This window comes from Crocodylus siamensis, chromosome 2, assembly GCF_052110815.1.
Source record: "Crocodylus siamensis isolate JL-2025a chromosome 2, ASM5211081v1, whole genome shotgun sequence".
NCBI classification, from domain to species: domain Eukaryota; kingdom Metazoa; phylum Chordata; order Crocodylia; family Crocodylidae; genus Crocodylus; species Crocodylus siamensis.
The window spans coordinates 127,944,462-128,070,068 of NC_143396.1; the positions used below are offsets into that span (position 1 = coordinate 127,944,462).

General features: G+C 44.9%; 2 protein-coding genes across 3 annotated transcripts; both read left to right on the forward strand.

Moving 5' to 3' along the window:
- The first annotated feature begins 9,024 nt into the window (after positions 1-9,024).
- On the forward strand, positions 9,025-34,114 carry LOC149870769 (transmembrane protease serine 11B-like protein). The gene is made up of 9 exons (XM_090034745.1): positions 9,025-9,127; positions 9,608-9,723; positions 13,101-13,168; positions 15,851-16,014; positions 20,865-20,903; positions 23,875-24,055; positions 24,503-24,768; positions 26,273-26,415; positions 33,953-34,114. Exons 1-9 carry the CDS (start codon positions 9,028-9,030, stop codon positions 34,112-34,114), a joined length of 1,239 nt encoding a protein of 412 aa, XP_089890871.1. The 5' UTR covers positions 9,025-9,027.
- A 17,362-nt stretch (positions 34,115-51,476) lies between these two features.
- LOC149870770 (transmembrane protease serine 11A-like) lies at positions 51,477-117,862 on the forward strand. 2 transcript variants are annotated; one of them, XM_090034748.1, is made up of 11 exons: positions 51,477-51,640; positions 60,466-60,587; positions 61,388-61,506; positions 83,898-83,965; positions 88,981-89,096; positions 98,213-98,260; positions 108,357-108,395; positions 112,001-112,184; positions 113,013-113,272; positions 115,256-115,398; positions 117,650-117,862. In XM_090034748.1, exons 1-11 carry the CDS (start codon positions 51,477-51,479, stop codon positions 117,809-117,811), a joined length of 1,425 nt encoding a protein of 474 aa, XP_089890874.1. In that variant the 3' UTR covers positions 117,812-117,862. The 2 variants fall into 2 exon arrangements, with proteins under 2 accessions (XP_089890874.1, XP_089890873.1); XM_090034747.1 differs by lacking the exon at positions 98,213-98,260 and having other exon boundaries at positions 88,981-89,141.
- The last annotated feature ends 7,745 nt before the right edge of the window (positions 117,863-125,607 follow it).

The window sequence follows — 125,607 nt, forward strand, 5'->3', positions numbered from 1 at the left end:
GAGTCTTCATACCTCATGCTTAACAAGCCAAAGGGGTGGATGAAGCTAGCCTGGCTGAGATTTGTCTGTAGGGACTGTACCTGAAAAAAGCAACATGCCCACAGCTGGAGTATGATTTGGGAGTTAGTGCATTATAAAAATTGCAGAATTCAGGAAGTCCAGAGGAAGTCTCACACGCATGGTAACTCAGACAAGGAACAAAGGATGAACTTCCATAGCATAGGCATCCTGTTTCAGTGAGGACCCAGTAAAGGAAGAAGGCAACTGGAGAGGTGAACTACTACACTAGCCAGAAGTCTTTATTTCAGGTGGTTACGCTCAAGTGGAAAAGACCCAGACTGACTCTCAGAAGCAAGGCTGAGCTTGTAGCACTGTTTCATAGCATGGCCATTTTGCTGTAATAGGGAATTGGTGGGATGAGTAGAAATCTGGCTGTACAGGAGCTGCATTTCAATAGCACAAGACCCTATAGGAATTGGCATGCAAAATCAGATTAGCTGGATCAGCAATGTACATCTGGGTGGAGTAGAGGTTAATGGTTCCTTCTTGGTAGAAATCCTAGCTATGGGAAGGAGTGCTTCAGAGGGCATGATAGACCCTCAGTCTGTGTGTTCGCGGTATGTGGTGTTCACAATATATTGCAGTGGTTGCACCTATTCCTGGGTGGTGGTTTGGGTCTGTCATGACCATTATTAATCCATTCCTTCCAGAGGACAATCATGAAGCCCCAGGAACCTGTCTAGGTCTGAAAGCCTCTGTTCTTACTGCTGAGAAGATGAAGGGTTAGGAAGTTTGCCAAGATCTGCAATAGGATTTTAAAAAAAAAGTGATTCATCTCAGACTCCCTCCCTCATTTCTGCTACACATGCCCAGGCTATGTCCAAATCACACTGCTGTATCTTCCAATAGCAGTGCTCAGGTTATGCCTCCCTCCCACCTGGAGACATTCAAAGCTCTCCTTCCATTCCCTGTGGCCTCCCCCAATACAGTCCCCAAGTACCCACATCTCTCCCTCCTTGGTCCTTTCCAAGCACAGCTGCCAGGTTTGCCCTATTAGCTCCCTGTTTTGCCCCTATTGCACATCCCTACTGGTTCTCCCTGTTTTGCTACATCACATTGGAATGGCATTTCCTTGTCTTTACTACTCTGCCCCTCCCTCTGTCTTTATCTCTTATCCTAGCCTCCTCTGCTGCTGGCATCGTTTACCTGCTGCCTGCCAGCTTCTTGCACAGAGGCTCCTCAGCTTCCCTGTGCAGGGGTCTATCTCCTGGAACACACCTGCAAAACTTGACCCTTCCTCCAAGCTGCTTCTGCTAAACCTGCTTCTGCTGAGGAGCCCGTAAGAAATAAGCCAGCCTGTGATGCCTGGTGAGAGTTAGCACCTACTTGTTGATGTCTATAACAAATGTAAATATGCATCTGTGGCTGTAGGACTGTTGTGTGACTCTCTCTACTGTTGTTTTGTTCTGGCTGGACAGTGCAGGGCCATCTCACACTGGGAGGACTCTCCCTATCTCACACTGGGAGGACTCTCCCTGCCCCTTACAGCTCTGCTGCACAGGTCGTCTGAGCTGGCCATCTGGGGTCATAGGCATCTCCCCAGTCTATCTTTGCCTTCTAGGTAGAGGCTGGATCCTCTAGAGTTTGTTCAGGAGGAGGAAACTGTGTGCTCCGAGTGCTTGGCTTGATTAGTCCTGATATGATGGGGTATACATGAACCCTCCCCCCCCATGGTAATTTCTCGATTTTTCAGTCCTGCCACTCATCCCTCTCTGGTTTGGGGCAATGCACTAAATCTGTGTCTCATCCCTGTCTCCAATTCAGAGATTCGGGTGCTGTGTCTTCTATCTCCGTCAATCTTATTTGCATAGGCTGGATGTTCTTCGAGGTGGGGACCATCCCTTACATCGGGTTTTGTTTAAATCTAGTATCATCCAACTCTACATGCAGTGTGGGGGGGGCATAGTCACTTCTGGGCACTTCTACACAAGATGTAGCATTGGTAGGAACAAACTGTGATGCCAGTGCTACTGCGGGGAAGCAATGAGCTGCTGCACAGTTGCTCATTGCTACTTACTGCACAGTAGCAGCTAAAACTAACCATGAAGTGATAAGACTGCGCAGTAATGCAGGTTACTGTACTGTCATTTAATACTTGCTTAAGCAAGTACTAAATGACAGCACGGTAGCCACTGTACAGTCCGTTGTTCATGTAGACAGGCCTCTGTGTTGTTACTACTACTGAAAACAGCATCAGAGCTGCTGGAGGTTGGCCAATGGGGAAAAGGGGGGAGGAGGGCTGTGCACATTTTTGCAAAGAGCCAAAACATCAAAGCATGCAGAACTCATTTAATTATCCAAGCTGTTTTGAACTTGTTTTCCAATTAATTACTTTATTGGGTAGCCAACTGTACTAGTAGGATTTGTAATAGGCTCGATTTAATACTTTCAGGGTAAGTAAATCCACTGGCAAGAGTTAGGATGAAAGAAATTATTATTTTGCTCATTTATGCATTGTTCCTTACTATGGTGACCAGGTCCTGCCTGCCTCACTGAGCTCCAGGGAGTGCAACATTTTCCACAAAGCAAGCAGCATGATCTGCCCTCACAAATCAGATTGTTTTTCCAGGATGTCTAGCAATGAAGGATTGCCAGCTAAGATGCTAATTGTTGGTGCTTTTGAGTAACCTGGTAAATGCTTCTTAGGACAGGCCCTGTTAGAAATTTGCCGGATGCTGATATGTGAGTGGGTGAGCTGTGTTTATACAGGAAACAAGGTTGTTTTAAATTAGGACAGTTAATTGCTGGAGTGATTCCATCACCAATTGCTTGCAGATTGCATGATCCAAAATAGACATTTTCCACTGCATTGTAAAAGTCTGATCATGGAGAAGTTCTCCATTCATTCTGATAAGCTCTGGCTCTCAAAGTGAATGCAGCCAGGTGCATGTTAGAGGGAGAGCAGACTGGGAAAGACTTTTTCTTCCCCCATGAAAAGCCTTTGAAATTTCAAAAATATTTTTGTTCCATACTGGGATCACTGTGATCAAATGAGAATTTTCAAAGGGAGAGAGGAAGAAAAGTGTAGTCTGGTAGTTAAGGCACATCCCCGGGATGTCAGAGCCCTTGGTGGTGCTTTAGGATGAAGTCTTGAACCTGGGTTTCTGACCTTGCAAGCAGAGGCATCCAATCATCCACAGCATCTGTGACGCATGGGGGCAGTGGCAACTTTTGGCTCCTGTGATGCTACCTGCATGATTGTGTAGCTGCAGCAGCACCTGTTTCTTTTTTCTGCCCCTCCCAGTGCCAAGTCAGCACCCAAAGCAACTGTCCCAGTTACCTCACCCTAGTTATGCTACTGCGCCCAAGTGAGTGCTCTTAGCACCTGCCAGTTAATGACTCTAGGATGGGTAGGTTTCTCTTGCTCTGTGTCTCACTCTCTGTCTCTGGTGTTGACCAGCAGGTCTTCCCTGGACTTTGGAAGCCTTTCCTGGAGGGAAAAATAGTTTCGTCCCAGCTGGTACACTGCTGCACAAAGTTTTGGTTTTGACCCATCAGCATGTTCTGACTAAAACTATTTTGTTGAAAAAATCCCAGCCCAGATCTAGTTACAGTAAAATGGGGTTTGAAATACAGAGATGATCTCTTGCTGCCAAGAATAACTGCTGGTGTTCCTGGAGAGCTTACCTCTGAAAATGGGGAACTCCTAATCAACATGAGCACCATGTTCAGGAGACAGCTCTGAGCTGCTGTCTGGGCCCTGCCTTAAAAAGAGCCTTGCTCCTAGGAATGTGGACAGATAGCATGCCACCCTAGAGAGAGGCAGTCATGTTCTGAACTATCTGGAAGTGTTTAATGGGCTTTCAGAGGTCATGCCAGGCACTGTAAATATGTATCTGTGGCTGTAGGGCTGTTGTGTGACTCTCTCTACTATTGGTTTGTTTTGGCTGAACAGTTCAGGGCCATCTCACTCTGGGAGGGCTCTTTCTTCCTTACAGCTCTGCTGCACAGGTCCCTTGAGGTAGCTGGCCATCTGGGGTCATAGGTATCTCCCCAGTCTATCCTTGCCTTCTAGGAAGAGGCTGAATATTATAGCATAGCTCAGCCCGGGTGCAGTAGATGAGGCCCAAAGAGTTTTAAACCATAAGGCTTGAAGTTAGGCTCTTTAGTCCATGTTTCTAATTGAATAGCTTGAATTTCACAAGCACTGGGTCCCTAGGCAGTATTTACATGCTTCATTGTAGGCTGAGGAGCACTATGGAGTAGATTTTCAATAGTGTCCGGAGGGTTTACTAGCACAGGCCTTACACCCTGTCAGTATACTCCACTGAGCTGCAGCCACATAGTCTGTAACAGTAAGGATAGTTCAGTAGGAGCACAAACCTGTAATTGAGAGGCCTGGGTTTGATTCCCAGCTGGACTGTGGGCTTCATCTGTGACCTTGGACAAGTCACTTAAAAAAGCTTTGTCATCCAGTGCAAATTAGGCTGTACAAGCTGGCCTCTGATCTTACTTTGGCAGCTAGGCAAACAACAAACCTGTGTTACTGCAATGTCACTGCTGTTGTACTAGAAGAAGACTGTGTACATCTGTGTGTGCAGTAGTCACATCTCCAGTAGCAGAGAAGTTTACATCTGCCTCTCTGTAATCCAGATTCCCACACATAGAACAGGCAAACAAACCCCCTTGCTACTGTGGAGCATGGTGAGCTTTGCAATTAAATGCATTAGAAATTGTAAGGCGTGCAGAAACTGTAGTGATGTGGTTCCTGAATCGCTGAAAGACAGAGAGACAGAGTGAGAGACATATCAGGTCAGGTTCATTCTGCATCGTCCATCTCACAGTGCCTAATGCCAGAATCTTGCTTATCATGGTCTCTGATTTGGTTGTAATTCAAGCATACCAATTTTAAGTTGGCCCTGCCAACCCCACATTATCAGGTTCATATTTAGGAAAAACAGATTTTAATGTGCAAATTAATTCATATGCTAATAATCTTATTTTTGTTTTTGCTTCACTCTTCAACTGAAGAATATAGCTCAAGGCCCCTAGCATATTAGCAAAGCTTCTAGTTTCTTTTTAAATGGAAAAAAAAGTGTATAGGCAGTGATGCACCACACCATCTGCATCCCCCTTTTCAAAATCGTAGCTCTGACCATGAATTGTGGCTGTTATAAAGTGATGTGGCTCATGCTCCTATGTGGAGTAGGGAGGGAACAGGGAGTAGGTACTTTTCCATTTCACACCTGGCATATGAGTCCAAAGAGACCATGTATAACCCACATAAAATCGAACAGTCCCTAAAGTGCTTCAGTCTCTACAGCAAGGTGGGCACTAACAAAAGTCTCATCAAAATCAATGGAGAAGGATAACTTTCACCCTCCTCATCCTGCGCCTCTCAAGTACCTCTCATTGCAGGAGAGACTCTGGACCTCTAACTTAAGAGAGAAACCATCTTCAATGAGGAAGGTGGCAGAATAATCTTAAGAGCAACAACATTCGTAGAAGCATTAAACCTCTGCCCTATTAATCCATTCAAGAATCTTGACTCTGGTTTTTAATTTGTGTCAGGTGCCTCTGCGTTTCTCCACTTGCATAAACTCCCTGTGTTATGGGTGGAGATTTTACATGTAGCCTTACTTGTTCCTGACACCCCCTCTTGGGAGGCCACCTAAGAGTTGGCTGGGAGGCTTGGCTTCATAGTTTTTCTGACATGTGGATGTTGTTCTATCCAGCGGAAGTCAACTTCACTTCATTTTCCCCATTCCAGGGTTTACTTTCCAAAACAGCTCCTGTAGTACAATGTGTTCTGCTAAATAATATCTGTAATGCTCTAAGCTCAGGCCACAATGCTGCTAAGGCAATGTAGGACCAAGGGCCTTTCCCAAGCTAAGAGACAGTGGAGTAACAAGCAGAGTTGGTGCCTGGGGCAAACCCAGAGTGCAGGGCATGGTTCTGAGAGCAGGGTAGGGGCAGCAGTCTTACCCATGCCAGGAATTCCTAAATAGTCCCTGACTGAGGTGCTGCTGCTGTGTGCTCTGCTTGTTACTCTTAAAGTGGCAAGTAAAAGCTTCTGGGGCACAGACTCTGCGGGGGTGGGGGACAATTCTGCCACCCCCCCTTACTTGGTGCCTGGGGCAGGTGACCCTCTCTCTCACCTCTAGTTATGCTACTGCTAAGGGAGGTAGCTCTGAAGAGCAAGTGCTAGGTTATTCTCTGATCTAACATTCAGAGCGTACCCTGAGTAAGAGGGAATTCTTGGGGAATAAAGGAGCCCCATAAATTAGAGTAATACTTCTGTTTGAGGAAGAAGCAACCAAGGAGCTCTCCAGTTACATTTCTGAGGCAAGCAAAGAGAGCCAGATTTAGAGCTTTTAGTAATAGATGAGCAAGTCAAGGAATCACGAGTTAGGTTTCTGAAGCATGACGAAGCACTGGGAGGGAATGAAGAAGGAGGAAAGCAAGCGCAGTGATTAGGGTGCCAGGAAGGAACTAGGAGGGTTCAAGTTACCTGAACCCTCCTGATCAACCTGGCTTTGACATGACTTCCTTTCCTCCCAGGGATGTTGTGAAAGCAAATACGTTCAAGTCTGTGAGGAATAGATGTGCTGTAGTATCATGGGGGCTGAGCTTGTGAGTGCCGTGCTGAGATGCACAGATAACTAATTCATCTGAACGAGAGGTCTTCTGCTATTTTCTCCTAAGAAAAGGGGGTTGTGATGGGAGATTCTCTGGTCCCTGGTGGCCATTCCAGGAGCTATACCTTCATAAACACTGAGTGAATTCTTCAGGACTCTTGGATCCAGCACACAAGCAAACTGGTGCACCTTCCTGGCATCCCACTGAAGTCGGTGGTGTTTTGTCTGAATATAGAAGCTCACCTACCCACAGAACTGAGACCAGTTTATCCACTGATTTGATCAGAGGCATAACCAGCATTTTTTGTGTTCTGGATAGTAGGCATAACCAACCATCTTCCCCCTCTAAATTGGCACCTGCGGTTGGTGCCCTACTTGCCCAGCCCTATTTACTGGATCTGATATGAGAATCCTTTCTTTAGTTTTCCATTTTAACCAAAAGTATCCTCATTTTAAAGCCTGAGAGGGATTTTGAATACTTTGTGTAGGTCCAGCTACTTTGCCAATCTACTTGCACGCTTGAATTCTCTTTTGTTACCTGATCAACTGGCTTTGACATAACAAGGCAATTCATGATAAGTGATGAGCCAAGGCTCCATTCAGTGGGTTGTTTGTCTCTGGGAGGCCTTGGAACAAGGGGAAAAAAGCTTTTGACCATGTGGAGTGGGGATGTCTCTTTTTGAAAGAATCTGTGGCTTTAGTTTAGGGTATTATTTTTAACACACAAGTAAAGTTTGTGTTCATCTGCAAACCTGCAGTAATCTCTGACAAGGTATACTCTGAGTAATTCCATTCAGAGAAGAGGCAGAAGGTTTTGCCTACTGCTGTAGAACCTCCTTCTGCATGGTGGGCTATCTCTCAGAAATGCACTAGGTAGGGAGGGGATTTCACAGGTAACATTGCACTTAAGCATCTTTTTGTTCTGCATTTATATATCACATAGCACAACAGGGTCCTGAGCCTAGTGGCTAACACAAGACAAGTGCTAAATAATGATAGAGCCAAATGCTAAATAATGATCAATTTGCTCTTGCTCTTAATCAGTCCCAAAGGCTATTATCCTGTGACTAGCTTCCTCTTTTGGATGATTTTTTTTTCCTCTGGGGTTGGGATTAATTTTGAAATGTCTGAAGCCATTTTTTTCTCAGGCACTTTAAACCTCCCTACAAGGGAACCTTTGATAAGCTCATGAACTAGATTATCCTGTGTCTTCATGAGAGGATGCCAAATAAGGCCGCTGCTCTCTGTGGGTGCAACATAACTTCCTCAATTAAAATCATTAAAGGTGATTTTTCAAGGGAGCTGCAACTCCCTTCTTGGAGCTGCTTGCTCCTCTGTCTGCAGTTGGTTGTGTTTGTTCACTGATGAGGCATGGCCCCATATGCTACCCACAGTGATTTGTATCACTAAGGGTACTGGGAAAGCTGCAATCTTGCCTGGGCCCAATTTTGTAGAGGTACAAGGGGTCCTCATACCTGTCCAGATATACCTGCCTTTTATATTAGGAGGACCCCAATTTGGTATCTTAACTAGAGTGAAATGGGACAAGTGGGCAAGATTCTCTACACACCATCCCTGCAACCCCTTGTGTGTTTCTAAGCCCTAGGGTGTAAAAGGCAGTTATTTTGCTATTTTTGGGACCTCCTGTGACCTCCAGTGATGAGATCAGCAAGCCCATGTTATAGGTGTGAATCCTCTGATCTAACTGAACTTAACTAAAAGTTTCCAGCTGTGCCGCATGACCTTCCTATGTCTTCTTAATACTTGCTTGAGTTTGGGCCATGTAGTCATGTCCATGGCAATCAGTTGGACATTATTCTGAAAAAGACCAAAGACCAGAGTGAACATGGCACATGCTGAAATGCCATTCAAAGGTGCACTTAATTAAAAAACATAGTTAGAAAAGTGATTAATATGCATGAGTGGCCTGAAGACTCTGTTGCAGAAACCAGCCTTTCCTGTCTGCCCTTTGGGTTCAACATTATCATCTAGAACACTTCTGTGAGTGGAGATGCAGACTCCTGGAACTGTCTCTAGCTCTGGGAGTGGAAATGCTCTGTGTACCATTTTGGCCTTGGATGCACAGTATCACTGATGCCTCTTCTGAGAGGAAAGTGGAAAAGATTGGGCCTGATTGCTGGCTGATGTAATTCCATGGGAGTAAAGGAGCTAAACCAATGACTAGGTAAATCATCACAGTTCTACTTGGGTCAAATAAACAGATTTTTGATGTAAATCTATGTAACTCTGTTAGGTTCAGATCTCTGGCCAGTATAAATCTGTGTGACAGCAGGCATGCAAACCATTTGACTCGATACTCATTGTCTTATGTATTAAAAAATCTATTTTTTTTCCACCCTTTCCAAGGCTGACCCACTCGGACACACAAATGAAGCATCTGGAGCCATGGAAGATAGCCCTTATTGTTCTCTCAGTATTGGCATTTCTGGCACTTGTCATTGGTCTGCTTGTGTTTTTTCTGAGCAACGGTAGGTGCAACAATCTTGTGATCCCCACACAAAAGTGCTGTAAGTGTTGCTGGGGATTCAGTACTGCATTCTTCATGTTATGTTCCAAAGATAAAATTCAGTCCAGTGTGGAGAACACCCATTAGGACACACTTTGGACCCCTTTTCTGTCCCATATTAGTTAAGAATTTAATTAAAAGTTCCCTAAGAACATTTTAAGGCATGCTAGCTTGTCTGAAGTATAAATTCAAAGTCCCAGTCTCTTCTGTTTCTGTGTCATTTGGCTATCTGTGATGAGGTCCAGGCAGAGTGGACAATGATCAGTTGCCTAAATGATACAGAGGACTGCTTACTCCCATCCACTGAATATCTATGCATACACATTAGTATTTTATGTATTTATGACTTGGAGTTGGGTTTTCTATGGGACCTGAACCAGGGACCTTTTAATTCCAAAAGGTAATTAGGTATTGATCTTTCCTTTTGTCTCCTCCTCTCTAGAAGAGAAACACTATTACACTGCGAAATTTAAAATCACTAATCGCCAGTACCACCCCGACTTTGAAAAACAAACCTCAGAAGAATTTAGACATCTGAGCTCAGAGATCGAGAGATTGGTAAATCAAAACTTCTCTTCTTCACCATAGAGTGTTCTGAGAGTGTGACTGGAAGTAAGACTGAGGTGCAGTTATGCCCCATGCCTGAATGCTCAGTACCAGCGGGAAAAGTGATTCTCTGAGCAAAGAACTGAACTGACTCTCAGAAAATTCATGTTTTAAATCCTGTTTCTGCTGTTTGCTTAGTGTATAACCTTGCACAGAACAAACCCTTTGTTCTTTACTTTCCTAATGGATGAAATGAGGATGAGGATGATAATTCCCTCCCTTGTCAGGGATGCCACAAGAGTTAATTAAAGTCTGTAACATCCTCGGGCAGAAAAAATGATATTCTGTCTCTGAAAGGAGGATACCTACTTATGTGGCCCTCAACATGAGTATATCTGAATGCCTCACAGTTTTTGCAATGTTTTTATCCTCACAAAACCTCTGTAAAGTAGGTTGGTTCTCATATTATTCCCCCATGTACAAATGGCACAAAAGAGGCCCAGATTCTCAGAAATATTGAGGCATCATCAACCTTCCATTGAAATCACTATCAATTTGACTATTAGGGGAGGGTGTTCATCGAGCCTGGGTTTTCTACAGCCCAGGCGAGTGCTGCAACCACTGACCAACAGTTGTGTTCTCTTCTTAGCAAAGGAGAAATAACTCAGTGGTAGAGCACATGCATTGCATGGATGAGACTCTGCTTTAGTGTCTGGTATCTTCAGGATTTTTAAAAGATACCAGCACATGTTCTAGAGTTTGGTGATAACTCAGAATTTTGCAGCCTTGAATGTGTATGGACCAATGTGCTAATTTTCAAACCCCAAGTGGCAGTATAGACCACCAAATTAAACTAGAGAACAGGATGAGCACTTCCATAAGCCACTGTCTAATGCACAGAAAGAAGAATAGTGTTATGGAAGTCTTCAGTTGGGTGACATTCATGCAGCCTGTAATCTATCATCGCTAGAGTTTCTAAAACAGAGAGAGCTTTCTAATAACCAGGGTGTTGTATCTAGCACACAGGGCTTCCTTTAGACACTGCTTTGATTAAAAAGAAGATGAGTTAGTCATGGAACTGGAAGCTGATGTTTGCCTAGAAGCCAGTGTTTATGATCTGATTAGATTTAACCTGAACAAACCAAAAACTCTCTCAGGAAATAGAATTACTTGGTGCTTCAGAAGGGCCAAATTTCCAAAACTAAGGAAAATCATGAATGAAACTGACTGGGAGGAGATATTTTGACAGAAAGTCAATGGAAAGTGGGAGTTCATTTCTAAAAAGAGTCTATTAGATGGCCCAAAACCTGTCATTCCAAAATGAAAAAAGAGGTCAGTAAAAGCTGACTAAAAGCTCAGCCTGATTCAGGTGTGAAGTGAAGCCAGAAACTGGAAAATACATAGCAGTATATAACAAATGGTAAAGGGGAAACAAGTTGGCAAGCAATATATTATAATGTTACGATAATGAAAAAAAACAAGATAAGGGAAGCTAAAGAGACAGAATGTTATAAAATTAAATGAAATTAAATGGTACCTAATGCTTCCAGACACATTTTTCTAAGACTTCTGCTTGTTTTACACTGGTTTAATTTTAAACTGCATTTTAAACTGCACTTTGAATGCTCTAAGTGTTCTGTCTGTCATGGCTTAAGTATATCAGTAACAAAATGGTAGGCACACATTCCTAGATGGATATCAAAAACTGCATCGATGTAATACACTTGATTTTTGGGGTTGTTGTTTATTTAATTTTTTTGGGGAGGGGAGGTTGAGTTGTTAACTTATTACCACAAGATATTTTGTTTTGAAAAACGCAGAATATTCTGTTGAAAAGCAGAGAGAATACTAAAGCACATATTAAATAGATTAAAAACTGGTTGACTGATCGTCTCAAAAAGTGCTATCAACAGGGAACCAGCATTGAATGAAAATGTTTTCTAGTGGGGAACATTTTAAATGTTTCCATTATATATTGCAGTGATATAATATAGCAATGATCTGATTACAAGTTATCCCACATTTTCAGGTTGAATTTCAGGTAAAACAACTTTTTCTCTGAATAAGAGTTGATATCTAATAGATAAAGCCCTCAAAGTGCTGTTTCCCTTACAGAATCTCACAGCAGAGTCAAGTAACCAAGGAAGGGGCCCAGAGAGCTAAATGCACAGAAAACACTGAGAGAAAAACTCAAAACCCCCACTCCCGTGCATCTGTACCCCCACCCCCAGACTTGTTATTTTTATTTTTATGCATAAAAAAACCTGAAAGGACAATTTCAGGATTTTTGGGGAACTGTGATAAGTCAGTTTCACATATGACTAGAATGCAATTTTTACTGTTGTTCTGGAGAGGAAAAAAGGTTGACTTTTATAATCATAATAATAGAGGTGATTTTAACTCTACACACTGCTTTGGTGAGATCACTACTAGAATATGAGGGTGTGGACCCAGGCACATTCAGAGCCCATTCAAAGGTTGCTGTGTCCTAATTCTTACTTGTTGACAATCTGGGGACTAGACTAAGGTAAAGAAACTGCTTCAGCTTTAACACTGCTTCATGCAGTGGTAAAGGTGGAGAAGTTTTGTGACTTTGTATTGTTTCCAACTTGCCTACAAGTAACAATAAGGAGAACATAAGAGCTGCTGCTCTTTGGAAATGTTGCCCTTTCGACCTGGCTCCAAATGGACATGCGCTCATACCCTGAGGCAGTGGTTTGGTGCTCTGATTTTAAAGATAATGCTGAACAATTGGAGCAGGTTGAACAAAGTATGGCAGAGTCACCAGCATGATTCAAGAACTGGAGAACATTTTCCTGAGCAAGAGACTTAGACCCCAGTCTGTTCATCTTACCAGAAAGAAGATTGAGAGGAGACTTGATTAAAGAGTATTGGGTCCCTCTGTAGGGAGGAAATGCTCAGTATGAAAGGGCTCATTAATCAAATGGAGAAATGCCAAGCAAGAACCAATTGCTGGAAAGTGAAGCCTGACAATTCAAATGAGAAATAAGGTTCATGTTTTTAAAAAGTGAAGGTGATTATCCAATGGAAAAAAAAAGAAAAACAGACAAAAACAAAGAACTCCCAAGGGAAATGGTAGATCACTTGGCTTACCAAGTCAAGTCTGGCTGATTTTCTGGACGTTATGCTTTAGTCAATATGCTTTACAATGTAAAGGTACCAGAGATGCGTAAAATATCAACCTAGATGATTTAATGACTCCTTTGGGCTTAAAACACAGTTAATCCAAATATGGATGTTCAGAAATGGATGGAGTACAGGAGTTCAGTTGCCTTTCATTCTGGTTACTCCTAAAACCCAGCATCTCATAATAAAAATGTGATATTACTATTCATAAGTTTGTATAACATGTTCTATCCCTTTAACAGATTACCAGGACATTTGAAACCTCCTTTTTAAAGGACAGATACATCAGATCCCATGTGGTCAGTCTAAGGTATGTAAGATGAAAGGCGGAGATGGGCTGAAACATCCACCTCCTCCTACCCCTTGAACAACACAGGATGTGTAGCTAAATTTTCACTCTGGGAGGATGCTGAGCATAGCAAGATGATGAGGCCTTGTTTCTGTGTTGCTCTGCCTCTGTGTTGCTGTGGTTACAGAAGAATTGATTTCTTCTAAGATGGAGTTGAGAATAGCAACTTTGCCTTATGTTTCTGAATGCTGACCTGTTCCCTGTGCTACAACAGCATGAAAGGGTAGTTTTACCCTGTACTGACTTCTGAGAGGAAGGGTGCTGTCTTGAAGTGAAGGCACTGGTTTAGGACCTTAGGTGATCTAGGCACTCTGCTTCACCAGAGGCTCCTGGTATTGCTATTTACCCTCCCTGTATCTGTTACATAAAAAGGGGGCATAGCATATTCTTTCCCCAGTGTATATAGTAAGGATAAATATATTAGATGGTGTTGTGCTTGGATACTGTGGTGCTGGGGGGACAGAAAGAAAGGTCATGTGAATAAATAGATGCCTACACTGAAGCTGTTGGACAATGAGATCTTTTGGCCATCTAGGTGAAACTGGTTTTTCTCATCTCTAGATCCAATGATTCTAACGCAGCCAAGACTTTAATAAGGTTAGCTAAAAAAGGAAAAACTGGGCTGGTGGAAGAATGCCAAAAACATTTTTATTTCAAAGTGTTTGAGGTGGAGGCTGGACATTTTAAGTTGCAGCAAGGGAAATTAAGGTTGGATATTAGGAAAACCTTTTTCACTAGGAGGGTGGTGAAGCACTGGAAAACACTGGAATGGGTTACCTAGAGAGGTGCTGAAATCTCCATACTTGGAGGTTTTAAAGGTCCATTTCTGACAGAGTCCTGGCTGGACTGATCTAGTTGGGGATAGTCCTGCCTTGAGTCGGGGGGTGGATGGTGGGGGTGGACTAGATGGCCTCCTGAGGTCCTTCCAACCCTAATTTTCTATGATTTGATGATTTCAAAGGGCTCAGAATGAAGTATTTTAATTGATGGCCAGGGTTTCTTAATGAGAAGCTTCTGGCTTCGCTAAAACTTTTGGTTATGGATCTCTTGTTGCAGCCATTGTTGGTTTCCCACTGATGATGACTTGCATGGAGTTGCACCTAATGGTGCACCACATGGAGTTGCCCCCATACTTTGCTTCTTTCCTTGCTCATGGGAGGATTCTTCTGATTTTACATGAACAGTTTTGCTAGTATGACCTAGTGCAGGTGAAACCCGTTTCCTGCTGAAATGTGTTCATCCTTTCTTTCACTATTATGTATCAGACTGTCAGCCCTTGGGTCTGGACTTGAGGAAATAATGAAAACTAAGGAGGCACCAAAGGCAAATAGGTAAACTTGTCAATTACTCTCTTTTCTGTCTTGTCGTGCTGCCATGGTTACAGAAGAATTGATTTTTTCTAAGATGGAGTTGAGAATAGCAACTTTGCCTTATGTTTCTGAATGCTGACCTGTTCCCTGTGCTACAACAGCATGAAAGGGTAGTTTTACCCTGTACTGACTTCTGAGAGGAAGGGTGCTGTCTTGAAGTGAAGGCACTGGTTTAGGACCTTAGGTGATCTAGGCACTCTGCTCCACCAGAGGCTCCCGGTATTGCTATTTACCCTCCCTGTATCTGTTACATAAAAAGGGGGCATAGCATATTCTTTCCCCAGTGTATATAGTAAGGATAAATATATTAGATGGTGTTGTGCTTGGATACTGTGGTGCTGGGGGGGACATAAAGAAAAGTCATGTGAATAAATAGATACCTACACTGAAGCTGTTGGACAATGAGATCTTTTGGCCATCTGGGTGAAACTGGTTTTTCTCATCTCTAGATCCTATGATTCTAATGGAGCCAAGACTTTAATAAGGTTAGCTAAAAAAGGAAAAACTGGGCTGGTGGAAGAATGCCAAAAACATTTTTATTTCAAAGTGTTTGAGGTGGAGGCTGGACATTTCAAGTTGCAGCAAGGGAAATTTAGATTGGATTTTGGGAAAAACTGTCACATTAGGAGGGTGGTGAAGCACTGGAAAAGGTTACCTGGAGAGGTGGTGAAATCTCCATCCTTAGAGATTTTTATGGTCTGGGTTTGACAGAGTCCTGGCTGGACTGATTTAGTTGGAAATAGTCCTGCCTTGAGTGGGGGGGGAGAGGGTGGATGGTGGGGGTGGACTAGATGGCCTCCTGAGGTCCTTCCAACCCTAATTTTCTATGATTTGATAATTTCAAAGGGCTCATAATGGGGCTCAGAAGGAAGTATTTAATTGATGGCCAGGGTTCCTTAATGAGGAACTTCTGGCTTTGCTAAAAAGTTTGGTCATGAATCTCTTGGTGCAGCCATTGTTGGTTACCTACTGATGATGACTTGCATGGAGTTGCACCTAATGGTGCACCACATGGAGTTGCCCCCATACTTTGCTTCTTTCTTTGCTAATGGAAGGATTCTTCTGATCTCCCATGAACAGTTTTGCTAGCAGAAACTAGTGCAGATGAAACCTCCTGTTACCTGCTGAAATGTTTTCATCCTTTCTTTCACCATTATGTATCAGGCTGTCAGCCCTTGGGTCTGGACTTGAGGAAATAATGAAAACTAAGTAGGCACCAAAGGCAAAAAGGAATACCTGTCAATTACTTTTTTTCTGTCTTGTCATTTTGCAGCCCAGACTCTACAGGAGTGGTGGCACAGGTTGTGTTGATGTTTGAGTTCGTCTCAGCTGATAGCCAGACAGGAAACCAGGAGCGAGTCAACAAGGTTCTGTTTAAGCAGATGAAGACATACACTGGGTCCTTGGAAATTGATCCGTCTAGTTTCAAACTCACAAGCAAGTATCTGAGGCTTAATTTGTACCATGATTGTTCCTAAAACTCTTCCTCTCTTGGGGCAGCATGTTTCATTTGGCTGTGCAAAATATGAGTTCTTCCTTCCTTCCTTCCTTCCTTCTTCTCAAAATAACATGAGTAGCTGTGATCTCTTCCTTGGCTGAAATCCTGGACACTGTAACTAGAAGTGGGGCAGACTCATGCAGATCAGATCAGTGCTGATTTACACCAGCTGGAGCACCATTCAAGTCAATGGGCCAGATTCCCAACTGGTATACCAGTATGCACTCATTTACACTGGCAAAGGATGTCTCAGTGTCCCTAAATTTCAAAGCGTTCTGCCACCTGCTTTTAATCCTTCAAGAACATTAATGCAGGAATATTTGGAAAAGGGTCACACTTAGGTCACCTTAAGAGCTGCACTGACCAGCAGGGTAACTGAGGGCTGGGGAACACGACACCAGCAGGGGATGAGTACAATCAGAGGCTATGTATCTGTCCACAGCTGAAACTTTTCCTTTCTGAAACACTTCAAACGCCATCTGTCCCCACCCTTAGATTGTAATGTTCTCCTGCAATGTCTGATTGCTTACCACCACTGTGCTCCAATAGGGCACAAAACCCTTCTGTCTCCAAGCACAATCATCTGTAAAAGAAGACTTATCTGATACATCAGGGCTGGTTAACCTGTAGCATGCACGTAGGTGGCATATGGCTCACTGATGGCTCTACAGCATTATCGACATTGCCCTCTGCAGCCATAGAAAGACGAGATGGTTTGTGGAAGCTTCAGGAATTGCTGTGACAATGCAGGGGCATTATGTCAGACTTCATGCTAGCTGACTTCTGGGCTTTTCCCACTCAGTGGTTTTCTGCAAACAGGTTCTCCTTCCTTCGCTTGGCTCCGCTAATCAAGTTTGACATTTGTAGGAGCAAAGTAGGACATCATTTACAAGGATTTCCCTGTGGCCCTCCTTAGAAAAAAAGCTTGTTTTGCAGACTGGAGGAGCTGGGAACTCCACTGGGAGAGCAGATGGCAAGGTCCCCCACCCAGTGCATCTACACTCTGATCTTGCACAAGATCTTTTGAGCTTGTTGGTCATGCTCCCCTATGGAGCCTTTTAACTAATTGCTTACAAGGGCAATTATGTTCCTTCTATAATGATTAGGTGAGGCACCAGCATGGCTGTTTTTAAAATAACTAATTGCATTGACATGTCAGAATTTAACAGTCCAATTATAGTCAATGATTACTTTTTAAAACTGCAACTCCTGAGACATAATTTGACTAGTTTTATGGCTGAAAAATGCTGCAGACAACTTTCAATTCTTGGCAGTCCTGTTCTACATGTGCGTAATGATAAGGTAATTATCCTGGCTATATTGAGCAGTTTAAAGGAATATCAGAATTATTGCACTGTATCTCATGGAGCATGCATCTAGTGCGGCATGTCTCCAGCAATATCGGCTGCCCCAAAGGGGTGGGGCACTTTATGGAACAATCTCTTTTATGGGAGGCTCCTTCCTAACCCCAAGGCTCTAGCAGTTTGTTAAACCCTGATTGAGAAGTGCTTATATCCCCTGTACCTCTTTCTCTCTTTAATTTACTCATGGATGGTCTCATTGTCCGTATACTGGGTTAACTCTTTCCTCTATTCTTCTAAATTTCTAGTCTTGGTGATGCCATGCTGATGTCACCAGCTAATTATACACCATGTGAAAAAATCGTTTGGTTAATGTTAGATTTGCTGCCTGTTATGCAGTCACTTATCCCTCTTCTCCAGCATATGCAAGGGAGTAAATAGCAGTGCCTTTCCATTACTTTGTTATGATTCTAATGTAAAGTGTCTACAAGGAATAAATGGGTAGCTGTTGATATAGGTTTGTAAAGATGTACTTTTGGCAGAGGTGCCAGCCTCATTTGATCTGAATAGATCCATTTAGGGTTTTATGCCAAACTCATCAACTAAGTTTGTGCACCAGTTCTGAGCAGTAGCTGCCTTTGGGGAATTGCTTTTGATCAGGCACATGCTCAATCCACGATCAATCTTGAAGCCCAGTCAAAATAAGTGATTACTTGCATGTCTTTATTGTTTCTGTATCTGACTGAGCTCCCAAATGGCCTGCTGCTAACTGTTTAGCCTTACAGTGGTAAGGCATTACCACTGCTGTGTTTTCATACCAGTAGCAGAGAGACCTAGTTGACTGCGTTGATCTGAAGGCAGGGTAGATTTGTACCTTAAAGACTTATCTATCTATCTATCTATCTATCTATCTATCTATCTATCTATCTATCTATCTATTTATCTATCCTGCTTTAATACCACAAGCCCAGCAACACCCTGTGACAAACTGTCAGGGTGACACCTGTCCCCTAATTTTCCCCCACTGTTCTGCTGCATATCTTCAAGGTACAGACTAGCTTTTGGCCCTGGGCTAACTTCACCCCCAGAAAATCTGAGTATCCCTAGTTCCTGACCAGACCTTGCAGCTCAGTAGAGGAAACCCTGTGAGCTTACTGGGCATTTAGCCCCAGTTTGTGAAATATTAGGGACCTGCTATCTCTGTGGGAAAGGAATGCTTGTAGTTGTCAGCTGACTTGAAATCACTCAAAACGCAACAGATTTATCATATTAGACAGAAGAACATGTGAGAAAAGAAGAAAAAGAACCTGTTAAGTTTGGAAGAAAAATACAAAGAAATAATGTCTGAAATCACTGACATCTACCTTTTCACCTGGAGCAGTATTTTCAGTAGTTCTTCTTGCTACTGGGTGCATAGACACATGCTATTAATGCTATAAAGGCTTACTGTGCACTAAAATACTGTACAGTAAGCCTTCCCTGGGAGCACATCTACACATGCTCCCTACTGGGAGAAAATCAGTTCCCAACAGGAACATCCCAGTATAGGGCTGTTTCTACCCTGCTTTGGCTCCCTGAAGCAGCCAGCAGGAGCTCTGGGATCCCCCAGGCTGCTAGTACAGGGGCTGGCAGAGAACAAGGGGGCTTGTCCTGATGTGTACCAGACTAGAAGAACTCATCTGGCTGCACCAGCAGCTGTTTCCTTGCCCCCTGCACATTGGGAGGGGTCCTGATGTGCATGAAGCAGGGAGATAGCTGCCGCTGCAGAGCTTTCCCAGCCCCATGCACAGGGGTATAAGCCCAGAGGGGCTTCCCTGCACAGCGAGGTGCTGGATAAGAGCTGTCCCACTTCTGGGGCAGCTCCCAGTCAGCCACCAGATGGGTGGGGAAATACCTGAGCAGCTGGGGGCATGGCCAGGAGCTGTTCTGCTTCTGGGAGACAGCTCCTAGCCAGCCCCCAGCTGCTCAGGGAAACCTCTGTCCAGCCAGGGACTGGCTGGGAGCTGCCCCAGAAGCTCCCAGGTGAGGGCAGAGAGCTACCTTGTTGCGGCATTACTCAGCTTCTGCAGGGAGCCAGGGGCTAAGCGGTGCCAGGACCTAGGGAGTTCCCCATCCCCTCTGGCCCCCTGATGTTGGGGTTGACTGGGAGTGAATTTGCTCTCAGTCAGCATCTACAAGTGCATCACTGCACAGTATCTACTGCACAGTTAGTTTTCTACCTGTATTTACAGGTAGTAGCTAACTACTCAGTAGACTGATTTACTGCATAGTAAATGGTGTGCACATGTAGCCAGTGACACTTTGCTGCATTGTGCATTAGTCTTGTGCACAGTTAAGTGACTAGTGTAGACACTCCTACTGAAACGTATTTTCTTGATATTCACTGGTGATTCCTCCAGCTTGTCTACCTGGTGTCCCTTCTCTCCCCTCAGACTTGAGGAGTCTTCTCTGACTTGATCTGATGAACATACAACATTCCTGTTAGAGATTTCAACATAAATCCCCCAGTTCTGAATCTGGCCTTATCTCTCCTAGTCTAGTCAAGAAGGACAGAAATATTTACATCCTTTGCATATGATTTTCTTTCTTTCCTTGCAAATAGTAAGAGTTTGTCAAAGATTGGGCCAGACAGAGGTGGCCCAATGATGAACAAGGCAGAGTGAAGTCACTCTGGTAGTCTGAGAGTTGCTTCCCAAAGTTATATTAATCAACATCAGGTGTGGGAGGCAAAGACAGGGCATTGCCCTGGTGAACTAAAGTGAAGAATAGCCCTTGAAAAGGCTGCTAGAGGGTCCCATAATAGCCTATTGGGGATGAACCCAGTATACCTTCTTGGTCATTGTTATAGTCAAAGAAGACAGCAATATATATATATATATATATATATATATATATATATATATATATCTCCTCACATATGGTTTCTTATTCCATAAAATAAGATTCTAATAATATTTTCTCTGCTATTCTTTTAGTCTATTAAATGAGGTAAGAAATATCATTAGTTTCTGCAAGAACTCTCCTTCCCTGCCAATGGTGTTGTCCTTTGTAATGCAATCAGCTATCAGTTGAGTTTAAAATCTCTTAAAGCCTCTCAGCAAGGCTTCTTAACTGCAAGCAGGGTACAGACACTGGCTATTGACTAATCAAGCAGGTTATACTTGCCAATTAACCAACTAATGGCTTCCTAATCATGCAGGCTTTAAAACATATATTAAACAATAAGTCACGAATATATAAGCAATACAGATGAATGTATCTTGTTATTAGTTCTGTTAGAGACCAAATAGGAAGATAGTTAGACCAGTTTGGGGAAATATCTGTGTATGTGTAAGCAATGCCTCCCCGCTCCCCAGAATTAATCACTGCATATCTGTGAACTCTGTGATGCATCCAGCCAGAGTTTATTTATGCATGACAGGACTGAAAGGAAATCCACTGTGGCCAGAAGCAGGTGCTAACCATGTTTCATTTTGTTTTTATTTCAGGAGTCAAAAGGGAAAGTGGTGAAAACCTTCTCAACAACTGTAAGTACGAGTGATTTCTTAATGATGCTGGGGGATGTGGCATTGTGGGGTTCCACAGTTATTGAGTCTTGATGATTTCTTGATGTGTTCAGGGTGCTAAGATAAAGATGATTTTCAAAGTGACTATGCTGTGGATGATGCACAAGTCAGAAAATTATCCAGTTTACTTTCTCAGAGCTGTGCTGGTTTTGCATTGCTAACAGGATTCTACACTGGCTGATTGTGGGGTGAGTCATTGTCCACATTGGAGCTCACCTCAGCTTTAGTGAATGACCCATACTCTTTACCAAAAGGTAGAGTCAGGCTTTCAAGGGTGCTCACCGTGGATCTTACATCCCAACTTTAAAAGATAATTGTGTGATTAGGTCTCTGCTAGATTGCTGTATTAACTGTTCTCGCTTTCTTAGTTGAATGTGGATAACTGTATATACTGCTTTTATCTTACACTTTGCCTGTGTCTCCGATACGAGCTGAAAACTGTATTTGCATAGCTGGGCCCCAGTCTGAGGTTGGACTTCCAGGCATTGCATAATACCAATTGCAATAAGAACATACCTCAAAAGTCCTTTGAAGCTGATACTATTAGCGCCCCCAAGCCCTATTATTTGAAGATGCAGTCATACTACAGAGTTTAATAATGGTATCCAAGCACATTCAAGGCTTTAATACTCATGGGAAGGAAGATCATGAACTCTTTTGGTGACAGATGTAACCTGCATCATTTGTATCCAGTGACTCAAGAACTTAAGAATTCAATTCCCTGATTTCTTGTATAAGAAATGTACCTCTGTATTCACTTGCAATTTATGGTATTTTTGCCTAAATGGAAGCTAAAGCTCACTGAATCAGTGCACAGCAGCCTCAACGAGCTTTTTATGAAGCCAACACCCCATGTACTTGGTTATATTTATACCAGAATTGCTCAGGATCATGTCACCTGCCTAAGTTGCCTGTCTTCCTGCCTAAGCTGTTAGGCCATGTCACTATTGAACATGCTGCACTGAAGCTGAAATGACCAGTGACTCTACCTATTCGGCTGAGATGAGAGGTGGTGCCTGGTTGCTTCGCACCTTGCTTATATATTTCTCTGCTGGGTTGTAAAGGGTTTCCCCATTCCCCGCAATTTGTTTTGTTTTGTATGTAGGGTGTTGGCTTGCTAAAAAAGCTCATTAAGGCGTCTGTGCACTGATTCAGTGAGTTTTAGCTTCCATTTAGGAAAAAATACCATGCTTTGGTGAGGAGAGAGAGGGAGAAGAAGGGCTTTTGTTGTGCCTATACAAATATATAGAGGCACATGCCACCTGCTGGTATGTCTTGAATGCCAAAATTGGAATTGCTTGCATAGCCTTTCTCAAAAGCAGTCAGAAACCATCTCCCTGCCTACCTGGACCTTGGATGATCCAGCTTCATCCCCACAGTGGAATGCAGCTGTTCCTTGCTGCTTCAGATGACTGTGTTGGCCCATGACAGTACTCCCTTGGGTAGCTGAAACTGGCTACAGCAGCTGTATGTTCACCTTCTTTTCTACATGCACCTAATTTGTTTTATTTCCTGGTGGGGTTTGGCAACAGTTACCAACTATGTTGGTCAGCCAGCTGAGGGAGGGTCTATCTCCCATCATCCTCAGACTTTCATTTTTACACTGATTTTGACAGACAACAGCATCACTAAATCACTGAAATCTTTCAGCTCTTAGCTATGGCATCCAGGATGCCTTGGTTCCCATCTGACTCTGTCTGATATGTTGGGGAGCACTGCTGCATTGACAAATGTTATACTCTGACTTTTGAGAGGTGTTCCAAGTGTGACTGGACAGTGTTCATCCTGGACAGAGCTGGCTGCCTCAGATCTGCAGACAATTACAAGATTTGCTCCGTGGATCTTATCACAAACCATCAGCATCTAGTAAGAGAAAACAAGCCTGGATTCCCTGAGCTCCTCTTCTGAATGTCCCATTAAGAATGACAGAAGGCGTTGGCTTTGAGTCAATCTTGGTTCTGTGTCCCAGGCAGATGCTGATGGCTGCCTTTTCACCAGAGCTCTGTTGCTAGCAGTTCTCATAGATCTCAGTGGGTGCTCCAAAATCCAGCCTCTTCATTTAGTTGCTTAAAATGGGAGCTGAACTCCACTGAAAGCCCAGCCATGAAGGTCTGTGTTTGTACAGTTCATGCTGGCCTTGATTCTGCTTACTCAGGCCAGAGCTCCTAAGGTGCTCCTAAGCTCCTAAGGTGCTGGACACTGTCCAGTCACACTTGGAACACCTCTCAAAAGTCAGAGTATAACATTTGTCAATGCAGCAGTGCTCCCCAACATATCAGACAGAGTCAGATGGGAACCCTGGAAGGTGCTAACATGCTGAAGTCCTCTTTGCCTCCAACATGTACTCTGGTCCTCTCTGTGGCCTCACCTCCAGCAGCCTCAGCCTTCTTAGCACCTGACAGGCACCCACTTGCAGAAGCAACTGATGAAGCTTCTGCTGAACTCAGGCTCATTCCTTCTCACAGTGACAGACATACTCCCCTGGCAACAGCAGGGAATTGGCCCAATTGTCATTGTTCAATCCAGGTCCCCCCAGTTTCCTGGAGGGTTTCCTACCAACAGTGGAATGACAGTGCAGCATCTAAACACTGTTAATAACACTTCCACTCATGGTGCCAGCAATCTCCAAAGGAAAAGTCAGGCTTTGAATCCTAGGACACAGCTGATGCCAGGGCCCTTTTTAGCTACAGAGTGGTGTGCATGTGAACATATAAGGTCTCATCCTGTGTGACTGTGGTTGAATGCCAAGTGTTATGGTATTTTCCCTAACCTTTTGTTTATCCTAAATTTATCCTTAAATTGTTCTTTTATAAGGACCGTAATATAACAAAATGCCAGCACCTATTTCTGTGTACCATGCTGGGGGCCTTCAAAAAAGAAATGCTTGTTTTTTTCCAACTCAGAGAAGTTAGGCCAACCCTTTCTTTGGCAGGCTGCGGGACACGAACACAGATGGTGTCATCTGTGGGAGTAGCAAGAATAACAGGGGGCCGGCTTGCCCAGGCTGGGGAGTGGCCATGGCAGGCCAGCATTCAGCTGAATGGCGTGCATCGCTGTGGCGCATCAATCATCAGCAACACATGGCTTGTAACAGCAGCACACTGCTTCAGAGGGTAAGTCCCCAGCTCTGAGAGATATGGCCACAAGGAACCATGCACAGTCTCACTCCTTAGACCCTGTGATATTTGGAACCAAAACTGGACTGCTAAATGTTCCAGAGTCCTGACCTTCTGATCTGGTTGCTTTGGACTCGGGGGTGGGGGCCCCAAAATGGGTGGTCAAAGGCAAAGGCTATATTTTATTTTTCTGTCCTTCCAGAACTTGGGCTGCTGGGTACCAGTTCAGCACTCAGTGCTGGTCCCAGGTCTGTTCTGACCTTACAGCAGCTGGTAACTTCTCCCTAGGTGGGTCCTGCATCACTGCAGTGCTCTAACCATCCTGTCTGCTCTGGGCATTTCCCTGATGCATTTGATCGTGGCATTTAGGCACCTGCCTGGGAGCTGAGCCCTTTTAAAAATATGGCTCTGCATGTTGCCAGCTTAACCTCAAATCTCTCTTAGAGTGAAGGACCCTCGTTTGTGGACTGCCAGCTTTGGGACTGTGAGAAGACCTCCTAAAGAGAGAAGATCCATCCACAGCATTATTGTTCATGAACGATATGCTAATTATCTTTATAACCACGAGTATGACATTGCTGTCATGAAGCTCGCCACTCCTCTGAGCTTCACAAGTGAAATACACAGTGTCTGCCTCCCAGAATCATCGCAGGTGTTTCCGGAGAACACCAGCTGTTTTGTCACAGGATGGGGAGCTTTGAGGGAGGATGGTGAGTGTCTGTCTCCCTGCCTTCCAAAGAAAACTCCCATTGTCTGTTTAACATTTTTAATTCATTTTCAGTCACTCATCAAAATGAAACCATTATTTATTTCATTGGCCTGGTGGCTCATTAGCTACTAAGGCAGCCCACCAGGAGCAATGGTAAATTGATCATCTCTTGCAATTTTTTTTCAATCAGGGTGGGATGTCTTTCTGAATGGGATGTTTCAGCTCAACCACTAACTCTTGTATCTATGGTAGTTACTTATTTGGTAGGACAGAATTATTCCTTTCCATGCAGGGACCATCAGGTAGAAATCTATGACCTGGTCAGCACAGGGGGTCAGACACTTAGGTGATCATAATTGTCCTGTCTGGCCTATAATTCTGTCAGAAGACAAGTTAGATTTGCACCTTCTAGACTGACCAAAGCAGAAATGCATAGCATAAGGTTTTATAATCATCAGGCTTACTTCTTCAGGTGCTGCCTGGTGATATCTTCAAAAACCCACTGCTTAAGAAAGCGTATGCTATACATCGCTGTTTTAGTTCATTTAGAAGGTGCAAATTTACTGTGCTTTCTGCGTGAGTTCAGGTTGACATAGCTACCTCCCTCCCTCCTAAATTCTGTTGCCTTCTGTTGATGTGACAGCAAAGCTTAATATTTGAACATAATACACCAGTTGGCTCATCCCATGACATGACATTTTATCTGGCTTTTCAGCGTGGTTCATAACATGATAGACCTGCAGACTGCTTGTACAGGAACAAGAAAGGACTCTGGCTCATTGCTCCTTCTGCCGTTACAATGACTGAGCAGATTTCATTCATTCCCTCAGCTGCTGACCTCTATTCTTTGCTTTTTCTTTTGCATTCCTATTTGGTATAAGCTCTTGAGAACCTAGTGTCTGTAAACTGTATGTTGACTTACCATAGATGTTTTCATCCTTTAATTTCTGTCTGGTTGCAATTCAGCTAATTCAGGCCCCAATTTAGCACAGAAGCACATGCTTAATTTGAAGTCATACTGATGTCAATGGGACTTAGGCACTTATTTAAACCTAAGAGTGTGTTTATGAATTTGGCTGTACTGGAGGCCAAACCTGCATTTCAATGCTAATCTCTTGCTGTGTACTTAGATTGTCCAAGCTCATGTTCTGATTGACTCCTTGGCCCTTCCTGAGGATATTACTAATATTCATTAACTTCCTACAGTTAATGAAGTTAACTGAGACCTCTGCATTTAACAGGCACAAGAAATCCCTTTCTCTTAATGTTAAATAAGTGAAGCTAAAAAAAGTAATGGGGAGGGTTTATCTACGGCATCTTGTTGGAGAAGGAAGATGGAGAAGCAAAAAGAAAAAGTTATGATCTTCCCATAGCATCAATCCAGCCACCTCACCTAGGTGCCTATATGGCCAGTGAGTTTTTTTTGAGAGCCTGGCTACTTGTTTCTCACTTTCCTTGGCTAATAGATTCCAACTGTAAGTTCTAAAGCCACTTTTTCATGGCAGGTCAAAGCGTTAATCAACTACGGCAAGCAGAAGTGAAAATCATTGGCACTAATACCTGCAACAGCAAGGAAGTATACAATGGAGCCATAATACATGGGATGGTGTGTGCAGGATACTTGGAGGGGAAAATAGATGCATGTCAGGTAAGTCTTATCACAACATTGAGAACTAGTCTGAGTGAGAGCTGATGAGTGTATCTGAAATAATGGCATTCCCTGTTTCCGGTCTTCTCCAGACATATAGATTTTAATAGGATCCCGCTAACAAATCCAGATCCAGCTCATAGTACTGATTCACAGAACCCTGAATGCTAGGGACAGGAGGTGGGCTGAAGGGGGAGGCTTTTAAGAGTTAATTTTAGAGTAAGTAATAGTTACTTCTCCAAAGGTAATAATCAGAATAAGCTCTTAGTTGTGGAGATCAGGGATGATGTTAAGATATAAGTAAGAGACCACATCAGAGGCCATGTGCCACAGTAAAGAAATGGGACATATCTCAGACAGTTGCAAACAAAATGATACACAGCAAATTCTTGGCAGCGTAAGCTAGCATAGCTCTTTTGACTTCTCTTGGTCTTATACTGATTTTCACCAGCTGAGGATCTGGCTCTCTGCAGGATATTTATATGTAATATGAGAGAAAGTGTTGGTATATGTGAAGGTATGATGTGAATGTTTCCTAGGCATGAGTCTGAGATGGACATGCATAGATATAATCTACTGAAGATACTTATAGACTTTCCCATCTGACACAGCAAAATGGCCTATGACTTAGTGGAGCCTTCATTGTTCTTCATGCCTGAGCAACATTGTTGATCCCTTTCCTGTGCACTTTCTCCCTGGGATGCATTATATGATGGGGTAGAAGCACCTGCGCTGGATCAGCTCCAGCTGTTAGCTTTGTATGCATGCAGGGTGAAAGGATATTAGTGCTGCTCTAACTTTGCAGCAACCATCTCTCTGATTTAAATTAGAGCAGTTAAGCTAATGCTTCAGTGCTTTGTCACATCACTTTATTAGTATTATGGTACTGGTATCATGGAGGTATCCAGGGCCCCAGACAAGAGATGGCCCTGTTGGGCCATGCACCACACACACACACACACACACACACACACACACACACACACACACACACACACACACACACACACACACACACACACACACACACACACACACACACACACACACACACACACACACACACACACACACACACACACACACCCCACACACACACACACACACACACACACACACACACACACACACACACACACACACACCCCCGTACCTGCCCATCAATTAGGCTCCGGAGCAGTGAGAGACACGCGGGTGAAGCCCGCTGCTCCCCCGAAGCCCCGCAGACACCCCCTCAGCAGCCGCGGAGCCCCCTGCCGACCCCCAGCACAGCCGGAGGTAAGTGGGCTCGTGGTGGGAAGGGGTTAACTCCTCGCTTCCTGGAAGGAGGCTGCTGCATGGAGCAGGGCCGGGTCAAGCCCCCGCCCAGGCCCCTACTTGGCCCAGCCCCCCAGGGAGCCCCGCGACCGGAGCCACGCGAACAGGCTGCGTAAACAGGCTCTCGAGTTAGCGCGGAGTTCGCGCAGGAGAGGGTGCGGGAGGGCACGAGACCCTGCCTGCGACTCCCAGAGTAGTCAGCCCCAGCCGCAGCCAGCCTACCAGAGGCATGACATGGATGGGCACGCGCCGCACCCCGAGGGTCCCCTCGGGCTCTGCGGCCCCCCCATCAGGCACCTTAGAGACGGCCACCCAGACGGAGCCCATGGTTCTGGGCTCCACGCAGACGGAGCCCCTGGCTCTTGGCTGCGGGGGCTGCCTGTCCCTTTTTCAGGCTCTAGGGCCCGGGAGCATGGCCACCTCCCCTTGCGGGGTCTGCTCCCTACTGGGGTCTCTGGCGTGCCAGCTGGAGGAGCTCCAGGCCACAGTCCAGAGACTGTGTGCCATCAGGGACTGCGAGCAGGAGATAGACTCCTACTGCCAGGCCCTTCTCCCCCGGGAGCCGCAGGGTAGAGCACCGTCTCCCTCCAGGACTAAGGAGGAGTCTGGGACCTCCCGCTCTGCCCAGTCAGGGGCATGGACCAAGGTGGTCAAGGGCCCTAAGGCCCGCCGCACCAAGGCCCCTCCCTTGCCGGAGCTTAGCAACAGGTTCACACCTCTTGCAGCCCCAGCAGAGCCTGCTCAGTTGCCAGCTCCCGCAAGCAACCCAGGCTTGACCGCAGCTACTGGCCCCGCTCTCCCCAAGTCAAAGCGTAAGGTGTTTGTTGTGGGGGACTCCATCCTGCGGGGCACTGAGGGGGCAATCTGCCGCCCCGACCCCTCAGCCTGGGAAGTCTGCTGCTTCCCAGGGACCCGCATCCAAGACATTGTGCAGAGGATTCCGCAGCTCCTCCGGCCCACAGACCACTACCCCATGCTCCTTATTCACGTGGGCACCAATGACACGGCTCGGAGCACCCCCAGCCAGGTCATGAGGCGCTACAGGGAGTTGGGAGCGGGGCTTAGGGGTCTGGAAGCTCAGGTGGTGTTTTCGTCCATCCTCCCAGTCTCGGGCTATGGGCTGAGGAGGGAGAGGAGGATCCACGCGGTGAACCAAAGACTGCGGAGCTGGTGTCATCGGGAAGGCTTTGGCTTCCATGACCACAGCCCGCTCTTTGGCGAGAGAGGCAGCGAGCTGCTGGGAAGAGATGGCCTCCACCTCTCTCCCCTGGGGAGGAGGCTCTTCTCAGCCAGGCTGGCTGACCTGCTCCACCGGGCTTTAAACTAAGCCTGCTGGGGGATGGGGGGACTACTGCCACTGCTGGCCCACTGAGCGACCCTTGCAAAGCCAGCAGACTAAGGCACTTAAGGGAGCCCACCCCTGCCCCAGCCCTGGCACAATCTGTGGGCAAGGCAAGAGCCCCCAAGGGCACACTTGCCTGCCTGTACACTAATGCCAGGAGCCTGGGCAACAAGCAGGAGGAGCTCATCCTCCTGCTCAGTGCAAAGAATTATGATGTCATTGGGATAACGGAGACCTGGTGGGACTCCACCCATGACTGGACCACGGGTATAGAGGGCTATACCCTGTACAGGAGGGATCGTGTTGGCAAAAGGGGCGGGGGTGTAGCTCTCTATGTGAAGGAAAGCTACATGTCCCTGCAAGCTGATGTTGGCGACCGGCATGGACAGCTAGAGACCCTCTGAGTAAAAATTCATGGGGAATAGGGCACAGGGGACACAACGGTGGGAGTCTACTACAGACCTCCCACTCAAAGTCCCGAGCTTGACCAGGAGTTCGCCCGGGAACTGACTGAGGCCGCTTGCTCCAGGACCTTGGTTGTCATGGGTGACTTCAATTACCTGGACATCTCGTGGGAAGATCACTCAGCAAAATCTGAGCGGTTGCAAAGCTTTCTCTCGTGCATGGATGACCTCTACCAGACTCAAGAAGTCTATGGGCCAATGAGAGGCAAAGCGCTGCTCGACCTGGTACTGGCTACGGGGGATGACCTAATCGGCGACCTAGTGATTGATGGGAAGCTGGGTGACAGTGACCACGAGCTGATCACCGTCACCATCCACCGTAAACCTGGCAACTCAGTCAGCAACACAGAAGTCCTTGACTTCAGAAAAGCCGACTTTGACAAGCTCAAGAGGCTTGTCGGTCAGGCCCTCAGGGACCGTGACCCCAGGGAGAGGGGAGTTCAAGAAGAGTGGTTGCTTCTCAAGGAAGCAATCCTCAAAGCACAAGCTAAATCTATTCCAACATGGAGGAAAGGCAGCAAGAAGGCACAGCAGCCCTCCTGGCTCTCTAGGGACCTAGCAGACCTCCTGCGGCTGAAAAGGAAAGCCTACAAAGGATGGAGGACGGGATTCACCTCCAAGGAGGATTATTCTGCACTGGTCCGGTCCTGCAGGGAGCAAACCAGGAAAGCTAAGGCTGCAACTGAACTCTAACTAGCTTCAAGCATCAAGGACAACAAAAAGTCCTTTTTCAGATATGTGGGGAGCCGGAGGAAAAGCAAGGGCAATGTTGGATCCCTGCTAAACCAGATGGGGCAACTGACAACTGACGCCCAGGAAAAAGCCAACCTATTAAATAGGTACTTTGCGTCAGTCTTTCATCTGTCCCATGGGACACCCATGCCTGCTATGGGACAGGGAGATCCGGGTGATGGGGATCCCCTACCCTCCATAAATGCTGACCTCGTGAAGGAACACCTTGAGAAGCTGGATACCTTCAAGTCAGCTGGCCCTGACAATCTGCACCCCAGGGTACTCAAGGAGCTGGCGAGCGTCATAACCCATCCCCTGGCACGGATCTTTGAAAACTCCTGGCACTCTGGTGTAGTGCCCGAAGACTGGAAGAAGGCCAATGTGGTGCCGATCTTCAAGAAAGGGAGGAGAGTGGATCCGGCTAACTACAGGCCCATTAGCCTGACTTCTATCCTGGGGAGGATCTTAGAAAAGTTTATTAAGGAGGCCATCTTTGATGGACTGGCCCAGGCTAACATCCTAAGGGATAGCCAGCATGGGTTTGTTGCGGGTAGGTCTTGTTTGACCAATCTCATTTCCTTCTATGACCAGGTGACCTATCACCTAGACAAGGGAGAAGAGATTGATGTCATATATCTTGACTTTAAAAGCTTTTGATCTGGTATCCCACGATCACCTCTTGGCCAAACTGGCCAGTTGTGGCCTTGGCTCCACCATGATCCGCTGGCTGGGAAATTGGCTCCGTGGTCGGACCCAGAGGGTTGTGATTGATGGCAGTGACTCATCGTGGTGCCCTGTGACCAGTGGGGTCCCTCACAGCTCTGTCCTGGGACCCATCCTGTTCAACATCTTCATTAACGATGTGGACATTGGAGTCAGGAGTGGACTGGCCAAATTCGCCGATGACACCAAACTTTGGGGCAAAGCATCCACGCCAGAAGATAGGCGGGTGATCCAGGCTGACCTGGACAAGCTCAGCAAATGGGCGGACGAGAACCTGATGGTGTTTAACACCAAAAAATGCAAGGTTCTCCACCTTGGGAGGAAAAACCTGCAGCACCCTTACAGGCTTGGCAGTGCTACGTTGGATAGCACTACAGAAGAAAGAGACTTGGGGGTCATCATTGACCACAAGATGAACATGAGCCTGCAATGCGATGCTGCGGCTAATAAAGCAACCAAAACGCTGGCTTGCATCCATAGATGCTTCTCGAGCAAATCCTGGGACGTCATTCTCCCCTTGTACTCGGCCTTGGTGAGGCTGCAGCTGGAGTACTGCTTCCAGTTTTGGGCTCCACAATTCAAAAAGGATGTGGAGAAGCTTGAGAGAGTCCAGAGGAGAGCCACGCACATGATCAGAGGTCAGGAAAACAGATCTTACGATGACAGGCTGAGAGCCATGGGACTCTTTAGCCTGGAAAAGCACAGGCTCAGGGGTGATCTGATGGCCACCTATAAGTTTATTAGGGGTGACCACCAGGATCTGGGGGAACGTTTGTTCACCAGAGCGCCCCAAGGGATGACGAGGTCGAACGGTCACAAACTCCTGCAAGACCGTTTCAGGCTGGACATAAGGAAGAATTTCTTTACTGTCCGAGCCCCCAAGGTCTGGAACAGTCTGCCAGCAGAGGTGGTTCAAGCCCCTACACTGAACACCTTCAAGAGTAAATTGGATGCTTATCTTGCTGGGATCCTATGACCCCAGCTGACTTCCTGCCCTTTGGGCAGGGGGCTGGATTCAATGATCTCCCAAGGTCCCTTCCAGCCCTAATGTCTATGAAAATTCCAAAGGACTTTCAGTCTACAAAATGTACAGTAGAAAGTCAATTATTTGAACCATTCAGTTATAGGAACACAGAGCATGCCACCAACCTGTGGGGCATGTGGTATAAGTGCTACTGATGATGACTAAAAGAGAAAGAACAGTTTAATAACTTAGGAAAAATTGCAATAATCTATACATGGAAAACTGTATATGCATGCTATCTGTGTAAAAGTTCACTAAAGGTGCATTTCGTGCACTGAACAGTTTGATATTACAAAGGGGTTCTGGATGCAGCTAGCTCAAGTAATTGACTTTCTAATATCTAGTAAGTTTGTAATTGCATAAGAAAATCCTGAGTTCCCTCAGCTTCACTAATTATATGCCATCTGATCTGATAATACCATACCTGAGAAACCATTTGTTCCTGGCCATTGCAGGTAATCAGACTTGAGATGAGAAGAGTTTACCATCTTTAAAGCATTCATAAATTTTAAAGCAACAAATTTTACTGCTAGTCATAAAATCACAGAAGTGCTCCATGCACATTTTACAGCACTGTAATTTAGGGCACTTTTTATAGCACTATAAAGTTCCAGTACTCCTAAACATGACAGAAGTACAGTGTTTGGTGGGGGGAGGGAGGGGCTGTAAGCCTCCCTGCACTTTTCAGGCTAGGAGGCAGGGGCCATTTCACAGCCTCCTGGGGCTTCTCCAATGGTCAGAAATTTGACCAGCATACAGAAATTATTTAACATGCTGTAGGTTGCTGAAGTGCTGTAAAATACAGCACTTCAAATTTAATATCTCATTTAACAAGGGTTGATTTAAAGTGCTGTACCCATTTTTAAAGTTCTGCAAGGCCATGCAGTCCTGTTAAGTCATGGTGATAAAGCACTTTAAATGGCAAAAAAAGCATCTTTTGTACACCCCCCCCAATCCTTTCATACTTCCATCTAAAGCACTTGACTTTCTCAGACTGTCTGCAGCAGTGAACTCTGCAGACTGGTTGACTGCTTTGAGATGATACATTTTATTTCACCTAAATGTACTCAGTTTAGATAATTATGACAATTAAATGATACCTAGCACTTCTAATCTTCTAGATGCTCTTATAAACTATCTTAGGAAAAATTATTATGCCTTTTTCACAGATGCAAAAGCTTATGAAGAAAGTCCATGGGCAAAAGGTTAAGATTATCAAAGCTGTGTGCCTAAATTTAGGTTCCTAGCCCTTACTCAGGGCACCTGATCATCCAGTTGCCCCTCTAAAAGTCAGTAGGAGTTGTTTGGGTGCTGGCACTCTTGCAAATCCAGCTGCATATTTACTTGGCTAGGTAAGAATATAGGAGCCTGGATTTAGGAGCATACAGCTTTGAAAGACATTGATCCTAAATCTGTATTGAGGCTAAAATAAAAGTGGCTTTTAATGGATTCCTAGGTTTCATGCCAAAGCTTTTTTTAGTGTATAGAAATTGGGCTGTCTCCCATTAAAGTGTTGGTGAGTGCCATTGATAGCGCTCATTGTGTTTGTATGATATAGAAGCTGCCAGGGCAGCAGTGGGTGGATACAAACAGCTGGGACTTGCCTGTGTGCAGCAAATGGGGTCTTTTGGACTTCACCAAAGGACAACACCACTTATGGTCAGAAGGACATATTATATATGCCCTTTATTGGCACTGCCCATCCTTCATACTTTAAGGCTAGAGAACATAGTACTTTTTTTCTTTCAAAGTTGTGTGCAAATACCAGAAATAACTTAGCCACCTGCAGGCTTGTTCTCAAATGCAATGCTACTTTTCCTCTTAATGGAATTCAAATGGTTAGGTTTGACAGCTGCTCTAGTATCCAGGTTAATCCACCAGTTTGCTATCAGTTCCTGTTGGCTGAATTACATCTCTTTCTCTCTCACCTTGCAGGGTGACTCTGGTGGGCCACTGGTTACTCCAGATTCTAGAGGCATCTGGTACCTTGTGGGAATTGTGAGCTGGGGAGATGAATGTGCCAAACCAAACAAGCCCGGAGTCTACACTCAAGTGACTTATTATCGGGACTGGATTACTTCAAAAACTGGCCTGTAAAATCCCAAGTGAGTGAAACTGCAGGACTATGCAAGCCTGTAATACCAAAATATTATTTAATGTACATAGGTCTTGTTGCCCTTTGGATTGCTGTTGGATTCACTTGTGGTCTTCCTAATGCCAGTAAATTCAGAGAGGAGGCAGAGCTCTGAATAACCGTAGCCTACCACTGGAGAGGAACATACACTCTCAGAATATATTGCAAAGAGTCAAACCCTTCCATCTGACTTTGCCACTTTAAAAAAAAATACATTCCCAACAGACACTGAAGAATAATCCAGGTTTCTACTAACGCTGCTACTTGCTGTCTGTTGTGATCAGTTGTTTTGGCTACTGTTTTGTTTTATTTTAAATCAAGTAAGAAGTTCCCCTTGAGGGAGCCATGAATGCAGTTTTCTAATTGCCTGTCTGGTTGCAATTCAATACAGTGTATTTCTCTCTAGCTGCTGAGTGCCTGCACTGCTTCACCACAGAGCTGGTGGAGAACCAGCAGCCATGGGTGTTAGACTGTTGCACTCCTCCAGAAACAGAAGGTGACCCCTGGCACTGAAAGCCTGTCAGAACTGTGAAAATTAAATGAGACCTAGAAAAAAACCTCATTAGTCAAAGAAACATTGAAGCTCTGACACAGGAAAGCGTTCTTCCATCCTGCCATCAGGAAGCAAAGATGAGTCTGTGTCCCACAGCCAGCCACTGAACTGGAATGGAGGTTGCAGCTCTCCCACCTAAATCTGATTACTAAAGCTCTGAAAAACCCAAACCCCTCCAGTTTGTGGCCCAGATCCACCAATCTTAAGCAGAGCTGAGCTCCTTCCCACCACTCAACAGCAGAATCAAGCCCAAGTCACTGAGCATATGTGTCACCTTAACAATACCCAGTGAGGAGGTGAGCTATCGCTTTCTAGGGATATAGCATGTCACAGACTCAGTGGCCCCCCCCTACGTACTTGATCGGAAGAGAAAGAAATTAGAGGAAATGCCAGCCAAGATCACTGACAGCTACATCCAGTCCGGTGCAACCAGCCAGCAGCTACCTCATCCAGGACCAACACTAGGACTTCAGCTTTGGAAGGTCCACTTGTATGAAGTCTCACCCAAGTCAAAAGATCTCTATATACAGTAAAGGTCTCAGTGAAGGGCCAGAACTTCAGGGTGCATCATATTCTCCATATGATGTAGCAATAAGACACTGACACTTTAATACACACCTTTGATGACTTTCTGTCATACAATACAATGACCTCCAGCCCATGTAGCACACGTTCTGATATGGTTTTATGGTTTTTGGGGCTTGGTTTTATGTTGGCTTGGTTTTATGTTGCTCAGTTTGTTCAGCCCATCTATGTGACTGTGGTTTTGTCAGTAGAACTTAGAGTAAGAAATATGTGGCATATTACAGACATTTTGAAATTGAGATCCAAGGAGCATATATCAGAAGCCAACATCTGACTAGAATAGTGAACCTACTGTAGGGAACCTTCTCTGAGAGTGTGATTCAAAGTAGTTTGAGCCAGGATTTTCAAGGAGCCAGAAGAAATTGGGTATTTGAATTTTAGGAACTTTCAGTATTATCTGAACAATTAGATGCCTTCTGGTCCTTTGAAAATGCCAGACTTCATGGTTCCTGGGCACAGATGAGTAGCTGCCCAAAGCCTTTTATTTGCATCTGTAATTTTGCACCTGTGGGCACAAAAGTTAGAGGTTGTGTTGAGTCCCTTCAAGAAACTGATCTTTGAAATATTTCATACTTAATTAAAGGCTCACATGAAAGCCATTCTCCAAAGGACTAAATAGTCACATAGGTATAAGGATGAAACCGTCATGGTCAATTTTTCAAAAAGGAACCAAACATTTTGAGCGCCCAGACTGAAACACCTAGGGCCTGATTTCTTCCTGGTCACTATGCAAGTCCCCACTGCTCCAGACAAAGTCAATAGCAACTGTAAGGGTCAGGACTTCATCTGCTGGACAACAAAAATGCGAGGGTCTCCACTTTAGTAGCTTTAATCATGCATCCTTACTGTATAGTTTGAGCAATAAGGTTAATGTTATTTTCATGGCAAATCTCCTGCTAATGGCTGTTACTTTGGTTTGGGGTTCCATGGTCTTGGTACTGCAAAGACACCAAGGATAGTGAGTAGCCCCTGCAAAGTCAAAGCAGTATCTCATAGTGCCTAAAATTAAGCAACCAAGTGAGTCTTCGCAATCCTGTTTTTATCAGGAAGGGAACATTACTTCTTGTGGAGACCTCCCTGTGAGAAAATATAGGAAACCAAGTTCACTCAAGGAGTACCAGACCCATGTAGTTCAGGCACTGACTGACTAGCTGGGTGAGACTTGTTTGCCGCACATTTTATAAAGCCACAGTTTGTATCTGCGCTAGAACATTTCGTCAAAGGAATAAATGTCTGACCTAAAGACAGAATGGGAAATGTTTTGCAGTACTATCAAAGGGGGAATATAGGAGTGGCCTAAAATGTACTGTAAAAATGTATCGTGTGTAATGTTATTAAAAATGGTTTTAAAAAAATCCTTTCTTGTTTAGTGTGATTGTCTTCAACTCCTGTTTGAGTAATAATCACGAGGAAGCTAGCGACTGTCACCTCACAGAACATCTCAGAACATTTTCTGCTCCTAGACCATGCCAAAGCCAATCAGAAACTTCCCCAGTTTTATATGGCCTGCACTCCTTGGTCCAATTATTACCCTGAGACTGATGTTTGCAGCAGTGTCTAAGTGACTTTGGCTGTGTTTACCCTATAAACCCACGGCAATGCAGGGTGGTGGTGTCCTGTGTTGTGCTGCTCTGGAAGGACTGTTTCTTAAACTGTGAAGAATCACAGAAAATGAGAGTTGGGAGGAACATCAGAATGTGATCTAGTGACTCCTGGCTCAAAGCAGGACCATCCCCAACTAGATCATCCCAGCCAAGGCTTTGTCTAGCTGGGTCTTAAAATCCTCCAAGGATGGAGATTCCACCACCTCTCAGGGAATATAATCATGCCCGTGTGGTGCTTTGGATAAACCAATTGAGTACTTCTTAGTTATGGTGACAGTGCACCAAAAGTGTTGTACAAACATGGCTCCACTGCTTTTGGTTTAGGAAGAAGGATGGTGCAATATGCATGCGGGTGCTAGTATGGAGTCTAGTAGGTTCCCTGCTATGTAGGCAAGGCCTGAGGCACCCAAGTCCATAGACTTTCCATGAGACTTGGACCCTAGTTTGCCCTAGCTTCAAAGGTCTCTGACTTGCCCAGGAGTAGGCTAGCAAGTGCTAGCCTCACTTGTGTTCAGCAGTACCTTATTCCACAACTAGCTTCAGTGAATTGAATACAAAGGAGGGAGGTTAAATTCCTTGAGCTGCTTTGAAAATCTCAGGAAAATGAGCATTAGACACTGGTGAGACTGCAGCTGGAGTACTGTGTCCAGTTCTGGATGCCACACTTCAAGAAGGACGTGGAAAAGCTTGATAGAGTCCAGAGAAGAGTCCCCCATATGATCAGAGACTTGCAAGACAAGCCATACGAGGAAAGGCTGAGGGACTTGGGCCTCTTCAGCCTAAAAAAGAGAAAGCTGAGAGGGGACTTGTTAGTAGCTTACTGCTACATCAGGGGAATACATCAAGGGCTTCGCGAACAACTGTTCACCAGGGCACCCTTGGGGTAAACCAGACGTAATGGCTACAAACTCCTGGAAGACCATTTCAGGCTTAACACGAGGAAAAACTTCTTCACAGTCAGGGCGTTCAGACTGGCCAGTCACCTTGCTGTGGTCACTTGACCACAGTTGTCTTTCCTGCCTAGTGCAGGGGGCTGGACCCAATGATCTTGTGAGGTCCCTTCCAGCTCCTTACAATCTATGAATCCATGATGGCTTGTCCCAAGCAGTAGGCTCCTACCCAATGTTGAGCCAGCTGCATACTAGTAGCCTGACCTTCAAGAGGCAGTTAGTGCCTAAATGGCAATACAGACACCTCATTTTGACTGTATAACTAAAGAAGGGTGACAGGATACCTGGGTGTCCGCTTGAGACAGGGGGCTGCTAAAGTAGCAGCTGAGGTGCAGCTGCCAGCAGAGCACACGGCTATTCTCCTGTGTGCTACCACTGTCCAGGGTGAAGAACTTTCCTGTTACACCTCTGATTCAAAAGCCCCAGCAAAGAACATGCTCATTAAGTACTATGTAGGACTCTGTTTGCAGTCCTGGGTTCTTTTAAGAACCATCTGCAACTCCCATAGGGAAAAACCATCGGGCAGAACTATCACACTGCCCTTCAGAAAAGGATCAAGATATATGTGCAGGCCAGTCCTTAGTCCAAAGTTTATTGGCCAGATGCAATTAAAGGATTTGGACATGCAACACATTTTCATGGATGCAACCAGCCTTTATACTGGGCTCAGCACCAAAGGAACACGTGAAAACATTTATGCTATAGAAAGGATGTGGGCAAGTTGGAGAGAATCCAAAAATGGTTCAGGGGCTGGGGCGCATATGAGGAGAGGCTGAGGGAACTGTGTTTATTTAATTTGCAGAAGAGAAGACTGAGGGGGGATTTGATAGCACCCTTTAACTCCCTGAAGGGTGGTCCTGGAGAGGATGGAGCTAGACTGTTCTCAGTGGTGACAGATGACAGAACAAGGAGCAATGGTCTCAAGTTGCAGCAAGGGAGGTTTAAGTTGGATTTTAGGAAAAACCTTTTCACTGGGAGGGTGGTAAAGCACTGGAGCAGGTTACCTAGAGAGGTGGTAGAAACTCCATCCTTCAAGGTTTTTAAGGCCCTGCTTGACAAAGCCCTGGCTGGAATGCTCTAATTGGGGATGGTCCTGCTTTGAGCAGGGGGTTGGACTAGATGACCTCCTGAGGTCCCTTCCAACCCTCATTTTCTATCATTCTATGAGTGCCTTGAATAAAAAAAAACCCCCAGAAAAACCAGTAGTAAAAGTACACTGATGTATGTTGTACTGTGATAGGAGGTTGCTTCTGTACCTCCGTTTTGGGTGGCCCTTTGCTTAAGGCAAACAGACTATTTATTACCTGTCTCCTGCCTCCTAGTCATTAAGTCCTGTAATAGCATGTATTTCAAGAAGCTGCTCCTGGAGAGCCGCTCATCTGTTCACTCAGGCTCCTTATGTAATTCACATCAGTATGCAAAACCAACGTAAATCATGCTAGTAAACCTGTATCATGTCTCCAGCCAAAGCTGAACTAGGTTTGGGGGACAGCCATGGCTCCCTTTGGGAGGGCTAGGGAGAGACAGTAATGGGGGGATCACTCAGAGGAGAGAGGCAGGGGAGTGGGTAGAAGCAGGGGGAAATATTAAGGGAGGGGGGGATTTTTGTTTTAATTTACAGAGGTATTAAACGTGGGTTGGAAAGCAAGGCTCGTCTGGGTGAGGGATTGCTTTCCTTAATCAGAGGCAGGTAAGTAGCAGAGGGGGCGGGATGGATTGCCTTTGAATTTGGGAGGGTGGGGAGTTTTTTGTGGTGCCCTCTTATTTTAATATTTTATTTCATTTCTATACTTTTTTGTCTTCTATGGTAAGCTGTCCTGAGCCCTATTTTGGGGGGAAGGGCAACATATAAATCAAAGTGTAAAGCACTACCAAAGAGCATGCTGTGCCTGACACTAATTAAAAAGCAGTATTCAGTGCCCAGTATGTGGTACTTGCTTCACAGCCTAAGGGCAGGTTCAGCTACAGCATTCATGCAAGATGCATTGTGCCTGTAGCGTTGCATCTTGCTGGGAGGAACTGTGTGGATAGAGTTTCTCTCAACTTGTTTGAACTGGAATGTGTGTGCTAAGGAAGGCCTCTCTCCTTCTGCCTCTGCACTTGAGTCCATCTCTTCCATAAAATGGTGTTGCTACCTGTGTTGTTTACCTGCAGACTCTGAATGGTTGTGGCTCCACCTGCAACCTGTGACATTACAGAGTCAGGAAGTGTAGCAAGGAGATGTTGCTAGTTGTGATTAACCACGATATAATAAGGATATGAGGTTGTGGTTCACTTTTGTTTAATTCAATTAAATTAGTTCTTAAATGAGTCTTCCTTTGTTGGCTCTCTTGCCTTCAGAATGTGGGTTGGGTCTGAGGTCTGATTTCTTCGAAGCCATTCCTCCTTTGTTCTCAGTGTCTGGGAATCAAAGAAGCTGGTAAAGGAGAGCATCAGGAGCTTATTATTCTAAACATACCCCTTATCCTAGCTTAGAAAGGAGAAAGGACTGGTAGGTAAGTCTAATTTTCAAAACATTGTATCTGATCTTCAATGGCATCATTGCTTCTTTCTTCCAATAAACACTGAAGTCCCCCATTATGTGATGTATTCCAGCTATGTCTGTGCTGTCTGTGATGGTGGAACTGTACAGTCATTGGGGCAGGGACTTGTTCTTGTCTGGGGTCCCGTGCCTGTTTTATGTGCTGTAAGCACTGATTGTGCTATATAACTAGATGCAAGTAATAACCTACTCTCCTTGCAGTTGCCATTTTACCCCTGCCCTTTCCAAAGCATGGTGCTCCCTTCATGGTGTATCCTACTGAGTCATGGAATCATACAAAAATTAGAGTTGGAAGGGACCTCAGAAGGTCAACTAGTCCAACCCCCTGCTCAAGGCAGGACCAGCCCCACTTAGATCATCCCAGCCAGGGCTTTGTCAAGCCAAGTCTTAACAATCTCCAGGAATGGAGATTCCACCACCCCTCTGGGTAACCTGTTCCAGTGCTTTACTACCCTCCTGGTGAGAGAGCTTTTCCTAATATCCCTTGCTGCAACGTGAGACCATTGCTCCTTGTTCTGTCATCTGCCATCAGTGAGAACAGTCCAGCTCCATCCTCTTTGGAACCACCCTTCAGGTAGTTGAAGGTTTCTATTAAAACCCCTCTCATCTACTCTTCTGCAGACTAAACAAGCCCAGTTCATAGTTTCATAGTTTCTAGGGTTGGAAGGGACCTGAGCAGATCATGGAGTCCGACCCCCTGCCATGGCACGAAAGAGTGCTGGGGTCAAACGACCCCAGCAAAGTGTACATCTAGCCTCCTTTTAAAGACCCCCAGGGTAGGAGCCAGCACCACTTCGCTTGGAAGTTGGGTCCAGATCCTGGCTGTCCTGACAGTGAAGTAGCCCCTCCTGATGTCTAATCTGAATTTATCCTCTGCCAGCTTGTGACTGTTATTTCTAGTCACTCATGGTAATGCTCGGGGAAACAGGGACTCCCCCAGTGCCTGATGGTCCCTCTGACTAGTTTGTAACAGGCCACTAGATCCCCCCTCAGCCTTCTCTTGTGGAGGCTGAATAGGGTCAGGTCCCATAGTCTCTCCTCATAGGGCCTGCCTTGCTGCCCCGACCATGCGAGTGGCCCTCCTCTGGATCCTCTCCATGTTGCCCACACCCCTCTTGAAGTGGGGTGCCCAGAACTGGTTGCAATACTCCAGCTGCGGCCTGACCAGTGCCGCATAGAGGGGGAGTATCACCTCCTTGGACCTGCTTGAGATGCATCTGTGGATGCATGACAAGGTATGGTTGGCCTTCCTGACTGCGTTCCCACACTGCCGGCCCATGTTCATCTTGGCATCAATGATGACTCCAAGATCCTTTTCTGCTTCTGCACTGACAAGAAGTGAGTTCCCCAGCCTGTAGGTATGCTGCTGGTCCTTCCTCCTCAGGTGCATCACCTTGCACTTGTCAGTGTTGAACCCCATCCTATTCTCATCCACCCACACCTGTGACCTACCTAGGTCTGATGGTAGCCTATTCCTCCCTTCTAGCGTGCTCACATTCCCTCAGCTTGTCCTCACAAGTCATGTTCCCCAGCCCGCTAACCATTTTCATTGCCCTCTGCTGGACTGTCTCCAATTTGTGCACCTTATCCTTTCTGTAATGGGGGGTCCCAAAACTGGACACAGTACTCCAGATAGGGCCTCACTAGTGCCAAAGAGAGGGGAAGAATCTCTTCCCTTGATCTGTTGGTAATACTCCCAGTATTGCAGCCTAGTATGCTGTTAGCCTCCTTCACAACAATGGCATGTTGTTGGCTCCTATTCAGCTTATTGTCCACCATAACCCCCAGGTTCTTTTCTGCAGAGCTGCTGCTTAACCTGTCAGTCCCCAGCCTGTACTGGTGCATGGGATTGTTCTGTCCTAAGTGCAGGACTTTGCACTTTTCCTTAGTAAACCTCTGAGATTTCTTTTGACCCAATCCTCCAAATTCTTTAGGTCTCTCTGAATCCTAGCCCTACCCTCCAACATAACTACTACTCCCCCCAGCCTGGTGTCATCTGTAAATGTACTAAGGGTGCACTCCATCCCACCTTCCAGGTCACTGATGAAGATCTTGAAAAAAAACAGCCCCAGGACCAATCACTGGGGTACTCCACTTGATACCAGCTGCTGACTAGACATTGAGCCATTGATTAAAACCCTTTAAGCCCAATGATCCACCCAGTTTTCTATCTACCTTACACTTCATTCATCCAACTTGTACTTTTTTAGCTTGCTTGCGAGAATGTCATGGGAGACCATACCAAAAGGCTTGCTAGAAGTCAATGTCTATCACATCCACTGTTCTTCCCACATCCACAGAGGCAGTCATCTCATCATAAAAGCTAATCAAGTTGGTCAGGCATGATTTGCTGAACCTGCAGAGCCAGCGATCATGATCTAAATATATCGTGCCTCTTTCACCCAGAATATTCCATCCCCAGTTACAAACCAGGGCTCAGAGTCCAGCTGGAGTGACATCAGTAGAAAACAGTTTTAGCACAGGCATGACCCTGGAGCAGTGCATCCATCAGGAAAAGGAGGTTGTGGGACAGAAAGCAGCTTCAATCCCCTCTCCTCAGGGAAGAAAGCCTGCAACCATGCATGGTGCTAACAGGGAGGGGAGCATAGCCAGAGAACAAGGAGGATACTCCAGTTCAGGTCATCTTCTTGTCTACCTGCACTGGCCAGACTCCTGCGCAACCCAGGTCACAAACTAACCAGTGTCCTATGTCCTTTATGACAGACTATGGGTTCGTTGCAATATTTCTGGGCTAAATGTATTTGTGTTGCAAGTCTCCATTTCCTTGATTAGCTTGAACACAGGGAAGGAACAGGTTAGTAGTTTGTGGAACCAGAACTATGGAGATCTGCCTAAGTTCTCTACTGGTGGGTCATGAGCCATCAAACAGCAAAGAGCTAATTTGCCTAGGCTAACACATCAAGTGGACTTCAGACAAGCACCTGAAGAGATTCTGTACTGTTTCTATGGCCAGCAGATCACTTTATAAGAGAACAGTAGAAAAAGATGGTCTTCACAAACATAGACTCCCAGAGACCAAAGAGAAAAAAAGAGAGACTGTGTGAGGTAGGAGGAGAAGCGTCAGAGAGGCTTGAGAGAAAACAGCAAGGGGCTATTTTTCCTGACAGAGGTTTTGGGGCCCAAAGACTTCCTGCTGTATTATTGTTGACCAATAAAGTTTAGTTGTGTTTAAGAAGAGTTGCCTGCTTCACTGTATGTGATTTTGGGTACATTGCATTCTCTTGAAAAGGTAAAGTCCCTCACCAGGAGCAAAGCCAGAAGATAGCTGTTTGTGGGCACACCAGGGCTAGGGACAGATATTCAAAAAGCCAGAGCCTAAACTGATTCAATCTTTGTAGGTTAGTCTAACCTGCCTAGATTGAACAATTTGTAAGTGAATAGACATTCACTATTAACTCAGGAAATGCAGGCACATGCCTGCAATGGCTCAGGCCAGAAGCCAGGGGGTGCAGAGAAGCTGTGCTGGGGGTTGCATGGCCAGCCCCAGCAGCAGCCTCAAGTGAACTGGCCAGAGAGGGTGTTTAATTCCCCCCTCCCTGTCCCATGGGCACAAACCTGAGCCACAGTTTGCCTGGCACTCCCCCCCTCACTGCAGCAGTGGCAAGCACAGGGGCTTGGCCAGATGTCAGCTGGCATGGCCCCCTGAGGCAAAGAGGGCAGGGAGGGGATTTATTTTCCCCTCTGCTCCCAGGGGGCTGCAGCCAGGGTCTGTCAGCCCTGATCACCACCTCTGCTACTCACTCCCTGCGCAGAGCAAGCGGCGGTATAAGTCCCTTCCCTGCCCCTCTGCCAAATGCCAGAAAGAGAGGGGAAATAACTCCCTTCCCTGCTCCCGCGCCTAAGGGGGCTGTGCTGGCTGGCTTCTGGCCCTGTCTCCACCCCTGCAGTGGTGACAGGGCAGGGACTGTGATGGGGGCAGCACCCCATGTCATAGTTTCCCAGGGAGTGCAAGCCTCTTTTTGGAAGGTGGGAGCAGTGTGGGCAGAACAAACTCTGTGAGGTGAGTGGTGGCAATATGCTGGGAGCGGTGGGGGGGGCTTGGGGTATGGCCACCCCTCTGAGCCCCATTGCCACCGCTCGCCCCACACAGTCTGCAGTAGCTCTGACCACCCACCCCACTCCCACCCACAGTGCAGCCCCCCTCAACTGAGGAGGGAGGGAAATGGCCCCTGCTGAGGCTTTCCACCCCCTGTGCTGGGCACAGCCTGGCTGGGGTCCAAAGCCAGGGGGGAGGGGTATTTTCCCTCCACTTCCTCCTCAGCTGGCCCACCAAACAGGGGGCATGGCCGGGTGATCAGCCTGGCTCCCGGCTGTGGGGAAGCCTGCTGTAGGGTCTTTACTCCCCTGGCTGAGCCGGGTCAATCACCCAGCCATGCCCCTTGCTTGACCAGTGGGCCAGCTGAGAAGGGAGTGGGGAGGAAAAGTATCAGCTTCCTTCCCCTCCCTTTCCCACCCTCATTGCAGACCCCTGCTGTGTCCCAGGAGCGGCAAAGTAAGCAGGGCCCCTGGTGCTGCTGCTTCACTGGAGCTGCTGGGGGAGAGGGGGTGCGGCCGGAGTCAGAGCATCAGGATTGCCCAGCACTTCCTGGGCAGAGCTGCAGCACAGCACCTCATCCCTGCCCCTGCCAGGGAACTGGGCCAACCCTAAGCGCCCTGATGGTGTTGGGCAAGTTCTCCCACCCTGCGTGGCTGGATCCACCCCTGCTACCCATTAGCCCTGCTTGGCACACCCTCTGTGGCTCCCAGGCAGCTCCATCCACCAGGCTATGGCAAGGCTGTAGCACAGCTGACACTGGAGGAGGGAGGGGGCATCCTGGGCTGTAACTCCCCCACCCCAGATTGTCCTGCAGCATGGGTCTCCCCACTGAGTGCAGCCCGCAACCTGGCAGGTCCTGTGGGGCAGCTGAGGAAAAAGATTGGTGGGAGAAATGCCCACCCCATGCCCAGCAGAGGGGGGAAGCCAGCACTGGGGGCTTTACTCCCCCAGCCCATTTGGGAGCTGGATCAATTCCCTGGTAGAGGAGGGGTTGAGGCAGGGGAATCTGCCTGATTCCTGGCTGCTGGGGATGGAAAAGTCCCTGCTGGCAGCTGGGGGCAGGGTCAGCCCTGCTCCATCAGAGCACAGAGCACAGCACAGGGCTAAAAAGCATGCTGGGATGCTTGGGGGACTGATTTAACTTAAACCAGGAAAGGGTCCACGACAGAATTTCAATAAACTGGTTTGCCCCAAATCAGTTAAGTGTGATATACTACATTCAACCCAGATTATCTTAAACAAGTTTCGGCCATTTTGAAACTGGTTTATGTGCACTGAACATCTGTTCTGTTACAGGTTTAAACCAGTTTCTGATCACTTAAACTAGTTTATGTGTAACTTCTGTACCTAGCCCAGATAACTGGGGGAGTCAGAAACTGAAAGGTTGGTTCTTAGGGTTTCTAAAAGGTGCACTGAGGCTGGCTTCAGGGCATAGGTGATGCATAGGGGGAGGTACGTTGGGCATGTGCCCCCCTTGAAATTGGCCCCCGCCAGCTAGGGAGTGGGGAGTGCTGACTGGTGCCCCCCCCGAGAAGCGCCAATGGCATGTCTGGTTTTTCCAGCAGCACTTCTGGTTTGCCACCAGAGCTTCTAGGGTCAGTGACTGGCCGCAGGGGGACCCCCCCCCCCCATCAGCAATCAGCTGCTGGTGCCCCCTCCCCACCACCCCCAGAGCCAGGAGGCACCAGTCACCCATGATCCAAGAGATTATATGATGTTACGGGTCTGATGCAAAAGCTCCTCTGGAGAATCTGTGACACCCTCCCTCAACAGCAGAAGGCTCACAGGAGAGTGATGGTGATTTTTGCCATTCTTTGGAGGGGAGGGGAATCTGCTCTGGGAGGTAGGGGCCTGGGCGGCACTGAGACATGTGGCTGGCACTTCTGTGACAGCTTCAGTGCATCTGACATTGCATGTACAGGGATCACACCTTGCTATCTGAAATGCAGCTGCCTGTGGGGTGAAACATGGTAAAATGTCAGACTGAGAAGGGATGGCTCTGTCTGTGCAGGGCCCAACCTAATGGCATCCTGATATGTGGGTCCTCTCCTTGCTGCTGTGGCACCAAAGAGGTGCAGAAGTCTAATGTACACAGTGATGCCACAAGGGTGAAGGTCGCTGGTTACCAAGGCTTGAATTCCTCCAGGATATCAAAATTAAAACCTTTACTTTTGTCCTTTAGTGCTGACAAGAGACCAGGACATCATTTTCTTGGCTTCTTCTATAACCAATGCCACAGGTGCATAGACGCAAGTTCCATGTAGTCTCAGAGGAAAGGATGACATCTCCTGGGTTTCCTGGAGAGGTTTCCCATCTAATTACCAACCGAGTCTGACCCTGAAATCTGATAAAACTACAGCCAGAGGTGAAATGGCTTTAGGACCATAATCCTGTGCTTGGAACAAGTTAATTCTGCTTTGCTACCTCGTGCCACAAATATAATTATGATGGCACAATGGGTAATGGATTTCCTCAAGAGACCTTCCCCCTTCACAGCAGGGGCTTGCATATCACTCTGGAGCCTCTTTCTTACCTGGCATTCTGGTGCCAAATGGCTCCGGTTGTCCATAATGCAGCACATTGTGGCAGAACATGATTTCACAACCTGGAATTAGTTATCTTCCATGAAGCTTTTTAGCTCTGAAACCTAAAGGACCAGTAGCAGCATAAACAAAAGGATGACTAACCACCTCTAACAATGTGCAATAAAACAAAGACAACGCCTTCAGTTTCCACTGACAAATGGTTGGTAGTTCTCCACAGATTCCTCTTGAAAATTGTTGCTGCTTTTTCTGTAATGAAAATTGACATCATTGCTTTCCTATTTGCTGTGATTGGCCAGCACAAGGAAGTTATTTTTCTTACAAAAATGTTTAAGCTTTTTGTTGTTCCCTTCCTTGATAGTACAGCCCTGAGACTGGTTGGACTTGTTTTTCTTTTTTCTTGACAGGTTGATGACTCCTTTGCTAAAACCCTGATCCAGCTCATAAAACCTCATATCTCTGCTGAAATGTCACACATCCAACTGCAAGCAACAGAGCAGCCTGTAGGGTGGACACAAGGGGTCCTTGTCCTGACTACCAGCCAACACCTGAAGGTAAGGGCTGTTTTGCCTGTTTTACTTCCCTTGCTGGAGCTCTGGGTAGGCAGGTGCACTGTACTGAAGGAGACTCCATAAACTATTTTTCTTGAATACAAAGACCTTTTGCCAACCCCAGACATGAATTTCTTTTCGCAGATTCCAGTGGTGGTCTTTTGTCCAAGGGCATTGACCATTTACTATGGGGAGATCCTTCTGGTCCTGCCATCCTGCAGGTGTAGGAGCAATTTCTGTTTAAAGGGATTATTCCATGTCTTGGAAAGAAGAAATGTTTGGAAACCATCCACGGTAGGATCTAACATACTGCAGGGCTTGACCCTACTTGACCCTGCCCTGACCATACTGCTGGGCTGTGTAATGTTCGGTGAATATGAAATCTGTGCAAGTTATGCATGTTAAAAGTATGACCTTGAATGACTTACCTGATGTCATACAAGAAGCCTGTGGCAGAACAAGGAATTGAATCCAAGTCTCCTTCTGCCCAACCACATGTTCTTACCACTGGACTGTCCTTCCTTTTTTCCTGGAATCTCTGCTCTTTCTCCCCAAATGGAAAGCTCACTCTGGGAATTTTTTTTGGTGAGGGAGCTGCAGAAAATGTTGGGCTTATTGTTATGTTTATAGTAAATGAACTCATAGAACTCATTGCCACAGGATATTGTAGAGGCCAGTTGGAGAACTGGGTTAAAAAAAAGGGATTAGACCAGTGGTTCAGTGCCTTTTTAGATTTAGGGCACCCCTCCATGATTTTTCTGAATTACTGGGACCCCATTTGAGAACCACTCGTGTTGCCTCAGCTCACTTCAGTGGTCTCAACCCCAGTGATTCTGCCACCACCTGGTGGAAATGTCCTGTGAACCTCATATGGAGGCAAGTTGAGAAATGAGTGCACATTTATCCGTGTGTTTTCTTTGGGGGGTTTTCTGGCTCCATGAGATGTGTGGGGCAGTTCCAGCTGGTGGTAACACCTGCGCCATGATACCCATTTGTGGACCACTGGATAGACAAATTTATGGAGGACAGGGCCATCAGGGGAGGAGGAGGCTGTTCAACACAACAGTTAAGGATGTTATCTTGTTGATTGTTGGGAGGAGAGGACAGAGAATGGATAACTCTGTGCATGTTTTGTTTCTTCTACCCTTCCTCTAAGGCTGGGGTGTCAAAGATTCAGCCCATGGGCTGAATGTGGACCATGGTCATCCAGCTCCTAGGGTTGTTGGAGGACCAGAATGTGGGTGGGAGGTGGTGGGGCTAAGGCATACCACCAAGATCCTGAGTACAGAGCTCTGTTAAGTGCACGTTTCAGTGATGGTGGAACAAGCAACAGCTGTGTTTTCTATAGGTAATCAGGTACAGGAAGAAATGCCAAGCTAAAGTTTTCCACAAAAACTAACAATATGGGGGTTCTTAACTTGAGACACTTTGTGTGGGCCTGCTTTTCAGAGGGAAGGGCAGGAAGTTTTGTCTACTTCCTAACAATGAACTAACGAGTGAAGGAAAGTAAGTCCGTCTCCAGGGACATGCATTTTGCACTCTGCTAGACCAGGGCTATCGGTCAGGTTGTGGTTCATATTTTACCACACACAGGTCTGTGACTGAAGTTAAATAGGGCATGTGGGAGATCAACTTTTCATATTATAAAGTAATGACTGATCAGTCTTTGGCCTAAAATTCATGGTGGCAAGGATTGAGAAAATGGCAGGGAATTACATGAAACATCTTCACCGAGTAAATTGCTGAATGATTCTGGGTTAGCATGTAAAAGAGGCCTGATCCAAATCTCTTGGAAGGTGAAGGGCACCTTCTGATGGTACCTTTGTTTGGAGGTTCTGTTGCGTTGAGATAAGAGCTTGGCTGTTTATCAGGTGCTTATTCACATATTTTCAAAGGTTCTTTCTGGTGACAACTCCTTTTACAATCTCTTCCCAATTCACCACCTTCTGATAAGACTTCCTTCTCCCTGGAAATCATATGCATGTCTCCAGTCTTGAGCAACTTCTGCTCTGGGCTCCAACTGTTTCTGGAAATCCAGCCTTGCTGTTCTAGAAGAGCAAAGGGTAACTTTTCCTGTTGCTTTGCAAAAACATAGACTGAGCAAAGCTGCCCTTTGTAACTTGGGGCAAACCAGGGAGAAACATTCTCTCATTTGTCTTGTACTTAGATCGTAAATGGTTTTGAGGCTGTCTACTCATTGTATGCACTACACATAGCAGTGGGCTTCCTGAGTGTTCACTGATGGCCTCTAATATTACTGCCATACAAAGACTAAACAAAAATATTACTACCCAGACTACAGCATGAGTAGCTTCTGTACCTCTGAATGCATTGCTATGCAGAGGCTGAACCTGATGGTTTTGAGGGAGGGAGAAAGTGATTTTTTGATTACAACCCAAAGTATAATTTATCCATTTTATATATAATGTATGGATGTGTATTTCTGACACTCCTTGTAACCACAGATTTCAAAGCCTCAGCTCCTGGCTTCAAGTGATCACATGAAAAGCTCAGTTTTTAATAGGAAGGAAAAAAAGATGCTAATATTTGTGGTTGTGTGGAAAAAAGCCAGAAGATGCAAGTCAGGGTCAACCAAAACCAGCAGGCAAACAGAAAGAACTCCCCTGAAAATCATGAGTTGGTGCAAATTAGCTGATCTTCAAAAAAAATCAGCGATGAGGATAGAACACAAACAATCAGCTGACAGGTATCTTGGCCGGCTCAACCCCTCCTTTGTAGGAGAAAGGGCTAGAAATTCCCTTTCTTAACATTCCCATGTTGCTCCAAATTGTGTGTAAGAGCCTCAGAGCTGACCTATGCAGAATGAAAGATCATCTCTGTCACTGGCTGGCAATATGTTGAGTTCTGACTCAAGAATCACTTACCTGTTGTGCTGGGCAATGTATGTATATAATAATAAATAATAATGAACTATAAAACCATGGCCAGAAAAGCTTACAGGCTGAACACATGATGAGATAATGACAGGTGAAGAAAACATAATTGGTACTGGGAAACAGGAAGATAGGGCTGATGGTAAATTTGTGGTCAAAGTTTTTTGTGGGGGAGGTTCAAAAGAAAATTAGGATTTTGACAAATGGCAACATTTTCTTAACAAAAAAAAGAAAACAAAAGAAAACAAAAATCTATTATAAAACTCAGAGCAACCCTGAAAAAAACACAAAAATTTGGCTAAAAATCCAGGTTTTTTTCAATGAAATCATTTCTCAGCTGCTGGAAACTGAAATAGGTTACGGTTATTTTGAGAGGACGGGGTGATAGCAAGTCAATGCTTATGGAAGGATAATTTCCCATTTTTAACCAACTCTGAGAATCATATTTGTGTTGAGGGAAAGGGAATTGCAAGCTGGCTGCCGTGCTTTGTATGGAGTAAGCATTTTGTATAGGCAGGGTTATGCCAACAGCGAATAACATATAATTAGAGAGGTTCATACATATAGCTGTCATCCCAAGTGGCAAGGAAGGCAGCCAGTGAGTGGCTTGGGAGAACAGGGAAAGCTGAAGCCATCCATGTATGTATATATTGTCTTTAGTCTTTGTCTTCGGTGCCTGAGGAAGAGGGTAATTTTGAAAAGAAAATGATGGAGTGCTTTATGAATGAAGGATTTACGGGACTTTTCACTAGAGGGTGCATCTAGTACACTCCCAGGAGAAGAGTTACTGGAGTGTCAGAAAGGGTGTGATAGAAGAAGGGTATTTAAGGAGTTTCCTGTTCTGGTGCAGTGAAGAAGTTATCTCCACGCCTGTGTTGCTGGTTGTATGGTTGCAGACAGTTTGATGTTAAACCAGGGTGCTGACTGGAAAGCTGGAGTCTCCCAATCATCTGGATGTTCACCTCTGTCTGTTTTTATTCACAAGCTTGCTCCCTCATTTTGAAATAAGCCTGTACACTGTATGGTGTTGCACCACAAGCATCTCAATGAAGGATCTACATTTAACACCTTATCCTTCATGTCACTGCAGAGCGTGTGACAGTCGCATATTCCAGCAGGCTTCGCCATGCATTCAAGATTTCAGTCCATCTGTACGTGGGGGCCAGAGAGGCTACCAGAGCTACTGGAACACATCATGGGACCTTCAAAAGTAGGTTGTGTATTAAATCCTCCAGAGCTGGACTTGGATGCGTAGTGGAATGAACGGGGTGATTCTTTGTGATGCTGCGATGCTTTAGTCAAAGCTGTCTGAAGGGCCTGTGTACAATGGGGGAAGAGGTATTAACACTTCTTCCAGTCCCAATGGCTTAGCCTCCCCCTTATACCTTCCTGTAAGGAGACTTAGGCAGGATGCTACTTTTGATGGATTATTTTGAAATGTATAACCCCAGCAAGGGCCAGCAGGAGCCAGACACAGTTATGGGAGGGTTACAGATGAAAAGAGGGTGAAATAGGGGCTATGGTCTGAATAAGAGAGGAAGTTGAGGATCAATAGGTAGGGAGGGCACAGGCTGAATGAGGGAGTAGCTGGTGTTGAGCAGGTGGGTGCATTCCACACTTGCATGAGTACATGAGCTAAGGTTTGGTGGACGGGGTCTGGAGGGTTGGTAGGATTCAGAAGTAACCTGAAAGGGCTTTCAGGGCTTGGAAGGCAGATGGGCTACTAGGCTGGAAAGGGAAAGACAGGTGGGAATCCTTCTCCTTTCAGTGGGTCATCTCCCTATTACATTTTCTTTACTTCAGCTGGCTCTTACCCCAGACTCAACAAATTCAGGTGCTTCTAATTTATTTTTTAAAGAGAAAGTATCTGTGGGGTAAATACAGCGCTCCCTAGTGAGACTGTCATCATTCATGGCCAGACTGGAATTAACGCTAGTCAGAAATTCTCTGTCAAAACAAAAGTTTCAGTGAAAAAAACCTGACTTGTTTGAATGTTTCATTCAAAATGTCTCAGGTTTGAAACACTTTAATTGAATCCCAGGCGAGACTCTAAGGCAGGGTTGGGCAAAATGTGACCCGTGGGCCGGATGCGGCCCACCAAGGCATTCTATCTGGCCCACGGGGCCCCTAACAAATTTAGAAAATTAATATTTATTTGCCCCTGGCTGCCTGTCTTGTGGCCCTTGATGGTTTGCCAAAACTCAGTAAGCGGCCCTCCGCCCAAAATAATTGCCCACCCCTGCTCTAAGGGAATCCGAACCAGATCCTTGGCAGATCTACCCCATTGATGGGGACACTGGAAGCTGTGGGAGTCCCTCGTAGGGTGGCAGATGCAATTGACTTAGGAGCCCCTTTCAGCTGTTCAATAAAACAAACATTCCTATCAACATCACTCCTGGTATCAGCAAAGACACTGACAAGAATATCAGCTTCACTGAGCTGCTACAAGATCCCATTCACCCAAAATTATTAATTGGTCCAGTTAGGACTAAAATCAAATTTCAGTGAACTGAAACATCCTGAAACAAGACTTAAGTTTCAGCCAGCCCAAGTTGCAGTACCTTTTTACTGAGAAATATCCTACCCCAGAAGTCATCCTATAGAAATCAGTCAATGAAGACAGTTTATTACACAAGGTGTACATTACTAACAATGAGTAAGGCAACATCATTTGGCCCTAGTGATTTAGAAGCCATAATGATCAAAGACTGAGAGTTTTACAATTGTAAAGCCTTGTTAGAAAGCATTTCCTCTAATCAGGGTCACTGGGCGTTTCTTATTTTTGACTTTTGTGTGTCTTAACATTGACAGCAGAGCTGGAAATAGTGTGAAATACACTGAATTGGGAATATAAATTGTTTTATGAAGTTTCTAGAATAAAGCCCTGATTCTTCAGTCACCTCAGCGTTGCCCTATTTCACAAATGTATCACGAGTTCAGTGGCATTTATGGTTTTCCTTAAAGCCCATGTTCCTGCACATATGCGATTAGGAGGCTCTCAGCTTTCACTGAAAAAAGATTTTACCTCAAAAATGTGTTTTCTAAGGGCTCATAACCTGAAGACAGGCAAAATGCACCCCAAATTTACTATATTTTACATCTCAGAATTTTGGTGGCCTGTCCCATGGATTTTGGGTGATTGGATCTGGCATTACTGTAACCTGCTCCCTGAATATCATGCAGGTGAAAGGGCTTGCATTTGTGGAGGACTGCTTTGCAAGAAGGGACCCCCATTGGCAAGACATTTGTTTTCAGTTTTTTTATATTTTTTTTTTAGTTCACTGCTGATTAGAGGGGTGGAACTATACTGCTGGGCACCCAGAGCAGCTGAGATGCACAGATTTGTGACTGCCATTGCGCCACTGGTGCGGCTGTGGGTTTTTTGCACCCTCTATTCCCCACCAGTCAGTACCCAGGGCAACTGCCCCACCTAGTTATGACACTGGCTGGTTATATTAACTTTTTGACAGCCTGCAGTAAGACAAATTTTGTTTCTGAGTTGTTGTTTTTTTCTTTAAGTGAATAGAAGCTTTTATCTAAGTGTGTATGGGAGGTTCTACAACATATTGTCTTGGCTGTGCAATTGATACAAAGCAAAAAACCAGTTCAACCTTTGTCCCTACTAACCTTGTCAACATCCTCTTCAACTCTTGATCTGTGTATATGTAAAGCTCCTCTGCTTTGTATTTCAATATGAGGACAGATCACCACTAGAGTCTTGAGCAATACTGAGTTTATGCATATGAGGGAAATCCAAGAGGAGGTAATACATGCTGTCAAGCTGCCTGTCAGAACATGTAACCCGATGGAAAAAGATGAATGGAATGAATTCTTCAGGAATGAGTTCCCAAACCAGGGGGGACTTGAGACACAAGCAATTTTCCCTTCCCCAGTGAACTGAGACTGGATAAGCAGGGCTTATCTGTGGTTAAGCCAGTGCAGTAGATTTTCATAGTAGAATATATATGACTTGCAAATTTAAAATGGTAGATTCCCATTACAGCGGACTCAATCATGCTGGTGCAAATGTCTAGTGGATAGCTCTTTCCTCTAAGGTAGGGGATGTCAGGTGTATTCAAGGGCACAAGTAGGATTTAGAAAAGAAGAGGCAGATGATGTGGTGCATCATCACATATAACACAACACATTTTTTTTCAAGATAGAAGGAAACTAGGAACATGACTAATATGCTAGGGGCCTAAGGCTGTATTATTCAATGTAAAATTGAAGCAAAAACAAATACAAATGTATTGGAATGTGCATTTATTTACTGTATTATATATTATATATAAAAACACAACAAACTATGCAAAAATAGCCAAAAGAAATTGTTTCATTAGTCTTGTAGTCATTAGAATTAAGTGTACATCTCTTATTCATACACTCGGGTTTCTCTTTATACGAATTTGCTTTGTGCGAATTCACTTATATTTGATGACCTTATCTATACCAGAAACTCGCTTTGTGCAAGAAAAATTTGATCTTATGCGAAGAAGGATGCAACATGGCTATGCATGTAATAATGGATTTGCTTTATGCAAGACTTTTTTGGAATGCAACCCTCGCATAAAGAGAAACCTAAGTGTATTGATAAAACAAAACCTGTCTTTTCTGAGCATCTTGACAGTGCATCCAACACTTCACTGACAGTTATTTCCACACCTGAATTAATGTTCAACTGAGAATATGTTTCATAGATTTCATAGACATCAGGGCTGGAAGGGACCTCGAGAGATCATCGAGTCCAGCCCCCTGCCCAAAGGGCAGGAAGTCAGCTGGGGTCATAGGATCCCAGCAAGATAAACATCCAATTTAATTTTGAAGGTGTTCAATGTAGGTGCTTGAACCACCTCCGATGGCAGGCTGTTCCAGACCTTGGGGGCTCAGACAGTAAAGAAATTCTTCCTTATGTCCAGCCTGAAACGGTCTTGCAGGAGTTTGTGACCGTTCGACCTCGTCATCCCTTGGGGCGCTCTGGTGAACAAACGTTCCCACAGATCCTGGTGGTCACCCCTAATAAACTTATAGGTGGCCACCAGATCACCCCTGAGCCTACGCTTGTCCAGGCTAAAGAGTCCCATGTCTCTCAGCCTATCATCGTAAGATCTTTTTTCCTGACCTCTGATCATGTGCGTGGCTCTCCTCTGGACTCTCTCAAGCTTCTCCACATCCTTTTTGAATTGTGGAGCCCAAAACTGGAAGCAGTACTCCAGCTGCAGCCTCACCAAGGCCGAGTACAAGGGGAGAATGACATCCCGGGATTTGCTCGAGAAGCATCTATGGATGCAAGCCAGCATTTTGGTCGCTTTATTAGCCACAGCATCGCATTGCAGGCTCATGTTCATCTTGTGGTCAATGATGACCCCCAAGTCTCTTTCTTCTGTAGTGCTATCCAACGTAGCACTGCCGAGCCTATAAGGATGCTGCAGGTTTTTCCTCCCAAGGTGGAGAACCTTGCATTTTTTGGTGTTAAACACCATCAGGTTCTCGTCCGCCCATTTGCTGAGCTTGTCCAGGTCAGCCTGGATCACCCGCCTATCTTCTGGCGTGGATGCTTTGCCCCAAAGTTTGGTGTCATCGGCGAACTTGGCCAGTCCACTCCTGACTCCAATGTCCACATCATTAATGAAGATGTTGAACAGTATGGGTCCCAGGACAGAGCCTTGAGGGACCCCACTGGTCACAGGGCACCACGATGAGTGACTGCCATCAATTACAACCCTCTGGGTCCAACCATGGAGCCAATTTCCCAGCCAGCGGATCGTGGTGGAGCCAAGGCCACAACTGGCCAGTTTGGCCAAGAGGTGATCATGGGATACCAGGTCAAAAGCTTTTTTGAAGTCAAGATATATGACATCAATCTCATCTCCCTGTTCCAGATGATAGGTCACCTGGTCATAGAAGGAAATGAGATTGGTCACACAAGACCTACCCGCAACAAACCCGTGCTGGCTATCCCTTAGAATGTTAGCCTGGGCCAGTCCCTCAAGGATGGCCTCCTTAATAAACTTTTCTAAGATCTTCCCCAGGATAGAAGTCAGGCTAACGTTAAACAGGATGTGGGGTTGTTAACACCTATTGAATGAAGAGAGATTACCAGGAATCATGTGGATTATAATGATCCAAGAAGTCAGTTGAGCTGCCGGAATAGAAATGCTACTGCTGCTGCTGGGCAGGTGGTTTTAAAGTTTGGTTGGAGGAGGAAATGCAAGGGTTTGCAAGCACACCACTATATCCCTCTGAACCTGCCTCTGGTTGTATTATTTAAAGGTATCAGTGTACTGATAAAACCAGGCTCATGGTAGGGGTTCTTTATATTCAGATTCAGCAACTGCTGCCTTTCTGTGTAATAATCTGAACTATGACTCTGCTAAGTTTTTTGGCCAGTTCAGTTATAGGTTTCTGACCCAGCAGAGAACACTTAGGCATGCACTTAATTTTAAATCTGGAAGTATTGTCATATATTTTAGATGGAAATTATGTGGAGCAGAGACTGCATAGTAAGTAACAGAATTTGGTGCTCTGTCACAATAAGCAATGACAAGTTGAGAAGCGTGGAAAAGAACACTAAAAAACCCAAGTTGATGGCAGTGGAATGTCAATGGAATTTGCGTGCTTAAGTTAAATGTGCACCTGAGTTCTTTACTGGGTTGGGAGCCTGGCTATGATTTTAAACTGTGGGAGTTTTGAAGTCCATCTCTAGCTGCAGTGCTGAATTCTCTTCTTATATGAAGAATATTTGATCGCCATTCTTAACTGGTATAGGGATACATCTATACAGAATACTTACAGCTAGACTGTAACTGGCACTGAACCAACTCAGGGGGAACTGGTACTGCCATAGAAAGGGAGTGGAATAGATGTCCTTTACCGATGGTGTTTGTCTTTGATACCTTTGGATTCTACAGTCTGTAGGCCAAATGCCACCTAAGGTAAAAGGATGTGTCTTTGGCTCCCAAGGGAATCTCTGATCTCAGTGTGGTAATGATGTAAATAGCAACATGCCATATATACATGCTGGTCTGAAAGTTGATGTGTAGGTGGCAGAGTAATAAATGTGTCCCAGCTGGTCATTCACTAGGTGGGCAAATTACTGTAATTACAAGCCACTGGAGCAGAAGGGGTGTGAATAGCAGGAGAGGTAAAATGCAGCAGATCCCCACACCTACGTTATCTTACCTCACACCTTCCCGAACACTCCTGAGGCCAGAGCTGGTTCCAGTGTGTAAACAGATGCAAGTCCCATTGGTTTCAGAGGGAGCTGCAACTGCTTTTAGCTGGGATCTGACTATGGTCCCCACACAATGCCAAGCCACTGTTGACTCAGCTCATAGGACCACATCCCAATGCCACCAAAATCCAGTGATTCCAGTGTGACTATGAATTTCCATTGAATTGTTGCTGATTACACTTATTAGGCACTTTCACCCATTTTCTGATGCATTCCAGTACAGGCCTCAGCAGTGCCTTTTACAATAGCACTGATACCTCCCTGTCTCTAATGGAAAGATCTCATCTGATGCATCCTAGCATTGCATTTGCCTTTTTCACAGTTGGGTCATATCTAGGACTACTTCTACATGGTGAAGTTAATGCACTGCTCTGTTTCACTGCCTCCTAAAACAAATGCAATGTAGCTGCATCTGCAAGCTGCTTCAGGTGAACTATTCAACTTAAGAAATCTTATCTACTCACTTACCAGGATTTTACAGGTTTATTCATAGGAGTTTTTCAGTTAAAGTGACTTTGTTCATCATCTCAGTGTGTATTTTTAACAACTAGATATACAGCCCATAGAATCCAACGTGTGGTTGCATTGATTTCCAGCTGACTTCCATACCCCATCTGGTGCAGAGAGGAAGGGATGCATTTGTCTCTGCCTGAAGGAGATGGCTGTGATGGCTTTGGGGACAAATCAGGGGAGACTTCATTACGTTGAACTATGCCTGACAACTGAAGAGGAGTTAGTATGGCTTTTCAAAATAACTGCTGAATGATTTGATGACACAGGAGCATTCAGTATTTATCTTACAATAAGTATATTTTTCCTAGTATACAATGGACAAAGGTATGAGGGCAGATTTAAACTGTTCACATAGGGTCTTAACCTGTGTGCAGGACTTTCACCTAATGCAGGAGGTATACAATCCCACTAGGGGGAATGCCTTACTGGACTTGGTGTTGGCTACGGGAGAGGACCTGGTAGGGGAGCTGCAGATTTGTGATCACCTTGGGGACAGTGACCACCAATCAATTGAATTCACCATATGACGTAGGGTGGGTAAGATAACTAGTAGGGTGGAAGTGCTTGACTTTAGGAAGGCTAACTTCAGTGTGCTTAGGATCTAGTCAATAATTCACTGTAGCACAAGAGTATTGGCGAGATAGGAGATCAGGAAGGGTGGTTGTTCCTAAAGGAAGCGATCCTTCAGTCACAGAGGGAGATGATCCCAGTATAAGAGAAAAGGGGGAAAGGATCCAAAAAACTTCCTTGGCTAAACAGGGAAATCCAGGGGAGCCTAAGGGCAGAAAAGAAGACATATAGGCAGTGGAAGCAGGGGGAAGCTACCAAGGAGGAGTATACCTACTTGGTCCGCACTTGCAGGGAGGCAGTTAGAAAAGCCAAAGCAACTACAGAGCTGAGGCTGGCAACACAAATTAAAGACAGCAAAAAGTCTTTTTTTTAGGTATGTGGGGAGTCAAAGGAAGGTGAAGGGCAGCATAGGACTTCTACTGAACAAGAAGAAGCAATTAGTTACAAACAGGAGGGACAAGGCTGAGCTATTCAATTAGTTTTTTGCCTCAGTGTTTCTGAACAGGGGTCAAGATAAGTCTCCTAATAGGTTCTTAGATGGGCATCAGATGGACACCAGCCCACCAACTGTCAACTCTGACTTGGTGCAGAGTCACTTGGATAGACTGGATGTGTTCAAGTCAGCAGGCCCAGATGAGCTGCATCTCTAAAGGAATTGGCCGGTGTCATAGCAGAACCACTGACATGGCCGTTTGAGCGCTCATGGCACTCAGGTCAGGTCCTAGAGGACTGGAAAAGGGCCAATGTGGTCCCTATTTTCAAGAAGGGGGGTAGGGGAGGAAGGATAATCCGAGTAATTATAAGCCAGGCAGTCTCACCTCCGTCCTTGGAAAGGTCTTTGAAAAGATTATGAAGGATCATATTTGTGGGAGTCCAGTGGGAAAAATAACTCAGCAGGGAAACCAGCATGGATTCATAGCAGGTAGATCATGTCTAACCAATCTGATTTCATTTTATGACAGGGTCACAAAATCCTTAGATGCAAGGGTAGAGGTGGATGTTGGTTTCCTGGATTTTAACAAGGCCTTTGATACAGTATCTTATCCCATTCTCATAAATAGATTAAGAGGCTGTGACATAGATGTTTACATGGTCTGGTAGGTGGCAAATTGGCTTAGCAGTTGCACCCAGAGAGTGGTAGTAGACAGGTTGGTATCAACCTGGAAGGATGTGGGTACCGGACCTTTCCAAGGTGGGGTTCGGTCCTTGGACCTGTACTCTTCAATATCTTCATCAGTGACTTGGATGTGGGTGTTAAGTGTCCAAGTCTGCGAAAGATACTAAATTGTGGGGTGAAGTGCACACTTTGGAGGGTAGGGAACGATTGCAGGCAGACCTGAACAGGTTGGAAAAGTGGGCAGTACACAATAGGATGCAGTACAACAAGGACAAGTGCAGAGTGATGCACCTAGGGCGCAAAAATCTCCACTTTCTACCTCTTGGGGCTGTGAAGAAAAGCTTGAAAATGTGCCCCAAGCAAAATGTAAAGACTCACACCCCAGAAGGCAAATGAAATGAACACATCACTATTGGCTTCTAATTTTTTTAAAATCAATTTTAGAGCTTGAGTCATGAGTTTTGAACGCTTCTGGCATATCATACTGGAACGTTTTGTCTGCGATGGGTAACCAACATTGAGATTGTTGTTAAATTTACTAAAAAATAAAAATTTATACTAACATTTTAAAAAAAAGTTTGTTTTTTTAACTCTGCCTTTCCAGAAAATACCAGTCAGCCACCCAGATAAGAGATCTCGAGCCTTGGAAGATTGCTTTGATTGTTCTAGGGATAGTGGCGGCAGCAGCAATCACCATTGGCCTGCTGGTTTATTTTCTGGCCTATGGTAAGTTTCCTTATTTAATGCATGCTAAGCCTCCACACCCTTGGGCTCAAGTGCTTTGCACATTCCTGGCTGCTAGAATTGTCACCAGTTCAACTTGTGCCATCAGTTTCCTTGACAACTATACCCTTGAAAATCCAGTGACTCCTATACCCTTCCATGGGCAGTATTCTTGCTAACTGCTGCTAAGGACCATCCTGCTGTGCAAGGCAGCAAGTACTGTGACAGCTATTGCCTCCCCTTTTGTGAAACCTCCGACTTTTCTTCATTTTATGGCCCATCAAAACCTACCTCTGACGCAAACCCTACAGATCATGCCAGCCTAGTGTAGGCTTAGCAAGTGGCAAACTTGGCCTTTGGCTAAACTCTGTTTAACTGTCCCCTTGCTTTTGTACCCTGAGGGGTTTTGTAACACAAGTAAATCTGAGGAACAACCCTTGCAGGGCAGAAAAGAGAAAATGGGCCACAGCAATATTTCCTGCTCATGTCCCAGAGCCATGTGGTATTGAGGCCAAAATGCTGCTTATCGGCAAAGGGCTCAACAGGGAAACCTTATTGGGAGACTGAATCATGTTCTCTTTGCCATGACTCTGCTTGGAGCAAACCCCTCCTCACTCCTCCAGTTTGGCAGGAAACCATCATCCACCACTCTCAGTTCCCAGGCCTCCTGTAGTTTGAATAGCTTTTCTATAGGTAGGCCACTTTTGTGCCTTCCAGATGTCACCTAACTAGAAGCCTCTGAAGTTGCCTGGACAAGCCATGAAATGCTGCCCTACGACCCATGGCTTTCCCTTCCCTTACAGATCAGAGGCTGTTCTATTACAGCGGCAACTTGAAAATCACCAACATCAAGTATAATTATGACATGGCCAGACGGTCTTCAGGACGGTTTAGAGACCTGAGTAACAGGATTGAGAAACTGGTAAGTCAAGAACTTTCTCCTCTTCCCTTTCAGACCAGTTGGGGGGTAATGCAGGGAATAACTAATGGGAAATGGGAATGGAATGCTGTTAGGCCCCCAGCATCTCACTCTGGCCCCTGAACTCCATGACTGTCCTATGATGGTTGCCATCTTGAACCTAAGACTGCCAGAGTGAGAAGCCTGAGTTGCTGTTTTTTTAACTAAACCACAAAGTATATCCAAATTGGCTCCTTACAGACTTGTGTAGTCACTGGGGTCAGGAAGCGAAGAGGACCTGTACCACACTTCCTCACCAGTGGGTTACACTGACACTGGCCTGTCTTGTAGATGCTGGCAGAAGGAAAGCAGGGTAGGAAACTACCATCAAGTCAGGAGGCCTGGGCTGTTTTCCTTATTCTGCCACTACAATATGACAATTTGTCAATTATATGAGTGGGACACAAAGGGGAGTAGCATATCTCCATGCTACCCCTATGTCACCTATATGGTTGGATATGAAAGGGATTAATACAGCCCTGAACTACCCCTATATAATTTATGTGTGAGACATATAAAGGACATACTATGTCCCTGTACTGCCCCTATATCGTGTGCATAAGCAGGGAAAAATCACTTCTAGCTATGCCTTTATTTCCTTCCTACTATTATTTTGGCTTGTCTCTAGATTGTAAATTCTTTGAGGCAGGGGCTTTTTCTCTTGCATGTATGTACAGCACTCAGCACACAGGGATCCACATTAGGCGCCAGCAAGTGATACAGCTAGTAGGCCTGTACAAATAGGGAAGTATTTGATTTGGATTTGACTGATTTGGAGGACAGAAATTCAATTTGGAGATTCGGATCACTGTCGTGAACTGATTCGGCCAAATGGGCTTCCAAAGATTCAATGCTGATTTGGAGAGATTTGGTGATTCGGATTGGCCGGGGAGAGCCAGGCATGTCTGGGAAGCTACAGGTTCTCCTGTGGCTCCTCAGGCTGTGCCTGCCTCTCTCTGGGTGAGGGAAGCTGTGGGAGAAGCCCCCATGGCTGCCCTGCCTGGGCCCGTCCTCCAGCCAGCCCCAGCTTAGTCCTGGCACTAAAATAAACAAAAAACCCACCCCCGCACTCATTGGCTCTGGCAGCAGCCAGCAGCAATCAGGGGCCTCTGACGTCTCATGGCAGAGCCCCCCTGAACAGCTTGGAGCAGTGGGGGACAGTGGTGATTGCCCCCCGACCTGGCAGCTCTGCAGCAGCTGCCCCATGGTGCAAGTGCAGTGCAGCTCGGCAGGGTGCCGCATGCTATCGGGGAGCTGGGGCCACTGGGGCTGAGTGCTGCCAGGCTTTGGCTGGCAGGTGGAACCATCCCAGCTCCCAGACAGCATGCAGTGCCCTGGCAAGTTGAGCTGCACCCGCGCGATGGGGCAGCTGTTGCATGGGTGCCAAGTGGGGGGGGCTATCCCCACTGCCCCCCCACTGCCCTACACCATGTGGGGTCTCTGCCATGAGCCCTCAGAGGTCCCTGATCACCGCTCCTACAGCTGTTGAGTGCGGGACTTTAAAAAAAAAAAAAAAAAAAAAAAAGCTCTGCACTCACCAGTTGTGGCAGCGGCGATTGGGGCCTCTGAGGGCTCATGGTGGAGTCCCTCCGTGCAGTGGGGGGCAGTGGGAATCACCCCCCTAATTTGGCACCCACGCGGCAGCTGTCATATCTCATGGGTGCAGTGCAGCTCAGGAGGGTTCTGTGTGCTGTCTGAGAACTGGAGTCACTGGGGCTGAGCACTGCCAGGCTCTGGCTGACAGGTGGAACCACCCCAGCTCTCAGACAGCGAGCAGCAGCCTGCCAAGCCACACTGTACCCACGCTGAGGCAGCTGCTGCACGAGTGCCAAGTGGGGCGGGGGGCGATCCCTGCTGCCCCCACTGCCTGGTGCTGTGCAGGAGGGCTCTGCCACAAGCCCTCAGAGGCCCCCAGTTCCTGCTGCCAGAGCCAGTGAGTACAGGGCATTTTAAATTTTTTTTTACAAGTGCCAGGAGGCTGGGGCTGTTTGGGGGATGGGGTGAGGCAGGACAGCCATAGGGGCTTCTCCCATGGCTCCTCTGGCTATGCCTGACTCTACCCCAGTGGGGGGACCCATGGGGGCTATGCCCTGCGGCCACTTGCCCAGCTGGCACAGGAGTGGGGGGCGGTGTGATGCAGGTGCAGCTCGCTCCAGGCAGCAGCAGGGCATAACCCCCACTCCCAGTGCTACCACACCCGCATCTTGCCCCCCTGCCCTGGTTGGGCCAGCAGTAGCAAGGCAGAGTCTCCACTCCCAGCACTGCCATATCTGCATCTCGCACCTCCCCACACTCCCCTCCCCATGTAACACCGCCCCCCCCATCCCAGCTGGGCAGTTTTTCCCAGCCCCAATCCCTTCCTCCCCCACACTCTTTCCCTCTCCCAACCCCAGCATACTTGCCAGTTGGAGGCAGCTGCCTGTTTAGTCTATGACCAAATCTCCATATCAGCCAAATCTTTTCCAAATCTTTACCATATCAATTCAAATGCTTTGAACTGATTTGGAGCTTTTAATTGGTCTCCTGATTTGATTCGGATTCAGAGATTTGGTCCCCAAATCATGTGGAATCTCCTGCAAATCGAATCAGCTACCAAAGCTTCTCACAGCCCTAGCAGCTAGCATTCCAGTCTCCTTCCCTCTAGTGATGCAATAAGCCCCCTGCCTGGGACAGTGTGGGAGGGCACTGTGGGTGCCTGCCACTTTAAGGGCTGAGCCAAGCAGCCAGCAGGTGTTTGATTGTGGCAGCCATTTTAGATCCCTGGCTGCCCATATAAACAGGACAGTTCGCTGCTGGTGGGCCTGGCAGTAACACTGCCTGGCTACTAGGCTGAATACAACATCCTGGAGGTAAGGGAGGAGCTGTGGGGGTGGTTTGGAGGCTCCTGGTCCTGGTCATGACCTAAAACTGCACCCTGCCAGGAGTGGGTAGCCTGGTGGGGCTCTCAGTAGTGCAGGAGCTCCCAGGAAATGCCAGACCAGTTATTACCCCAGTGAAAGGTGGGTAGGGGTGCCTTAACTCCAGCCCTCACCTTCGGGTGGGTCATTTACCATCAGAGCAGGGTATGCCAGGTAAGCTTTGGGAAGTGTCTGAGCCTGCTGGGGAGTGACGCCACAGGGCCAGGCATGCTTCCAGAAGCACCTGAGCTGGGAATGGGGGGCACTGATCCCTAAGTGCAGGCAGGATGCATAAACCCAACTGAGGGACTTGACTGGTCAATGCTGGGGCCAGGTCCAGAAGGGTCAAAAGGACCAGGAGCCCACTGTGAGAGATGCCCATGATGACCAAAGAAACTTGGGGTCCTGACTGGCCTGAAATGGGGCCAGGGCTTATACAGAAGCCAAAGTTCCCATGAGTGGGGCCACAGCTAATGGGCGAAGGAGACGGTTGAGCCAACTGCCTGGGATGCCATCTGCAAGGCTTGGGCCGTGGTGTAGGGGTGGAACAGAGCTCCAGATAGCCTCCCCCCATATCAGGGTGTAAAATGGGCAGCCTCCTGCCTTAATTAATAACATAATTAATTACAATATGGTGTGGCAGGAGAGACAGGTGGGTGGCATGCCCAGAAGCAGGTGGGGAAACTAGCTCTGTGGCTAGTCAGGGACCCCCACTTTGCCACAGACAGCAAGCTAGCTGATCTTGAGATCACATACTGTTTATGCTTGGCTTTTGCTCTCTACAAAGAAAGAGAAGGCCAGATTCTGTTGTACCTATTAAGTATGTAAGTGAACAAAGGTGCCTGAGAGCAATTCTATTCCACCCTGCCAAAGGTGAATGGATCTTCCTTCTCACTCACTGAGTCATTTTATGGCTCATTAAAGGTCAGAAGATGGTGTGTTACAAAACTAGATGCATTAATGGATTTTCAGGAACTTGAACACGATGGAATCAAATTAAACTTAAGCACTTAAGTCCACTGAGATGTTTAATACGCAAAATAAAATCTGGCCCTCTAATCTTTTAGGGCCTAATTTTTGCAACTTGTGCAGAGTTCTAGCAGTCAGTGAATCCTTCACAGGGAACTATGGGTGCTCAGCACCATGCAGCATTGAGTCCTTTTCTTATCCATTTAGTATGCTGCATTGAGTAACACCTCCGCTGAAAGCACAGGACATCAATTGAATTGCTCTTGCTCATATACTAGCACTGGAAATAAATATGTACTCCACGTTAAAGGAAAAACAAGAAAGGAAATTATACCTCCCCATGGATGAAAATTATAGAGTTCAGCTCTTTACAGTGATAGGCATGTAACAGTACTTTGCAATAGTCATGGCCTGATAGTCACCTCTTACCTTCTGTTCATCTGCCAGTTATTAAAGCTATCAGCACTTAACTGCCCACTTCTCCATGACTTATTCATGTAATTTATGGCTGTGCAAAATACTGCAAAATTTAAACTATGGAGCGCATCATACCTGAGGGACCAGGGGACTAGGCTGAGACCTAGATTAATTTTCTTGCTTTGCAAAAATAATCACCGATGTGATCTAAGTGAGGTAACAGCTTCTCTGTGTTCCTTTCAACCCTTGGTCTGTTGTCCCTACACAGATTGTGAGGGGTCCTGTGTAAGAATTCCCCCTTACTGTGTGTGTAGTTTTGCACAATCAGATCCAGAGCTTTAGTTGTCCCTGGAACAGAGCAGTGAACACCTTAACAACAAAAAAAAAAGATTTTAAAATTTGTGATACATTTCATAGATCTCATAGACATTAGGGCTGGAAGGGACCTCAGAAGATCATCGAGTCCAGCCCCCCGCCCAAAGGGCGGGAAGTCAGCTGGGGTCATAGGATCCCAGCAAGATAAGCATCCAATTTGCTCTTGAAGGTGTTCAGTGTAGGTGCTTGAACCACCTCCAATGGCAGGCTGTTCCAGACCTTGGGGACTCGGACAGTAAAGAAATTCTTTACTTTTCCTTTAAATGAAATCCTTCAAAACTGGAACATGCCACTTTGCCTAAAGGGAAGAGACGGACAAAAAGTTTTACTGAGGTTAAACATATTTTCATTTTGTATACATGTATATGGACGAAAATGAGCTCTGAACTTTTTTAATTTGGGCTCCATTCTGTTGGCTGAGCACTTTTGAAAATTCTAACTAGGAAGACTGGAGCTCTTACATATAAAAATATAATTTCCTGGACTAATTTTCTTTGAGCAATGCCTGCCTTGTCCCATTTCTTATGGGATGAACAGTATTCAACCTGCTCTCAAAAAACTTGGAGAAATTCCCTAGACTTCCCTCAGCTGCTCCCAGAGTTTCCAGTCTCTAAAACTGTCTTTGCTTCAAACACAAGCTTTTTCTTGAACCTGACCAGCTCTATGTTGCACTCTGGTATGTATAACATACAGTAGACCTAATAGGGGATGCCCACCACTGTGCTTTCCTACTCGCATCCCAGCAAAGTAATAATGGCATTGGGCTTTTATTTCCCACATCCCTTTCTCATACTTTCAGATGTTCCACCCCAGAATGGTAGCGTGAATTATTTTACACTGTTTCTTAAAAAGAAAATTTTCTCATACTGTTTTCAAAAATAGTACAGCATATTCATGAATAACAATGGACTACTACTGGATCTAATCCCGGTCCCGGGAAACTGAGAACAAAACTCCACTGGAGTGAGATCAAAACTGCCTACGGTGGAGGCGTAACAAGGCAGCCCTGTGGCCTGGGCAGCAGCACTGTGTGAGCTAGGGACAGCTCCCAGAAATGGCGTACGTGGCCAGCAGTGGTGATATCTGTTATTCTTGCACCTCCTAAGTCAGTACCCAGAACTACTGTCCCAGTGCTCCCCCTCTCCCCATCATTATGCTACTAGCCTATGGTACAGGAAGTATCTCTTCTACTGTTCTGCAGTTCCAGAGCAGTGCTTTTTCCTCTGTTCCAGAGGGGACTCCCAAACCAGACCAATCCCCTCCAGATAAATCAACACACCATTATTCATGTCAGTTCTCTCCAAACAGCCTCAATTCTGACCAAAGAGTTTGCATGCAATTAGCTGCAGAGAAGCTGCATCACTCCTGGTTCTTGTTCTTTGTTTATCTGAATAAAGCGGGAACCCAAACTTACTCAGTTGGCCTCTGGGTTTTACATGCCCTAAGGTCCCCTGTTATCATTAATCACTGGGTGCTTTATAGACGTATTGTAAGATGACTACTCACCACAAATACATGCAGTTTCCCAAAGGCTCTGCAAAATGAGCAGAAGTGAATCACTGACCATGAGAGACACTCCCAATTACCTGCTGTGCAAATCCCTGTCCTCTCCCTCCCCTACGCCCTTTCCAAAGAAGCATTTCTTGTCCCTCTGCAGAGCAGCTCATAAAGGAGTTGTTTTTAGAGAGTGGTTATTTTGCCAGCAAGAACACTTCTGACCCAGCAGGAAAGTCACTTGAGTCCCTTCCTGGGAGCAGCTGCATCCATATCTGTACCCACCTCAGCTCCCCAGTGAACACCCAGACAGAGTATGAATAGCACGCTCTGCTTCCTTAACTCTCTGGGGGCGGATGGGAATGTGAGAAATCATGCCAGAAAGCTGATGAGGCTAGTGCACCAATCAGTATTCAGGACATGACTGGAAAGTCTGGAAAATGTATTCCAGGGTGGAGCTGGGGGAAATGAGGGAATGGGTGACATTAGCTTTCGGCTCCCCAACTCACCTACTGCAAGTAGCCACTAGAGATTTGGTGAGGTTTTCTAAACAAGAGACTAGACCTTGAGCAGGGTCTAATCCAGTTAAAGCTCAGACAGCAACGGTTTTGTTGGCTGGATCTCCCTGAGGCTTCCACTCAGATGAGTTTTGTTCTCCCCTTCACACCCCCTCTCCCTGCCCAAATGTCCCACAAGCCACAGAGATGGAACTGGATTTACCTCGGGATCCTGAAGCTTGTGTATGTTACAGATACCCCACCATTATAGCTGTGCCAGCATAGGTATTTCCGTAGAGGCCCCTGTTAGAAATATGATAGGTGGTGGCAGAGGGGTTTTCCTACCAGCTTGGTGACAACCCTCCTACACAATAGCAGCCAAACCCACAGAAGCCTCCTCCTGCCAGCTGTATCTACACCAGGGGTTTCTTTTCCTTGCCTGGCCTGGGGGTGTAACCTTTTCACACCCCTCATATTTCATAGAATTCATAGTTCATAGACATTAGGGCTGGAAGGGACTTCGGAAGATCATCGAGTCCAGCCCCCTGCCCCAGGGGCAGGAAGTCAGCTGGGGTCACAGGATCCTAGCAACATAAACGTTCAATTGACACTTACAGCCTACAACCATCTATGTCATTAGTTGGCTGACATTCACACTACAGGGACATTTTTGCTTGTTAGATGTGTTTTGTGCAAAACCATATTTGCCCATCTCTACCATGCTATAGAAGCTGATATTGAAATCAATGCAGTGGACTCCCAGATACCTCAGTCCATAGGTTTTGCAGTGGTACAGATTCTTTTCTCTCTTTAAGGTATTGATACAGACCTCATTTCCATAGTATGCAAATACCTTAGTTTCATATTGTCTATACCACCTAACTGCCCTTATTTTACAAACAAGGAACTGAGGCAGAGAGACCATCTATTAGGTACTTAAGTATACTTCAGCACTTAAATGTAATCTAATACCACCTTGCTCAAGTGCCTGAAAAACTCCTGCTTACTGTGAGGTAGTTTTAAGGCTAAAACTAAGATGATGACCCATTACAGAAGTACATGCATTAGTGGTTTTTCAGGGGTTTGAGCACACAGGCATCTACTTACACTTCAGTGATTCATAGGTGGAGCAGGATCTGGCCTTACATAGCTTGCCCAAGGTCTTCCACATTCCGAATTGTATCTTTGTGATTGGATCCACCTTCTTCTCTCTTCCCCATAGTATGCTAATGTAAATAACTAAAGGGTTAGTACTGCTTGCTTATTACACCCAATTACAAGGCAAGTAGGTGTGGGCTCCCTTTACACAACACAGACTGTAAATCATGAAGTTGTATCCCTGCTTTACCATGTCCAGATGTCAGCTTTCATCTATATCCAGCAGGAGTGGGCTGGATTGATGAGAGCCTGACACTGAGCACTCCAGGTTCCTCGGGCTTTCTCTGCAGAACACATTTGTTGTAGTCCAGCCATTGGCTGCTGTTGTGGTAGAGGATCACAAAGGGAGAGGGGAGGACTGAATTCAGCACTGAGACATGGACTGGGACAAATTACAAGTTTGGCAATGGACAGACAGAAGGCCAGAGTATGTTAAACCAGGACAAAAAAGTTAAAAAAAAAAAAAAGCATAAATTAAATGAGTGTGTGTTCTATTTTGCCATCTGTGTGTTTTCCCTCCTTATCATAGAATCACAGAATCATGGAAAATGAGGGTTGGAAGGGGCCTCAAAAGGTCATCTAGTCCAATCCCCTGTTCAAAGTAGGACCATTCCCAAGTAGATCAACCCAGCTCAGCTTGGTCTAGTCGGGCTGTGAAAACCTCCAAGGATGGAGATTCCACCACTCTGAGTAACCTGTTCCAGTGCTTTACTACCCTCCTTGTGAGAAAATTCTTCCTATCCAACCTAAACTTCCCTTGCTGCAACTTGAGACCACTGCTCCTCGTTCTATCATCTGACACCACTGAGAACAGTCTAGCTCCATCCTCTTTTGAACCCCTCTTCAGGTAGCTGAAGGCTGCTATCAAGTCCCCTCTCAGTCTCCTCTAGTCTAAATAAGCCCAGTTCCCTCAGTCTTTCCTCATAAATCATGTGCCCCAGCCCCCTCACCATTTTATTGCCCTCTGCTGGACTCTCTCCAATTTGTCCACATCCTTTCTGTAGTGGGGGGCCCAAAACTGGACACAGTATGCCAGATGTGGCCTCACCAGTGCTGAATAGAGGGGAATAATCACTTCCCTTGACCTACTGGCAACTCACATACAGCCCAGTATGCCGTTAGCCTTCTTGGTAACCAGGGCACACTGCTGGCTGATATTCAGCTTATTGTCAACTGTAACCCCCTGGTCCTTTTCTGCAGACCTGCTCTCTAGCTGGCCAGCCCTCAGCCTGTACTGGTGCATGGGATTGTTCCATCCTATGTGCAGGTCTTTGCACTTTTCCTTGTTGAACCCCATGAGATTTCTTTTGGGCCCAATCCTCCAATTTGTCTAGAGCACTCTGAATCCTAGCCATACCCTCCAGCATATCTACTGCTCCCCCCAGCTTGGTGTCATCTGCAAACTTGCTGAGGGTGCACTCCATCCCATCTTCCAGGTTGTTCACAGACCTCTTTTCCTACTACATCCCTCCGGTCCATTCCATTAGTATGTAAATAATATCGGGTTGGCCATGTCACTGGATAAGGGGATTTGTGATGGAATGTAAGTTGCCTCATTGCATTGTGAGTTGCAAGTTGCATTGTGATAAGTGGGTCAATTGTCTATAGGGTTGTCTGACTTATTGCCTTCCTTCAAATATATGACAACTTTTAAATCCAAATATTTCTTTAAGAAAAAGAAAAAGTACCAGTAAGAAGCTCCAATATGCACCACAGAGGTTGTATCCTTATAAATGCACCACTGTTTTGTTTTTGGTTTTTTTGGGGGGGGAGACATTCCCTTAAATTGAGTGTCAGAAAATTTAGCTACGTTTTCAACTCAAGAGTGACTCATAATTGAAGGAGTGCAGGATGTATATGAAGGGCTGGGTAAAGGCATGCATCAGATGTAGCTCCCTACCTAGGCTCTTCTTCCAATAGGACTCACAACCTTTGCTAAAAGTTGGGCCTAAGCCAGCAGTTCCAAGTTACATTTCTGTATCAACTTTAAGAATAAAGATGAAGTTCTGTATTAAATAAAGCTTAAAAATAGAACAGTTACAAGTTAGGACCAAAACAAATTGCCATTGACATAACCTGAGTGTCCCAATAACTGAGGAAGTAATGTACTAAGGATTTTTTTTACAAAAATGGGAAAAGAGTCATTTGCATTAATTTCTAAGAGAAGATAGCTGGACTGTTCATTGAAGTCAATACTGGCATGTCTACACAAGATGCTTGCTTCTTAGTTGACTAGCTACAGAGTAAACATCACAGCATCTACACATCCATCCATATTAGGTTGGAGTAAACTAATTTAGTCCACAGCAGTACAAGTACTATCCTGCTGCAGAGTAAAAAAAAAAATCTTCAGTAGCACATGTGTAGACGCTGAAGGGTCTGACTGGGGCATGAGGGTGCTTCAGTGCAGGGGCTGCTGGCTGGCTAGCCCCACACTGAAGCTCTCTTGTGCCCCAGCCAGCCCCTCTGCAGCATGTTGAAACAGTGGGAGCAGCCTTAGCCTGGCAGGCTGGCGCCCGGGGCCCCCTGCCAGTTGGGCTGCTCCAACCCAGCTCCATGTGCAGTGCATGAATAAATGGTGGAGCTTATTCCTCCAGAATAAATTGCTCCTGAATACACTTTTAAATGGTGCACCTGAAAGCAATTAACCCCGAAGCAATAAGCTCCGCAGTTTATTCATGCACCAGAATTGCAAGTGTAGATGCACCTGCTGAGTACAGAAAAAATCAGAAAAGAAGTTTAGAACTGAATGGAGTCTGTATAAATAAATCTGATAGAGGAACCCTAATTGATGTACTGCCAGTAAAGATGAACAGGAAGAAAAGGTACAAGTCTGTGATAGAAGAAGTAAATCAAACAAAATGAAACAAAGATCAATTGCCAGTAAGTTATGCCATCAAATCCAAAGTGTGTGGAAAAGGACAGAATCTTATGGTGGTTACCAGGGATCCTGGTTTTCCCTAATTAAAAAAATCATAATTTCTCTGATAAAAAACCCCCAGTTTCTCTGACAAATACCCTCCAAATCCATGATTAAAATGAAAGGTCCCTCACTCCCTCTCCAGCCCCTGCAGCCCTGCTGGTGCCCCTCACCCCCTACCCACAGCCCTCTGCGCACCCCCATCCCTACTGGAGGCGACCCACAGCTGCCAGGGCTATGGGGCCAGGGACCTGGGTCCATAGCCTCCTGCCCCTGGGAGGAGGTGGCAGCTGCTGCAGTGGAGCAGAACCCAGCCCCCTCCCCTCCTGGCTGCCTACATGTACATGGCACCCCCTGCCTCACCGCTCTCCTCCCACCCCCCCCAGCCCCCTGTGGGCTGAAACTGCCAGCCTGCAGAGAGCTTTTTGGAAGAGCTGCAAAATCCATGGGTTTCCTCTGGTAAAATGAGAAATCTGTGTTTTCCTCGGGTAAAGGGTAAAATCCATGGTTTTCTCCATTTTTCCATGGGAAACAGAGAACCTGGGTCCCTGGTGGTTATACAGCTGGCTACTCAGATTTGCTCCATTGCTTTAAAGAAAATTAAATGGAGTAAGTCTCAATTTTTTACTGGTATAGCTGAAATGAGAATCTGAACCACCCTGAGCACTCCCTAGTTGATATGCAGTTCAATTCTGAACAACTAAGAATAGGGAGCTGAAATACTCAGGTGACCTTAACTGCAGATACCATTAATCCTCTGACTGTTAAATTAGTTGCATGAGGGATGAATATCATGTGATTTTAAATCCTATGATTAGGCCTGTCATTGCTTCAGCTGTAACTCCCCATGTGCTGAAAAACCAGGCTCTTGAGGAACTAACACCTGTGGTTTGTTACTGTCCTTAGCAACATACACCTCAAAGAACCCTGCAGCTGAGCTCTTTGGCTAAAAGCCTAGTCAAAAAGCCTAAGGTTGAATCGGTTCAATCTTCTCAGGTTAGTTTAAGCTGCATAGATTAAACCAATAGGGAAGTGAACAGACATTCACTTTTGATTCCAGAAATGCAACCACATGCCTGTAGTGGGTCAGACCAAGAGCGGGGGGGGGGGAGATGCTAGAGCATGTCTCCCTGATTGGCTGGAACAGGCAGCTATGAGAGGGGGTTTGTGGTGTGGCACCCTGGTGTGCTGGGGAGCTATGAGTTAATTTGAATCTAGAGAGGATCTGGGACAGAAGTTCAATAAACTAGTTTAATCTAAATCAGTTAAGTCTGATATCACATCCATTCAGGGTTATTTAAACTAGTTCTGGCCATTTTGAAAGTGGTTTATGTGCATTGAACTTCTGTTGTATTACAGATTTTAAATGGTTTCCAGTCACTTAAGATGTGTGAAGAAGAGCAGCTCCCTGAGGTAACTCATAGCACTTTGCAGGAAGTGCTATACATTACAATGATCTCCCAGACCCAACAGAAGTTCGCTGTTGGGTCTAGGAGGTTGGGAGATCCAGCTGCTGGCTGTGAACTTGCAGCCAATTTTCCCTAGCTCATTCTAGGGGTTCCCCAGCTGGCACTGGAGGATGGGGTGGGGGGACTCCAATCCACCTAACCCACTCTCCAGCTCTGGATGAAAAACACCCAGACTGAACTCCCTTTGCTCCCCTCTCTTTCTGCGAATAGCATCAAGGCTGGCAGGCAGGCAGATACACTGAGGCTGGGAGGCATGTAGATGCACTGAGGCTTCCACCAAGGCTGGGAGGCAGCTAGGCAGACACTCCATTTTGGAGTATCTTCATCTGAACCCTCATGCAATTAGGGTTCAGATTTTTTGTTGGATAGGGCTCTTTTAAAGCTCAGGCTCTTTTAAATTTCTGCAGCCATGCACTTCTGTTTGGTCACAGCCGTAGAGCATTTTCCGGGGTCAGATCAGGTGAAAATTGTCATTTCTGTCTGCACCATTATGCCAGTTTGTGTGTAATTTCTGTCCCTAGCACACAATCAGATAACATCTCCTTCAGCACACTCTCAGTCCTTAGTATCTAGGTCAAGGTCAGGACCATTCTTTCCCTCTCCTTTGAGCATGAGACATGCAGGATCTCTGTTAACTAGCACATACTAAGTTGTGTGAGTTCAGTTCCTGCCAGGGATGTCTCTGGGGTCTTCTAAATTGCCTGGGGTCCACAGATTCTGGCTGATATCATCCTTATCATTATTTTTTTCTTTTTTGGATAGGATAAATGGTGTAGCTATCAAGTCATTACAGGCCAGTGCTATTGGCACCTCAGTTAGGAAGGGGAGTGTGCTGCTAACTTTGAACATGCAAAGTTCCAATCTTCTCTCAAGGCTCCATCTATTGATGATAAAGTGTTTTGGCATTAGCCCTTACACTCCATTTCCTTTTGTTTTTTCTCTCTTTTACCTCTTCCCCACCCCTTTTAAATTTTCTTTTTTGAGTTAAAAGGAACTTCTCTGAAGCCTTTGATAATATAAGCCCTGGTATGCTACCTTAGCAAAGATGAGTCCTCACTGATGCATCTGGAACTGCCTTCTAGGATGGAAGCCAAACCATGAACTTAGGCAATCATGTGTCATCACTGAGGATTTAAAACATGATGTCCCTCAAGGACAAGTTTCTATGGGCATGAAGTATCTCAGTGAGTTCTTTCCTAAATGTCAGGTAGATTATTATCAACATAATGATGATGATGATACACAGCTGCATCTTTGTGGTTTTTTATAGCAGCCTCAAAACATCAATCTGTACCCTTCAGACTGAGAGTTCTCACCCCCTTCTTTTCCAATCCTTTTTCTTTCCCCCTTTTAAATTGGATTAAATAGTTCTTATTAGGTTTCATTTTTAAGATGGTCATATTTTACAATTGGTCTCATTCCCTTGGAATTGGAAGCAATTATATAAATTAAAGCCAGTAATTATTATTCATGAATATGTAAAATCTCTAAACAAAGTCATTGCACAAGATAAATAGTTCCATTTTATAAGGATAGTAAAGACAGCTGTTAGAATAAGCCCTGGAGCCAAAGAAACCACTAAGGGAAAGGCAAAAGTGATTCTGGAGACTAGCTGTAGGAAGCATGTATATGACTGGCTAGAGACAGGAAAGTAACAGCACTCAGTAGGACTTGTGTTCTTGAGTCACTTGGGTTCCTTTGAACATCTCACTTATACAGTTTTGTGGGTCTTAGCAAACAACCTAATGGGAAGTTCTTAGCATAATGCAACTTCCTTTGATAGATCTTGCTGTCGGGGGCATCTATACAAGTGACAGAGCTCTGCTCTGATGCCTGCTAATTAGCATGTGTCAGAGCAGACTTGATTAATTGTGCCTGCTGTGAGTCTGCTGGACTCATGCTAATTAGCACACTCCTGCAGTCTCTGTGTCATGAGTATTCAGCATCCCCATGTTTCAAAATGGAGGAGGGGGTACTTTACCTAAAACTCATTGAATTCCATTTTGAAGCCATTTCTAGATCAGAAAGGGGCCCATTGTTGTCAGCCTAGACTTGTTCTATTTCAAATATAGATATTTTCTTCTTTGGTTTCCAGTCTAGACTGCCACATGATGCTTATCATGACCTTAACTTATGCTTCTTCAGACATCACGTTAGTCTATAATTAATCTTAGCTATGGTGTTACAATTCTGTGTCTCTTCCTTAATGTGGTTAGGCACAGGTGTTTCTTGTGTATGCTAATGATGCCTATGGTTAATAGTTTAGCTAAAATGGTTATTCTTGTATTGTTTCACGACCTTAAAGGTTACTGCTTTTGCAAATACAGCAGTAAAGAATGGAAAATAGAAAAAAAAGTAAACATGGTCTTTGTAACAGGGGAGCTACCGGGGCTGATCTCCGCGAGGTCCGCTGACCTGTTCTTGGGCTAACCGCCCACCTTCTCACCTGCCACACCTTGGTCTTAATTGATTAATTAATAGATGTAATTAGACGGGAGGCTGCCCATTTTCTGCCCCGCTGCTAGGGGGCACTATCTGCGGCTCCATTCCTCCCCTACACTGCAGCCCAAGCCTCACTGATGACATTATGATATTCTCATATGCGTCAGTCCCCCAAGAGGGGCCCCAGAATCCTACTGTAGGACCCCACCTGGGTTCCTCCCTTCAGGCAGACTTTGCCGCTGTCATACCAGGCCATATATCATCCTGCCATTAGTTCCCCTTTGGGTGTGGTCCCTTCACTAGGACCTTCAGCTCACACTAGCCCCGGCCCACCTCCAGGCCAGATGGGACTCCACGCCCCTGGCTCTCGGGCATCCCTCTCTGTTGGCCTCCTTGCCCTTCTGACTCTCCTGGTCCTGGCCCCCACCTGGGCCAGTCAGGGGAAGACCCATACTCTTATCCTGGGGTCCCCCTCTCTGGGTCCTCCTTTATGGATGTGGGAAGCTGGGGTACCTCACACCATGACTGGTGCCTCAGGGTCTCACGGGGTCTTTCACTCCCCCGTGGGCAGCAGCTCGTGGTGCTACAACCGGTGTTATCTTTGAACCACACTCTGCCTCCCAATGGTGGAGGACTTATTGGGGTCAGGGCTCAGCTCTCACTCTTTCTGGCTGAGCCCCCTCTCCCTTCACAGGGCTCCACATCGCCCTCTCTCTGGGGCTTCTGATCACTGCCCCCTCTCCCTGTGGTTCCACAGCGCTGGCCCCCTCTCAGCTGGGGCTCAGATGTTATATTTGACCCAAACTCTGCCTCCCAGCGTTGGAGGACTTACTGGGGTCAGGACTCAGCTCTCTTGCCCTCTGGCTGAGCCCCCCTCACACTAGGGGCCTCCACAGCGCTGGTCCCCCCTCACACTGGGGGCCTCCACAGCACTCGTAACATCCCCTTTACTCAGGGTCTTGGGGCTTTCCTCCAAAGGGGGGTCAGGTGGCCATAGCTGTGCCTGGCCCCAACTCTCCTCTTCGGGGTCTCGAACCCCTGCAGGGCTTAGGCGACCTTGGCCATACCTGGCCCTCAACTCTCCTCCTCAGGGTCTCAAACCCCCACAACTACTTCTGGTGTACCGCAACCCACCCAAAGGTGAGGGCTAGGGGGTAAGGTGCCCCAACTCACCTTTCACAGGAGTGATCACTGGCCTGGCGTTTCCTGAGGACATCCATACTCTTTCATGTTCAAGTACGAAATTATGCAATAAGAGGGTGCATTTGCACATGTGCTTTACTGTAGAGTTGACTAATTCACTCCACAGTAAAGCATCACCATCTACACATGTGCTGGTATAAGGGTGCACTAAATTAATTACTATCATATGGTGGGGTACTTCCCTGAAATGCAGGTGTAGATGGTGACAGGGGCTGGCTGGGGCATGAAGGTATTAAAGTACAGGGTCTGTCTGCCACCTCACCCCTCATGCCCCAACCAGGCCCTCTGCCACCAAACATCACCAGCTGGAGTCCAGGGCTCACCCCTCGAGCCTACTGCCAGCCCAGAGCTGCTGCACCCCAGCTCAAAGTGCTGATGTCCTGGGCACACGTGTACATGCTGCGCCCAGAATCAGCTGACTCCTGCTGAAACAGCTCCAGAGTTTATCACTGTGGATTAATATCATGTTTAGCTGTCCCCCGAGAGTAACAAATCCAGCATTGCTGGTATCATTTAAAAGTGCATCTTATCTAACCACCAAAAGAACAATAACATCTTTGGCATGTACAAAACGTATGACCTGATTCCTTTTACTCTGAAAACAATGACTATTATTTGATGGTTAACTCATTCTATTCAGACTACTTTGACTCTCCTGTAAAATACAGTGTACAAAACAATGATTCATTGCCCATCATATGAAATCTATGCATCTTTGCAAGACATGAAATTCCTGATCCATGTTTTTAGATAATGGTCCAAACTGGGGTGTGTATGTTGAGCAGAACGGTGGAGTTGAGTGTGTTGGTTTGACAGCATAAAATGTACAAACCAAAGGAGATTATTAAGCTATCAAAAACATATACAGTAAAAAAGAAATGCCCTTGGAAAGGTTAAAGAGTTTGTGTCATCCATGTGACTAGAAAATATAGGCCTTAAAAAAAGATTGCCAACGTAGCTAATCCATTTGAACCAGATAACAGGGGTAATTCCATCAGTTGGAAGTTAACAACTTTAAATCAGGGGCTCAAAAGCTGAAAGAAAATATTGGTACATGTCAAAATGACTATAGAGGACTGGGGTGGTGCAGGCACTAAGGTACATGATTGACAGCTCAGAGGTCTTCTGCAGTTCACAGCAAAAGCACTCATGGTGCAGCCGTCAGATTCCAACAAATCTGCAAGTTCTGCTAAATACCTTGTCACAAGGACATGGAAAAGGAAGGGAATTGCCTATGCATGATCATTTGCACCTGTGCTAGCCAGCTTCCCTGCTGTACTTTACAGTGAGCTCAGATCAGTTCAGAACTGGAGGGGTTTGTGGATGGCAATATGAAAATAATTAACATGATCAGTTTGGAGTCCCTCTGCTGCTTCTTGCCGCCCAACCTCCTGTTTTGGTGTCATGTGCTAATGCTCTATTCTGTCCTCTAGGACATTAAACAAGAAGATGTATGATGTTGAGACCAAGACAGACTCCAACTTGTTAACTTCTCCTATTGTGATATGGAGTCACTGATAACTCCTCTTTAAATTCTATCACCAACTAGTTATGCAGTCACTTTTAGCTACTTTCAGCTAGAATTCCTTTCTTTAGTTATTCCATATATTCTACAAGGTCTCCAAATTTTCAACCTAGAGTGGGCTGCACAAAACATCACTGTAGAAAGTGGCTAGGCAGAAATCTGTAGGTTTTGATAGTGGCAAGGAGAAAACTGGAAATTAGGCACTCAGAAGGTGTGAGAATGATTTTGGCTCTCATTAGCCAGGAGAGGTCAAAGGTCACAATGAGAGGAAATGCCTTTTCTCTCTCTTGCTCTGTCTCTCTTTTCTCCCCTTATTGGCAGAAGAGAAATGTAATTGACCTGATTAACACCCCAGCAACATTTAACAGCATCCAGTCAACCAACGGTCATTACTCACTTTAGTATCTGTATTATGGAAGTATCAAAAGGTCCCAGCCAAGATTAGGGCACCATCATGTTTGTTTAATGTTTTCATAACCTAAGAGAGACTTTGCCTCCAAGAACTTATTGAACTGGACAGTCAAGATTTTTAAATTGGTGTCCTTGGTGTCACACCAGTGTAAAAAATTTGCAGACTCTTGAAGCAACTCCCTAAATTGAATTAAGTTTGCTTAATCCAGAACAGAATTACCCCAGAAGTAAGTAGCAGTAAAACTCTATTGGAGCAAGTTGCATCAGTTCAGCTTTATCTGTCTGCATACATCCTGAAACAATTATTTCCTGAATGCAAACAAGCTATTATCCATTTCCATGCCGCTTATTGGTCAGGGACAGTAATAGCCACCTACTTGAGTTATCCCACAAGAGCTGTGTGCACATTTGTTCCTGATCCCAGTATAATTGCCCTAGGGTCTGTGCACTTTTGTCCCCTAAGGGTGAGATCTGCTAGTACATTCTTGGTTATCCAAACAGCAATTTTCTTGTTTACTAATTTGTAATAGTTGGCTTTTGTGTAACAAACAAACCTCTCCTTTAAGCTTTATTTAATACAGTACAATAACTATTGTCAAGGTATAACAAACTGTTCTCTCACATATCGTTTTACATTACATATCATGTACTAGCACACATACTTCCTCACAAGATGCCATGCTTTCTTTTATCCAAACAGCTTTGCAGTAGATGCTTTCTGAAGGGGTTAGGATAAGTGAGGATGTATTGAAACTGTATGTTTCCACTAACATAAACAGCAGAGAAACTATTTATATTCTGACAGTTTTCTTTACAACAAAAGGATTTAAAAGGTTGGCAGTTGACATTGGAGTAGTGGAATGGCTCTGCAGAAAAAAAAATCTCTCACTATAAGTAATAGGAAGCAGAGCAGCTTGCTACATATATAAATATATATGCCATGCACATTGCGGTGGCAACCAGATGATAAACTGCAGAACTATGAGATAAAGTGCATTTAGCAAACACCCTTGATTGCCTCACGGGTCCACTGTCTGCTAATTCATTTCCCACTGAACTGCTTCTGGCATCCCAAACACCTGAACAACTTCAAACAGTTGCTCTTAAAAAAACCAAACCAACTCCATAATGTAACAACTATGATGGATTTTTTCTTTCCCCCCAAATGTTCAGTTTTCACTTCCAAACTACATTGACCCGATAATAGCATACTCAGTCCTACCTCATCACTGGGTTTAGCATCTGATCTCTCATGATAATTCGGGATTGGAAAAAGGAGTTTTAAAAAAGAAAGATCCACAGCTTTCCAATGAAGCACACCACGCTCATTTCAAAACCTAAAAGGTTTCAAGACATAAAACATAAATATATTTTAAGTTCTTTCTTTCTCTCATTCAGAGGACTGCACATTACAGCATTTGTGGCCAGATCCTATTCTAGCTGTTATATGTGTAAGTGGATTAGGTATGTAAGTGTGATCTTCTACCCTTCCTGATTCCCTGGAAAAGCATTAATGCAAGAGGTGAGGTGGTCCTTCTCCCCTTCACTGCTTTTTATGACTTAGTCTTTAGACTAATATGGCGGTGTGTTACTAAAATAAACACATTAATGGTTTTCTTTCAGGGACTTGAGCACAGTAGAATAGGTTTGCACTTAAGTCCCTAAGTCCACAGCTGCACCTTATGAGTGGAACAGAATCTGTACCATGGTTGCAAGGCAAGTTGCTCTTAGAAACAGCAAGTTATGAATACGTCACAATCCACATAATACTCCATAATACTTCAGCTCCACATAATATTTCTGAACAGGTTTTTTTCCCCATAAAAGACATGGAATCTATAGAACATGTGGTGCTATGATGGGATTATATATACTCACTTTAAATTGGATGCTTATCTTGCTGGGATCCTATGACCCCAGCTGACTTCCTGCCCGGAGGCTGGACTTGATGATCTTCTGAGGTCCCTTCCAGCCCTAATGTCTATGAAATCTATGAAACTTGTGTACTGGCCTCCATAGCTCAATAGCTCCTTGGATACTTCTGAGTAATGCAGCCATCCTGACCCCCTGCTGATAAAATTTGGTAGGATGCAGCATTGTAATATGTTCTCTCTCCCTGTAACTTTCCAGAGCCCAAATCTGGGATACAGTGTGTGGCAAAAAATGATTCCACAGGAAACATCAAATGTGTTGTAGGACTCCAGTAGTATAAAGTATTATAATCTGAGGTTAATAATTCTTTACTTGGGACAATTTGGATGATTGCACTCATCTTTTGGGTGGAACATGAGGACATTTAAGAGAACTGATTTGAAACCAATGGGAGTTTGACCAATGATTTCAATGGGACAAGGTGCAGGTACTCTGTTATGAAGGTAACTTGAGTGTTAAAACATAAGGTAAGCATACTCCCCTCTCTGTGAATGTCCTATGGATGCCTGTTGCATCCTTCCAGTAAGCCAGTCTTAGGAAATGAGGCTTGTGTGAGTTGTAGCAGTGCATTTGATGTAGGATATTTGTAAACAACTGTAACAGACTGCCAATGTGGGCTCACTGGGTTGGCTTGAGATACCTACCCTGGGCTAGAAACAGTGCCGGTGAACTCTGAGCGCCCCCAAGGGTGGAGCAGGGGAGCTCTGCCCTGTGGAAAAGGAGAAGCTAGTCGAAAGAAGGGGTTTTCAATCCCTTCATTCGCATGGGAGGGGGATGGCCGGGTTTGTGGGCCAGCCACCCTGAGCCCTGGCTGGCTGGTTTGCAAGCCAGGGAGGGACTGCCAGAGGGGATAAAAGCAGCAGCCGAACTGGCATGGGGGGGGGCTGCTGACAGTGACTCCAGGGAACAACACTGGATGTCAGAGAACAGCTGGGATGAGCTGACCTAGCGGAGGGAGCAGAGACCCCCCTGAAGAGCCTCGAAGGCCCTGGGAGAAGAAGGCAGTGGCAGTTGGCCGCGCCTCCAGCCCTGCAGCAGAGAGGGAACCGAGACCAGGGCTTGGGGCAGACAGCTGATGCCCCAACGCCCCATCACTGTGTACTGGATGTGCCGGGCATCCTGGAGGCTAGGGGTGGCAGTCGGCCCCCCACTCCACTGCAGAAAAGCAGTGGCCAGGAACGCAGGCAGCATCCTTATCCGGAGCAGGGAGCTGGGCCAGTGAGTTGAGGAAACCCCTTACCTTCCCTGGGGAAGTGGGACAGCAGCAGGCAAGGCATTGGGATCCTGAGGAGCTGCAGAGCACCAGGACGAGGGTCCCCAGGAGCTCGGGGCGCAGGCCGGCGCTCAAAGCGGGATTGGCGAGCCGCGAGGTGTGTGGGGTGCCCGGCCAGTCATCTGGAGCAGGGATTTAGAGCAATGACCCCTGGGAGCTGCCTGTGCTGCTGACCCTCTGCCACGACTGCCCCAGTGGTGACTCAGCCCTGTCCCTTATTCTGCAGCTGATTGTCATCAGATGGCGTCCCTGATCTTTGTGCTTGAGTCATGCTGATTGCTGCAGGAGCCTACTTTGTTGCTTGCCTTTTTGGTTGCCACAGAGGGTCACCCTTCAGCCCCTTTGTGGGGTTGGGGTTCGATACAACTGGATTGCTGCAGACCAGAAGAGCTTAGCCTGTTGCAGTCTATCACTTATCGGGAAGCCTGTTGATGCTGCTGGGAGTGAGCACCTTGCTTCCTTGTGGTAGCATCTCAGCAGTGGCTGAAAGCTGCCAATTACCTTACCTCTGGTTCTTGAGTCAAGGGTTGACTAATGCATTCTGGTTTGTTTTGTGATTCTGGTTTTGCCATTTAAGTTCACTTGTAATTAACCTTTCCTATTATTCTTGTTTTGTAAATAAGGTGTAAATAGTTAAATCAGTTAAGTGTTAGACCTTCTTGGGACCACAGGCTGCTCTGTGGGGAGCAGGGGCCAACTGGAAAGTAAATTGGTGCTGGCCAGAAGCTCTGCCCCACTCTCATTACAGCATCCCTGATACTAGGCAGGGGTGGCAACTATTGGGCTGGCACCCAGGTTACACAACCTTTGATAAAACCAAGAGCTGAGAGTTGGCACTGTAGAGTGAGATACTATTTTAATTGCTGGATGTTTTAAAAACAAGGCAGGATGTTTTTCCAGAAGCTATACTGTAGATCAGCCAGGAGTGAATTCAGGGTAGTCCTGTGGTCTGTAACAGGGATCAACATCATATGGTCCATGAAGCCATAGAATCCAACCTGTGGAGCTGAGGGGAGAGGGGTGGCTTTGCCCATTCTACAGCTGGGCAGCTGGGAGGACTGGGCCTGTGCCACACTGTGGCTGTGTAGTTGAGGGGATTATGCCTGCACTGTGCCTAGGTGTTGGGAAGAAGTGGCAGTGGCAGCAGTGGTTTGGGTTGGGAACACTGGCCTACCAAGGACCTGAGCTGGGTTGATCTGGTCCTCTGCTCCAAAACCTTCCTTACCCCTGGTCTATAGGCTCCAGAAAATAAGACTGGATAGCCACTGGGGTCTCTCCCGCCTTCCTGATCAATGATTCTATCACAGAGTACTTTGGAGTTTACATTCATGGTTTTATTTTTTGTTAACAAGCTTTTCCCTTTCTTTCAACAGATGGACAGGACATTTCAAAATTCCATTTTACGAAAGAAATACATCAGCTCACGCTTAGTCAGACTGAGGTATGTGAAACTGCAGCCAAGACATACAGATGAAGATGTACCAAAATGTTCACCTGGCCTGGCCTTCCCCACACCCTCAATGCAGCACAAAGTATGCAGCTAATATCCAGCCCTAGGCTCCAGTCCTACAATGAACTCTGTTGCTGAAAGACCCCTGTTCTACATGGGGTCTGTTCTAAGACCCAATACTTTAAGACCCCTATTCTATCTGGGAGCAAGGGGATTCTCACACAGATCCTGGTGCTGGGATGGGGTCTGCTTCTCTACCGACAGAACAGCTGTCTTTGTTTCCTGGAGTTTCTAAGGGTATGATCTGAGTTGCTGGAGAAATGAGAAGAATACTTACACCTCTGAAAATTGATCTTGCCAACCCAATTCATGATCATTTGATGGTTGAACAAGGCAGGAACATAATCCACAAGACACAAAAAACCTGATCTGAATTGCTTTGCTTTTTATGTCTTCTGGAAACAGTGTAAGAACTTTTAATTGGGCAGGATTTTAGCAGGAGGGATTACATTTTGGGGCACTGTTTAGGAAGTTTGTTGTTTTACATATACTATTCCATTTTAATATTTAATATAATTCTATAATTTAGCTTTTGTTTTATTGTAAGCCACCATGAGCTTTTTCTGAGGAGGGCAGCATATAAGTCTATTCAGTCAATACATAAAACAGATGTTATGATCTGCTGGAGAGGATTGAGTAAACTTCAGTAAGCCATAACTAGATATAGATCTATGCTGGTGTCTGCAACACAGACAAGGCAAGAACATCACAGAGATGTCCTAAATGGAGAGATAGGGCATTGACAGAAGTGACAATATTTGCCTGATCTGGCCACAGAAAGTGGCCTATAGCCATAACCAAACCAAAATGCATGGCAGCAGACAGCTTCAAAAATGGCTGATGGGGCAAAAACTGAACCCTCACTGCATGAGGGTTCAAATGAAGAAGTTTCAGAACAGCGTTTTGTGTAACTTGTGTTTGTGCTGTCTCCCAGCCTGTCACTGATTTCAGAACGGGAAGGAGGAAAGGGAGCGGACGAAGTTGGGTCAGGGTTTTTTTCAGCCCCCACTGGAGGGTGGGACTGGTGTATTGGAGTCTTCCACCAAGGTGGGGGAACTTAATACACCCACTCCAACCTCCAGCACTGGGTGGGGAACTCCTAGAACAAGGACCCTCTATTCCCTTTCCCGGCTTCCCTTCTGAAAACAGGGACAGGCTGGGAAGAAAGAGGGGCTGTTGACAGGGGAAATCAGCTGCAGACTGCACCCACCAGCTAGATTTCCCTCCCACCTGGAACCAGCAGTGAACTTCTGTTTGGTCTGGGGGATCGTTGTAACTCAATGCTTCTTGCAAAGCTTTCTCAGTTGCAGTAGGGAGCTGCACGTCTGTCTGCACCCTTAATCTTCTTTTGTTATAAAGGGTACTTGGTTCTGACTTTCAGTCAGGGTTGTCACATTTGAAAAAAAAACAACCCAGAAATATTGTAGTGGGCCCTCAAAATTAAACTTCTTTAATGAAAGTGATTGTTCATCACAAAAAATGAAGAGCATGGGAACCTACTAGTTGTATGTTTAATATACAGTATGATCATATTACTGTAAATTGAAAACACTGCGATCATTTCATGCACAGTCACCTCTTAGAATTTGTAATGCCTCAGTCAGATTCCACTTTGACATCCCTGTATTCTGCTGCTGCATACTGGGTGTTAGGAGCACAGGCCCATGTGTGACCCGCCTCTGAGCAAACCCATGTGCATGAAGGACAACACACTTAATGTCAACTGGAGATGGAAAAATTTATCATGTTTGAATATTGTTCTACAAATGCAAGCACTCTGACTCTTGTTTTGAGCATGTTTTAGCCACTTTTATAGCTCCCAGTTTTGCCTTGTACAAGGGTTGAATATACTGTAAAACTGTACTTCTGGCAACACTGCTTTAGCATCTCTCTGTAAAGGGCACTTCTGCTGAGCAGCCTATAAAGCCAAGTCTTCTCTTTACAGGGGTGTAAGTTGTAGCCGTGTTGGTCTAAGGACATAGGCAGACAAGGTTCTTTGAGTAAATCTGATCTCTTATTAGACCAACTCAAATAGTTGGAAAAATTCTTCTTTGCAAGCTTTCAGCTATAAATGCCCTTCATCAGGCTGAGGAAGCATCTGCAGTTAGTATTTGTTCTTCACACACCAACTGCAGATGCTTCTTCAGCCTGATGAAGGATATTTATACCTGAAAGCTTCCAAAAAAGATTTTTTCCAACTATTTGAGTTGGTCTAATAAAAGAGATCAGTCTTCTCTTTAGCAACTCACACACAGGCAAATCCTTCAAAATAACTAAAGGGATCTTAAATGTTTACTGCTGTCAATGTGTTTCTCTTTCTTCCCCCAATGTTTGTTACTATCCTGCCTCATGCTGTATGTTAATGTAGGTCTCCATCCCAAAAAGCAGGTGAGCACCTGCTTAAATTTAGAGTTAAGCATGTGTTTGTATGAGAAGCCTGTGTGCTCTGCCATACATAGCTCTGGTTCTGAATTTCTCTGGCATATATCATGCATATCAGCAGTTCAGAATAAACAATGCATCATAATAATGCCAATTACTTATCAAGAAAGGTGGCTTATGATCGGCTTTGGACCTTTAATGTACATTTTATGGCAAGTAATTAAAGCTGACTGTGCTTACCAGTGTTGGGAGAGGTGTGCCCACAGGAGCAGATGGCAATTTCCGTGTGGTGCAGTACAGGAAGAGCAGGGTGTGAGGGAACACCTCAGAAAATGTAGAGCAACACCCATGATAGATAATGAGGTGATAATTTGAAGATAAATACAGTCATAATAACCCTGTAGTTGACACCAAAGAAAACAGTCTGCTGGACAGGATACCTAGCTGAGAGTGTAAGCAACTTGGGGCAGGGACTTTGTCTTCCTGTATGGTTGCAAAATGATTGGCATATTTTACATACAACTGTAATATAAATAATAATAAGATTCTCCATCACCCTTCACTAGTAGGCAGCAGGGAAACATGGTTGATTCTGATAAGTGTTTTACTTGCTGCAGATTGTTATCATGGGGTTGATTGCTTCCTATGCTTTGTTGTTTGCTGTATTCCCCCTTTCTATCATTATAAATGGGCAAGCTATTTCTGTCAACACAAGCTTTCTGTTTCCTGTCTGAATTATTCTGTGATGCTAAAGGGCTGGGTGGTGATGTCACAGCTTATCCACAGAATCCTCTGTGGAGAAACTGTGGTATCAGCAAGGTCAGGGAGTGCCATCACTTAACTAATCAGGCAGGAAGAAGAGGCTGGTTGGAAAAGAAATTCTCTTTACACAGCCCTATCTTGGCTATTCAGCAACCATAGAAAAGTAAATACAGAAAAACATGCAAAAATACATGAGTTACCAAACTACATTAGATGTGTATATATGGTAGTATTATACTTCTACCTAAGGCTACTAATCAGTGATCCAGATGAAGGGAAATAAGTACAGGCACTCCTCATCTTACAACATTTTAGTTACAACATTTCGCACTTACAACATTTATAAATTGACACCCTGTTTCAACTTTATGACGTCAGTTTCAACTTACAACACTTGATCTGATGCGACGCCACGCCAGCGAACATGTTCGCTGCGTCGCCCATCTCCCTGGAGAACATCTGTCCAAACTTCCTTGGACACTTTCTTTATGAAAGCAGACAAGACCCCTGAGAAGACTCCAGCCAAGAACCCTTCAAAAAGACCAACCAAAAGCCTATCAAAAAGTCCAGCAAAGTCACCTCAAAGAAGTCATTCCAAATCAGTATGATTGCTATTTACAATATATTAATGCAGCTACATTACTCATCTATAATTGATTGAGTACAAAATTCTGGGATATTTTTGGTGAAAATAGGGTATCAGGCCTTGGTTCAGGAACAAATCCCCTATTTATAACATTGTTTCTTATGAGAAAATTGGTTCCGAGTTACAACGTTTCAACTTAAGATGTTTCCAGGAACCAATTGTGTCATAAGTCCTAGGACTGTCTGTAATACTAATGGGCAAGTTCAGTCTTTATCTGACTCCCTGTTCAGTGGGGAGCATATCTGGGATGTACCAGTAATTTGGGTGAATTCAGCTTTCACTGTTATCGGACGGGAGAGTTACTTTCTAAAATTTCACAGGCTTATCCTGTGGGGTATAAAAATTAATTACCCTTATCAGTGAGTCAATTTCCATAGCAGCAATATAGATGATTATATTGGATCCAAAATTATCCTCTTCATTCAAAAATCGAGCCGCTATATTTGTGTGGTAGTGACATTACTCAGGAAAATATTACCAACTCTTTCCCTATTCTTACAAAGAAGATTCCAAAGGTCACTGCAAATTGTAGAGGTTTTGCTGTCTAAGTCATGGATCCAGTTATCCCCATGTTCTTTTCAGTTGCACAAATACACCTTTCTGGATTTGTAGCAAGTAGACCCTTGATGTGTGTGAGAGAGTATCAGTTATTGCTATCAGGCTGGAATTCAACTTCTTTACCTTCCATCTAGAAATGCTCTAGTCAGCTTCTCACCTTCCCTCTAACTTCCACTCAGGTAATTGCTGAAGATTCCTTCTTTTGTTACTCCTCAGGTCCCCAATTTTCAAAGCTGAGTGCCTAAAAGTAGGCTATCTGGGCCTGAAGTTTCTGAAGTACTGAACATCCATCACTCCATCTGTAATCCTAGGCAACTATAAATGACCAACTCATTTAGGTACCTGAATACAGAACTAGTGACCTATTTATAAGCACCCAGAGACAAAATTGTTGTTCAGGCTGTCCATTCACAGCCTAATTTTCTTGAATGTATCCTTCTCAGCATTCTGGCACCTGCTTAGGTTTTTCAGCACTTCCCTTGCTCTTTATACTCCTTTAGATTTGTTTGCAATTAATGGTGAACCTAATGGAAAGCCAGGAGCATAGAAAGAAAGCAAGTGATGGTGAGTCTCTTACCTCTGTCTTGTTGGTCTGCAGCCCCAGCAATGGTGGAGTGGAGGCACAGGTTGTGTTTACATTCTGGTTCTGCTCGACAGATAACAAAGCAGCACTACGAGAAAAAATTGCCAGTATCTTACAGAGAAACCTGAAAACAACCCCTGGATCTATGCATATAAATCTTACTTCTCCCATTTCAGGCAAGTGTCATTTCAGTTTTGATTTTTTTTTATACTTTGGCAGTCTCTGTACTACTATTATTTTTCATTGTAAATGGGGTGTGTTATTTTCACCTTTTATCTGTTTTCAGTGTAACTGAGAGAGAACGTCATCCCCATGCATGGGGTTAGCAACTTGTGTTTGTGAGCTTTGCAAGCTTATGAAATGGAACTGAACCTGGGTGAATATTTTTGGTGAATAGCAAATTTGCTGAAAAATGCAGTTTTGTGGTAGAAATGGGAACACTATAACAATTTGTGCATTCAGGTCAAATCTGTCCAATAGTTTTGTATGAACAAATGTTATTAAGTGACACATTTTGTTTCTAACATGTTAAAAAAAGTTTAGGCTTTTTATTTCAATGTGTTTTCATTTAGACATTGATCAGCTCAGGGCTTGGTTAGGAATGGGACAAGCTATGAGATGTAGATATCTATAGACCTCGGTGGTTTTAACTCCAGGGTCCTCAATCTGCCATGAACAGAAATAAATCATGGTTTTAAGTAGTACCTAGGCTGCAAGTGTCTACTGCTCTATTCATTACATGACCAGAAGTGCATCACTGCTGGCAGTTAAACTTCATGTATCCCCTAAAGGCCCTCCCTTTCACTTAACTTCAATGGGGTTCCACTGATTTATACTCCCTTAGATCTGATCCTCTGTTTTGGGGGCAGATGCTCGTTATGAAGCATGTTTCCATCTGTTTTGAATTTAGCAACATTATTATTTTGACAAAGGAATAACAAGCAGGGTTTGCACCCTGGGCAAACTCTGTGGGAAAGTGGGGGTGTGTTGGTGGGGAGGTGCCACTGAGCGCCAGAGAGGCAGGGGTTCCAAGAGCCAGCAGGGAGTGCAGGAGTCTTACCTAGGCTGGGGACTCAAAAATAGTCCTCAGTTGCTGCTGCTGCTGCCACCGGAGCTGCAGCATACATAGTCTGCCCATCCTGGCTGTCACTCCTACAACAGTAGCTCGGTGTCCATGCACCTAGTTGCTGCTGCAAGAGCAACACTGTGGGGCTGCTTTTGCTGCTGGGGCACAGACACCATGGGCATGAGGAGCAATTCGGGTACCTTCTCCTAAATTGATGCCCTGCTTGCCCATCCCTATTTATTCTGCTGAATTTTGATGCAATTAATGTTACAGATTGGTCCCTTAAAGATAGTTTCTTGCCTCTTTTCACTTGCTCTGTGTTGCTGCCCAATTAGGGAGTTATAAAGCAGACATAAAGGATTTAAGTTTGTGAGTGCAATCCTATTCCATCTTGCTCAACTCCCTGAAAAGCCTAATGTCCCTGGATCCTCCCTGATCCTCATGCTTTTCACAACTTACACCTTAAGGAGAAGATGAAGTGTTCACTTCATCTAGGTGCTCTAATGATTTTTCAGAGACTCAAGCAAGGTGGAACAGCATCATACTTAGTGCCACTTAGACCCTCGTTGGAAGAATACAATCTGGCCTTTGGGCTTTTGATGTGAATTACGTTGCACTTTATTTACTCTGTTTGGAAGAAGAATGGGGTCAGGTGTTAAACTGCCTCAGGATGAATTACTGGACAAAATAAGAGGTTAATACATGTGTTGTTTAGCATTGTTGGCATGCCCACCCACAGTTCTCCTTGAGATGATACAGTTCCTATTGATGAGTTGTACTACTCTGTTTTTCCTTACCAGTGTCTTTTAGACTGTGGCAGGTAAGTGAAGGACAGGTGGCTTTGCTGGAATAATGCTAATAATGGCACTGAGTCAGATCTCATGTGTGTTGGATTCAGGGTAACACTCCCAGTCAAACGACCATAGTTTGTCTCTTCTTCCTTCTCCTGGCTCTCACAACGGATGGACTGTCTAGCAGCAGTTGCATAAGGCATGAATATGAGCTGACACCTGTCAAGTGCTTCCTCAGAAACAAGCCAGTTTTCATAGTTGAAATCACACCACTTGTTTGGAATCTTGACTGGATACGCCTCCACAATGGAGCAAGAATATCATGTCTTTGTATTGTTCTTATTCCAATCATGCCATTGCAGAAGTCACGGGTGAACAAATAACAGGAGGTCTCTGATTTAGAGAGCTCACAGGACTATTTCAACCATGTGTAGCAAGTGAACAATATGACAAATTGTAGTAGCAAGGATGAAAAAGGGCCAAGTAATAGGGGAGAGATGTGTGTTTCCATTAGGTGGGAGTCACAGCAGCTTCAGTCGTCTCAAGCAGCTGCCAGTTTATTGAGTGGCAGACTGAAATTATTTCCAGGACAAGTAGAAACAGACTGGTTCTAAGAAGGGATTTCCAAGGACAAGAGATGGATTTGTGAATCTGGATAGATTTCAATCCCCTCCAAACTATAGGAGGGGACTATAACATTCTGTTACAGCTGTCTGCTCAACTGCTTAAATTCAGAATCTGGTAAGTGATGGGTGTGGCAGAAAGCCACCTTGTTTCTCCCCAAAATCTCTGCCCTGTGACACTGTGACTAAAATCTCTGAGCTGCAACCATTTGATTAGGATGGGCCCAGCACACAGGGGACCGCACCCTCGGCCTGTCTATTTAGGTAACTTGAGCTGGCTGCATTCCTGAGGGAGGGGGGAAACCTGCTCCCTCTGCCTACGGGACTGGCATCCGCCACCTGGGTGAGGGGCATCTACCTGGGGAGCTGGAATCTGCCCGGTAACTGGTGATGCATTTCAAATTGGCTGGCCGACAGCCAACTGGGGCTGACCTCCACTGGACCAGGTGAATGAGGTCACAGGGGCTATATAGGTTGCGGGGGGGAAGGAGGCTCTCTCTCTTTGGCCATGAGGTGAAGCAGCAGCAAAGCAGGGGAGACAGAGAAGTCTTACCATCTGGACCTAGCTCTCTCTCTCACCCCAAGACTCCAGGGGGGAAACTGGAGAACTCTGGAAGATGCTTGTGAGTAAGCTACTCAATTGGATTAGATTGCAGGAACACAGATGCGTAATCAAAAGGGTACCTCAGCCACACTGTTTGCTCTTTAGGATTTCTAAGATATTGCTCAGTCCTGTACCCTAGTTTCTCCTACCCCTCGTAATCAATAAAGTTCTCCTTTTTGACTGGTGTGGGAGACTTATTGAGGGCTGGGTCTAAATTATGCCTAAGAGACCCCTTAGGTCTGCGGACTAAGGGAGACTTTGCTTTTTGCCCCCTGACTTGGGGAAGTGTCCCAAGTGCCTGTACCGGGTTGAGTACCCGTCGGACTATTAGGCCTGTGTTTCCCCGAGGACACAGGGCCGAGACAGTCCCTTCTCGGGGTGGTGGCGGCGATGTTACCCCCAGACTAGTGAGTGTGCTCTGGGAGAGGGGTCGGCCAAGCATAAGGTGCCCCTAGGGAGGCATTCGGAGTCTGGAAGGTGGTCGGGTGCAGGGAGGTGGTCGGCTCAACGCAGGAGCACCCCCTACTGGCCCGCCACACTGGGAATTAAATAAAGTCATTTGATCTAACTGACACACACATTGTGCCCAAGCAGCCGAGTTTTAAAATAGTTTCTAGTTGGTAACTAACTAATTATGTGGAATTAGATAGTGCTTTAAATATTCAGTTTCAATAAAAGACATCTTCTCAAAAGATGCATTCTAAAGTTATCCAATTACTCCAAAAGCCGAAAACGAAATACTATGGGTCAACTTTGTTACTTGTCTTAACTATTCTAGTCTGAATTTAAAGTGGTGCCCATAGGATAATTCTACTACTCAGAGCAGGAATATTCTAGTGCAATTTTCTTGCAGGACAGAAAGTCAGCATATAAAATACTCTGTTGTTTCTAGAAGAGAAGAGTAAGAGATCCTTCTTGGTGAAGTAATGTGTGTTAAGCAGGTCTAACAATCCCAGAAAACAGTCGAATTTACAGTGTTTCTTTAGAAATACAGATAGGCATAGGTGAACATTTGTAATACTGGCAGAGGTACGCCCCACGTGTTGGTTTCTTCCCAATCCTGCCTTGCCTCCTGTCACTTGCTTGCCATGCCTTTGATGTTACTGTTGATAGGAGGGGTCCTTGAGGGGTGGTAATCACCTCATGTGGTAAGATGTTCTGTCCACCATGATTGACCAAACCTGGGGCCTTTTGCCTTCTCACAATACTTCCCTTTTAAGAGGACATGCCCTGTAGGTTACTGGGGAACTTTTCAGGGACTCGGCTGTCACACCTTCAACCCCATTTTCCTCTCTGGACACACCTTTTGCCTGAACGTGATGTTCAAGACCTCAGCCTTCAGGGTTTAATAATCCCTTTCTTGGGGTCCACTTGTACTTCTGTATTCTCTTCTGTCCTGTCTCAGGGCTTGACCTCTGGTACTTATTTTAGAGGAGCATCCTCAAGTCCCCTTGTCTGTGGTCTGCTCATCACCTCTTATAGCTACTCCCAGTCTACCGGTTAACCTAACCAAAACATAAATACAAAATAAGTAACAATTTTTTCATAATCTCAGGTTAATACTTCCCTGCAACCTAAGAGTTCTCCTTGGCTTCTTATCCACAGCTCTCTGGCACTGCCCGGGCACTGGTCAGCCCTCCTCCGGCAACCATCTTAGGCAAGAACTCCATACCCTGTAGCCTGCTGGGCCAGATTTTCCCCCTTCCAGTTCAGGGACTGGGTTTATAGTGCTCAGCCCAGCCCCCTGTCTCTCTTTCCCCAATGCCAGATGCAGCTAATTGCCTTATTAGGTGCCTGATCCCTGGCCCTTTACCCACTTAAACCCTCCTAATAACAAGGGCAAGAGTTTCTTGTTATGTTACAGCATTATACAGCTGAATGCCCTATTACGTCCTTGAAGGAGAGGGCGATTTGGAATCTAGATCCTGCTCTAGACCTCAATTTGAGGTTTCATCCTCTCCCCTGTAACACGGAGAAGCCAAAACTTACAGCTGAACTTTGGACGATCATGGAAATTCAGAAAAATATCTTGGTTTTTCCTGCCAGGCCTATCTCTGCATTTTTTCTATATCATTCCAACTCTAGTGGTTTTTATCACTTGAGGTCATAAGGCCTTGAAACTGCAAGTGATAAAGCCATTGCTAGCCACTTTCTTAACCACTTCTGAAAAGTGTCACTATGCACGTGTTACCAAAAACCATAGTTTTGGGACAAGATATAACTCAATAGAACTATGTGATTGAACACCTGCTAAAAATCCAGGGCAGGTCCTCATTTGCATGTCAGGCTAGGAGGATCCAATAAGGAGAATGAGTAAATCTTCAGCCCTGCACCTAATCATCTTGTTATTCAGCACCATGTCTCAACTTGTACTCAGTGCAAAACTGCTTGCTCTTGGGAGCAGCTGGAATAAGCTGTCTGTCAGTCTGGTGCATCATCTATGGTCTTGCAGACATGGTCACGGGTAGCTTTGAGAGCTAGCAGGAAAATTTACCACCTGTTCCACAGTGTGGATGGTAAGCATACTGGAAAAAAATTAGTGATATTTTACTAATCTATTCATATGTTTCAAGCAGAAAGATAATGGTATTTTGGATACTTAATAGATGCCATAGAAAAAGAGCTAGGTCTAGAATCTGTTGGATGTTTGACTTCTTAATACCCTGAATCTTCCTAAAGGTCCACTTAGAAGCTCCTCTTCTTTTGAGGGTTCTAGGCTGCCTAAGGTGTTCTTACTGCCTCTTCTCAGATGGCTGCAACCAAACAAGGGCCCATTTTTAATCAAACCAACAGTGGAAATGGAAGATATCATTCATGGCCAAATGTGCATATCACAGCTTTAGAAACACCCTAGATAAGATTAATTCTTCCCCTGGCATTGCAGCAATAATGTGAACCATGGTCCAATTCCTTCCTCCCCTTAGCACTGGCACCAGAGAGGCCCAGATTTCTTTCCCATGGCTCTATATAGTTTACAAATTCAAGGTTTTCCTGGCAGAACTCCAATTCACACTCAAAACCTCTCTGTGGGAACAGAACCCCTCACTCTGGGTGAAGAGTTACCCATTTCTGCCACTGCCCAACAACTGTCTGAAGTTATATGTGGACACCTCTATGCCTTCAGCTGTCGCAGTCTATTCACTTGCTGGTGTCTTCCTAAGGCATACTTTGGACCAGAGGCCTAACTGTGTTGCTGGTATGGTAGCAGCAATTCCAGCAGCACAGCTGCTGCTCTTTTTGTACTCCCCCTAGGTCCAGCGCCTGGAGTTGGTGCTATAGTCTCCCTCTACCCTACTTCATTACACTACTGATTTGTACTTTGGTGGCATAATTTCTGTAGTGGAGCCACAAGTGTGTGTGTGTGCGCTTCCTGACAACTTGGTGGTGGTAGTTGCTCTCTTTCACCAGAAATCCTTGCAGCAGAGAAACATGCGTGTAAATAGATATGGGTTCAGTCTGCAGGACAGAAAGTGGAGTCAGCTCATAGCCAGGATCCCCATGGCAGCAGTGGACCCAAATAGCAAGGCAGTCACCAGTGCCTTAGCAGTGAAGTTCAGTGCCCAGGGCAAAGCCTGCAGTAGCAGCCTGCCCTTGTCCTGCACACAGATCCAAGGGGCATATGCCCATCGCATGCTTGCCTGGGAGTGCATAGTGGTGGAAGCCAGCCTTCCCCCATCCCCGCATCCCCCAAAATGAGCGACATGCACTCTGCCCCACGCCCTGCCCTGGCTGGACAGTGCCTGTTGGCACTCCTTCGATTCAGCACCTGGGGCGGTCGCCCTGCTCATCCCCCCCTTGCTACAGCACTGACTGTCACCATCCCATTTTTCCCCTTTTCTGGCATCTTGTCCTGCAAAGTGTACAGCTGGCTACATGTTATTGCCATGAGAAAGATGTTTGGAAGATCTCTGGCACTGCTCCATAGTGAGCAGAAAGTACTGCCATCTGTCCCAGAGCCACAGGCTTTGCCATATGCAACATGAGTCATTAATTGCTTTCAAACAACAAGTCATCTGTCATTATTTTTATTTATCTAGCACCCAGCATTTGCTTCGGTTCTTTAGAAACATAGGTTGCATTTACACATGCCATTAAGGTGACAAGATGAACTCCAGCAGAGTTTGCACTGGCATTTATCACAGCACCTGAACGGCACATGCTCAAACTGCTGTGATCTAGGGTGCACATGCAGATGTGCCTGAGACTGCAGCAGTTTGAGCTGAGGCAGGTAAGCCCCAAGCTGGCAGAAGGCCCAGAGGGTCAGCTGCAGGCTTCGGGAGGTGGTGGAGGGACTGGCTGGGGTATGAGAGTGCCCCAGCACAAGAAGCCCTGTGGCTAGGTGGCAAGTAGGTGTCTGGCCCACAACTGCCTGCGTCATCATTTACATGAGCATTTAGGCACAGTTATTTTCACCACTGTAAGATAGAACTGTCCCCAGTAGTATTATCTTACGGTGGTGAAAATTAGTTTGTTGCACTCTGTAGCATTGCACATGTAGACTGTGATGCTTTACACTGCAACAAATTAGTCTGCTGCACAGTTAAGTGCACGTGTAGATGTACGCACAGAGCCTAGAATTAGGAGGCAGATGTTTCCACTTGTCCTTAGGAACCATGCAAGTGAGTTAGCTGACCTCAATTTTCAATGAATGTTTTATTGAGTCCCATCTCTGAGGATGCATTTGGTTTCCTGCTGTGATGCCACAGCTACAGTGATGTAGTGGCTAAAAATAACCATGCACCACTGGTACAGCGCAGTATAGGCTGTTACTGCACTGTCATTTTGTACTTCCTTTAGTACTAAATGATGGTGCAGTAACAATGGTGCCATAGGGACACCACTGTAGCCTTGGCGTCGCAGTTTGTGCCTGCCAATGTTACGTCACCATAGCACATTGCTATGGCAACATAGTGTCACGTGTAAACATGCCCAGAGCTATCTAAAGAGAAAAACTGAAATTTCCAAACCTTTACATGGACAGGAAAGAGAGAAGCCAAATGAAAGGCTCAGCATTATAGACATATGTACAGACAGATAGAGAGAATACCAGATAAAACTCACACAAATGAGAGACAGTGGGAGGTTCTTTTTTTTTCAGCCACAATTGAAGTTTCTCCAAAATCCAGTGTCTTGGTGCAGTGTGCATGAAATAAACTATTTTCATTAAATTGGCATCAGATTTGTATAGATAGACTTGTCACACTTATTATCAATTATGAATAACTTATATGGGGGTGATTGATGGATGTTTTAATGAATGGTTAATCCATTCCTGTAAAGTCCAGTAAGTTGCTTATAAGTCTGCAGCCATTTCTGCTGCGTTCCTAACACTAGATAACACAATATTCATGTGCATGCTTGTAACATGTATTGATCATACATTCACCCTGTCTAAAGGGAACCTTAATATAATGTGACCACTATTCTTATGTTAAAGAAAGAGAGAGTTTTTCTAAATAAAAAGCTGAGCAGTATAGGATTACAATTCAGTGGATGAGAAAAACATTATAGATCTGTGTGTAACATGTGCAGATGTCAACAAGACTGGAAGGGGCAATCCATGGGAACCCTCTGCCATATGGGGATTAAGGGGTACTTTGTCTTACTTTACAGCACTTAATGAAGTAGATTGTTGCCTTGGAAAACTCAAGCATCTCTGAACTAGATAGTCTTGAAAGCGCCACCCTGCCCTACCTCCTGTTTGTCTTGTCATAGTTCCCTCTTCTCTGCCTCATCCATATTCAAAGAAGGTTTGTGGAACATGTACAGAGAATCATGTCATCTACACTTGATTTGCCTCAGGGTGTTTTCACAAAATTACTTAACTCTCAGGATGAAAATCAGGTCCAAATAAAGCAGAATCAGAAGTGACACTGATTTTTTTTTGGTTCAGGCTAAGATTAAGTGTATATTTCAGGGACACATAGCAGAATGACTTTATCTTCCTTCCCAAAAGCTCATTCTTCTTTCCACCAGGACCTGGTATATGTATTCTCTGAAATGCTATTGCTACCACAGGAAGCATAAGACACAACTTCAGTCTAAGGGCCTGAACAAATAACCCATTTAGATTGGCATCACACCAGTGTATAAAACTAGCAGACAGATGATGTACAGCCCTAAGCCAGGATAACATCACCTAAACTATGGAGAATTATGTCTGAAAAAACAGGGCCAAACTCCACCAATGTAAGGTATAATGGTTTAGATAGTGTCTCTCTCTGTCCTTCCTGAGGAATTTGCATGCTAAAGCAAACAGCTCCTCCTCCACCAAGTAATAGTAGTCACTACCTGCAACCACCAGAATAATTCATGCCCAGTTGTTTCCTGATTCCAATATAATTTAGGTGTATCAAACCTACAGAAAGTATAGCAAGCCATGTGTTAGTTTAGTAGGGACCAACCATTTGGCAGGCATGCTACAAATTAAGCTCTTAGTGCTTTCCTGAGTGCCACTTCAATCCCCTTCTCCTGCCCAATCTTCTGCTCTGCTTTCTACTGTCTGCCCTATACTCCCTCATTGACCTGCTGCTCTATTTTCTGCTCCCTTCTCTATCTGCCACTGTGCTGCCTGCCCTTCCTTTGATCTGTGGTATGCCACACACAGTGGCTGCTTGTGTCACTTGTGGCATGCATGCTACAGGTAGGCCATCCCTCTGTTAGTCTGTTCAGGGCTTAAGGTGCTTCTATGGCCCTCATTACCAGTTTCTGAGCACCTAACAATCTTTTACATAATTACTCTTGGAAGACTCCTGGAAGGCAGTGCAGTGGTTTTAGTCCATCATATGGATACAGATTTAAAGCATGAAGAAGCTAAGCACTTCCTACAGTGGACAGCATAGCAAGGAGGTAAATCTGATCTTCTGAGTCTCAGACACCCTACACACCCGCCCATCCTTCTGCCCCATTGATCTGCCAATGGGAAAAGTGAAACCAAGAGAGAAGCCAGGCTCCTGGAAAGGTGACAGATTGCTGAGCCTCTGTACATGGAACAGAGTACAAAATTTGTGGACCACAGATGCATCTCAAGCAGGGCCAAGGAGGTGATACTCCCCCTCTATGCGGCAGTGGTAAGGCCGCAGCTGGAGTACTGCATCTAGTTCTGGGTGCCACACTTCAGAAGGGATGTGGACAACATGGAGAGGGTCCAGAGGAGGGCTGCTCGCATGATCAGAGGACAGCAGGGCAGGCCCTACAAGGACAGGCTATGGGACCTGAAACTGTTCAGCCTCCACAAGAGAAGGCTGAGGGGGGATCTAGTGGCCTGTTACAAACTAGTCAGAGGGGACCAGCAGGCATTGGGGGAGTCCCTGTACCCCCGAGCACTGCCAGGACTGACTAGAAATAACAGTCACAAGCTGGCAGAGGGTAAATTCAGATTAGACATCAGGAGGCACTACTTCACTCTCAGGGCAGCTAGGATCTGGAACCAACTTCCAAGCGAAGTGGTGCTGGCTCCTACCCTGGGGTCTTTAAGACAAGGCTTGACAATCACCTTGCTGGGGTTGTGTGACCCCAGTACTCTTTCCTGCCATGGCAGGGGGTCGGACTTGATGATCTGCTCAGGTCCCTTCTGACCCTACCTACTATGAAACTATGAAAAGAATGGCTGGAAGATATATTACTTGGTTTAGTTGCCTTTAAGTAAAGACTACAAGATCTGATTCATCTGAGGCAAGGCTGAATGTCATGAGAAGTAACTTAGGGTCGCCTCTGGAGGAGGTTATGATGGCAATCATATGGCATGCACCGCCTGAGCTTGGCGGTGCACCTCCTCACCACTTGCTACCTCCCCCACCACCAACACCACTGGCGGTGTCTATAGGCGGTCTCTGATTGCTGCTGGCTGTCGCACTTGCCAAATCCCCACCCCCACCATGCCACCGACAGTGCTGCAACCGCCTGTAGGAGCTCACTGCTTCTCTGCTGCCAACAGTGCCTCCACTGCCTGCAGGAGCTCACTGTGCCTCCCCCCCCGCAACCTCCAGGGCACGCGGCGTTCACAATAGCAATGGTACTTTATCAGAAATGCGCAGTCTGTAGAAGGCATAAGGTATAGTGAGCCAGATATTCCCACAACCCTGTAGTAATGACATATTGCACAAAAGGACTGTGGAGCAGGAATTCTTTAATCTAACCCAGCAGCTGGGCAATTCCTACAGTTCAGGCTGCTAAGCAGCTTTTCCGTGATCTGTTCTTCCCCAGCAGAACCAGATTCCTATTACATTGAGTACTCCCCCTCCCTATGGTAGCAGAGACAGAGTTTGGCCCTGGATTTGCTACTCAGGAGTTCTATTTTTTCTCATGGCACAATGGTAACTTGCTAGCAAGGCCCAAGTAGATAACGACCAAGGCAAACTGGGCAGTTTATCTAAGGTGCTGAGTTTGCAGAAGTCCACAGTAAAATTTTCTTTCATTTTGGGCATGTCTGTAATTGTGTGGCACTCCAGTGTGCTGCCACCACACCCAATCTGCATGAGTCAAACCTAAACATGAAGTAATGAAGCCATCTGAAGGGTGCTTCCTTCTGCCACACTCGGCATTTTGTGTCCCATGAGTTTGAGAGCAGCAGCAAGGGACTCCCTCAGGCAGGCTTCACTGTGGGAGTGGATAAGCAGGATGGGCTTTATGAGACCACTGTTTGGAGCCCTGAAGTAGCAGTATAGATATACCCTGGGCAGCCAGGCCCTCTTCAGACATGTGGTGGAAATCAATTTCCTATTTCCAAGCCAAAGTTAAGGAGGGATTTAATTCAGATGATAACCCTGAGTATTGGATGGCTTGTTAAATTCCATTGGCCCTCATTTTCAGTCTGGTTAAAAATACTGATCATAGATTGATAGGCAGCGATGAAGATCGTTTAGTTGCATGGTATCTAGGTACTTTTGCTTCTAGTCAATCTAAAAGAATGAAAGGGACAGAAGTTCAGTTCCCCGCTGAAACTCAGAATGTTTTCTGCAAAGCATTCTGAGTGTTACCCCAGACCAAAAAGAAGTTCACTGTTGATTGAAACGTCTTTATCTGATACCTAATACAAGGAGGGGTCAGATTTTCACTCTATCAGCCATTTTTTAAGCTATCTGCAGTCATGCACTTGTGTTTGGTCACAGCTATAAACTACTTTCTGTGGCCAAATCAAGCCAGAATTGTCACTCCTGTCTGCACCTCAAAATAATACGTGGTGGGAGAAATGCTAGATACATTTTTTCCCAATTCAAAAAGTTTTAATGTACATTCAGTATGGGTACTGGGCAAACATTTAGGGATGCCATGTATTAAGCAGGCTAGCTCACACATCCATGGTACTAAACTTACTGATTAACCAAAACATGATATACAAAGAAACATTTTGTGTGATCTGCATGTCTTAAGCAGGGAAGGGTTTGTCTTTTATAGAAAGGCTGCCTTTAATACTATTTTCACTTTTACAGGATCTGAGCCTTTATAAAGGGTGTTGTTTGTATACTATGACTGGGTTGGTTTAAACTGGGATGTTCCTGCCCTGCTTCTCGAGGTCTCTTCCAACCCATTTTTCTATGATTCCATGATACAGAAAAGAAACAGTATGGGGTGCAAATATGGCTGCTTCATATGCTTGCCCCAAAAGAGATGGGTGATGGCTTCAATGTCTGTTTTTCTTCCTTTTCCTAGTATTTCAGTTGAAAATCATCTCTATTCTGCTTATGTGGATGATATCTTTGGTGTGAGCAAAGTATCTGGAACATTTTCAGCTATAGGGTACTTTGTCAAATTGCCTTTAAAATACATATTCAGATGCTATTTTGGCAAAACTGCATGCAGAAATAATTGGGCAAAGTAAAGGTTCTAGTGGAGGCAAAATGGAAATGTGTGTGCCTAAAAGATAATGCACTTGCCTGTTCCAAGTTATGTTGGATTTTAGAAATAGAAAAATAAAAAGATTTTTCATTTTTAAAGTACAGAGCCATCTTTAACCCTCCATATATTGAAATGCATGACACTTCCTAATAGTGCATTCACTTGCAATATTTAAATGACCTCAATGAAACCTTTGTTCCTTTTAAAGTCAGTGGGTGTTTTGCCACTTATTCTGTTTTCTTCCATGCATGCAGTGGCCTCTCTAACTAAACAGAACTTCAGTAGCAGGGAAAAAAACTAGCTTTCCCAGTACTGAGACAAAAGTATCATTTAGAAGTATGAAACTGATAATATTTGTCTTTGCATACCATCCCTGAACTCCTCAGTGAGGAGCAAAAACATTTATTGTGCAGGGTTATTTTGCAGACCTCAGAAATGATTGTACCTCTGAAACTTGCAGGGTTGGGACAGGCATTCAAAAAGCCTGAACCTGAATTAATTAAATCTTTGCAGGTTAGTCTAACCTGACTAGGCAAAACCAGTTTGTAACAGCACAGCCATCCCAGAAGTGCAGGCACATACCTGCAATGGCTTAGACTAGAAGCCAGGGGGTGCTACAGCAGCCCTCCCTTCCCTTTCACAATGCTGAGCTGAGGAAGGGCTTGGCCAAGCCCCAGCAGGATGCTCTGATTAGAATGAGGTTCCCCGCCTCTCCTTGATAACAGAGCATTTATCAGCTCTGTTATCAGCATTTATCACTCCATCAGAAAACAAAGCCTCTCTCATTAGTTCAAGCACTTCCTAAACAACTTTTTCCAAGGAAGGAATGGAGGGACAGCTACCAGTTAATTAACTCCAAGAAGCCTTAAGCAGACACAGTCCTGTCTCCCACAGCACGGACGGTAGCCAGTATGTGGTATGCTACCTAATGCTGAGAAACGTCTGTATAAACTGAGGGAAGGGGGGAATCCCTGCTTTGTAGGAAGTGGGGATGGGAGGGGTTGGGGGGAGCCAGGGGAGGCGCTTGCAGTCTCTGCCAGAACTGCAGCCAGGGAGCAGAGGAGAGGGGCCAGCTCTGCTGTGGAGCAGAGAGTCCAGCTCAGAGAGCATGCTGGGATGCTGGGGGAGTCTAGTTTAACCTAAACCAGGAAGGAGTCTGGGACAGACATTGCATAAACCGGTTTGATCCTAATTAGTAAACCTACATTCAACCAGGTTTATCTCAAACTGGTTTCAGCCATTTTCAAATTGGTTTATGTTCACTGAACATCTGTTCACTTACAGGTTTAAATCAGTTTCTGATCACTTAAATCAGTTTACATGTAATGTCTGTCCCCAGTCCTATCCTAGTGGTTAGGCTGAGTTGTTAAAAACATGCCAGCAGCAATAGGGCACCTTGCTTCCTTCATCCCATTAGAAAATCCCATCCTTAATTACTTATCTGTAAGAACCTATTAGGAATATAAATGCACGCTTTTCTCATTTTTATGCATGCTCACTCTGCCTCAGTACACCTAATTACAAAAGAAAAATAATGAAATTCCTTAATAATCTGTTTTGTAGGGAATTGAGGTTAATCATTTACACAATGGTTTTCAATGTATTGAAATTTGTTCTATATGCAAAACTGCTATGATAATGAAAGTAGATTGCACAAGTAGGAACTAAATCCCAATTCAGAAAGACTGTGAATTGCACCTGACTTTTTTGTCCTTTCTATTTACTAAACACGGTTTATTACGCTGTCGCTATTAAGTGCCACCTTGTGGCTAGGTAATGTAAACATTAGTTAAAGTTTGTTTTGGGATCACAGTACATGTCCAAATGCCGTTTTCACAAACATGGAATAAGGAGTTATTCTTGCAAGTACAGGGTAGTTGTGTGGCCTGCAGCATGAAAGCTTACTCCTCTCACATCCCTTAGAGACAGGGCTTATGGAGTGTTGACAGGGCACTGTGCAATGACTCTGCTATAGGCCACACCAGGCATGTCTGCACATGGACTTTAATGCTCAGTAGCCTATTTTACTGTGCATTAAAGCACTGCATAAAAATAGTGCTAATATGCTAATGCATAGTAAAATAGGCTACTGCTCATTAAGCAGTGTGTGCTTAGTGTGAGCTTTTGCTTCTGCGCATTAGGGTAGCTTAATGCATATTTATTTAGTACGTCACATTGGAGGTACTAAATGTAATATGCATTAGGAAAAGTGCATTAAGGAAGGTGTCGCTGTTCCCACTCCGGAATTGATGTGAGAGGCTATTCAGTCCTTTCCCTTCTACAGCTATTATGTTCACTGAATTAAAAGGAACCACCAAGTTAGGAGAAGGAAGAGAATTCGGGCCCAAATCTTCAAACGTTATTTGAAGCTAAGGCAACCCAATCACAATGGAGCTGGGCCAATTCCTGATTGTCAATGGTATGAAGTGCTGTTGACCCGCAGAGATATTCTGGGAATCAAGAACAGTTCAAAGGGCCAGTCCCATCAAAATTAAATACTCACAAGCATAAATATAAATAAAGTTGAATAGGAAAAAAAAGTCCTAAAGGCTTAGATGACCAGCCTGTTAGGGAAAAGAACTAAGCAAGTACACATGCAGATGGATAATGCAGTAAGACTGTTATTCAAGACTGAAAAACAAAAATCCCAAGGTGGATCTGTATTTTTATACTCTATTACCTGGCTAATTACCAAAACCTTAATAAGGCTAAAAAGTATAAAAATGTTCCTTATAGGTTCTACTCTAATTAATATTTATATGCCTATTTTTATTCCCTATTTAAGATGTATCAAGTGTAGTCAAGGATCTAAAATCAGACCGAGCTGGCATAAAAGCACTAAATACACTCTAAGTGACTTTTAGCCATCTTCTTTTGATCTGTCTTTCTTGAACTTTCTAAAATTATTTGTGCATCTGAGATTCTTCCCTCTGCTCATTTCCTTTGCCACCTCTTCTCTTACCCAAACTTGGGTCAAGTGAATACAAACAAATGCTATACAATATTGCCATTAAGCAACTTAGGATTTACAATAGTCTACACTACCCAACAGGTCCTGTTAACTTAGATGGGACCTAACAAGGATTCAACACTGCAAAAATTAGATTGTGTATTTCAGGCTCCTGTGTTCCTGACTTCAGCCCTCCTGGTTTTGAACTGTTCAGCCTTGTTGCTTAACTTTACATGAATGAGTCTGAAATGTTTGATCCCCAATTCTTTACAATGCAAGAGCTGCTTGTCTCATTTTAGAGACTCAAAACAACCCTAACACGAGCTAAACTGGGCACACGAGGCATCTCTCTATCCAGAGGGACATTAGGCAAAGAATACCACCATCAAGTTTCCTATTCCACTTCCCTTCTTGCCTTGAGTATAGAGGGCGTGGGGGAACATCATGAATTTAATAGAGAGCCCTGATTGTCCTAAAACAAAAGTAATACTTCTGATATTTGGTAAGTACACTTGAGTATTTTGCTCTCAGGTCTCATTGCACCACTTTCTTCAGCAGCAGATAGACAAATCATTGCCTCAGCTGCGTTGTCCTGGAGAACTGTAAAGCATGCTAAAAAAAGAAGCTGTACATTAAAGAGAGCTCCCTATAAATTTTTATGCATTCCTCAAAAGGTAAAAACCACAGAGCCAGGTTCATAGAATCATATAATCATAGAATCAATGAGTTGGAAGGGACCTAGACAAATCATTGAGTCTGACCCCCTGCCATGGGCAGGAAGGAGCACTGGGGGTGGCAGGGGTCATAATACCCCAGCCAGGGGATTTTCCAGTCTCCTCTTGAAGATTTCCAGGGAAGGTGAGAGCACCACCTCTCTGGGAAGCCTATTCCAGGCTCTGGCCACCCTTACAGTGAAGTAGTTCTTCTTAATACCTAACCTAAACCTATCCTCCCTCAGCTTGTGGCCATTGTTCCTGGTGACTCCAAGGGGGGCCCTGGTGAACAGACTTTCCCCAAGTCCCTGCTGGTGGGCCCTGATAAAGTTGTAGGCAGCCACAAGATCCCCCCCTCAGTCTCCTCTTGCAGTGACTGAAGAGATTCAGGTCCCTCAGCCTCTCCTCATAGGGCTGGCCATGGAGACCTGTTAGTGATGCCCCTGTTGATGCATGACAGGGTGCGGTTGGCTCTGCCTACTGCTTTATCACATTGGTGACTCATATTCAACCTGGAGTCAATCCTGACTCCAAGATCCCTCTCTGCCCCTGTGCTGCTGAGGGGGTCAGCCCCTAACCTGTAATCATACTGCTGGTTCCCTCTCCCCAGGTGCAGCACCCTGCACTTGTCCTTGTTGAACCGCGTCCTGTTCAGATCCGCCCACTTCTCCAACCTATCCAGATCTGCCTGGATGCGGTCCCTGCCTGCTGGTGTATTCACTTTACCCCACAGCTTGGTGTCATCAGTGAACTTGAACAGAGTGCTCTCCACACCCTTGTCCAGGTCGCTAGTGAAGATGTTGAACAACACCGAGCCCTGGGGGACTCCGCTGCCCACACCCTCCCAGGTCGACATCGACCCGTCCACCACCACCCTCTGGGTGCGCCCTTGGAGCCAGTTTGCCACCCATGTGACTGTGCATTCGTCAGTGCCACAGTCCCTCAGCTTGCCCACCAGAATTGGGTGGGACACTGTGTCGAAGGCCTTCTGGAAGTCCAAGAAGATGACATCGACTTCCTCCTTCCCATCTAAGCTCTTTGTTACCTGGTCATGGAAAGAGACCAGGTTAGTCAGGCAGGATCGGCCTGGCATGAACCCATAAACCTCTCAACATCACTTCCCCTGCAGGGCTCTCACAAATGTAGCCCTTGATAATTTTTTCAAAGACTTTCCCCAGGATAGAAGTGAGGCTGACTGGCCTGTAGTTGCCAGGCTCTTCCTTCCTCCCCTTCTTGAAAATAGGGACCACATTGGCCCTTTTCCAGTCCTCAGGGACTTGGCCCGAGCACCAGGAGTCCATGTATAAGCAAAGTTCTTACTTTGCTTATACCCATGTAATGCCACTTGATATCAACAGACTTATCTCAGACTTGGTCATAGAGAATCATATACTTGGAAGAGACATTAAGGGTCATCTGGTCCAACCCCTACATAAAGGCAGGGATGATACAACTTTGGCCAACATAAGGCTTTTGTATTTCCAACCTAGATACGTTAGGCAGCTGTCAGAAAGGGACACACAAAGGAAATACCTTGCAATATCCCAGCTGACTCATAGACTGTACAGCTCAATGAAAACATGCCAATTGCATTGCTTTTGGCACTATGCTTCAACAAGCTGTCTGCTCCTTTTGTCTGCATGACTAGTGTTGCAATCTAATTGAAGTCTTGGTAATTGACAGCTTTATACTTAAGCCTTGATAGGGAAATGCCTCTCCACCCAGAGGGTTGCTAAAAATTTACTACTGTCAATATTTACTAGGAAAAAAAGTTGAAAACGTCTTGTAAAAACCAGGTGTGCTCTTTTGGTATCACTTTCATTTGGTTGGCAACCAGGGAAGAACTAATACTTTTATGATAATCAGATATCTCATTATGAACTTTGACCTACATACTTATTATATTTGAAACCAGTAGCAAAAGGACTGGTGAGCCAAAGCTTTTAACTCTCCGCCAAACATTTAGAGGAAGAGCCCAAACAGGCTCAGGACCAAGCGGTCCCCATCATTCTCAGTACAGCCCAACAAGGAACAATGTTTTCAATGGAAGAGATTGAGCTGAGCCCTTCTATAAACCTGCTGTCCACAAGCCTAGTTAAAGCTTTGTCATTCTGCTTTTTCAATATAAGTTGAGAATTCACAGGAGTGAACCCTTATACCTCGGTTGGAGGCCACCAGTAGCTTCTTACTTCAAGACAAATCTCATCCCTCTTTATTATGCTGATACTCCTCTGCTATAGTGAATAATAGTGAATCATTGCTTATATCTTTGGTAATAAGTAATCCCATGTCATTGTAGCAAAACCACAATGAAATATGCCTTTCACATTGTTCATGGCTCTGCCAAAAATCACTCAAGTTAAGATGCCTGTGTACAGGCTTTTTTGTTTGTTTCCTTTTTTTTAATTGTATTCCTTAATAGAATGAAATTAATGACCATACGTTCAGTAATCATTATTTCAAAGAGACAAAATGCACTCCACATAAAAAGAAGGAGAGTGGAAAACATAAGCACAACATGAGTAATACTAATGCAACAGACAAGAGCATGACCCAAAGCCTATTGAATTTGATGGAAACAGTCCCATCAACTGAAGTTGATTTTGGATTAGAGCCCAGATAATTCTATATAAAGAGAGGGAAGAAATGGGGAAAGTTGATAAGGATGGGTATATCAGCCCTGCTGTTTACTTTGGGCTGTGCCAGATGCGTATATTTTAGTCCTGAGTTTTATTCCTTAGTTTAAATGAGTGTACAGGTAGAAATAATTTAAATGAGTATATAGCTGACATTTTTGTTTATTTCAGATTTGAAGAAGAAAACAGTTGAGGCCATCTTCAATACCTGTAAGTCACAGCATTTTATCCTTAGCAATTCTTGGTTTGCTGTAAGAAGCAGTAAGAGTCTCTGATCCTTTTGCTAGTCCTTTCCTAAAGCCCTTTCTTTCACTTCTGTATAAGAAGTGTGATTTTGTATGGTATTGATTTTGTATGTCCTGCCTGGGTTTTCAGGGTCTTTCCAGAGGCACTGTCACGTTCAAATCAGGTCATTTTGAAGTAAGGAGTTAGAAGTAACTTCTACTGGGTTCTCAGTCATGGTTTCTTACAAGTCTTCTTGACTTACCGCTTGTTGTAAGGAGAAATAGTTAGCCATGTTAGTCTGGAGTTAGGCAGAAAATGAGGCAGCGTGGCATCTTAAGGCTATGCCCTACTTCATGCCTTTCTGAACAAGGCAGTCTATCAGGTGCCACACTGCCCTGCCAGTTGTTTTAAGGGTTAGGCTGCCTCAAGCTGGGCATTGAAACAAATGTTGTCAGAGTTGCTTAGCCCCTGCAGATAGAAGGAGCTGCGAGTGCTCAGTACCTCTGACATTTAGGATAGATATTCCTTAGCCTCATCTAGACTCCACTAACTAAGCTGAGAGCCTTTCGTTTGGCTCTACTGGGAGATGGATCAGATCCTATGTACTTAAATATGGATTTAGGTGGGCAGCTATAGGCACTCGTGTTGAAAAGTCTGGTCCTAATTTTTAAACAAATGTGAAAAGTTTGCAGAATATTATTAGATGCTGCAAATGCTGGATGTATGAATTATGAAGAATACCAGGAAAACAAGGAGACACAGTTGAGAAGACTGATTTCCTGTCTCGTGTCTTAACCTCAGACACACAAATAACTACATACACTATAAATAATTAAGAGCTTGTGAAGGAGACATTCAGTTTTACAGGCATGTATCAGTGGTTTGAGTGTATATTGAATTTCAAGCAAACTGAAGTTTGAAGCAGGCCATCATTAATCATTCACATATGTAAGACACCCAAGGTACTTTAACTCTGTTGGTATAGGGATGATAGTCTACTTTCCTCCTTCATTTCTGTATAGAGTATCAAAACCAAGCACCATGAAACATTTCATTTTACTGTTTGTTTCACATATACAGAACTCCTGGACTGCAGTGTAATGATTGGTTTCCACAAAATAGTTTGCTTTTTTCACATGTGCATGCAAATCTGAGAATGCAGTGTTTCTTTATAGAAACATACTAGCATAGCTGTTTATTGACACATGCAGAATGACTGCCACACGGACGTTTGGAATACATCTGTGCGCTTCAAGTAGATAGTGAATTTTCTTAGCATCTGACTATTACTGAAGAACAAGGAATAATTACTTTTAGTATACTCAGGAATTTGTAGTTTTCTTTTACATGTGCTTGAGATAAAGAAAACCAGACAGCATCAATGTCACTGCATGATTAAGGCTGAGATTTTCTTTTGTTGGGGGTCACTGATAAAATGGAAGCAGGAGCATAGTGGCAAAGCAAATTAGGGCATCTTCCTATGACTCCAGAGTCATGAATTCAAGTTTCTCCTGGGACTTGTGCTAGAAGCTTCTCCCAGGGACCTTATGTGTAACTGGGTACCTGATTATTGAGTCTAGAGAATCAAAGAGAGATGAATGTGATGCTGGCTGCAGCATTCTGTTATGCTGTAAACTACAGAAATTGGTGTGCCTTACCCACACGCTGGTGCTCTTGGTCAGTAAACTCATGGTAACCCTTGATTAAATGAAAATGTTTGCCACAGAAGGATAGGTGGTATTAGATTCTGATAGTTTCATGGCCCCCTTAGGAGAGCAGTGCTGAGGTTAATTTTCTTGCTTGAAAAATGCAAGATTAGTTATACATCTCTTTGGTTTCTAATCTTTTTTGAGGAGGAGGCAATTTGTTTTTAGTTATAATTGTTCATAAAAGACCTTACTTATTTTACCTTAGATACTTTGCATTCCTGCAAAGCAGCTTTCTAAAGGCTGGCTTTTTTCATACCTGAGGGATTTCTGACTATCTTTCATCCTTTCCAATTTCTTTTGTGTTTTTTTTTTTGCTTGAGGGAGGACATGTGTGTCCGAAAACTTGCAAAGAACACCTTTTTTTTTAACTATTTAGTTGGTGTAATAAAAGATATTGCCTCTACCCAAAGACTTCGCCTGCCCTTAGATACTTTATCAACATCTATTCAGAACTGAATTGGTTTGGTGGCCTTTACTACAAAAGCTTGTTAAGTGGGGTCACTTCTGCTCACTATGTTTTTGCCAGTTTGGTTTGCCAAAGTTTGGATATACTTCAGGAGCTAAACACTACTCCCTGCAATCTGAATGTATGCCTCTCAGCTGGTAGACTGAAACTACACAGCTCTAGAATTAGTTACTGGTAGAGATTATGCAAGCCTCCTGCCCCAATGGAAAGCTTCCAGCACTGGAGATCTCAGCAGCTACTGTTCATTCTTCAAACTTCCTTACATATGGAAATGTGTGGAGCAGTGGCCTTAATGTTATCTAGAGTCCTCAGATTTCACTGATTCCTTTGCCTTGGTTGGTTTTAGATCTTGGTATGGGACAGCGACTGTGCTGGGTTCTGTCAACTTTGCATGACTTTCTTTTTTAAGTTCATGAGTAGCTTTCAGCATGGTGACCACATCTACAAGAGAAACTGACTGCACTTCATTACTACTGGACAGTAGTGTTGCATATCATGAAGCGTGATGCGATGCAGTAGTGTCGCATGGAATGAAGCGTGATGCTGCTGTGCAGTCAGCACAAGCTACTGTGCAGTCAGCATCAAAAACTGTTCAGCAATGCTACTGTGCAGTAAGTCCGGATACTGCACAGGCAGCATCTTGTGTAGATGCCGCCAGCGAGTGGTTGCTGAGTAACAGCACCTGTGGTGGCTTAGTAACAGCACCTGGCTCAGATCTTACACCCCATATAGTTCAGGTATTTCCATTTTGGGAGATTCCATTGCCAGGGGCTAGCAACTGCTCGTACATCTCCAGGGTACTCTTCAGTGAAGTACTGTAGAGTTGTCCCTGGGTCACTGTGTATGGGAAACTGTGATGGTTTGAACTGTGGTGTATATGATTGTCAGATCTCTGTTAGCACTGTCCCAATCCAGTGAAAAGGTGTCTCCCAGTTTTTCTAGTTTCTACCTGAAAGCAAGGCCTGGATGAAAGTTAATAGGTCCTAAACCAGGTAAGATAGATGCAATGCTGCTTGAATAGGGAAATGGCTACAGCACAACCTGATCAGTGGCAGGAGTATTTCTGATCTGTGTTAGTAAGTAGACTTTCAGCTGCTCCTGGATTTCCAGGTGGTAACAGAAACTAAGAATAGTCGTATTCCTCTCCTCTCAGCAAGGAATCTGTCTTCTTTCCTCAAAAATATATATGTTACTTTGATTATCCTGTGTTTGTTGAGCTTCATGAATCTCCATAAGGCTGAACTATTCATTCAGGCTTTTAGCTAATGGGATGCATGTGGGAGAGCCTGAATTTTGGAGTTGATGGAGGGATTGTGTGATGTAACAATTTATTTTGCATATGTGCCACCGAGGAGTCAATAGGCTCTCTTACAAAACCATGTAGCAAATGATGTTCTTTTTCTCCTTTCCAACAGTTTGTGGGATACGACAGAATAGAACAGTGAAGTCAATGTCAGCTAGAATAGTCAATGGAATTGCTGCTGCAGATGCTGGGGACTGGCCATGGCAAGCTAGCTTACAGCTGAATAACATCCACCGCTGTGGTGCAACACTGATTAGTAACATATGGCTCCTGTCTGCAGCTCACTGCTTTAAAGAGTAAGTCCCTGTACTCAGAGAGAGTTGGCAAGAAGGTCTGGTGGGTACTGACCCATGCATCAAATTGTGTTGCATTCTGAACTAATGCCAAGTCTCCCTCAACATCTCAAGGCAAAGAGCTTTTAAAAATTCAGCTGGAGCCTGAGAAAATAGCTACTTTGAAAAATGGCTCTAAAGGATGTTCTAGGAAATCCCCAAGCACTGCAACTGCCCATAGTCCATATTGCAACTGCAGTAGTGTCCTGACCGTGTTTTGCTTAAAATTAGGCAGAGCCTGGCTATCACAGCTTGGCTCAGATCCACAAAGGAACTGATGCCTAACTCTTTTCTAAGCACTTAACTCCTTAATGAATCAATGGCAAGGTGGGTGCTTAAAGAACTTTGTGGACCGTTCTCTGACAGTTTTTGAGCTGACAGAGTACCTCATCCCATCCTGCCCCTGGACAGTTGTGTGAATTTTTCCCTGAAAAAGTCATAATTCATTCCTGGTTGGGATGAATAATGATATTTGAAAACCAATACTTTTGGAGAGGGATTGGCAATGTCACAGTAGAAGGGGTTAAGAGTCAGCAAATAGCCAAGTTTGGCATGGCTCCTCTCAGTGAACTGCTATAGTGGGTGGTATTTGCTTTGTATATTGGCCTTCTGGCTCCCCATAGTCCTTAGGTGGCAGGATCAGTAATTCACCTGGGGTGTCACCAGCCTGATTCTCCAGTCACCCCAAATCTCCCAAGAATTTTGTGGGATTTTAGAGTAGGTATACTTGACCAAGTTCAAGATCTTTTCTCTCCATAAGTGAAATATTTACAGTAATTTAATTTCTTCCAGTGTAAAACACCCACACAAATGGACAGCTACCTTTGGACCTCTTTTAAGACCACCAAGCTTAAAACGATTCATCAAGAAGATTATTATTCATGAAAAGTACCGTTATCCAGGTGTCGACTATGATATTGCCCTTCTGAAACTCTCTAAACAGGTTGAGTTTACAAGCATTGTACATCATGTTTGCCTGCCGGACCCATACCAGGTTTTTCCATATAACACTTACGCAGTTGTCACAGGATGGGGTGCACTTAGCAATGATGGTGAGTGCCTACAGAAGACAACATCTTACACTTTACATTAATAATGTTTTGTCACCCACTGAAGTAGTTCTAGCTGTATGGCCATTGAGAAATCTGTTAGGAAACATCTCATTTAGGAAACAAAGCTAAAGCCATGCAAATAATTAAAAAGTGTGTGTAATTATAAAAAATACATTCCACGTTTCCCTGCTCTCTGATGTAAAGCTCGAAAGAAACAAAAAAAGGAAAACTCCAACATTTTGTTTATGTCCCTTATGTTTTAAGGCATCTTTACACGTGCTCCAGGGAGGGGGGTGTTTTAATTAGAGCAGCTCTTGGGAGCTGCTGTAATTAAAATGCCTGCAGTGTCTTGCATATTTAGCACTTCAAAATGGCAACATTCAATGAGCTTTAGTTAAAGTGCCCCCACTGCCATTTTGAAACATGGGAACACTGAATACATCTGACACTGAGGTTGCTGGAGCGTTCTAATTCGAACACTCCAGCAGACTCAATTAACTAAGTCTTCTCCAATGCATTCTAATTAGAATGCAGTGGAACAGGCATTGGGCACATGTATAGATACCCTTAGATCTTAAGCTCTTTGATGCCAACAATGCATCTGTATTTGTACAGTGACTGGCACAACAGGGTGCCAACCTTGACTGGGATTTGTCAGTCCCTTTAAGAGAGATGTGCTATACCCATTTAGCAAAGCCACAAATTCAGTTGCAGACAGGTGGCTTTCCATTGTTACACAATTAGATAAAGCTAGGAATTGAACTAGCAATAGAACTAGTCTGGAATCCAGGTCACCTGCTCAAAATTGAATTTCATATGTTCACTATTGTACTTAAGGGAGAGAGCCTGACACACAGTCTACTTTAGTGATGCATCTCCAGAGTTATGAGTATGTGCCTTTATAACTAGTGACATGCAGTTCTTTATGATGCAATTTTACAAGCCCTTCCTATGTGTGGTGGCTGGGGTTACTCTCCAGGACCAGAAGCATCGGAGTTTGGCCCCGACGCTCCCAAAGGGGGACCCAGGGACCCCAGCACCATAGAGAGCCTTACCTGGGAGGGAGGCAGAGAACAGACTAAAGCCACGGGAGCTGGTGCTGAGCCGGCTTTTCAGGCAGCTCTCAAACTAGGCAGCAACTGGCTGATGACGTCAGCTGTGAACACTGCTGCGGGAGGTTTAAAAACCCTGGCAGAAGCTGGGTGAGGAGAGGAAGGGAGGAGGCATGGCACTGAGCTTGCTGGGCTACAACCTGGCAGAGTGGGTTCCTCCCTTCCCCGGTGACACAGCCCTGCCAGGAGTGAGCAGGGACACTGTGAGAGGGCCAGCCATGACTCCCCGATGCAGAGCCCCCCAGTAAAGAGTGTGGGAGTTGGGCACTGCCCGGTAGCCCTGGAAGGGCACAGCCATCTTTGAGCCCACGGAGGGCCCAGCAGGCCCAGGTCTGGCACAGGGCCAAAGACCAGGCTAAGGATTAGGGGTGAGTGGCAGGCAGCCCCCATAAGCCTGCAGCACGCTTGGTGATTGATGGAGTGGTGGCCCACTGAGAGGCCATAAGGGCACAGAGCCACAAGTTGGAGCGGTGGAGTGGACTGGGGTGTAGGGGAGGTGGAGCACCACATCGACCCTGTGAGTATTACCATCCCTGGGCTGGGGTAGAAACACCACTGAACCCCTCCTTTCAGTATCAGATCCATCAAGACATGGCAGAAAAGTTGAGGGCCTGGCCCAAGGAGCGGGGTGAATACTCATAACACCAACAGAGGGCATCACACTATGGTATTAAATATATAAAATATGTGCAACAACTCTGCATATTTCCTCAGTCTAAGGAATGTGGTACAAGACTGAACACCTTTTTTATCTCAACCAAAATGGACTCTCTCACTAGAGAAAATGAGATGTTTCCTAACTGTTCCTTCAACATCTTAGATAATGCAAATGATTTAAGTTTTTAAATACCAAAATATATTTTCCCTTTAGGCCCAAGCCCTAATGCTCTTCAGGAAGCAACAATAAAACTCATAGACCCACAAATTTGCAACAGAAAAGAAGTGTACAGTGGTGTCATTACACCAAGGATGTTGTGTGCAGGATACCTGGAAGGAGGAGTAGATGCCTGTCAGGTAGGTGTAGCTGAAAATTAGTATGAAAGTCATTTTAATTATCATTCAGTACCATAGTCCCCCAACTTTAACTAATACTGTACATGCTTCTCTGTGCTGTTCCTTCTAAATGAGTCAAGAAGGAATTGGAGGTAAAAATCAAAGAACAATTTTACATGCAATTTAGCCCATAACACTCTGATTCATGTCAAACTTTGAAAGACACAAGGTGCATTATAGCCCTGCAGTTCAAAATTGCCTCATGCTGGCTATTTGTTCTCTATAAGGTCCTCTGTGGTTTCTCACTCCATATCTGTTTCCACAAGTATTGTCCCTTCCTACTGTCTTTCTGTGGTTACTTCAATCTCCATTCATCCTTTCATGTAGCTACTGACTTCTTGATTACTGAATTGTTTTCCTCTAGCAGGTTTAAACTGCATCTGTTTTGCTGTTATGTTTAGGGTGACCCGTACAGATTTGGCAGTATAAAGGAGCCATACTTTGACAGAAAATATGATGGACCTGAATGATAATTTCACTAGATTTGAATTTGAGTATTAGTCAAGTTGCTTTTTGTAGGTAGTAAAGATGTGAATGATGTGTAAAATATGAAAAAAGTTACCAGCCAGCATAGTATGACCAAGAGTTCTGAAGAAGTTCAAGAATGAAGTGGCTGAGCTGTTAACAAAAATGTACAACTATTCATTAAAATTAAACTCTGGACTGGAGAATATCAAGCATTGTACCTATGGTTTAAATATCTGCTAGAGATACTTTTTGGAATTACAGACTACTTAGCCAGCTCCAACACAGGAATAATAGCTGAAACAGTCATTAAAGCTAGTTAGAATATATCTAGATGCACATGAAATGATAAACTTATTTGTGTGACGCTACAAAGTTTCTTGCAAGGAAATTTTAAACAAAAATTGTTCCTATGACAATGTTGTTAGAAGATCATGTCTATTAATATTAATTTTTTTTTAAAAAGGTGTAAATATTTGATCTAACAACTTAACAGCTCCCCTTGTTAGGCCCAGTCCCACTAAGACATCTGCACATTAGGGCTGTGCAAAGCTTTGGACCCTGATTCGATTCGGCTCGAATCTCTGAATCCAAATTGAATCAGGAGACCCTTTAATCTCTCTGAATCAAATCAGAACCCTCCAAATCGATTCAGAGAGATTCAGGAAGATTTGGACATAGACAGCTTTAAATGTTTTTTCTACATATCTCTAGGTAGCAGGTGGCTCGTAAACACTGCGATGCTGGGGCCCACTTCTAGGTTCACCGCCGAGCATATGGAGGGCTTTCCTGCACTCCCCAGGGACACTCCATCCACCCCAGCATTGCAGCATTCACGAGCTGTACCTGCTAACTCAAGGTATGTAGAAAAAACTTTTAAAGCTGTGTCTATGTCAAAATCTCTGATTCTTTGAATCAGCATCGAATCTTCAGATTCGGATTCAGCCGAATCGAATCAGGGAAGTGGTCCGAATCAACGAACTGAATCACTGTCCCTGATTCAGGGCAAATCCGAATCAAATAGGGCTCATTTTGCACACCCCTATTGCACACGCTTAACTTCCTGCATGTGACTATTGAATTAATATTCATAAAATTGAGTATATGCAGAAGTCTTTACAAAATCAGAATATAAACACCTTGAATCTCATGAACCTATTTTCCCTGTCCCTATTTTGTTCTGCCTAAAAAAGCTCGGGACTGAAAGGCACTGTTAGCATTTATTTATTTCAGTACAGTTGGGCAGTGAGATGGATTACAAATTCACTCTTATAATATGGTAATCTTCTAAAATCAAACTCACTGTGATATTATTTATATAATAGCTTAATTAAAAATTTTGGGAGAGGCTAATGCATTTAACTTCTAAAAAGGTGCCATCAACTTAGAAACTGCTGCTCTGAAATAATTCTTTTCACCTGCTATAGTTACAAGTAATATGTAAGATTATTTAAAAGGGGAATGTTAGCCAAAAAATAATGATAATTTTCTTCGTGTTGAGCAAAATGGGTAATGGGATTTGTAAAACCATAGAAATTGGCAGCAGTGCTCTGTGGGCAATACAGGTGACTTCTAACTCAGATTTTAGAAGTTGACTAAATTCCAAGTTGATGGTATCCCTTATAATAATGCTCCTTGCATCTCTCATTGGAGACAGCATCATCTTTCATAGCCTATTGTCTGTAGAAAAAAAATCATCTTTCCCTGTCTGCTAAATTAAATGCCTTTGTTTATTTGTTTTCTGCAGGGTGACTCTGGTGGGCCACTGGTTACTCCAGATTCTAGATCCATGTGGTACCTTGTGGGAATTGTGAGCTGGGGAGAGGAATGTGCCAAGCCCAATAAGCCCGGGGTCTACACACGTGTGACTTACTTCCGAACTTGGATTACCTCAAAAACTGGCATCTAGCACAAACCCCAAAGTGGATATAACTTCTCAGGCTGTATGCAGTTCATAGTAGTATATAACTCTGAGGTGTTATTGAATGTATCTATCCCTGCACAGTTTTGGTCAGTTCCTGTCCAAAGCAAGCATTAGCTTCATTGTTGGAGATGTGACAATCAATCCCTCACATATTTACTTTAATGTGAGATCACCTTCCTCATCTCTGAGCTCTGAATGGTTCTGACACAGAAAAGGAGACTAATGGACTCAATCGAACTAATCTAAAAGAGCAAAAAGTTGTATTTATTTTTAGTAGTTTAAAAGTATATCAATTTTTTTTTCCCCAGGAACAGGGAGTTACTCTGCAGCCTGTCAAAGGTTTGGGGATACCCATAGCTCTTCTACCCAATTCCTCTGCTTGTCTTAGCTGCCACTATATTTGCTAAGCAGTCTTAGGCTTAAGTTTCCTCTTCAGAGCTCAAGACCTAGACAGACTATAGTTAAGTCAGGGCATCTTCCCTTCATTTACTGAAAGCCTGGCTTTCCCTGCTACCATGTGGGCTACTAAGAGTCTGGGAAAGTTGCAGGAAGCAGGTCTAAGGGAAACCCAAGCTAAGGTAAAAGAGGATTTCAATGTTTCTAGCAAACTTCTGTTATTCCACTATGAAGCATATTTAGTGTATTCAGTGAAGCACAAGTTATTTTTTAATTTCATTTTAAAAGATTTTTATCACAGCTGTATGCTACAACCGTATTACTGCCTCCCTAGCTGACTTCTTTCATCTTGCACAGTATACTTGAAGGACAGGATGTATCTTTGTTTGGTGCTTAATGTGCAATAACAATGCATGTGGGCAGGGGGAGGAGAGGAAACCCACCTGCACCCCCACCCTCACTCCCACCCTAACAAGAAGGTTAATTATATTACAGAAAAGAAACCTTCCCTTTTGTATTCAAGCCAAGAAGTAAATATTTTTTAAGGGAGACATGCTTGCCAGATATAATTTGGGAATTATATTTTAGATAAAGACAGGATTGGCCCTTCTAAGTTTTCTGCTGAGGCAGCTAACTCGCAAGAAAGGAAGCTATAGGTGGGAAGCTTCCCACTCCATTGGTGGCTTTATCCCAGCAGAGGATAACTGGTAATCTGTTGCATCAGACTACAACTGAGAAGTACTTGTAAACCGCAAAGGAAGTCCCCTAGTGATGACAAATTTGTCCCTAAAATGAGACCTTTGCATCCAACCCCTGCAAAGATCTCAGTATACTTTTTAAAAGAATGCCATCATGTTTACTGTTGGTGTTCAGGGATCCAAGCTTACTGTCCTACCTTCAACCCCCTGCATGACCCACCATTGCTACCTCTATATGAAAAACCACAAGGACACTTCACTGGTGGTTCCTCCTTCTGTCTTTGATTGGCCACGAAGCCCAGTATGGGGAATGAGAGAAGCTGTACATTCCACTGCTGAATCTCTGTGGAACAAAATGTCTTCGAAACAATTTGCCTCCATTTCTGTCCATCTGTGTTTAATTTCATCTTCTCTTCAACCAGCTCCACAGGGATGTTGGTGACCAACACCAGCCGAAGCAGCAGTGCACTTAGTTACAAACAAAGCAGGTGTCTAATATGCTTTGAGGTGTTTTCAGATACTTTTCACAGTTTATCTGTGACATCTTGACCCTGGGCAAAACAGGTATTATGTCTCTAAAAGAAGCGAGTCCTAATTTTTCGTTGTTTTTTTTTAAGATGGTGGCATTTCTAGTCTGTAACACAGCCAGTAAATTATTAAAGGTGTCTTAGGATGTTAATGATGGTTAAATGAAACAGATCTATAATCTCAACTTAATAACATAGATTGCAAGCTGTGCACTTTTGGGTTACTGCTATTTTTCAGCTAAGAATGCAATCTGGGCTGGATCCAATACTCAATGGAAACCTCAGGAGGATTTGGACCTGGCCTTCTCTGAACACTGTTTTCAGTTAGAGTGAATGCTCCCGATTTCTGATAGAGAAACCATTGTAATCTCCAGAAAGAGTATCATGTAAGAATAAAATAAAGTTGAAAGATCATGGGCCTGACTCTCCAAAGGACATTTTTTTACATACACAATTTGTACCTGAAAAAATGTGCACAAACTTTTCTGTACCTTTAATGGAACTGTAGGTATAAACTGGGATACTTGCTTATATAACTGCTGGAGTGCATTTGGAAAGTGGGTGGTTAGAAGGGCAAAGGCTGCTTTGCACCCAGTATTATTTTTTGTTTACACAGAAGGTGGGCAGCCCAAGGTTTGTGATCCCTAAAAAATGGATCCCTACTTTAGACTGAAATTGATGTCTCAAATGCATGTGTATGCCTTCCTTACGGAGTGAGAAAGGCAGCTTTTACTTCAGATGTTCCCTGTGAGGAACCAAAACAACCATAGGGAACATGAATAACTTACTCAGGAACTGGCGAGATATCCAGATGCACTGCTCTTCACAAGCTGCTAGTAAACTTTGTGTAGCTTAGTTTCATCTTTACTGAACGTCATTTTTTTATTTTGGAAGACTCAGTTTGTTACCAGCACAAAAACAAAAGAAACAGAAACCTAAAGAAGCAAAGGAAAAATTTTAAGCCTTTATATTATTATTATCATCAATAAACTATAGTAGTGATTTAAACAACACAAAATTAATATATTTTATGTGTATTAAACATATTTAAAATATGGTATATCTCTTTCCTTTTTTTATTACTGCAATTTTGGTTTCTATAGCCAGACTCAAGTCTCTATCTGTTTTGAAATATTTTACACTCATTTCGTTTTGTTTTTTGTCTAACTTCTGGGGCAACACTGCATCCTATGTCCTCTTTCCCTTCAAATCAGAATGGGTTGGCTTTCAGAATAACTTCAGCAAAACCAAAATGACACATTCCCTTTAGTATATAAAAACAACAAGAGCTGGGTTTTGAGTAAAATTGAAACTAAATAGAATAAGAATAAACCTAAGCCTTATTTGAAACAAATCACCTGAGTTTTGCTCACTGCTAATTTGAAGTCTGTAGTACAGTGGAACTTTTCAGTGAGTATAAACTTAATGTAGCCTTTATCCATATTATCAACCAGGTGATCAGATTGGCCAACAGGAGGGACAGAGAAGGATTAAATTCACATCCAAAGTATATTTCTATTCTAATGTTTTTATACATTAGAGGTACTCACATCAAGCCCAAATCATTGCATCTTACAATTTCATGATCAATGATATTTATCAATATAACATTCGTATGTACTGTTCCATAGCTGTTGTACCAGGGTTTGGTTGCACAATCCTGCATGCTTTCTTCATGGTCCATCAACTACAGCATCCTCTCCACATCTGTTGTTTTAGGACTGGTCATACCATCCTACAAGCTTTTTTCTACTATGGTAGTTTGTACTGATTCTGTCTATCACAGGAGGTCTGGAACGGATCCCACATGTCCTGCTTTGCTCTGGTGCTCCCCGGAGAACTTTAGACTGGCAGGATTCCCACTCTTGGCCTACCTTATGACCTACATAGCACAAACAATAAAAGCAATAAAATGTTGCATTTTGCAACCCTTACTCATCTGAGGAGGTCTATTTGACTAGTCACTGGGAGTCCTCATTAGTAAGCCTGCAAAATTTACAAGCAAAATCTACTGCTTCTGTAACAAATTACACAACTCATCAGCGAAAAGCAGTTATGTAAGTAACATGCTGAATATTAGTTTCTGGCAACTCCAAACTTGCTTCAAGATTTGCAAAGAGGCACATGGGTGCATAGACATGTTTCTTGTAGAACTGGATGTTGTTCTTGTGTCTGTATTCATACACATATCAAACTGCAACCAGCTTTGTATACCTGAGGCCCTAGACATCTGGGTCATCAGGATTTAAGATCACTGTAGCCAAAGGATACTCAGTTCCTGGGACAGGGGTGGGTAACTATTTGGGTCTGACAGCCACTTAGGGGGTTTTGGTAAGTTGTCATGACCTGGGTCAGCACCCCCACCACCCCTTCCCCTCCCGCAAACACATGCAACAGATCACCAAAACTAAGCGGCTCTGCTCTGCACTCAGCTGGGTGATTGGGATGGGGCAGCAGACAGAAAATGGCATCTGAGAGCAGGATGCATGGGCAGGGCCAGGGCTGGGTTTGTGGGGTGGCGACAGTAAGAGCCAGATCCACTCCCTGCATGTCCCTCTATAACACACACCAGTTCCACAGGCAGGGGCATGTGGGAGTAGATCATGGCTCTGCCCTGGGCTCCAACCCCATGTCATTACTGCCCCGTGATCGTGGGGTCTTCAAGGAGACCAGCTGGGACCTGCACAGGCAAGGTGTGTGAAACACACGGATGGGATGGAGCTGTGGGCAGGCAGGGAATGGTGTATGGGAATGGCGTGGGCGGGTGGGTGGGGGCCAGATCTGGGACCTTAGGTAGTGACAGAACAGGGCCAGTGCCTGAGGCAGAGCTGTGATCCACTCCCTGAATGCCCCTCCCCACAGAACCGGCACCCATCAGCAGGGGCGGGCAATTATTTCATAGATTTCATAGACATCAGGGCTGGAAGGGACCTCGGGAGTTCATCGAGTCCAACCCCCTGCCCAAAGGGCAGGAAGTCAGCTGGGGTCATAGGATCCCAGCAAGATAAGCATCCAATTTGCTCTTGAAGGTGTTCAATGTAGGTGCTTGAACCACCTCCGCTGGCAGACTGTTCCAGACCTTGGGGGCTTGGACAGTAAAGAAATTCTTCCTTATGTCCAGCCTGAAACGGTCTTGCAGGAGTTTGTGACCGTTTGACCTAGTCATCCCTTGGGGCGCTCTGATGAACAAACGTTCCCCCAGATCCTGGTGGTCACCCCGACAAACTTATAGGTGGCCATCAGATCACCCCTGAGCTGGCAAGCCATCAAGGACCACATGACAGGCAGCCAGGGGCAGCTAAAAATTAATTTTCTAAATTTTGGGGAGCTCTGCAGGCCAGATAGAATGGCTTGGCAGGTCGCATCTGGCCTGTAGGCCGCATTTTGCCCACCCCTGCATCACAGGGATGTGCAGGCAGGATTGCAGCTCTGCCCCAAGCCCTGGCCCTGTGCTGTCGCCACCCTGAAATCCTCCCCCATGATCCTGGCCCTGCCCACCCACCTCACTCCCAGACACAGCTCTCTACCCACCTGCAGCCCCATCCTTTCCATCTGGGCACACAGCCCGCTTGTGTGGGCCCCACCCTGGCAGTGGATGTGGGGCAGATGGGTCAGGATGCCTGGGCAGTGAGGCCAGGTCCAGCAGTTGCAGCAGCCAGAAGGAGCCACCACCGCTGGGGCTCCCGAGAAGTGAGTCCAGCTGCCATGCCACCACAGCCGTGCTGCATGATCGGGGCAGCAGGACTAATCACATGTGCCACAGCCTGGGCCAGGAAGAACTGAGGAGCCTGCTGCAGGCTAGACAAACTCCCTTGGCAGGCAGGATCTGGCCTGTTGGCCATATTTTGCCCACCCCATCCTAAGAGAATAAGGTGCCTTGTATTACTTACTAGTGATCTTGTGATTTTTTGGGAGGAAACTCCAAGACAGTTTCTTTTTAGGTATCAGTCTAGTTCCCCTCCTACCTCAGAGAAACCCAGAAACAAAAATATCCATCTTAAAATTGTGGAATAAGCTTACTGTGTATGAAATGGCACCCTGAAACTGGACAGCCACTATTACTGTTAAAAATGTTAACGGTTGGGGTTTTCAAGGTACATTAAGAGAGTTATGCAGACAACTTCTTTCATCCCCTCTGAGAATCCCAGCCTGAAAGACCAGTCTTTACCATTTGGCTTAATGTTGCTGTAATTCTGCTAAAAACAAACAGAACCTAGAAGTACCTGTTAACTGTAGGTATTTTGAAGGATACTTGCTTCAATCAACCTGCTTAGCAACCTTTGCATATCTGGAAAACCACTGGAACTTTAATGTTCCACAAAAGTAGGGTATATTATTGCTTTATCTTCCGTTCACTCAGGGTTTTTTTAATGTATTTTTGTTACAGGAAGAAAGAAGAAAGCTAAACAAAAAACCCCGTAAGAGTGTGTTTATGCCTATATAGATTCTAAGTTAGATGCACCAGAATGTAATTGCATTTAACTTAGGCCACCAAAATCCACTCATCCCTAGGGGCTTAGAGATAGAGCATGTTTACACCAGGATGAAAAAGAGGTAGACACCAATGAACAGCCTTCCATCAATGCAACTAGTTTGAATTTTGTGTAAAATGTCCCTGGAGTATATGGAACCTCTATCCCTGTAAGTTTTTTAGGTTAAATAAACAGTTGGATGAGATGGTTTAGTTGAGAAGGATCCAGACCTGAGCAGAGGCTTGGACTAGATGAACTCCTGACATCCTTTCCAGCTCTGCTTTTCTATGATTCTAATCTAATTTCCTTTGACCAAAGCCCCTAGTATTCACTTGATTTTTATAAAGTCCTCCTGTGAACACAGGAAAGTAGAATTCTATTCAGTATGTCATGAATTAAAATATTACTGTTCACAGTTTTACAGAAATTTGCCATTAAACAACTAGGCATTAGGTAAACGAGTGCTAACATTTCCCTTTTTAAGCTGAGGTTTTTACCATTCACTGTTAAAAGGCTAAATCAGTTTCTTGGCAGATGTTTGAATATCAAATCATTGTTATCTTCAAAACTCAATAAATATTATACAGAGATGATAGATTACAAATAAAGGTACCACTGAAACAGTTGTCTTCATATACACTGTGCGAGTACATTGTATTAATACTTTATATTGATAGTGAAGTTTTCTTCCTCAGATATTTCAAATGATATGGACCAAGTTCTCTGTTGCCTTAAACAGTGGCTACTGATTTATGCTAGTGCAAAGTGAGTATATATTGCTGACATTCTGATTTAGTAGCATTTTGTACCCCCTGGTGCAAATGCCTGAGCAAGTTTTAATGGGCTACTAAGGTTCAGGCCTATGTTATTTAAGTACAGAACCATCTTTCCCTTCTGTATCAGAATGTATTTATTGAGAGGTAGGATAGTTTCCATTCAGCTGTGTTTTCTGAAGCTTTTTAATTATTGTTTGTTTAAAAAAATGTGTATAATTTACTCTCAAACTGCATAAAGTCCTTCTTAATGCTATCTATATATTTCCAGAGGTGAATTCATACAATGGTGAAAACATTGCTTTAGCAGTCAGTATTCTACTTAGATGCTTACAAAGCCTACTAATGAAGCTGACTTAAAAAGTGGATAAATGGCTCAGGTGTTTAGAGTTGCATCTCTCTCTACAGTAGTAATCAGCATACTCCATCCTAATTTAGATGGGTAGCATGCAAACAAGGTCCATCTTGCGCTGTAACATCAAGTTTTATGATTTGATAGAAGACAAAGGCATGGGAACACAGAAAAATTGAAACAGCTTACTGCAGTATTTGTGTTGGCATTTGGAGATGAGAGGCAAGACCCTTGCATTTTTACTATGCATAATGCATTTTCCCTGCCCAGAACCAAAGCTCGCTGCTAGATCTCCATCCCAATGTATTTGATCTTTTCTCTCTGACTTTTCAGACACAAATTGAGTATCAGTGGGCACATCTCCACAAGATGATTTATGAGCAGTAGGCTAATAACACTGCACAACAGTGTGCCAAGCAAAAACTGCGCTAATACTGCTGTGTAGTAGTATTATGCTACTGCTCAGTAAACGTCACAAAAAAACTGCGTGTCGCTGCTACTGTGCAGTAACTCTAGTCACTGCACATTTACTTAGTACTTCATTAAGCAAGTCCTAAACTAAA

Excerpts from the sequence above, each read along its gene's own strand:
- LOC149870769 (XM_090034745.1), top strand. The coding sequence starts at position 9,028 with ATGAAGCATCTGGAGCCATGGAAGATAGCCCTTATTGTTCTCTCAGTA. Across the intron at positions 16,015-20,864 it reads GTCTAGTTTCAAACTCACAA|GAGTCAAAAGGGAAAGTGGT; the intron begins GCAAGTATCTGA and ends TTTTTATTTCAG. Across the intron at positions 24,769-26,272 it reads GGGAGCTTTGAGGGAGGATG|GTCAAAGCGTTAATCAACTA; the intron begins GTGAGTGTCTGT and ends TTTTCATGGCAG.
- LOC149870770 (XM_090034748.1), top strand. The coding sequence starts at position 51,477 with ATGAAGGATCTACATTTAACACCTTATCCTTCATGTCACTGCAGAGCG. Across the intron at positions 89,097-98,212 it reads CTTACAGAGAAACCTGAAAA|AAAAAACAGGGCCAAACTCC; the intron begins CAACCCCTGGAT and ends GAATTATGTCTG. Across the intron at positions 108,396-112,000 it reads TGAGGCCATCTTCAATACCT|TTTGTGGGATACGACAGAAT; the intron begins GTAAGTCACAGC and ends CCTTTCCAACAG.